Here is a 120420-nt window from a genome sequence, read left to right as displayed (position 1 = left end):
ACAAATTGGCGCTGAAAAAGTTTCGCATTCAGGCTGCTCTTGCGCTTATAAAAACCAACACCAAATCTCATTTGCAAAGAGGGAGCCTTGAACCTGCATCTGCTACCATCACCAAGCCTTTCATACCCCGTCCCGTCGATGAATCACGTCTTGATTGTTTCGATCATTTTCCCCTTTATACAGCTCAGGGACGATGCCGTTTGTGTAAAAACGGAAAGACGATGGTGACATGTTCAAAGTGTGAACAAAGACTGTGTTTTACTGTCAAAAAAAATCACTGTTTTCTGTTATTTCACAGAATAAGTAATTTGTTTTGTTTAATTTTTTTTTAAGTTTATTTTTATGACCAAAAAGGTACAAAAGTTAGTTTTGTTAAAAAGTTTTATTTGTTGAGAGTAGTATTTGTTATATTCCAAAAGTTCCTATGTTCTGATCTCATGATTAGTTATAAGCCTAAGGTTTTTCTATTTACTTTTATATCTCTTTGTATTTTTTCATACGAGGTCTGGCTATTAAATAACGAGACTGCGCGTGCCGAAGGCGTCCTAGAGGGGTAGGGTGGAAAACGAATGCAGCATTGGATAGCTGGAAGTGTCTACTATTCCAGTATGAAAACACATTTTTGTCGCTGTAGTAGTATTTTTTGTGTAGAGGTTAGAAATGAACGTGTTTTTTTCTCGTGCCGGTAACGATGTGTGCCGAAAAACACGAGCAACGGATCAATGTGAAATTTCTCGTTAAATTAAAAAAAAACTCCGACTGAGTGCTATAAGTTGTTGAAAGAGGCCTATGGTGAGAATTCTCAATCTCGTGCGCGTGTTTTCGAATGGTATAAAAGGTTTTCTGAAGGCCGAGAGAGCACCGAAGATGACCAACGTCCAGGTCGACCTGTCTCTGTTTCAACTCCGCAAACAGTGACCAAAATAAATGAAATTGTGCGCGGAGATTGTCGTATGAGCATTCGGATGATTGCTGAGACTGTAAACTCCAATAAAGAAACTGTCAGAAAAATTTTACATGATGACTTGAACATGAAGAAAGTCTGTGCGAAGTTGGTATTGCACCAGGACAACGCACCTGCCCATAACGCGCTGTCTGTGAAGCGTTATTTAGCCGCCAGAGGCACTCCAGTGCTCGAACACGCGCCGTACTCGCCTGATTTAGCACCCTGTGACTTTTTCCTATTTCCGAAGATCAAGTCTGCCTTAAAAGGAACCCGGTTCGAGTCGATGGAAGAGGTGAAGCGAAAATCGGCGGAGCTCCTAAATGCTCTTACAAAAGAAGACTTCCAGCTTTGCTTTGACCAATGGAAAAAACGAATGGAATGGTGTGTGGCGAGGGAAGAGGAGTATATTGAAGGGGAGCATTCGATTGTAGAATAATTTTTAAAATAAAACTCTTTTTCATAAGCAGTCTCGTTATTTAATAGCCAGACCTCGTATATACCCAAACTGGCAATGTCCGTTTCATGTGACATACATACTGTGCTCAGTTTTATAGACTAGTTGGCAATGTCACTTATAAATGACATATAAAAAACCTGTGAAGATAAAATAAATTTATTTCTTTTTCATACATTTTGTCTTTATTTATCCCTAAATAGATACATAATTAAGAAAAACTCAAAAATTCTAATGTAAAAGGTTCTGCCAATTTAAGGGTTAAAAACCTATTACTTTTAATCTTCTTTGTTGTGTGCTTTAGAAAATTGTAATATTCTCTATATGCCGTGTGGTTCCCGGCACCAATACATAAAAGAATAGGACCACTCCATCTCTTTCCCATGGATGTCGTAAAAGGCGACTAAGTGATAGGCTTACAAACTTGGGATTCTTTTCTAGGCGATGGGCTAGCAACCTGTCACTCTTTGAATCTTAATTCTATCATTAAGCCAAATAGCTGAACGTGGCCATTCAGTCTTTTCAGGGATTCCAATCTCGATATACCGAGATCTCGGTATTGCGGATCCCGCGTCCTTTTCCACTCCCGCGAGATGCGGGATTACGGGTGCGGGATCCGCGAGATTTGCGGGACTGAAAAAAAATGTGCATACGACCTCTCGCGAGCGCGATCGCTCGGTGACTGTCGGTCGGCGGGTAGGTAGGTAACACACTGGCAAAGGAACTTGGCGCTGGCGTCGCGCGGCTGGGGTCGTGGCGGGGAGAGATGTGAACGAGCTAGTGTCATTTGTCAATCAGTTTCAATGTAAACAAAAACAAATAGGTTCATCTGCGTGAAATATTCTTAATAGCTCAAGTTATTAACTGTTTCGTATTTTCGTGATGTTGATTGATATAATAATAGTATAATTAAACATAAAAATGTCTAGTGCAGTTCAATATAGTGACTTTTCTGGTAGTTCTTATGTTTGGGAGCATTTCCTCAAATCTAATGATGGATTAACGGCAAAATGTAAACTGTGCAATATTATACTTAAAACCACCGCTAGATCAACCAAAGGATTACAAGTACATTTAAAATCTAAGCATCATTTAGAGGATTTAAGCAAAAAAAGGCTCGAAAATGCAGCGTCGTCATCAAGTGTTAGTACCAGTTCATCCTCCCATGTGTTATCTCCAGAATCACAGTCTAATCCGATGTCAAAGCAAATGAAGATCACGGACCATTTTCCAATTCAAAACAGCGCAAATTCACTACTTCGCAATTCGCAACTTAAGCCTTTTAAATTCATCTGAGAGCAATGATTATGAAGAGGCTGATCAAGTAAGAAACGACAATGTAGAGATTCCGCCGTCGTGGTGTTCTGATCATGATCTTACATTGCAACAGGAGTTAGAGTTAACTATATCGTCAGCATGTAATGTACTTTGCCCGTCACTATCTCGAGCTAATACACTTGAGTCCATTATAAAAAAAGAAATGACACTCTATGAATCTGGGGGGTCAATGGGAAAATATCTTACATTTACATATAAAGCCTTAAAAGGAATACCGCCGACAAGAGTGGAAGCCGAAAGGGCATTTTCTGCTGCTGGCTATATTGCTTCTAAAATACGCAGCAGTTTGGCAAATGACAGTTTAGATATGTTGTGTTTCCTTCGCAAACATTTTCAATTAAAAGCTTTAGCTGACAAACTAAATAAATAAACCAACTTTTATTTTAATTCGAAATTTGTTTTTTTAGTTGATATTTTATTTTTTTGGTGTATTTTATGAAGAAGATAGATTTCATGTTTTTTCAGTATTTGTTGCTGTATTTGTGAAGAATAAACGGTGTAATTTGATTGATCTCATACTTATAACAATATTTAAATAAATGCGGAGTTAGTGGATGCGGGATCCCGCAAATACCGAGATCCCGCGGGATTTAAAATTTGTAGTCCCACAAATACCGAGATTGAATTCAGGCTGCGGGATTGAAAGCCTTAGTCTTTTCAAGACTGTTAGCTGAATTGCATTTTTATGTAGAGCGACTGGCGATCGAATCCTCTCCGTTCCCAGTCGTCTCGTGGTCTTAATCGGTAACGCGCATATATGTATTGTACAAATTCAATTATTCTTTTGGCAATAAATCTCAATCAGTGAAGTTATTCGTTTCTCTCTAAGCCCCACCAGACCCTCCCGACACTGGTGACCCGCGAAAAAGTGAACAAAAGTGTAGTAGTGATTTCAGACTCAAAATTTATTGTGAAAAATGAACCCGCAAGTGCCACCTCAAGTTGACCAGCCTGTTAAAATTCCGGTATCACTACAACACACACAAAAATTAGGATATGGATTGTCTGCAATTAGCCTAACCAATAAAATTCCGGATTTTTGGACAGATCAACCGAGGGTTTGGTTTATTCGAACGGAGGCGCACCACAGAAAATGGGAGATGATTCTAAATTTAATATCGTCGTATCGAAATTGACTAAGGATGCCATTCAACAAGTATCCGATTTACTTATCGATCCACCAAAAAATAACAAATTCGAAAGTCTGAAGGCCAGATTACTACAAATTTACGAGGAGTCAGAAAACAGGAAGATACAAAAATTGATCGGGGAAATGGAGCTTGAGGAACAAAAGCCTTCCCAGCTATTGCGCCGCATGCGCGATCTCGCTAGGGGTAAGATTCCTGACGAAACCCTTCGTATATTGTGGCAACGGTTACCTATCACAAACTAGAATTCTTTAGTTACGAATTTGAAAATACCAAAAACGTTTCGTAATTTTTTTTATTTTCAATATTTTCATTTGACCGAAATATCTTATTCCATCTGGTTGAAATTCATCACATGCATGTCGCGTCTGAGAACAATGTCCGAAAAGAATACGACTACTTATTTGTTAGTAAGAGCGCGTACCTGCTTCATGCAGCAACGGTCAAAAGTACTTTTAACTGATTTTGCTAGTCAATAGTACTTTTGACTGGTTAAGTGCTAGTCAATAGTACTTTTGACTGGTTAAGAGTTTTGACTGTGACATATATATTTATATTATATTTAATGAATCATTCAAAAAATTACGGCGCTGTTTTTCGCTAACACTTATTATTTTTATAACTCTACAGGTTCACTTTACTTCGGCCTTTAGGGTCCTAATAAAATAGAAGTTATTGAAAATCAAATCTAGTTTGTGATAGGTTACCCCCAAGGCCCAAGGGCCACCCCGCCGCAACCTAAACCTACCTATAGCGCTCTGTCACAAGATTCAAATGTGATATAGAGTAATCCAAAAACGTAATGTTTAAATACATAGTGTTAATCTTCTAAAGTAAAACATTTAGCCTGGTAAAATAAATGGAGCAAAAACATTTTTTGTTGTGTTGCTGTAAAATTAATATTATTAATTATTTTTACGGTAGTTAGATAATAAACATCATTGTCTGTCTAAACATCTCATACACATATTGTTGTTTATCATTATTATTAAAATGTCTGATAATTTAGCAAAAGTGTATAAATCCAATAGAGGTGGATTAAAATTACATTATGAAGGATTCAGTTATTATAAAAACAAAGTGAACAATACTAAATTTTACTGGTGCTGTGATTCACGAAAACACTACATTTATAAATGTTGTGCAACATTAGTTACAGAAGTAAATAGTGCAAATGATATGATACATAATGTTTTAAAATGCAGTAATAAGCACAATCATGAGCCAAATCCACTTGATAAAGAAATCTCGGATTTTAGGCAAAAATTGAAAGAGGATGCAAGAACCGGATTAAAGGTATGCCAAATTTTGCAAAATAATCAAAGTGATTGCACTCCAGAATTTCTAGATCATTTACCTAGTCAATCAGCTCTTAAGCAGGTGATGTATAGAGCTAGATCAAAGGTCCCAAAAAAGAAAGAGCCCACTGATATTTTATTTGAAATAGATGAAAGTGAAATGCAAATAAATGGTCAATGTTTTGTCATCAAAGATCGGATTTACAATAATAATAAGCGAATTTTGTTACTGTCAACGAAAAACATGATGCAATTATTGCAACAAGCAGATTTTTGGGTCCTTGATGGTACATTTAAGATTGTGCCACACATATTTCAACAATTATACACCATACATGGTAATTTATCAGTAACAGGAAATAAAACAAAAACGTTCCCTTTACTGTATTGTTTATGCACAAACAAAGATAAGAAAACATACGACATGATATTTGAATTATTACAAGAATACGGAGTGGAAAATGATTTAGAATTTCATCCAAAAATATGTATTTTGGACTTCGAAAAGGCGGCAATCCAAAGTTTAAAATCTAATTTTGAGAATGTGATACTACATGGCTGCCACTTTCATCTCGGGCAAATATTATATCGGCAAGTTCAACAAAGGGGTTTAACACAAAGATATGCAAGTGATATAAAGTTTAAAACAGATGTAAAATGTCTTTTGGCACTGAGTTTTTTGCCTCCGAACGAGATTCCTATATATTTTAATAAATTACTCGTCAGTTATAAAGGTAAATATATAACTACATTTTTTACGTCTCATTTTTATACTTTGCTATACATATAACATGGCAAGTTTTAATTTTTACTATTGTTTTTTTTTTTCAGACGACGATGATATTATTTCTTTAGCCCATTGGTTTGAAGAAAATTATGTTAGTGGCACTTGCAGTGCCCCCGCAAGATATATTCCGGAATTTTGGAGCTGCGAGTTGATAAATACATTAAAATTGCCACGAACTCAAAATTCAGCGGAAGCTTGGCATCATCACATTAACCAAATAATAGATAAAAAATCTCCCGGATTTTATCACCTTATAAAAGAACTTATAAAAGAACTTATAAAAGAGACAATAATAAAGGAATCAGAGATAGAAAAGATGTTATGCGGATCACCGCCTGAAAAAAAAAGAAGAAAGTATATCATTAAAGATGAAAAATTGAAAAAAATAATAGAAATTAAAGAAAATCTTAATGAAATAAAATACTTGAAAGAAATTTCAAAAATAATTTGAATATTGTTATATATTAATTCTGCATTTACACAATTACTGTTAATTAAATTGAAGTTATTTAAAATCTGTATAAATAATAATTTAGAAGAAGTTACCTCTATTGTTAACACTTCTAGAAAATAAAGTTATTGTTACTTATATTATTGTTACTTAAATAAGTGTCATTTATTATAATATATTAATCCTGCATGTACGAAATTACTGTTAATAAAATAGAAGTTATTGAAAATCTGTGTGAATAATAATTTGGAAGAAGTTATTTCTATCATTAATACTTCTAGAAAATAAAATTCTTGTTACCAAATAAATTTTCAAATAAAAATTACATACTTTGATTTTCGGTAGATAGTTTTTTTTTTGAAGACGAAAAATATATTTATTGGATTTATATAAACAGAAAATATGGTAAAGAACCCATTTGGCATTTAAAACTTCGTTGTACCGTTTTCGAACAAATAAAAATCGAAGAAAAACAAATCTAGTTTGTGATAGGTTACCTGTGGCAACGTTATCTGCCACCAGCGGCGAGAGCTGTTCTTGCAGTGACGGAGAATGTGGATTTAGAGAATATACCTAACATCATCTGTTCCTTAGTCTCTTAGCGACGATATTTCAGTAAATGCTGAGACAATTGAGAATTACCTGAATTTTTCTGAAAAGGCTACCTGTTCATCAGGCACTACATTAAGTCACCAACATGATTCTCCCGAAAAAATTATGACAACAACTGAAAAGAAAAGAAACAAAAAGAGTCGTCCTCGGGATTGGAGCGTTAATAAAAATAAAGATCAGAGGGAGAAAGGTCAACCATATTTGGGCAAGAAAAAAGTTGACGATAAATGGCGTTTCGTTCAGATCAAGAATGAGAGAAAGATTAAAGACACATGCAACTGTAAGCTAAGTTCAAGAGGTAATACAAAGTTACAGTGTAAAGAAATACCAGAAGAAGGGCGACAAAAATGCTTCAAAGATTTTTGGAATATGACGTGGAAAGAAAAGAAAGTTTTCATCAAAATGTTGTCTATTTGTAAATAAAAACAAAGAAAGAGATCTGCTGGAACATCATCAAGATGAGAAAATTCTGTGGAATTATATCTCTCGGATAGCAAAGGGAACAGATGTCGGGTGTGCAAAAGAATGTTTCTAAACAGTTTGAGTGTTGGCGAATTGGTTATCAAAAAATGGATTATATGCGATGATGGCACACCGAAAAATATACCAAAAAATAATGTCAAGGCGGAGCCGCAGAAACAGTTACGAGGATTTTTCGATTCCCTACCCAAACTGGAATCACACTATTGTCGCAAGGATTCTTCAAAACTACATATATTTAGAACCACTACGGACATCAAAATCCCAGTTATACAAGGCTTATACAAACGACTTCTGCCCTCAAAAAAATGCTGAACCTTTAAGCATCGCCACTTTTCGTAATATTTTTGATGAGCTAAACTTATCGCAGTTTCGACCAAAAAAAGACCTGTGCGAAACCAGTCAGTCGTTTAAAACGAAAAATATTACAGAATCCGACTACAAGATACATCAAGATATGAAAAAAGAAGCTCGCGATGAATTGACAAAAGACATTTCCTCGAATAACGAAGTGTATACCATGGATTTACAGTCTGTGAGCCCGCAATCAAATGTTTCTTCCCTGTACTACAAAAAAAAACTTATTGTACACAATTTTACTCTGTATGACGTTAAACGAAACAAAGGATATTTTTACATCTGGAATGAATGTGAAGGAAAACTTTCAAGTAATGCATTTTCTACTATAATTGTAACTGCACTGGGAAAGTTCATAAATCAACACCCCATGTCTCGTCGTGGGTCTTCCTGCATTTCCGCCGTTAGGCGGAAATGTGGGGTAGCTGTTCAGGGATTGTGGCCCTCTTCAGCGGATGTCTACGCTGCCTGCAACGGCAGGCAGGTCACGAGCGTGGCCGTGGCGGCCACTAATGAGGTCTTCCTCTTCCTGCGGGGTCAACGGGCGCCGCGGGTGCGGCGCCTGCAGTGGTGTTCGCTGTGAAGATGGCTTCTCTCGGCGATGGCCAGTGTCTTCGGTCCGGCGGGCGAGCGTGGAGTGGCGCGATACCCACAAGGTGCGGGTGCGCCGACCTGTCCGCCCTGCCGAACATATCGCCGGCCAGACGCGAGATGAACGCGTCCAGGCCCTCCCATTTGAGGTCCCGCTGGATCGTCGCGTTCCTCACGTACCGTGGGGCCCCGACGATGTCGCGGAGACATTGGTTCTCTTGAGCACGGAGACGTCGCCTGTTTGTCTCCGCAACATAGGCGTACCACGCCGGGGCTGCGTACGTGAGGCGGGATCTAACGTAGGTCTTGTAGATCCCGAGCTTCGTCTTCAGCGGGAGGCTGGAGGAGAGGACTGGACGCAGTCTTCCCCTGGCCATCTTCACAGTTTGCACCACTGAATCGACGTGGGTCTTCAGGCGAAGTCCACGGTCGATCTTGACCCCGAGGTAGGTGACGTGTGGCTGCCACGCCACGTCCTTCCCGAAGAGCTTCAGCGGCGGCGGTGGGGCGGCGTACCCGGAGATAATGGCCTGCGTTTTCGCCACGTTCACCGACAGTCTCCACTTCTGGAGCCAATCTGGCAGGGCGTCAAGTGCCTTTTGGAGTTTCTTGGCGGCGTGCTTCGCGTTTATGGATTTCGCGAAGTACGCCGCGTCGTCGGCGTATAGAGCCAGCTTGGCTCCATCGGCGACCGGGATGTCGTCGGTGTACGCAGCGTAGCAGGCCGGGCTCAGGCAGCTGCCCTGAGGAACGCCAGCCCACCCCATGTCTGATGGGCAGGAACTGATTTTATACAGTGATGGTTGTACATATCAAAACAGAAATGTTGTACTGGCCAATAACGAATTGGCTCAACTTTAGCATGCAGCACAAGATCACTGTCGTTCAAAAGTTTCTTGAAAAAGGACATACCCAGATGGAGTGCGACAGTATGCATTCCGTCATAGAAAGAGCAATGAGGCACAAAAAGATAAATGTTCCAGCAGATTATGCATATTTGGCCAAAACAGCCTGCAAGAAAAGTCCTTATGAAGTTGAGTATCTTTATCATCATTTTTTCAAAAACATTGGTAATACCCTGACTTTGTACAAGTCTATAAGTACGGGGAAAAAGTCTGGTGATTCCGTGGTCACAAATCTGAGAGCTCTGAAGTATTCCGAAGGAAAGATTGTTTACAAGTTAAGACACTTGAGTACTGTTTAGGAAGAGCTTCCTATCAGGATTAAAAAAATATGCATCGTGCCATGGAATGATATACCTCCGCTGTACTCCGCAAGATTGCAAATTACAAAAGACAAATACATGGATCTCCAGGAACTGAAAACTTCAATGGAAAAAGTTTACCACAAATTTTATGATGATTTACTTCATTTTTAAAACGGTTTTTGATATTTTCTTTTATTTGATTAATGTTATGTTTGCTAACTAGTTTCTTTGGTATACTAATAATTAAAATAATGATTGTTTGTTCCTTAAAAATCGCATTAAAGCGTTGAGACTGATTTTGCCATAAAAACCTTAATGTTAACAATACGTATGATAAGTGGTTAACTAATTATATAAGTACTTTTTTTTTTATCGAAAGTGAAATCCTTTTTACGGACAACCCCCCGGGTTTGCTGCGGGACCGCTGCTTACCCGGGAGAGTGTGGGACTCCTGGCACGTAGTATACTAGCCTGCCCACTAAAACCCCTCCGTTCGCCCTTCTTGCCATTTTGAGGGTATCATGGGATCGCAGGCATTTCACCACGATACCCTCTGGCTGCCCGGCGCTTCTGTACCGGGAATCTTGCTGTAATGGGCGACCAGTAAGTTGCTGGCCGCCCTTTTCATCCCAGGGTCGGGAAGTGACCCTAGTGAGGCAGTAGGCACGCACGATAAAGTGCACGCCTTCTGCCTCCCGACCACGACGGTGTAGAGGCGCGTTCGGATCGTGTTCACGCGCCCTCTCAGCGGCCTCCTTCTCCAAGATGACGTACTCGCAGAAGGAAACCACTGCTTCCCATTTCCTCTCGCAGCACAGCATCGCAGCTACTACACTTTGCAGCGAAAGGTCTATATAAGTACTTACGTGAACATAGTTCACAACTGTGTTTTGTTTTTGATAAATTTAATAGATAGTTAAGAAACGTATTTTGTTCCTAAGACTTTTAAAACCTAATTTTGAGACTGATTATGCCTTATAAGTTAAGCTACTCGATTTAAGATTAGAAACTGTGTTTTATATCTGTATAACAGACATTCTATTTGCATTAAATAAATAATACTTAAGTTTTATCTGGCTTTTTTCATTATACCTATCGAAGAACTATTTAGTTTGTGGTAATACCGCGTAATTCCAATATCATTTTAAAATATTCAAAGATAAAAAATGCTTACTTCATTTTACATCTCGTAACTCCAAATAAAATCACGTAGAAAAGTTCATAAGTCCATTTTCTTAGATATTCACTGTTACTAAATGAAAAATAACCAGAAAAAAAAAATCAATTCCTTGTTCGATTTTAGTTCAAAATTCACGTGCACGTTAAAAAATAACAATTAATTATTGAAATAATTGGTTTTTACCTGCTCCTGTAAATTTATTCCTAACGGAGTTACGAAATCTGATAATTAAATCGACGATATGATTGTTTTTACATGAATAAGCTCCAAAACTACGGGTCCAATTATAAAAATTCTTATAATGCTAGAAAGCTGCGTTATCCCCAAGTAACTTATGTTATGTGTCTACCGTGGTCAAAGCCTGGGTGGCTATTGGTTTTCAATAAAAACTTTTAAGTTATAAAAAAAATACTTATAGATTCACAATTTACCAAACACTTAAGCCCATGTTTCTGTATTACCTACCTATTATTACTTGTAATCATGTCAAATGTTATATGGACAATTTTTTTCCCTTTCAGGCAGACTATCCATGCCAATTTGCATTAATGGACATAATAAGAACCACTGATCAACCATCAAGCACTATTGATCAACCATCATGCTCGAGTAATCCACATCCACGAGATGATCTTGAATTGGTATGAGCAGTTTGTGATGAAATAATTTTGGTTTGTCATTTTTTTCAGAATTTAATTTATTTTAATTTGATTAGTATGTATTTCATGCTGTTATAAATGTTTATAATCATGAGTACTCTCATCAATAATTAAAATTTTCCTAATGTTCCAGTATTCAGCACTCCAAAAATTAAAAAGATTAGTAGAAAAAGTGGAGAAACAGAAAAAGAAAATTAAATGTTTAAATGAAGTGGTCCGTCAACAAAAGATGAAACTTGACACCTTTAAAAATATAATAATTGAGTTGAAGCAAAAGAATTTTATAAATGTGGAATCAAAGGATTTTTAAGAGAGGCAGATTTTAAAATGTAAAGGATTGCCATTGCCAAAACAGTACTCCGAAGAAATCAGAAAGTTGGCTCTAACCCTGCATTTGTATTCTCCAAAAGCTTATGACTTTATCCAAAGAACGTATGAGTCCTATCTACCACATCCACGGACTCTCAGCAATTATTAACTTCATTATTATCTGAATTCGAAGTGATCAGTTTTATTTTATTTTTTAACTTCACCCACTATTGCAGCCCTTTGGGGAATTGATTTATTTACAAAAAAAGTAACCTTAATTTAAACTCGGGTATTTAACTACATCCACACCAAATTTCATCACAAACGGTCCAGCGGTTTAGCTATAATTTGTTTCATAGGGTAATAATTATATTTGATTTCCAAACACTTTTTATCAGAATGACATAGGTGATAGATAAAATATTGTTGGATAGTTAGGATTCCCGATGTAGAACCAAATCACAGACGTATTAAACTTGATAGTTACAACTGTGATTGGAAATAAACAATCTTAAGTCACTCATCCATCGATAAAATATTATTGACTAAATGAACAAGTGAACATATCTAGCATCTTTGTATCCGGGTTTGTTTATTTAGGTACCTATGCAAGAAAAGTACGTGCATAGGATAGTTCATCAGAGCTGCAAACAAAAATTCACACTTGTGGGAAAAGGACCAAAAGTAGTATTCAGATTGGGTTAAAAAAGCAACAATGGGGATTAAGGCGGGTTTATACTTATCTGACGTGTCGTGACGTGACGCGTCAGAACGGTATCGGTTTCATACATTGACACCCCTTTCACACGGCAGTCCAGTTTTGCAGGATCGGCTTTTTACGGTATCCTGCTAAACTGGACGCTGTGTTCACATGGCAGTTCAGTTTTGCAGGATTCAGTAAAAAGCTGGTTCCGCAAAACTAGACTGCCGTATGAACACGGTTGCATCCTGTTTTTTTACCATTCCTACGCCGGTTATCAGGTGAAATGGACGTAAATACTTTCCTAATTTTCTATTGGTATTATCGGCGTCGGCAGCGAAATAGAAGATTCTGGGTTCATCCTATTCTGACACAACGCTCGAATTTGGGTATTTTTCGGAATCTTATGAGCGATTTGAGAAGAGATGAGTCAAAATTTTTCAATTATTTTAGAATGAGTATGACCACATTTGACGATCTTTTAAAAAGGGTGAATGAAGATTTAAAAAAACATGATACAAATATGAGAAAAAGCATCACACCTGAAGAAAAGTTAGCAATATGTTTAAGGTAAGAATGAAATACATATTTAAAGTTTAATATTTATTACCAAACACAATAAGTTATGTATGTATGATATTTTCACAAGATGATCGTTAATATTAATTAAATATTAGTGAAATCCGGAAAATCAGAGCTCTGCGATTCAACTGATTGTGCAGATGGCGATGACTGAACGCTGTAATGCGGTGTGAAATAACCTGCTGATTGATAAGAGTTGTTAAAAGTAGATGGTTGTTGAGAGGACCATTGGTTAAAATTGCGGCTTTTTATATTTTGCAACAAACTTATAACACCTGCTTGAAATTGTAATATTTGATCATCGTTGAGTGAAGCTAGTGTAGGAAGTAAACTTTTAAAAAATGACAAGTTACGATCTTCATTCTGCGTATTCGGCTGACTTTTCATCTGGTGATCAATGAAACTCGCCATTTTTTGATCCATTACAGAAAGTCTCTGCCTTGGTAGTACACTTCTCTTAAGTCGTTTAGCACCACCTGCAGGATTTTCTTGTCCTGGACTTCCGATAATAGGTTCATTTTCACTTTCTTCATTTTGGATAGGATTTTCCGTATCACCCTCTTCAATATCTGCAGCTTTGTTACCGCCACTGTCTTGTGTTTCAGCCGGATCCATATTTTTTTTTAAAAACAACAACTGGTCGTGATAACAGTATTTTTTGGTATTAACTGCAGCAGATCCAGATTTATTTATTTTCTTTTTCGCATTTTAACTCCTCTTCCAGCTGTCTCTTATCTGATTCCATTTTTTAACGACCATTTTAGCTGAAAAAGAAAACATAAATTATAAATAAGGGCGGAGAAAGAACCTTCAACAGCTCCAGTATTAGGTATTCTGCTATTTTTTCAAATTTCAATAATACATTTATATTTTATTGTGATATATTAAAATATCTCATAATTATTAACATTTTAATATATAATAATAAATTATAAATATATGCAAATAACTAACGATATTGGTTGAAAATTTGTATTTTGTATTTAAAAATAAATAAAGTTCTCTCGCTCGACCAATAGCATTATCTATTCGAAGCGAGTTCGATCCCAAAAAATAACAGAATACCTCTGCTGGAAATTTAGTTGTACGTAATGTTAAAAAATATTACAGGGTTATTACAAAAAAGTTTAACTGACGTTTTTAACACAATGTTTAAAAAACGTACATAGTGATTTTTTTAAATATGTGTTTAACTTTATTATAATAACACTATATATGTTTTTAATTTGCAGGTACTTGGCATCTGGGTGTTCGTACATGGATTTGCATTACGCATATCGAGTGGGAGTCTCAACAATCAACTCAATAATAGTAGAAGTAACAAACGTCATATGGAATAATTTGCATCAGGAGTTTATGAAATTGCCCGACACAAAATATGAGTGGGAACAAATTGCTGACGCATTTTATAATAAAGCTAACTTTCCTCACTGCATTGGTGCAGTTGATGGGAAGCACATAAGAATGAAGAAACCAAGTCACAGCGGTTCTATGTACATGAATTACAAGAATTTTTTTTCCATTGTATTGCTAGCGGTAGTGGATTCGAATTATAGATTCACCTATATCAGCGTAGGCTCTTATGGCAAAGAATGCGACTCCTCTATATTCAAAGAATCTACTTTCTGGAAAAGATTAAATGATGGCAGTTTAGATTTACCAGAAGCTCGTCCTCTCTTTACAGGTTTGGAATCACGTGTTCCATTTGTGATAGTGGGTGATGAAGCATTTGGTTTGCATTATAATCTGTTGAGACCCTATGGAGGAACTCATTTAGATAAAAATAAAAGGATATTTAACTATCGATTAACAAGAGCCAGACGTTATGTGGAGTGCGCGTTTGGAATATTGGCAAATAAATGGCGAATATTTCATCGTCCATTGGACGTAAGCACCAGTACAGCTATCTCGATAGTTAAAACTTGCGCCGTGCTTCATAACTATATCATGCATAATGAAAGTTCATATGCGAACATTGACAGCAACGATTCAACGATATCTTTGGAAAACGTACGTAATGAGCCAAATACACGAGGTGGACGCTGTGCTAACACAATACGAACAGAGTTCACAAATTATTTTGTTTCTGAAGTGGGAGCTGTACCTTGGCAAGACGAAGCAATACAAGGATAAACGAAATAAATATAAAAACTTACCATAGCTTTGTCTTTCTTTTTCCTCAAGTTCTTGAAAGTCTTCTCTCAAAACAATGCAAACTTCGCGCCATGCTGCAGTTCGCAAGTTGTTATCTTTATAATTTTCCAGCGTTTTATCCCATAATATAGGCCTAATTTCAATTAGTGTAATAAGAAGTTCGGGATCAATATTTGTTTGCGACATTTTTCGACGAAACACAGCAATCTCGGCGCCGCGCAAAAGAGCAATGCGCGAGCGCTACACATGTGCGGGTGACGCGGCGGGCGCGGGGCGGGGGCTGCCACCACTCCACTATCCCGCTAAAAACAGTGTCCAGCAAAAAACCGCATGCTGGAAGCCGTGTGAAGATTGCTATTGAAATATATGTGTGATTAAACGGGATCCCGCTTTTTACTGGACTACGGATCCAGTTTCTAGTGACAAAACCGAATGGCACAATTCGACCGGATCGGTTTTTTGCAGGATCCCGCATGCGGGATGCTCGTGTGAACGCTAGCATATAAACACATTCGCCATCAAACGGGATCCTGTAGAAAACGGGATCCTGTAAAAAACTGGACTGCCGTGTGAAAGGGGTGTGAAAGGGGTGTTAGTATGGTAACGTTCATACTAGTAATGCGTGTTGTGTTGTGATGGCTTGTGTCGTGTCGCATCAGATACGATCGCGGTTGAATCAGAGCGGAGGGGCGGGGGAACGGCGACGTCACGACACGTCAGACATATGTACAAGCGCCAGTTCTGTGTTGTGACGCGTCATCGCTCATAGTCCTGCATATTCGTTGGTTCACTTTCAAATATGGACGAGTTAATTGAATTAGTACGACAATATGATGTAATTTATGATATAAAGTGTAAACAATATAAAGATCAAACTATTAGGACAGCTGTTTGGGAGGAGATAGGAGAAAAATTAAAACAACCCCGTAAGTAATCTTCACTGCTTTATTTAATTATTTATAGATCTACCTTGTGTATTGTGTATACTTTGCATTTGCCATGGAACTTGTCCTTCTGGACTTACAAAATAATTTTTAAATGCCTCGCGAACATGAATAGCTTCCTGAGTAGGATTTCTATTTAATGGTCCAATGTTTGTTAAGCCGTTACCGTCGCAAATTTCGCCTTCACCTATAAACATTTCTTCTCTTTACGGTGTATTTTGGGTTAAAAGGTTATGGAGGCAGCAAGCAGCGAGTACGATCTTGTCCACCATATTTGGTTGTACTTGTAAAGGTCCTTGAAATACTCTGAATCTTGCTCGTAATATTCCAAATGCATTTTCTACAGTGCGGCGAGCACGAGACAAACGATAATTAAATATTTTATTTGGAGTATTGTTGACTAATTTAGCTTTACTGTACGGTTTCAACAAAACGTTTTTAAGGGGAATGCTGCATCTGCCACAATAACGTGGGGTAAAGGTTCTGTATTTTGATGCAATGGTTTATTTGGTGGCAAGTTTAACTGACTATTTTCAAACATTTTTCCCATTAACGACTCTTGGTATATGCCACCATCACTATTGCGACCATATGCTCCTACATCTATCGTAACAAATCTGTAATGAGCGTCAACCAGCGCAAGCAGTACAATAGAATGCTCATTTTTATAATTGTAAAAGTTTGAGCCTGCATTTATAGGACATATGTGTCGTCTAGAATCAATTGCCGTCACATCCACTTTTTAAAAAAATAAGTAGAGGAAAGTAACTAAATGTGGGCTAGTGCTTTAATATGGGCTAGTAACAATTCTCGAAAACCTACAGTCGAATGACACAACAAACGACGATCGTCCATCGCATTCATTCGCTTTTACATCGCACTCACTCACTCTCGTCAATCGCGCGCGAGCTGTCGCCATTGTCAGCTGTTTTTGTGTTGCTGCTGTCGAAAAGTTTTCTGAGGTACGTATCAATGTGTTGTTTAATCAAAGAAAATTAGGTCTAAATACTGTAACCATGTGTTTTATTGCAAAATATAAGTTTAATTTTATGATTTTCGATCGATTAATTGCTTGCTATATATGATTTGTAAAGAACAAGATCAAATTTATTTTAGTTAAGAATTCCGAATATGGGCTATTACTATGGTCCTAAATATGGGCTGCTGTGGCTTCGGTCATAACTTTGTCTCCATATAAAAATGACCTTATTGCAACAAATAGGAAGAAAATTGAAAAAGAAAATAAAACAAAAGATAAGAAACCCAAGCAAAAGAAAAGAAGTTTAGGAAATAAGAAAGCCAAGACCAAGGAAGAAAGTGTAAGTGAAGAATATGTCCAATTTGATTCAGATAGTGAACCAGATGCCCCTATAGGAAGAGAGGCTCCTGATACTGCCGATGCAGCAGTCAGGAAATTTTTTCCGAAAACGAGGCAGGAGAACTGTGGGTAAGATGTTTAATGTGTCAGCTCTGGGCACATAATGACTGTGCTGGGCCAGAGTTTGACACTTGGATATGTGATTTTTGTAAGTAAATTGTGTGATTTCTTCCATCTACCAAAGTAATTTGATCTCTTATAAGGTAAATATTTATAATTGTTATTTTCGTAGAAGACATATTAAGTTTCTATTAGTAGCCCATATTTAAGTACCTGTTCCATATTTAGAATCTATTTTGATATTTTGTTTAATGCTCAAGATAATAATATATAATAATATTAAGAACATATGATTGTTACTTAGCTCTTTAAAAATGTATGTGTGATTATTTTGACCACAATAAATGGTTAATTTTTTAATAGTTTTTTATTTTTGAGGCAAATACAAAATGGTAGCCCATATTTGGTTACTTTCCTCTATTTGATCTCTATGGAATCGGTTTTTAATTTCAAACAAATCCAATAAACTATTCTTGTCTCAACCCCGCTACATCCCGAGCAATTTGAGTCTTTAAATTGCGTTTCGTTCTAAACTCCGCTACATCCATCACCACTCATTATTAGTCGCCGCCACATCCGCATTGACCAATCAGAACACTGCATTTGGAGAAAAAACTGTCATGGCGTATTGCGGTTCACAATGGCTGACAAAGCATTTGTTCTGTAATTTTGTGCTTTGTTTATTTAATTATAAAACAAACAATGGCTGATTTAACAATAAGAATTGAACCTGTTGCTCCTGAGCATGCAAGGAAGCGAGGCGTTAACAAAGAAAACTGGAAAAAGGAGAAAAAACGAAGAGAACTGTGAGTAACACTTTTGTCTGATTTTAGTATACAGGAGGTTTGTTTACAGAGGTGTCTTTTACGTCCCTACTTAGGGACCAGTAAAAGTCGGTGTTCCGTTCCGATTCAGTAGGTATTACAAAATTAACCCATATAGTTTCGCAATGTCAGTCTGTCTGTCTCCATACAAAAAGGTTTAGTTCAGTAGTAAAAAATAACCCATATAGTTTCGCAATGTCAGTCTGTCTGTCTTCATACAAAAAGGTTTAACTGTTTGAAAAAAAATTTTTTTTATTAATTTCAGATATTCTTCAAAACGCTTTCCAAGTGCTCCAAAATGCCACCACAAAAATAATAAAACATTTACCTGTTCTACATTAAAAATGCAAGACATAGCTCGTATGCACCGTAAGTTTTTCAAATTAAAAAGTAAAATAGATCAAGACAATTTTATATTACAACACTGTCGTTTCAACAAATGTGTGAGAACAAGACTGGTAGATCAATCTAGAGGCCCAAAAAATTTGAGCGTTGAATACTACGTAACTATAAAAAACCCTCACAAAAATGTGAGAGTGTGCAAAAATGCATTTTTAGAAATACTTACATTAGGAAAAGATAGAGTAATGGGGGTTATTCAAAGATCTTTTAAAGATGGAGGCAGTATCGCCAAAGAAAATCGTGGTGGCAGTCACAAAATAGCACTTTACGGAGATAAACAAAGAAATGTGCAAGAATTTATTGAGTCCTTCCAAGCAGCTGAACCACACTATTGTAGAGCTAAATCATCGGTAAGACTGTATTTACCTCCAGAATTGAATATAAAAAAAATGTGGAAATTATATCAAGATACAAATCACTTGCAAGTAAAGTCTTATTTTAGAAACATTTTTAATAGAAAGTATAACATTGGTTTTGGTTCACCCTTGAAGGATACATGTTCTCGGTGCTCTGAGTTGACAAGAAAAATTGAATGCGCCTCTACAAGCCAAGATAAACAACGACTTCAAACAGAGAAACAAGTACATACTTTAAAAGCCAAGGCATTTTACAATCTGCTGAAAACTGAGCCTGGAGATACTATTTTGCTATCATTTGACTGTCACAAGAACAGCGCTCTGCCGAAATTGCCTGATCAAGCAGCTTATTTTAGCCGACAATTTAATATGTATAACTTTACCATAGTGGTTGGAACTTCAAAATCCCCGTTAACAACGAATAACGTGCATTCCTATCACTGGTGCGAAAATGAGCATTCAAAATTTTCTAACGAAATAGCGAGTGCAGTATTTCATAAATTGACTACTCTGGATATTCCTGAAATTAAAACAAAATTAAAACTATTTGCTGATGGTTGCGGTGGCCAAAACAAAAACACCACTCTTGTAGGTATGTGCACCAAATGGCTCTCTTCACATGCGCCACCGCAAGTAAAGCAGATTGAAATAGTTTTTCCAATGGTTGGCCATAGCTTTTTACCACCAGACAGAATATTTGCGAAGATCGAAAAAGAAACCAAAAAACAGTCCATAATATGTAATCCACAAGATTATGTAAATGTTTTCAAAAAACATGCGACTGTTTACCATTTAGGAGAAGAAGTTGAAGTTTACAATTGGAAGGATGAAGTCTCAAAAACCATAAAACCCCCGGGAAGTTGGCATTTCAAATTTAACCCATCTAAACGATTTATAATTAGTAAGGGACGACAGAATGTGAGCATTCAAGGAGAAGAAAATTATCGGAATGAATTTAATAAACCAAAATATGTGACTAAAAGAGGAAAGAGATGCTCCGAAATTGAGCCTGCCATAATACGAAAAGGTAATAAAGTGAAGCTAAGCAAAATAAAAGATGTCACTAACCTTCTAAACAAACATTATGGTGAAGACTGGAGGACTTTAGACTTTTTAAAATACTACAAGGATATTGAAGAGACCAATGAAAATTTTGAAGAATGTGAGGATCTGCAATGTGTTCCTTTAGAAGAAAATGAAAATTTTATATAATTGTTTTTGGTTCAATGATCAAAATTTATAATAATACAACTATTTCCTACTGTTTTTAATAAAGTTACTCGCGTTACATATTAAATTTACAATGTTTTATTAGTGCCGTGTGGTTCCCGGCACCAATACAAAAAAGAATAGGACCACTCCATCTCTTTCCCATGGATGTCGTAAAAGGCGACTAAGGGATAGGCTTACAAACTTGGGATTCTTTTTTAGGCGATGGGCTAGCAACCTGTCACTAGTTGAATCTCAATTCTATCGTTAAGCCAAATAGCTGAACGTGGCCATTCAGTCTTTTCAAGACTGTTGGCTCTGTCTACCCCGCAAGGGATATAGACGTGACGGTATGTATGTATGTATGTATGTATGTTTTATTACTTTTAAGAACAACCTGTATAGTCATTGAAACTAATGGGTCTTGAGTACCAATATCCGCCACATCCATCACAGTATGTATCAAAAACCGCCAGATCCGTAACTCAATATCAATATCCGCCACATCCTTTATTTAAAAACACAAATTAATTTAAATTTCTATAATATAAACAAAAACTAAAATAGTTAGTTATGACAATCAGTTTTACTTATTTTATTCCAAATTAACACCAGAAAATTACCAAAGTAACAAGTACTGAGCAAAAAAGTAGATTTTTGAAAAAAATAGCTTCTTGGATTTAGCGGTCTTTGATTCTAGACGACACATATTATAGTTACGTGTTTTCCATCCATTGCTCCAATACAGTTCGGAAAATGCCATATATTTTCGAATCCTTTTGCAATTTCTCTCCACATTTGTTCTGTAGGTTGAGGCATTACAATAGGGGCTAATTCTTTCCAAATTGCGTTACATACTTCTTCGACTATTATCTTTACTGTGGCGAATCCCATGCGATAATTGAACCCCAAGGACCGAAAAGAGTTGCCAGTTGCCAAAAATCTGTAAATATAAAAACGCATAATTTATTGTTTCAGCGAATAAATGCAAAGATGACTGGGATAAATTACGAAATGCCTACATTAACGCATTAAAGCGTCGTAAAAATAAAAAAAGTGGGCAAGCCGCCGTTCTTGTTACGCCGTGGAAATATGAAGAACAAATGAGTTTTTTACAGCCATTTAAAAAATCAAGACCATCAAAAACAAATCTTATGGCGCCTCCAGACTCACCAGAATGTTTCGAATCATTAAATCTGATTGAAGACTCACCAGAACCTGAAAGTCCTCAAACAGATTACCGTCCAGAAACACCACAGTCTGGTACGTCATCAAATGGCACAAGGTCTAGTCGCAACAAAACAAACTTACAGGACCTATATGATTTAATGAAGTCTTCACATGATTTAAGAGTCCACAAGCACCATTCCAAGCAGCAGGACATGGATGAAACAGACTGGTTTTTTTTGAGCATGAGTAAAGCTCTTAAAAAACTTCCTAAACTAGATCAGACAAAAATCAAGTTAGATTTGCACACTGCTATATCACAAGCCGAAATACGTAACCTTCAAAGATTAGAAGAAATGAATGTGCCTCAACAGATTATTTCTCACACATCACAAATGGCACAACCGATCTTACTTCATAACACTGACGAAGTAAATATCTCATCATATTAGAGCACTGTAAACTTTACTGATATGTGATTTTATTTTTGCCTCATAAATATTGTACTTAAGAGATACCTACAAAATAATAAATAAATGCTTACCTTAAACATACTGCAAGTCTTTCTCTTGTTCCTATAGGCTTACGAAATCTTGTATGTATTTTCTTTACATCATCTTCAATTAAAGAATGTACTTGTTCAAACTGTGCTTTCGACAATCTGAAATACTGATGAAATTTTTCGTCATCGTTTTCAAGCACTTTAAAGAGACAATGAAACTCGCCATTAATTTCTCTTGTTCTATTGAGGGGATGAATCCAATGTCTTCTACTCTTTCTTTCTTTTGTTAATAAAGCCATTATCATAAATTGAATGTCTTCTTCATAATCTGAATCAGAATCTGAAGAATCGGACAACTCGTGGGAAAACATTTTAAAACGCGTCGCCTTTCCTAGAGCTACGGCTGTATTGATTCAAAATACCGTCAGAGGGCGTCAGAACACGACAGATAAATGTGAAAACTAGCCATCACGTCAGAACACGACACGTCACGACACATCAGACAAATATAAATCCGCCTTTACTATTTTTATTGTAATTCAGGTAAGTGTGATTTGAAATGTGGTGGAGGTAAAAGAGTTTTCGAGAACCATGCAGAATCTTTTAAACATAAGAATAATGTGAAAGGTTGGAGTGATTTACTGGTGTTTTTTAATGTTTTAACCCATTACAGCATAACGTCCGATATATTGGACGTCATTAAATCCGTGATAACTAATAATAATCTAAAAAAAATTGTAGAATTTTTATTTGTGAACGTAAGTATAATATTAATTTTACACTGGCAACACAGTTCGTAGTCACTAAGTGACATATGTCAACCACCATATGTCTTTTTAGAAAATGGCGGCGCGTGGCTGGTCTGTTTCGAGGAAAGGGTACATATTATGTACATACATACATACATACATATGGTCACGTCTATATCCCTTGCAGGGTAGACAGAGCCAACAGTCTTGAAAAGACTGAATGGCCACGTTCAGCTATTTGGCTTAATGATAGAATTGAGATTCAACTAGTGACAGGTTGCTAGCCCATCGCCTAAAAAAGAATCCCAACTTTGTCAGCCTATCCCTTAGTCGCCTTTTACGACATCCATGGGAAAGAGATGGAGTGATCCTATTCTTTTTTGTATTGGTGCCGGGAACCACACGGCACATATTATGTATTTTGTTTTATTTGCAAAAGAAACGCTAATAAAGTAAAAAAAGTAATTGTGTATGTTGATATAATGTGTGTCTATCTATTGATTCATTTTATTCCGTGTAAAACATGTTACTTTACTTTCTATGGTTTGCGCTTTGTCGCGGTCCGATATATCGGACGCTATGCATGGGAAACTACAGTATGGTGTTTGGTTGCTTTTTTCAGCTTGAAGGTGCATGAGATAATATCAGCTTTGGAATGTGAAGATGACGATGATTTCTCTCAGAACGTTATTTTTGTTGAGCCTCCTATTGAGAAGAGTGGTCAGGTCACTGATGAGGACAGCGACAAGTCTGATGATGAGCATGATGCCAACCTAAACCACTTGGGTCACACATTGCTCGATAGTAAGTGTGAGTTGCGACGCTATCAAGTAAGAAACCGCGATGTTATGCCGTCATCATCTTCAGGTATGGTGTTTTCAAATGCGGAGAACCCTCAAGTGTGTTCGTCTAGTGAAGAAAGCGACGATGAAGACAATCAACCTCTGGCATCACTCCGAACGCGGATTTCTCCTCCAAAGAAAAGTAAATTGAAGAGAACGTCATTATGGAAAAAAGATATGCCCAGTTTTTCATGCCCAGAATTTATTACACGACCTACATCTGATGAAAGTAAGAATTGCAAAGACCCCTTAGATTATTTCAAACTTTTTTTTCATAGTGATTTGGTGAAACTCATCGTAGATCAAACAAATCTATATGCAGGTCAGAAAAATAAACCGTTGTTAGTTACGGAAGATGAAATTTATGTAATTTTTGGCGCTATGTTACTTTCGGGCTATGCTAAATTGCCATGTAAAAGACTGTATTTCTCTAAAGAAAATGACGTGCCAAAAATTCTATCTGATAGCATAAGATGCAATCGATTTGAAGCAATATTGCAACATTTACATTTCAACGATAACACGTTTCTATCCGACTCTTCTGACAGACTTTATAAATTACGTCCATTACTAGATAGCCTTAGTGAGTCTTTCCGAAAACACTATGGGCTAGACGAGCATTACAGCGTAGATGAAAGCATGATTCCATACTATGGAAAGCACTATGCTAAACAATTTATTAGGGGAAAGCCGATTAGATTTGGCTTCAAGAACTGGGCATTATGTGCCAGTACTGGCTACATGGTCGCTTTTAGCGTCTACACGGGAAAAGCCACAGAAAAAAAAGATTTCGGATTGGGTGGGGATGTAGTCCTTAGTTTAGTTGAGCAAGGAAAGCTGCCATCAAAGAGTGGTGTAAAAATATATTTCGACAACTTTTTCACTTCTTTGTCGTTGTTGAGACATTTACGAGTATTAGGTTTTTACGCAACTGGCACAGTACGAGCTAACCGTATCGAAAATTGCCCTCTAAAGGATGTCCAACAGGTCAAACGTGAAGATCGCGGCTATTACGATTATAGAATGTCCGACGACGTGTTTATTTGTCGTTGGAATGATAACAACGTTGTGACGGTGGCAACCAACTTTGAGAACTGGGCCTTGACATCTGCTACTCGCTGGTCCAATGAAAAAAAATCAAAGATCTCGATTCCCCAACCTGCAGTGATTGCCAGCTACAATAAAAACATGGGAGGGGTGGACAAATGCGATCAAGCTGTTGCAAATTTGCGCACGAGAATGCGCATTAGAAAATGGTGGTGGCCAATCTTTGCTTATTTCATTGATGTATCAGTAGTCAATGGTTGGTTTCTGGCTAGAAAAAATGATTGCAAAAAGGAGACTGATTCTTTGCTACATTTCCGAAGATATATAGCTCGAAGTCTACTTATAAAACATGGAACTCCTCCTCACCAGGGACAGAAACCATCTAAACCCATGTCGTCCACGAGGTATGACGGGAAAGATCACTGGATCGTACCCATTGGGACGGAAAGACGATGTGCCAATCAGTGCGGTGGCAAAGCCAAATTCCAATGCCTGAAGTGCGACGTAGGTCTCCATCCCAAATGCTTCATGGAGTACCATGTAACAATCTAAACTTATTTTTCTTATTTTTTACTTTTTAATAATAAATATGTCAAAATATTCATGTCTTTTATTCAAATTATTTCATTTTATAGGAAAAGAGCATACGCGGTCATTGTGCACAGCGTCCGATATATCGGACGGGTCTCAAAATCATAAATATAGCTATACTTTATGTTTTGTCACTATAAGGGCTCTCTTATAATCCTAAATACTCAAAATATTACAAAATATTAGTTTTTTTTACTGTAATATACTTTATGCTGTAATGGGTTAATATTTTTTTATTATTTTCCAATAAAGTGTAAGAAAGAACCAAGTTCTATGTTCAGGATAATGTATACATTCCTTTATTATTGTCATTATTTAATTATCAGATGTGAAGGATTATATATCAGTTTCGGTATTCAGGATATTTTTTACTACAGCCAGAGCCAGCCTGCATGATAAATAAACGCGCAGTCCTGTTGATGTATTTATTTTTACTTCAGGTGCAATACTTCAACCTACTATTATTTCAATGTTGCCAAAGTCTGCATCAAAGTCATTCACAGATAAAATTAAGTCTGGAGAAATATAGATGGCATATTTCGTAGCCGTGGACTACAAACAATGCCCAGCAGTGCGATAAAAGCCTATGTTACTCCTGAAGATTAAGTCTATCTCTGTGCCAAATTTCATTCAAATCGGTCCAGTAGTTTTTGAGTTTATTCGTTACAAATGGTTGGGATTTATCTAGAACCGAAATATTAGATATAACCGCACAGTTCGTGAAGTCGAACAAACTTAAAACACTATTTAAAAATGATAGGCCAGGCGCTGATTGGTTTATTGCGTTTCGTAAACGACACAACTTATCCATAAAAAAACCACGAAATGTCGAATAAATTCGAAAGCGAATGACAGATCCTTTCGTCATCGACGAGTACTTCACGTTACAAAAAGAGACTGACTGCGTTGGCCATAAATGAACCTGAAAGGATTTGGAATTTAGACGAAACTTCTGTCTGCTTAGACCCTACAAAAACTAAAATTGTTGGTGGTAAAGGCATTCCAGCTACGAGAACTACAAAAGGCACTGGCAAAGGAAATGTCACGGTTTTAACAACAATGTATGATATACACATAGACAATATATGATATACCAGGTATCATCAAAATCGCTATGCCTCTGGCTCTTACACAGGCGAACATACAGCCTGGTTTTATGTAAACGCGAATGTATGTAAATCTCCGAACAGATTACGGTTGTATGGATAGATCCTGGGATCTATCCATACAACCGGTTCGGAGATATTGACTTTGCACCCTCTTTCGTAACCATCAGACCAAACCCTGATACTGAAGACAATATTCCTGCAGTACCGTCACCTGGAAGGACTAGACCAAATCCGAACACTGAAAATAAGGCTTCTGCAAAACCATCTCATACAACCAGCAGAACAGGCACTGAAGATATTTCTCCTGTAATAAGCAGACCAATCCCTGACAATCAAGAGGATGCTCCCATAGTACCTTTTTTTAGTAAATATTGCCTACCTTGACTGTATTCAAGAAGAAAATTTTGCTACTGAGAATTTTGGACCTAATAATAAAAGTCCACCACTTTCACCTTCTATATTAGACAATACACCAAGCCAAAATTTTAGCAATGTTCAACCATCTACTTCTGCCATACCATCAGTTTTTTCTCCTGAAATTATTCGGCCTTTTCCAAAAGCTTCCCAAAGAAAAACGCGAGTACCTAGAACCAAGAAGTCTACGATTCACACGGACACGCCTGAAAAAGAGGCAGTCAGGCAAGAATATGAAGCAAAAAAAAAACGACTGAAGGCAAAGGGCATCAAAAAAAATCTCAATGAGCCGAAAGGAAAAAGAAAAGGTAAAGCAACGAAAAGGAAATAATCACCATCAATATCAGATGAAGAAGAATATTTTTGGTTGGTGTGCCTTGGTCCATATTCTGAAAGTATGTAGGCCTGGCGAAAAATGGATTAAATGCCAAGGAAAGTATAACCTTTGGGCCCATGTAGACTGTACAAATGGTAGTCGGTATTATATTTGTCACAACTGTGATGAGTCGGATTAGATTAGTTGTCAAACTTACTTTTATAAATTTTCCCATGCTACATTTCTAAAAAAATATTTGAATTCCTGTTTAAAAGATTTTGAGCACGTTGTTATGTTTTGATATATCAAGGAAATCTTCGAAGAAGTGTCAGATTCGTTGTTCGTAAATTTCAAAAATAAAAACGAAATTAAAAAAGCGGTTCATGGTTTACAGCTGTCTCGAAATACTGTGATGCGCCGTATAGAAACAATAAGTAAAAATTTAAATGAACAACTACAAAAAGATAATGTGCGTCAGAATGGCTGGTTGTCTGTGGCTTTGGTCTAAGAGAGTTGATCCAAAAATTGCTACATAATTGCTTATATTTGCTACATTTAATAAATAATTGCTACATACGATATATATCTAGAAATAAAATATTTTTTTTGACCAGCCATCCTGACGTTTGGTTGGCTGGTCACATCCTAGTTTAACGCCAAGCATGCACAGTTTCCTGAAATGTATTGCGTCAATAATTGCTACATATTTACTTCATTTATATTATTTAGCTGTAACTTCAAACATGTGTTAAATGAAGGATGTAGCAATCATTTCAATTATCACAAGGAAAAAGTGCCTGATAAAATAATAAAGGCAAATACTCAGTTATGTAGATTTCGTTGGCTTAATTTTTTAGGCTCTGGTAACCGTGTAAGTAATACGATTTATGCAATAAAAAATATGCACCTACCCTCAATAAATCAAAGTATCAATATTGGAATTACAGAGTTGACTTGTTTAATGTTATTCTACACTATAAATAATAAGGAATAAGTAGATACTTACTGCTTCTTGAACCTATATTTAATTCGTTTTTTGGTGTTTGTGACGATGAAGAGAGGAAGAAAGTTTGTCGTGCCACTCGAAGAACAAAAAAGGGTTTTCTTGCAATACAAAAAGTATTTTCCAAGTAAGTCAGATTTACCAGCATCTACAGATCCACTGTTTGGTGAAATTAGTAATGCATTAGCCAATAAGATTACGACACAGGCACTGTACCTTTCAGTTAAGAAAAATTTTGATTACTTTTTTAGACCAAATGATGATATTTGCTGTGAAGAGCCAAGCACAATTACTTTAAATGATAAATGTGATAATAGAATAGAAAATAAATGCCAAGACGGCAGCAACAAATCGCTTGGAAACACATTAACGTATAATTTTTTAATTGATACGTATCAGTGGGAGCGTTTGCAACCAATAACTAAACGCATAAAATTAAATAAAGGATCTGAGTCTGTCTTTAGATTGAAAAATCTTTTGCCTAAACATCAGTGGGCTCATCAATTGCGAGAAAAAATTTGGGATGTTCATCCAACCGCACACAGTTGGACATTTAAACAGTATTCAATTTCTATGAACACCAATATAACGTGCACTGGATCTTGTAAACAATGTGCAGCTGATGTGAAAGTTATTATTAGCTGGCCTTCGGATAAAATTGCTCAATGCAAATGCATTATAACAAATTACGACGAAACATTTGTTCATACTCCAATAAGAAAAATAAAACTTTCTCCTGTTAAAAGAGCTGAAATAGCCGAAGAACTTAAATATGTTTCCGCTATTTCATATCGTAACTCAATGGCAAATAATTATAATTTAGATGTTAATTCAGATGAGCCTGAACCTACTCATTTACCAACAACGGGGTGCTTACGTCAAATAAAACACGAACATAAAAAAAGTTCACTTTTTCATCAAAACCAAATACTTTCTTTATGGCTAATGACCCAAATATCGCCTTACAAAGAAGCTATCAAACATATCTCTGTGTATCCATTTTATATTTATTATTGGGATCCGTGCCAAGATCAATATTACAAAGAATTTAAAAAAACGGGCAAGTTAATTGTTAGTATAGATGCCACCGGAAGCATTTTCAAAACATTTGGGCCTATAGATAATGTTACAATTACCAAACACATATTGTTTTATGTATGTGTAATGAAAACATATGAAGGTCACAGTAGTATCCCAGTAACCCAAATGGTACCAGAAAGCCATTCTATGGACACAATATACAAATGGCTGGAATCATGGCACGTGAGCAATCCAAAACCAGACGAAATCATTGTCGATGAGTCATCTGCGCTGATTGGTGCTTGCGTAAAGGCCTTTACGAAACATAACTCTACTAAAGATTATGCTATTGAATCCTACAGAAAATTAGAAGAAGACGAAAAAAGCGACGATTGCTACATTAGAATAGACACTAGTCATTTTGTGAAAATAATTTTTAATTTAACGTGTTTTAAGCACGTCGACAATAGGGTCAAATTATTTTATATTAAATGCCTGTTAGCTTTGAAGGAGTGCGTAAATTTTGAAAAATCCAAAGAAATATTGACTGATATCATTACAGTTTGTTTGAATGAACACGACGGCAGTAATAAATCCAATTCTCCTTCTAGATGTGAGTTGGCTAAGAATCGATTAAAGACATTGAATCAGTTTCAGACTCTAGATACAGAGATAGAGATTCAAGAGAGTGACAGAATAAATGATGTGCCTAAAGCTGAAAAGTCAGTATTCGAAAATAAAACTGATACCAAATTAAGTGAAGAGAACAGATTTTTTAAATGGTTGACCAACAAAGTTGAAACAGAAAAAATATTAATTACACTGGATACTGAAGATATAGGCAATCACGACAATTTGTACCACTATCCTGCTTTTATAGGAACTCTATCACGTTTACTGAATCTTTTTCCTTTGTGGTCAAACGTAATGAAGAATATTTATGATTCCGATATCGAGGCACCTACTTCTTCAAATGTCGAATCATACTTTAAAACAATAAAAAGACTGCTATTACACCTAAGCACAAAATCACACAGACTAAGAACAGATGAATTCATTATGAAACATTTAGAATTTTTAAAAGGAGAGATCAAGGTTGCACCGAGAAAATCGATACTGCCGAACATTACTCTAAAAAAAAATACTGGAGCTGATTTTCATACTAAGGAAAAGGAAATAAAAAGAGATTCAAAAACGTCTACGCAGAAGTCTAGCAAGGAGCCGAAGGAAGAGTTTACAGAAGATTCTATTTTTTCCGAGGATCCTACCTTCATCGAAAACTGGAAAGGGAAAGGAAATGTTACTAAAAGAAGAAAAACTTTGAAACCGGTTATTTTTTTGTCTAACGGAAGCAAGCTAAAAATTGATAACAAAAATATTATATTGAGGAATACATGCGCGATTGACTCGGTATGTCAGGCGTTAGCTATAGCATATATCGATGGCTATCGGATAAGTCAAATAATACATAAAAGTGAAAATTTATTCTGTAAACTAGTCAGACTCATGAGTGGAAGGAATACAGATGAAGTGTACAAAATAAGATCTGAAATGGCTCTAATCTATTTTTCAAAAGTTGAAAAAGAATCCTCTGTGGAAGTCAGATGTGAGTGCAATGTAAATAATATATTTGAGCGCATTTTGATAGACTGTATATACAGTGCAGATGAACGTGAACATTGTACAGAATCAGATTGTGTAATAAATAAAGTTCAGCGTAAGATACCTGTTCTACACGTTGATATAGCGTCATCCATTAATGATTTACAAGTATCCGCAAATACTTTAATTAATGCTCAAGAACTTACAGAATGCCGGCGTAGTCAATGTAAAGGTGTCAAATCATTTAGTGTATCTTTACGAGATCTTATAGCATTCGAATTCAATTCCGATCAATTTATTTCAATAGATGATCCACCAACATCTCTATTGTTAGAAGGATCTGAGTTCCATTTACTAGCAATAATAGAGTTCGTGCCTCCAATATGTGGAGCGCTAATTGGTCACTATAAAGCTCATTGTAGACGAAATTTAAAATGGATATGTTATGATGACGAATCGAAAAAAATTACGAAGAGTAAAAAGAAGCTAATACCACATTGTATAATATATGCGAAAAAATAATGTAAATATCAGATCAATCAATACCAAATTTAATATTTTTTAATTGTAATATAATTAAACTGAAACATAAGTACAACCCACATTTTGTTTTTATTTACGATAATGTTCTTACTATCCACTAACTTAACATGCCATTTAATAATTCAAACCGCCTGCTGTTCAGTAAAAAATACTGCATCTATTTGCCTATTTTATTTTATCAGGCACTTTTCCTTGGGATAATTTCAATAATTGCTACATCGTTTATTTAACACATATTTGAAATTACAGCTAAATAATATAAATGAAGTAAATATGTAGCAATTATTGACGCAATACATTTCAGGAAACTGTGCATGCTTGGCGTTAAACTAGGATGTGACCAGCCAACCAAACGTCAGGATGGCTGGTCAAAAAAAATATTTTATTTCTAGATATATATCGTATGTAGCAATTATTTATTAAATGTAGCAAATATAAGCAATTATGTAGCAATTTTTGGATCAACTCTCTTAGACCAAAGCCACAGACAACCAGCCATTCTGACGCACATAAAAAGATATCATCCGCTGCGTTGCTTTTTCGCTTCAATTTGACGAGTCAACAGATACTGCACAATTACTTGTTTTTATTCGGATGGTTTTCGAAGATTTCTCGACCAAAGAAGAACTGCTAAGTATGATTTCCTTAAAAGGAAAAACTCGTGGCCTTGATATATTCACGGAATTCAAAGCATATATTTGCCAGATTAAGCTACCCTTGTATAAACTAGTATCAATGACAACTGATGGAGCTCCTGCAATGATAGGTATTCATAATGGTTTTATTAGTCTTTGTCACAAAGACGAAGATTTTCCAGACTTCATTAGTTACCACTGCATAATTCATCAACAAGTACTGGCTAGTAAGAGATTAAACACGAAACATGTGATGGATATTTCTTTCAAAATTGTAAATTCCATAAAAGGAAAAGCCCTCCAAAGGCGGCTCTTTAAACAGCAATTAGATGAGAAGGAACCAGAATTAACATTGCACACGGATGTAAGGTGGTTGAGTCGAAGCAAGTTTTTGCAAAGATTTCGAGATCTATTGGACGAAATAATAAAATTTCTTGAAGAAAGGGGTGATGATTATCGGCAATTGCGTGATTTAGGGTCTCAGCACACATATGCGATCGGAAAGGGATCGTCACCGTATCGCCTCGAGCCGTTCAGAATGGTTTGTATTAAACTCCCTACTGCAACGCACACTAATCGGAATAATAACGTAATCGCCTCCCTTTGTTCTCACTAGTTCGATTCAGTAGTTCGATCGTCGAACTAGTGAGAATTTTTTTTCTCATTTGTTCGACCGTCGAACTAGTGAGAATGTTTGTTCTCACTAGTTCGATCCGTTAACTTATTATTATTATTAATCGAGAAGCAAGAACATTAAGTACCGATATAATAGATATTGGTCACAAATACATACATTGTATAGGTAATTATAAAATGAAAATCTTTTAGGTATATTTTGTAGGTATAATTATTATTTAAGTATTATTATAATATAGTAAACGTCAAAATTCGACTGCAAGTAAATTAATAGTAAACAATACAAACAGTTTAAATACATAATACAAATCATTGTCATATCACCCGGAAGTCGTCCACTGGTATATTTCCTTAAATGCATCTATGCCTATAGCACTTAGGTATGTGCATAATAAGTTTAGTATTATAAATATTTAACTAAATGCCCCACCCCAGAAAGAGTGTGGTCATAGTTCTGTTGTCTTATTTTGAGGGTACATGATTTTTGTTATATTTTGAGGGTAGATGTTTCGCAAAATGGTAGTATTACGCTGTTCAGCTCTGCAGTAGCAATGTTTATTTCGTGGTGCCTGTTTATTTTACTGTTTATATTTTCGGAATAATGTCTAAAGAAGTGAAATTATTAAAAAGCGGTCGTGGAAGGATTCTGCAATTAGAAGGACATCAATATTATTCTATGCGTAAATACAAAAATGGCCACAGCATTTGGCGGTGTAAAAATTATAAAAGTTTAAAATGTACCGGTTCCGTCACAATGAATATGGTAAGTCTTGGTTATTTTATATGTACATAATGATAATTGTTGTACGTATATTTACATATTATAGGTGTTGTATGTGTATTTTTATTTGTAATAGTTTTAATGTACAAGCAAAATAATTCATGAATTCCTATATTTTTTAAACATTGCTTTTGTTTAAGGACTTCACTAATAATTTACAATCAAAACCCCACTGCGGTCAATGTAATCCAGATGAAACACGAAATACAGTCAATGTTATTTTAAATAATGCTTGCGAAGAAGCAGCTACGGGAAGAGAACCAGCTCCTAGGGTCTACAACAGAGCTTTAATTACATTAAAAAATCAAGGCCTGCATTTAGCTTCTAAGAGTGTACCTGAATTTTGTGAAATGAAGTCACGCATTTACAGAAGGAGAAATAAGTTAGCACACGTAAAAAAAATAAATGCAAAGACTGTTGAGGAAGTCGAAGTTCCTAGTACTTTTTCAGATTTCTTACTCGCTGATTACAGTCATAAAAAAATGAGAATATTAGTGTTTTGTTCAAATGATGCCCGAGAAATTATAAAAAAAATTAAACACATCTTTATGGATGGGACCTTTAAATCATGTCCGACACCTTTTCAGCAACTTTTTACAATTCACGGAGACATCGGCAGTGATACAAATAACACGAATGTCATCCCTTTGGTGTACGCTTTCATGAGTCACAGGACCAAAAAAGCTTACTCACTTTTATTTGATTTAATTGGGTCCCAAATTCCAGAGTGGAAGCCTGCTAAAGTCACGATAGATTTCGAAGAAGGCACAATGAAAGCGTTGAAAACATTGAATGTTACAGTCAAAGGTTGCTACTACCATTACGTGAACAGCTTGTGGCGCAAAGCAAAAACCCTGGGTTTAACTAAAGACAAACGCAACAGAAGAATAATTTCATTATGCGCCAACTTGGCATTGCTTCCAGAAAATGAAATTGTTTCAGGATGGGCGTATATTCAAAACGAAATGAAGAAGAATTGCGAATCTATAATTAAGTTTAAAGATTATTTCGATAAATACTGGATGAAGGGTGATTATCATAGAATTTGGTCGGTTTATGGCGAACGCCACCGAACAAATAATGCAATAGAAGGATGGCACCATAAAATAAATAACCTTGTAACGAAAGGGCATGTAAACCTATTGCAAATATTACATATTTTACGGGACGATTCCTTATTGTCTTCATATCAAAATGACATTCTTCAGAGACCTTCAACATCAAACAAACGTTGTAAAAGGAGAAAAACTGATTTATTCAATGACGATTACATTATTGATGCTCAAATGCAATTAATATGCGGAGAAATTGGTGTAGGGCACTTTTTAGAAAAGTTCTAAAACACTTCACTTATTCTTGCTATTTATTGGATAGTCTTGCCAACAGCATCACATAATGTGATAGGAATTTTAATTTAAATATGTCTTAGATATATAAGGGTCTGCCATAATGATTACTGGGTTTATGTAGTAAAAGGGATCAATCACAGTTACAGATTTATATGTAGCTTATTTCTACTGTTGGTCTATTTGTATACTTGACTACTATGCAATACTACTTTTAAAAGTTTAGAATAGCCAAACATAATCAAATTAATTCCAGTAAATTTCTGTGCTTTTCCCAAAACATATACATTTTATCCAGAACTCAAGGTCTGTTTAATTTTATATACATTATATAAGAGAGGCACATTTTGGTTTTTGGTCATTCAAAGTATGATGATCATTCATTTATCATCATAACACAAACTTCATAGCCACTGTTAATTCTATCACAGTTAGTTCGAAGGACCTTATATTTTTCTTATGAAAATTAAATACCAAAAAGCTCTAAATTACCTATTAAAATGCAGTTAGTTTTTAACCGACTTTAAAAAAGGAGGAGGTTCTCAATTTGACAGTATTACCCTATACCCTATTTTTCATCACACATTTGTTTGAGACCTTGTACGTTGGTCAGTTTCAGTCATCAATCTTTTCCAATCATTATACTTTGTTATGAGGACTGTAATTTCAATCTAACGGTTGTTATTTGCAGCTCATTGAAAGTGTATTGAAACTTATACAAAATTAAAACAATGAACTAGAATAGTTTTATGGCACAATATTTCTACAATTTCACTATGCAAGTCCAATATCAATCATGTATATTTTATCAAAGTTATGTTTATGAATGTTATGTCTATACCTATACCTAATTTTGTACATTTGTAATTTTGAAGCATTTTTGGCATTTTTTTAGTTTCTTTTTAGTTTCTGATTAAGCTTGTTGAGACAAGCAAGACAGAAAAATATTTTTCATCTACGTATTTGGCCAAAGACAATACCTATAGTTGTTCCTAAATATTATGTTTACAATAAATAATCTAATTATGCAACATTGTGATTTTGACGTTTACTATATTATAATAATACTTAAATAATAATTATACCTACAAAATATACCTAAAAGATTTTCATTTTATAATTACCTATACAATGTATGTATTTGTGACCAATATCTATTATATCGGTACTTAATGTTCTTGCTTCTCGATTAATAATAATAATAAGTTAACGGATCGAACTAGTGAGAACAAACATTCTCACTAGTTCGACGGTCGAACAAATGAGAAAAAAAATTCTCACTAGTTCGACGATCGAACTACTGAATCGAACTAGTGAGAACAATCCATCGCCTCGCCTCGGAACAGGCTCCGAACTTGAATTCCCGCGCTTACGGCTCATCGTCCCCGCGCTTACGTTTCTCCGTCCCCGCGCTTACGTCTCTCCGTACCCGAGCTCACATCTCTTCGTCCACCCTTTCCCCTTTCCCCTCCCGCGACTTGCCTGCTAAAGACGCCGCCATTCGCAAGGAGTATTTCATTCGTGTTGCGCGTATGTTTTATTTAAAATTTTAAGTTCGATTCAAACACAAAATAACGATGCAAAGGGAGAAACTTATTGAAGAAGTGAGAAAATATCCATATTTATATGACTTAAGTGATGCTAAATACAGCAATACTATAAAAAAGGACGAGGCTTGGAAACAAATAAGTATTACTTTAAAGCAATCTGGTAAGTACCTACTCCTATTTAATTATTTATTTAATGTTTTTCGCGTATGTAGGTATGTATGGGAAATAAAACAGTTGTGATTAATATAATTATAATGAAAAATTTAACTGGAATATCCATTAAGAATTAACATTAATATTTAAAGCTAAAAGCTACTGCCATGGAACTCGTCCGGTAGAAGTTTGAAAATATGTTTTGAACTTTTCACGTACATTAAAAGCGGTAGCCATATGGGCACCACTAATACTTGGTAATTCACTTAACAATCGGTCTTCGCCGAATTCAACTGTAATTTCCTGTTCTGTTCTGTTCGGTTCCTGTAAATTCATCTCAATGTTATATGTCCTCATCATATTGTGTAAAATGCAAGTTGTTAATACCACTTTATCTACAAACTTTGGATGCAATTTAATATTTTTGTTGTAAATCGCAAATTTTTGATATAAAATTCCAAAAGCGTTTTCAACAACCCTTCTAGCTCGTGATAAGCGGTAATTATATTGCCGTTCAGGATCTGATAGTCTCCGTGTATTTGAGCGAGGATATGGTCTTAATAAATATGTCTTCAATGGATTTCCATTGAAGACATATTTATTAAGATGCCACATGTATTTGTGGGAGACGAGGCATTTGCCTCGTCTCCCACAAATACATGTGGCATTGCATGATTAGTTCCTGGTAATGGTTTGTCACATGGAATATTGAATGTGTTTCTTTCAAGTGCCTTTCCAAATGTAGATGATGAATAGATTCCGCCATCGCTGTTTTTTCCATAGGCTCCTACATCAACCGCTATGAATCTGTATTCAGGATCAACTATAGCTAACAAAACAATAGAAAATGTTTTTTTATAGTTAAAAAACAACGATCCACTATTGGGAGGTGCAATTATATTTACATGTTTGCCGTCAATGGCGCCTATGCAATTCGGAAAGTTCCATTTATTTTTAAATCCTTCTTCGATTCCTTGCCATGTGGCTGTAGTTGGTTGAGGTATATGAATTGGCATTAATTTATTTATTATTGCATTGCACACATCTATTACTATCAAACGAATAGTTGATTCTCCTAAACGGAAGCTCGATGATAAATTAGTAAATGTAGATCCAGTTATGAAGTACCTGCAACAATAAATGTATATTTAATAAACGTATTATAATACGTCTATATGTTTATGTGAATGTGTGTGTACGTACTCCCTTTCACACATACATGTGTAACTACATGCGCTTGATATAGTTAACCATGATTTATTTTATTTCAGAATCTGAGTGCAAGAAAACTTGGTTAAATCTTAGAGAGTCTCACCGACGAGCTATGAAGAAGCGTAAAACTAAAAGTGGTCAGGCAGCCCCGACGACGAAAAAGTGGACCTTTGAAGATGAAATGAGTTTTTTAGTACCTCATTACAAAGAAAGAAATACGATCTCTTCGGTTGATGATGATGACGGTTCAGATCTTAGCAGTTTCTTGGGTAATGATGATTCACAGAACTCAATAAACATAATTCAGTCTCCAGAAAACTTACAAGCGGAAACTACTCCACTTTCGCCGCGTCCTGAGTCTTCTGCATCTTCATTTGCATCCAAAATTTCAAAAAAAAAAAAAAATCTTAATATTGAAAAAAATTCAGCGTCACAAACTTTAATGAAATATTTATGAAATCACAACGAAACCAAAAAAGAAGATGAGATAGTGTAGTGTAGCTATATCCGTGGCTATAGTATGTAAGTGTATGTCAAATGTATGTTATATATTACTCATCTTATTGTCTAATAAACCAGTATTCATTCAGCATTCGCCTCGTTTCATTGCTAGTACTCCCAACCTCATATGGCGACCCTAGCCAGCCTCCCGCGCGTTAGTGTTTATAAATTCCTTAACCATATATAGACTCGGTCACGATATACGAACTTGATCTTTCTTTCGTTGAAATGGCAGTACATTATTACATTCAGTGGCGTAATCAGTGCAAATTATCAACTAATAATAAAATATGGGATCCACAAACACCAAGGAGGAGATAGTTTTGGCCCAGAACGCTGCAGGAGGAACCAACAATGCTAATATAGAGCAGCTGAAGTTTCACGTGAGCACCACGAATATAATTCTGATTGCTTTATCGACTATGATAGCAGTGGCCCTGACGTATGGAATGTATAGAATTTATAAAAGATGTCACAAAAAATGGATTACTAATGAAATAACCAGACAGGCCATGCGTAGATCGTTTCTTATGCGTCGACGAAGAGAAGACAAAGAGGGAGACGTTTGAAATTGTTTACTAAAATATATTATATTAAAGAGAATTACATAAATGATCAAAGAATATATGAGCCTATGGAATTAAGTAATACGAGCGCCGACGTATCTATATTTCTACAGTGTTAATAGAAAGTGTTCTAAAATAAATAATAGTGAGTGAGCGTAAAGTTAAGTGATGTGTTATACCCCCCCCCTGTGGCCTTAGACTATGTAGATCTCTCTTTACTGCGGTTATCCCTTAAGAAGTGAGCAAGAAAAGCTTTTGAACTCAAATAGTGAACTTTAGCAAGATAGTTAAGTGGTCTAGCGGTAATATAAAAACATCGATGGCTGGTATGTACTTACTAAGAATTTTATTTTTAATTCTGAATATTTTCCATGTCTAATTATGTTATGGCGCAAGAGTTGATTTCATTATACAACAGTTTAGTAGAAATAAAAACATATTTAGTAAAAATAGGCCCAAGTAAAAGAGTAGGAAATACTGTTGTTAAGAAATTAAGCGAGGCAGATGAATTAGTACAAAAATTTAACGAAGTTGTGGGAATTATATGCGAGCTTAAAGAAATAACATTAGAAGAAAGTGTATTAATTGAAAAAACTAAAGAAAATTTTATTAAATTATATGAAAAAATACTAGATTTGTGTCAAGGGTGTTCGAATAAAGAGACAAACATGGCGAAATTTGAATTGAAAGTAGCATTAAGTTTATTGCCAGTTTCTTCAGATGACGAAACAAATATTAAACAATTAATTGACGGTATCGAATACTATCAGGCAGAATTAGATTTAGAGTCAAAAAATAAATTAATGAGATTTGTCCTAAAGAGTAGGCTTTCACAGGCCGCGAAACTTAAATTATCACCCAATTACAATAATATTGAAGAACTGATAAGTGATATGAAATTACATCTCTTGCCTAGAAAATCTTGCGCAGCAATCCAACGTAAATTGCAAAATTTTCGCCAAAATAATTTAACAATTAATGACTACGGGAAAGAAATAACAGATATGTTTGTCGATCTTACGATAACTCAATCTGGAGGAAAAAACGAAGATTACAAGATTTTGAAACCGATTAACGAAAAATATGCCATTAAATGCTTCGCCGACGGATCGAGAAATCGTAGGCTCAGCACAGTGATAACAGCGAGAAACTACGAGTCACTTAAAGATGCAGTTCAGGCCGCAGTGGATGAGGATACTACGGCTCCATCAACTTCAGGTGAGATATTCAACATAAATCACCACAATCAAAGGGGATATTATAACTACAAACCCAGAGGTTATAGAGGCCAGTCTTACCGAGGTAGGTCTATGTATACAGGTTATAGAGGAACATACGGTGCAGTAGGTCGCGGACGGGCTGTTTACCGTGGCCAGCATCAGACTGCAAGACGAGGTTGGAGAGGACAGGCCCAGCAGTCTTTCATGCGTGGTACGGCCAGTACGAACAATAGAGGCAGAGGTAAGCCTAACTTCAATAATCATAGAAGTCAGAGGGAATGCGCACATGTCAATGCATTCACAGAAACGCAGGATAATGAAAATGAAAATTTAGATCAGTTTTTTCGTGAATAACGCAATTTTATCATGTAATGGTCTATGTAACATAACATTAAAATCTATAAGCAACTATACCTACACATGGTTAATCGATACGGGTGCATCAATTTCAGCCATAAAATATAAACATGTTCATGAACATAATATTCCACTCCATATTGAGAACATAGAAGTCAACGGTTTGGGTGGCAAAGTCCATGCTATCGGATATGTTTATCTAAATTTGTACTCTGGAAACCAGATTCTGAAACATAAGTTTTTTGTTTTTCATTCCTTACCTTGTAAGACTAGTGGAATAATTGGTCAAGACTTTCTGAATAAATATAAGTCAATTTTAAACTTGCAGAATAAAACTTTATTATTATGGAATAATAACGTCAAGATTTCCTTACCATTAACTATTGAAAGTAAAAATATTACAATTCCAGCTAGGTCTGAATCTCTACATTTAGTTAATACAACAATAACGGAACAGTCGGTTATTTGCGCATCGGAGCTGACGGAAGGAGTTTTCATAGCTAGCGCATTGGTTAAACCATTAAACGGGAAAATTCCAGTTCGCATTCTCAATACTACCGAATCCGAGTTAACATTAGAGACACTTAATCTAAAATTGGAAAGCGTAGAAAATTATCAAATTTTAAATTTTGAGAAATCAATGGTAAATTCTGATAGAGTCAAAAAACTATTTTCGGCATTACAATTAAAACGACACAATAAAGAAGAGGAAACAACTATAAAAAACATATGTGCGAAATATTGCGATATATTTTATTTACCTGGCGATAAATTAACAACAACGCCAATTTACAAGCACTCAATACAACTAAAACCTAACGTTCAACCAGTGTACACTAAGCCTTACAGGCTCCCGTATTCTCAGAAACAAGAGGTAAATAAACAAATACAAGACATGCTCGATCAAGGAATTATTGAACCGTGTAACAGCGAATGGTCGAGCCCAGTTTTACTCGTACCCAAAAAATCTAATACAGACGAGAAAAAATGGCGATTAGTAATTGACTATAGGAAGCTTAACAATGTAATTCAGGATGATAAGTTTCCTTTACCAAATATATCGGAAATATTGGATTCTCTTTCGGGCTGTGTTTACTTTAGTCATTTGGATTTAAATCAGGGATTTTATAATGCAGAATTAGAGAAAGATAGTAGAAAGTATACTGGGTTCCTATCAGGACAATATCAAATGACCCGAATGCCAATGGGCCTTAAAACAAGCCCAGGCTCATTTTCGCGACTTATGACTATGGCAATGTCAGGCCTAACGTATGAAAAGTGTTTAGTATACCAAGATGATCTTGTAGTTATGGGACGTAATTTATCAGATCATAATAAAAACCTTATAGATATATTTGAAAGATTGCGAAAAGTTAACTTGAAATTAAACCCATCCAAGTGTAATTTCTTAAAAAGGGAATTACTATATTTAGGACACGTAGTATCAAGTGAAGGAGTGTTACCCGATCCAGAAAAAATTAAAATAATAAAAAACTACCCTATTCCCAAAAGCACAGATGAGGTAAAACGCTTTGTCGCATTTGCCAATTATTACCGAAAATTCATTCCAAAATTTGCCGAAAAAGCTCATAATTTAAACTTGTTGTGTAGGAAAAATGTAAAATTCAATTGGGACGAAAAATGTCAAATCGCATTTGACACATTGAGAAAATGTATCATGTCTCCACCCGTTCTTCAATATCCTAATTTCTCTGATAAAAATCAATTTAAATTACAAACTGATGCATCAGGCTATGCGATAGGTGCAATATTATCTAATGCAGACGGACGCCCCGTCGCCTACGCTAGTAGAAGCCTAAACAAAGCCGAAAAGAACTATCCTACAATAGAGAAGGAGCTCCTTGCAATTGTATGGGCGGTAAAGCATTTTAGGCCATATTTGTACGGGCGCAATTTCAAAATTGAAACGGATCATAAGCCGTTAATATACTTATTTAGTATGAAAGATCCCTCGAGTAGGTTGCTAAAATTTAGACTTGTACTAGAAGAGTATGATTACGAGATTGATTACATCAAAGGTAAAGATAACGCGGCTGCAGACGCCTTATCTCGGCTTTCGTTGTCATCAAAAGAATTGAAAGAGATGAATGAATGTGTAAGTGTGATGACGCGTGCTCAAGCAAGAAAGGAAGAAAGAAAGAATGAATTACAGGAAATCAGCAATAGTGAGAACCCCGACGTCCGGTCTGATCAGCCGAAGGTCGTGGAAACTCACATCATACCAAAAGAAGTAGTTGAGTTGAGATTTATAAAGAAGGCAGAATATGAAAAGTTAAAATTAAATAAAGTTGACTTTGAAAATAATATATTTACGTACGTAAAAGATAAAAATACATTGTATATTAACCCAGCTACTCAATCACAATTGTCTCGAGAAGCATTTGCGAGAGAGCTGAGGGAATGTTGTAATAAAATAAATATAGAGGAAATATACTTATTAAAAAATAAAAATACAAAGGTATTTATAGAAAAACTAGTAAGCGCGATAAAAAATGATAAAACTTGGAGAAACTTAAGATTATGTGTTTTAAAAGGTGTAGATCGTATTGATAATAAACTTGATAGAAAAGTGATACTCAATGACTTTCATCTTTTACCCACGAGTGGCCACGCGGGTATCAGAAGAATGTTCAATAATATCAAAAAATATTACTTCTGGCCAGGGCTAGAAAATGATGTTAAAAATTTTGTAAAGCGTTGTTCTAAATGCCAGATACAAAAATATACAGTACAGGTAAAAGAGCCTATGTCGATCACCTCTACTGCGCATACAGCCTTTGAGAAGGTATTTTTAGATCTAGTAGGACCTTTAGATAGGGATAACTGTAATTATACTTATATACTCACCTTACAATGTGAACTGTCAAAATACGTGTGCGCATATCCCCTTGTAAATAAAACTTCAACAGAGGTGGCACGTACATTCGTTAACAACTTCATACTTCAGCATGGGATACCAAGAGAGATATCATCAGATAGAGGGACAGAGTTCTTGGCAGAAACTATGAAACAGGTATGCAATATACTTAAGATTAACAAAATAAATTCGACAGCTTACCATCACCAAAGCATCGGTGCTCTGGAAAATACTCATAAGAGTTTAGCAGCATACTTACGTATCCAATGTGACGAAAAACCAGAAACGTGGAGTACCTGGTTGCCCTTCTGGTGCTTTGCATACAATACATCGGTTCATTCGTCTACTAAATTTACACCCTATGAATTAGTATATGGGAAAAAATGCAGTCTACCAAATAATCTTACAACCCTCGTAGACCCTCTGTATAATTACGACAACTACCCTCTTGAACTTAAGTATCGGTTGCAAGTCTCACAGACTCAGGCGCGTAAAAATCTAATAAACGATAAATATGTAAGAAAAAACAGATACGATAGGTACGTAAATCCAATTCGATACAAAGCGGGTGATCAACTTTTGATCAAAAATGAAACAGGCAATAAGCTTTCAAATCTTTATTTAGGCCCTTTTAGAGTTTTAAGAGATTTATCGCCAAATGTTGAAATAGAAATTAATGGGAAAATAGATTTAGTACATAAGAATAGAACAAAGCCATTTTATAGTTAAAATAAATATTGTAATGTAAACAAATGTTTAGCTATTCAAAGATCATTTATGTAATGTAAGTATGTTATCTCGTATTGCAATTATAAAAATGTATATCATCTATGTACGTATATCGTATTCCTTATAATAAACTTAATCTTGTAAGTGTAACTTGTAGTTGTATTGCGATTAGTACAGATATAAGCAATAAATATAACAAGTAGTAATAAGAAAAAAAAAAATGTTATAAGTAATAATTTTTTTTTTACTTCGCCATGGGAGGTGTAGTGTAGCTATATCCGTGGCTATAGTATGTAAGTGTATGTCAAATGTATGTTATATATTACTCATCTTATTGTCTAATAAACCAGTATTCATTCAGCATTCGCCTCGTTTCATTGCTAGTACTCCCAACCTCATAATAGATACATTTTTTAAGAGCATTGCGGCAACGGTTAAAAAATTTTCAGAATATAACCAAGCTATTATGAAAAGTAAAATATATAACGCAGTTTCGGAAATGGAGTTAAAAGAAATCGCAGAGAAACAAAGCTATTATAGTTATCGCAACCCTTACATTCCCCAAAGAGAAGATGACATGCCTCGAGGTTATACCACTCTAAATAACATTAGCCACGAGATACAATCAACATCTGGCGCTTCAAACATTCATGATTTTAATATTTCAAACTTAGAAGAAAATGGCGCGTCAAATGCTGACGATCTTGATACTTCAAACAATCTTTAATTTATACAATGATTGTATTTTTGTTGTGGCGCTATTTTTGTTTAATTACCATAATTTTTGGATTTAATAATATAGTTTTGTATAATAAAAAAATATGTGATTTATGGGTATTTTTTTTTACCTAAACTACAAAAAAGTTGCATTTACTAAAATACCTTACGAAATCACACAAAATATATACACACATACACCAGACATAAAACGTACATCCCCTGTGCACACCTGATCGCAAATGAGGGTTGCGTTCCAAAAGAAATATTTTTTATCGACAGAGGATAAAAATTAATCTATCTTGTAGTTTCGGAACCGAGTATTTTTTTTGTACACTTAAAAAAAAAGAACAATAGAGATAATACAAACATTAAAATTATAGTACAAATATTTATGTAGACCAGATTAAAAATTCCAAAAACAAATGCAATTTCTCACCTTAACGTTACAGCTAGTTTTTCTTCGGGCGATATTGTTTCTCTGAATGTTGTATTCTTCTTCCTTATACATTCATCTATAGACTGCAATATGTTATAAAAGAGATATTTCGGCATATGAAAATAAATATAAAATTTCTCTTCATCATCCATCAAATGTTTTTTTATAGTCCGAAATTCCCCTTCAGTACTCCTTGCTTTATTCATACTGTGTACCCAATATCTTTTTCTTTTTTTCTTGCTATTTTCTTTTTCCTCTTCATCAAGTGCTATGGCTATGATAGCCAACTCACGTATTGTAAACCAAGACATAACCGTGCGCTACACTTAACGTTTGGATTCAAACTGATCTGGTGCCAACCAGGTCAGCCAGGGGGCGGCGAGGCGTAAGCGCGGTGTCGCCTAGCCGTAGCCGAGTTGACGTACAGGCGCTGCTGATATGCTTTCGTTACGTGCATACGGTAGGTTGACGCCTGGTTGACAGCGAGGCGAAAGGCGTTACGGTTACGATCCCTTTCCGATCCCATATGTGTGCTGAGACCCTTAAGGTCATAGCTCATTAGAGCCACCCGGCACCCGACCCTCACCGCCTCAACTAGTGCGGTTGATATTGTTTGTATGGATTTCTATGGATATACGCTCATTACATCAACTCCGGATCGCCTCGCTCGCAAGTTGCCCACGCGCGGGCGGCGAGTGGACCACTCGGTGACAACTCGCAACTCGCATGCTTGCCGCACGTTGATCGCGCATTGCCGACGAGTGGACCGCGCGCTGCCTGCCAGTGATTCACTCGAGGGCGATGCGTTGGCAATGCGCCGCTCCCCACCCTCCCTTAATTCCCAGCCTTTCTTTCGAACGAAGCGGACGTATCGTTTTTACTTTTAAAATGAATAAAGAAAAACTTATCGAAGAAGTTCGTAAATATACTTTATTATATGATCTAAGTGACTCGAAGTACAGTGACAATGTAAAAAAGGAAGAAGCATGGACAGAAATAAGCAACATCTTAGCGGTAACAGGTAACGGATATTATTTATGTATTAAAAATATTAAATAAAAGATAGTACAACTCGTGCGAATTAACTGTGCACTCCGCTGGAATGCGACCCCTCTCCCGCTACCCCGCGCGGCTCCCCGCGTTCGCCGCAAGCCCGCAGTAGCGATAGCATCCTTGTTACCGTTGCGCGTCTCTCTTTGTAATCGTCTAAATACTGTTTAAATCTCCTGTTGTTATACTGTTTTTGTTGAGTTATTGCTGTGTTAAGTTTTGAATTGTTTTTTTTTTTGTTAAGTTTAGACTTTTTCAACGTGTTAGTGAAGCCAATTGGTTGTACCAACAACATTATGGGCAAGACAATTCATAGTGAGGCAAGGACTCTTATATTGAAGGTGTTGACTTTTTTTGAAAATGAGAAGGCAAATAAACGTTTTATGATTCCTGTAGACCAAGCTATAAAAAGAGCTTGTGCAGCTACTGGTGTATCAAAAAGAACACTGATGAAAATTAAAAACGAATCAAAAGTTGTACAACAAAACGACCCGTCATTGCCAAGTACATCTTCAAGTTCAGGTCCAGCAGCTATACCAAAATTGTCTACACCAGGCAAAAAAAGAAGGACAAGCGCCAAAAAGATCGAACTGGACAATTTTGATTTATGCGCGTTGCGAAACATCGTCAACAGTTTCTATACAGTTAGGGCTCCCGCACACGGGCCACCGGCCACAACCACAAAACGCCGCCACTGGCATATTTCCTGTAATTTTCATACATTTCATATGGACTCGCCGCACACGGTTGGCGTCGGTGGCGGCCACACGCTACAAATCGTCGCAGCCTGCATCTTGTGGCTCGCACCGGCCACTAAACGCCGACACAAAAAGCCGCCACACGCCACTCGCGCGATACCGCGCCCCTCTCTCCCTTGCCTCAGTTAACCTGTGTACGTCGACGGTAACGCACGCACATAGTCTGTAGTTCAGTAGATAAATATGGATATAGAATTATTTATATCAGAGATACAATCCCGTCCTGCGATTTGGAATTCAAAAAGTGATAGTTATAGTAATAGAGGAGAAAAAGTGAAGGCCTGGGAAGAAATCTGCGAATTGTTTGTAGGAGATTTTTCAAATAAAACTGCTAAAGAAAAGAACATTGAAGGTAAGTTTAATAAAATAATATAAAACCAAATATTTATATTCCATTTTCTTGCCACGGTATTGCTCCTTCATTCATAAAATAATCTTTTAATGTATCTCTTGCCGTAGACGCTCGTGTTACTGGCCAGCCTGTATTTTGTATATTTTCGAGTCCCACTATTTTCAAAGTGTGCCGAAAATTGAAGCCATCCCTTTTGCGAATAAAGTTGTGCAAAATGCAACAAGCTTTCACAATGTCTTCTGAGAAATGAACAGAAGTGTTTAATGGGCGATGTAATATTCTCCATTTGTTTGCTAGTACGCCGAAGGTACACTCAATGCAACGTCTGGCACGGCTTAACCTATAATTGAAAACTTTTTTGTCTAAGTCCAAATATTTTCCAGCATATGGCCTCATCATATTTTCACTGAGGCCAAATGCTTCATCACCAACAAATGTATAGTTCAGTGGTTGTCGATTACCGACCTGTCGTGGTGAGGGGATATTTAATGTCTTTCTGTGTATTTTATTACACAGTTCACTTTCTCTAAATATTGTAGAATCGGATGCTTTACCGTATGCCCCAACATCCACGAACGTAAAAAGTAAATTCGAGTCGCAAGTTGCAAGAAGTACTATTGAAAAAAATTTTTTATAGTTAAAGTACAGGGAGCCGGTTTCGAATGGATGAATAATTCTTATATGTTTCCCATCTATGGCGCCTAAACAATTAGGAAAATTAGTATTTTGAAGAAATCCGCTGGCAATTTCTTTCCACATGTCTTGGGTCGGTTCTGGAATACAAACGGCTTTTAAATAGTTCCAAATTAGTTGAAATGTTTCTTGTACTATTTTCCTTGCTGTAGAGGCTCCACGGTGGTAAGAGAGTTCAAAATCCTCAAACGAGCATCCAGTTCCTAGATACCTGAAACAATTTTTTTTTAAATAAATTAAATAAATTAATATTATATTGTTTTTTTGTTACAGTAACTAAATTACAGAGGAAATGGAAGAGTCTTCGTGACAGTTTTAATAGAGAAAATGCAAAAAACAAGAACGTTGCGAGTGGTTCGGCAGCAACAAGCAGTAAACAGTACATTTATTTCAATCATCTATCGTTCTTGAATTCCTTAAAAGAAGTGAGACCGCCTACCGATGTTACTAATGCAACTAATGATGCGGAAACATCTCGCCCGAAAATAAACAGAAACATTAATATAAAAAGGGCCGAAAAAACAGAAAATGAAATTCTCAGAACACTTTCGGAAAATTTAAAACGTAAACATGATCAAAGCGACCAAAATGACCCCGATAAGCAATTTCTGATGTCGCTGCTTCCACATGTAAAAAAAATTGACGAAAATTGTAAACTTGATTTTCAATCAGAAATATTACAGTTAATTAGAAAGTACACGCATAATCAAAATTATGAAACCTATTCGGCACAATATTATGGTTATTCTTCAGGAAATGCCAACATACACTCGACACAAAAAGCTTCTACATCTACCCAGCCTTCTCCACTTCATTCACATTATTCCGACAAGTCTATGCTTGACATGTCATACTCTACACAAAACGCTTCAACATCTATCCCGTCTTCACCTATAATTCAGCCAGAGTCATACTCTACACAAAACGCTTCTACATCTATCGCGTCTTCACCTATAATTCAGCCTTCTCCAACTCATTCATATTATTCTGATCAGTCTATGGACAACAGTTCTGTTATCGAAGACATGTTCCGTGATGATGACGAGTGATACCAAATTATAATAAAGACACAATTACTAAATACAAATACCCACGTGTTTTATTTGTTAACTAGCTATTCTCTAGTAGAAAAAACAATGCATAGTGAATATAAATAAAGTATAGATTATTTTATCATAGTGTTCTGTGGAGTTTTATGCTAGATAGTGATTATTTCCACTTACCTTAATGTGATAGCTAGTCTTTCCGCAGGTGCGATGCTTTTCCGCATGTTGGTATCGTGGTGCTTTAATCCAGCATATAATAGAGCATGTAGTTCCCAAAACGTACCTATGCTTAAACGAAAATGTTTGAAAAACTTTTTAGGATGGTTTAGAAGATTATCGAAATGTTCGTTGCATTTGTGTACATTCGTTAAAATTGGATGTATCCAATAACTACGGTTTCGTCTTCTACGACGACGTCTTTTTATCAAAAGTAGCGCAATTAAACCTTCTTCGTCAGAGTCCATTATGATACTGCACGCAAGAGTTAAAAAAAGTAGCAGCCACTGACCGCAAGTGTCGACCACCGGCCACAAGTGGCTGTCGCGCGCTTCAGCTACCTTTGTAGCCGCTTCTAGCTTCTCGTGGCGGCGTTTGTGGCTGTGGCGCGTGGCTTGTGTGCGGCGACCCTTAGAAAAGAAGTACCGACCTTGAAAAAAATATTGGCCGTTGCAAAAAGGGACTTAAATTTTCCGGGTAAGCATTATATTTGTGTTTTCACGAGCTGTCTAGTTTCCAATCTACATATTAAACACTCACTACTACATATCACTCACTACATATACGTGTATGTTCATTTGTCCTCAACTTATTTTAATTAGGTACTTGCTTGCTTAGGCGCTTGCATAATATAATAATAAATATATATAAACATCCAAGACCCAGGCCAATCAGAAAAAGTTATTTTCTCATCATGCCCCGACCGGGATTCGAACCCGGGACCTCCGGTGTCACAGACAGGCGTACTACCGTTGCGTTTTTAAAATGATCGCGTTAGGCAAAACGGATCTGTAGTTTTTTCGTTGTGTCCTTCACATGTACAACTCGTGCGAATTAACTGTGCACTCCGCTGGAATGCGACCCCTCTCCCGCTACCCCGCGCGGCTCCCCGCGTTCGCCGCAAGCCCGCAGTAGCGATAGCATCCTTGTTACCGTTGCGCGTCTCTCGTTGTAATCGTCTAAATACTGTTTAAGGGCGTGGACCCATGTCTACGGTGCGGCGCCGTTTGCCGTGCAACGGTACGGCACCGCCGCCGGCAGATGGCGCGGCGCCGTGCCGCGCCACGGCGTCGTGTACCGACGTGCTCATTATTGTGTTGTCAGTTGCATAGTGCGCACGTGGTAATTTTTTTTGCATAAAATGGCGGACGATTTAGATTTAGACTTTTTGATTTCACTAGTGGAAGCACGTCCCGTTCTCTGGGACAAGTCAAAGGAGGATTATAAGAATAAAAATTTAAAAACAGAAGGGTGGAAAGATGTCTGCCTAAATATTTTTCCATCATTCGACAGCATGGACAATAAAGAAAAAACGAAACTCGGTGAGTATATACCTACCTATTTATTTATCTTTTTAACTTAATAAAGTGAATACAATAAACATCAAAGTGAAATCAATGCATTAATGCTTAGTATTATTATGAACTTGCCATTTACACACACTCAATACATTTGGTGGGTTCGATCCGTGACCCAACTTTAGTTATATTTTGCTTAGTTGCCAACTAAGCGCACCGACATCACTATTAAAGTATTTACAAAATTCGTCTCTTATATTGACAGGATTTGTTAAGGAAACGTCATCTGCTGTTTGTGGAAGGTTCAAAAAACAGTCGTCAATACATAACTCCTCTGATTTTCTAACTCCATCTCGACTTACAACAAAATTGTGTAAAACACAACATGCTTTGATAATGTCGGTCGCAAAATTATATTGAACATTTAAGGGCCGATGAAATACTCGCCATTTATTTGCGAAAATACCAAAAGCACACTCGACATATCTTCTTGCTCGACTCAAACGATAGTTGAAAACCCTTTGTTCTTCTCTGAGATGCTTCCCTGGGTATGGACGAATTAGATTGTTAAGTAACGGTAGGCCTTCATCAGCGATAAAAACATAGGGAACTGAATTTTGGAGCCCCGGTAAAGGCTTTGGCGCTGGTATGGGAAGTCGATTTTGCAATAATAATTCGTATAGTTTTGAATTGTGGAAAATGGTGGAATCACATTCCTTTCCATACGATCCTATATCAACATATACAAATCTATACTTAGAATCCACCAGTGCCAGCAAGACTATAGAGTTAAAACTTTTATAGTTAAAAAAAAAGGGACCCACTGTGGGCAGGACTACATATTCGGATGTGTTTCCCGTCCAATGCCCCCATGCAATTCGGGAAATTTGTTTTTACGTCAAAATCCTTAGCTATTTTTTCAATTCGCTCTTCGGATATTTTCGGTATACTTTCACTTAAAAGAATGTCCCATATAGCACGACAAACATCTCGTACAATTTTTCCAATTGTAGATTTTCCACGATAATCTGTGAATTCCATATCTCTGAATGAATTCCCTGTTGCCAAAAATCTGCAAAAGAAACATTTCTTAAAATTTTACAGACCATTATAAAAGCAATTTTATTATCAGTTCTATTTTTATAACGATTGTTACAGGTAATGACGTCATAAAAAAATGGACTAACATTAAGGATAATTTTTTCAAATATACAAAGAAGGTAGAACTTTCAAAGAAATCTGGAGCTGGTGCTAAACGTATAAAAGAATATCATTTGTATAGACAACTCATGTTTTTACAAAAAAATGCACCAAATTTAACTGAAGATAGTATAGAAGAAGAATCTCAAACTCCGAACACAAGGTCAAGATATCAACCCTACAGAAAAACTACGCTAAAACGAAAACCAAGTTGCGATGAATTTGAGAAGCAAATCGTCGAAACTTTAGCTGCTTCTGAAAATCGACACCTGTCATTTTTTAAAGCCATTTTACCGTCTCTCAACAAGTTAAATGACCACCAGACCTTGCTATTTCAAAGCGGGGTTTTAAAGATTTTAACAGATTTCCATCAATCACCATTCCAGTCATATAGCGGGTACCAGACAGCAACATCTTACGACGCTAACTATAACCAAACTGCCCAACAACCACAAGCTACAATGTCTTATGAAACTAACTATCAAACAGCTTGTAATTCATCAAACCCAATTAGTATAAATCGTCGCGAAACATCACCAGTCTCAACTTTGGAAGACATCATGTCTAATACCACAGATACACTGGAATCCGAATACGATTTTTCTTAAATCATAATAAATACGAAAAAGATTACATTATTACTGATTTATATTATAATTTTGTAAGAAAACGGTTTTTTTATTGATTTTCTTCATTGTTGATTTTTTTTTGTTTGATTGTTATTGATACAAAGATTACAATATTATGGTTGCGAAAAGAAGTAAAAAATATACATTTGTTTAAATGCGTGAACTTGATTGTTTTATTTAAATTCTGCAAAAAGGACCACTTGACGAGTTAGCAATTTTAAAAGGCTTGGCGGATTGACACAAAACACAGACCTAGCTAATACATACGTATGAATACATCAAAGAAAATATTTCTATGATTAGAATATGTAAATAAGTTGAAATAAATTTCTTTTTTTTACCTTATAGTTAAGCCTAGCATTTCCATGGGCCCAACAGGTTTCCTGAACACGTATTTCTTCTGTATACGAGGCGCTATTTTGGTTAGCAGTTCTTCAAAACTTGATATAGACATTCTAAAATATTCGTAAAATTTGTCATCACCACATATTTTCAACGCTTCATATTTCCTCTTAAAATGATCTCCATCATGGTTCATTATAGAAAGGTATGGATTTACCCAATATTTTCTTTGATTTCGTTTTTTCTTCATTCGTCGACGTCTTAACAGCAACAGGAGCAGGATACGTCTTTTGCGGTCCATAACAAGCCAAAACTAATTTTGGTATAAGTGCTGAGCGTGTACGTGCCGGTACACGACGCCGTGGCGCGGCACGGCGCCGCGCCATCTGCCGGCGGCGGTGCCGTACCGTTGCACGGCAAACGGCGCCGCACCGTAGACATGGGTCCACGCCCTAAATCTCCTGTTGTTATACTGTTTTTGTTGAGTTATTGCTGTGTTAAGTTTTGAATTGTTTTTTTTTTTGTTAAGTTTAGACTTTTTCAACGTGTTAGTGAAGCCAATTGGTTGTACCAACAACATTATGGGCAAGACAATTCATAGTGAGGCAAGGACTCTTATATTGAAGGTGCTGACTTTTTTTGAAAATGAGAAGGCAAATAAACGTTTTATGATTCCTGTAGACCAAGCTATAAAAAGAGCTTGTGCAGCTACTGGTGTATCAAAAAGAACACTGATGAAAATTAAAAACGAATCGAAAGTTGTACAACAAAACGACCCGTCATTGCCAAGTACATCTTCAAGTTCAGGTCCAGCAGCTATACCAAAATTGTCTACACCAGGCAAAAAAAGAAGGACAAGCGCCAAAAAGATCGAACTGGACAATTTTGATTTATGCGCGTTGCGAAACATCGTCAACAGTTTCTATACAGTTAGAAAAGAAGTACCGACCTTGAAAAAAATATTGGCCGTTGCAAAAAGGGACTTAAATTTTCCGGGTAAGCATTATATTTGTGTTTTCACGAGCTGTCTAGTTTCCAATCTACATATTAAACAGTTTCAAAGTTATACAAGTAGGTATGGTATATGAGAAAGTATACATAAAATTACCAACCCGCATTGGGCCACCGTGGTCAGCTATGGCCTGATCACCCTTAATTTAGAGTAGCTATGTTGTTTGTAAATGTGTTGCGTGCGTGACATTTTTTTAACCTAACGAACTTTATTTTATGTTTTTCAGGTGGAATAACCAGCTTGCGGCTAATACTGGTAAACTATTTGGGTTATAAATTTAAAAAATGTAAAAATATGCGACATTTTTTAACACAAAAGCCCGACATCGTCGCTTGGAGGGATCGTTACCTGCGAAAGAAGAAAGAAAACAATGACCTCGGGGTGAATAAAAAACCGGTTACATACTTAGATGAAACTTGGATTCATTCCCATTATACCGTACGTAAATGTTGGCAAAACAGTAGCGACGCAAGCATTAAAAAGAATGATAATCCTGGGCAACGATGGATTGTTGTACACGCGGGCGGTGAAAATGGTTTCATTCCCGGAGCCGAACTTTTGTACAAATGTAAGAGCAATATTGGAGACTACCATCACGAAATGGACACAAAAAAATTTACGAAATGGCTGAAAGAAAAGCTTTTACCAAACTTACCGCCTAATGGTATCGTCGTCATTGATAACACGCCTTATCACTCGACGCAATCTGAAAAGCCTCCCATAAGCTCATCTCTCAAAGCCGATATGCAAAACAGGCTGCAAAGCAACAATATCAACTTTGACGAAAAAATGACAAAACGCGAACTGTATCATTTGATTGTCACTAATAAGCCTCCAAAAAAATACATTGTAGACGAATTAATGAAGGAGCACGGCCATGAAGTTTTGCGGCTGCCACCCTACCATTGTGATTTAAATCCAATAGAATACATGTGGAATTTAGTGAAGCAAAGGGTGGCAGACAAAAACGTTACTCAATCTGAGAGAGAAATCGAAAATCTGACGAAGGAGGCTATAAAGTCTATTACAGTTGCTGACTGGAAGAAGGAAATAAACCACATTGAAAGATTGGAAAAAGAGTATTGGGACAAGGACCGTCTCCAAGAAATAGAAGAAAGAGAATTTATAATTTCTCTTGGAGGCGAAGAATCCAGCTCTGAGAGCGAAATTGATGACGAATCTGACACCATGTCGGGAATTGAAGAAATTAATTATAGTAGCGAAAACGATTGAGTGAAATAAATGTTTTTATACTTACCTTATTTGTTTATTTATTTTCAAATATGTCAGCCTAAAAGCACTTATCCCTATAGAGACGTAATACAAATCCGGCTTTGTCAAACATCCGTGGAACGTGAGAGATCCGTCACGCGTCCACTCCCCGTCCCTTTTGCTCTTACTGCAAAAATAGCAATCGGCACATTTTCGGAAAGCTGGCGTGCTTCGGTACGATCACGACTATACCTCAGCTCGTTGACAGAATCGTTTTCTTTCAAATTCGCTTATATTACGCCTCTATGGGGATAAGTGATCTAAGCCTTCAGCTACTTTCCACATAAACCAATCCAATTCCACAAAAAAACAATGTCATGTCATGCGCACGCTATCTCTTTTGACGATTGCATGCATCTTAATTACGTCATGAAAAAAAAAATGATAATTTATATTTTTTATCATTTTGCTAATTTTTTTGCAAACGGTACTGTCCAAATGACGTCACGGCGCGAGGTGCACAGTTAATTCGCACGGGTTATACAACAGATTGGTGCTTAATTCGGTTGTCCCTTGTTTTGCATAATGTTCATTTAGTCTAATTTTAATTTGGTAACATTGCAAGCTAGTAATGGACAAAAATGATATGTAACCTACAATGTAAATCAAACAAGAGACCATATTGTTTCAAACGTTGTTATGTGAAACAAGGTACTTTCACATAATTCGTTATTAACTAGACATCCACATATATGACATTTGATGATTAGTGATTCATAAAAAAATTGATAATACGAGTAAGCAAATTAAGTATTCCATGGAAGCTGTCCAACCGATGATTTGAAATAAGCAGCAAACGAATCACGTATGTTAAAAGCAGTAGTGTTTCCACCAATGTGACGTAACTCATTGAACGCCTCCTGATGCAGGTTATGATGCGCTGGCCTGGGTCTGGAACAGTACTGTACTCTTCGTTACTTTCGATATTATAAGTTCGCATTACATTATGCAATATACATGTTGTCAAAACAACATTATCAACCATGTCTGGATTTAAACGAATATTTTTATTGTATATTTCAAACTTTTGGTATAATATTCCGAATGCATCTTCGACTACTTTGCGTGCGCGTGACAGGCGATTGTTAAATTCTTTTTGGTCCTGAGATAGTTGTTGAGAACGAGAATATGGCCTCATTATGTTCTTTTGTAACGGAAATGCCTCATCGCCCACGAAAACATGTGGAAGTGCTACGTTTGTCCCGGGCAATGCTTTGTCACTTGGAATATTGAACCTATTATTTTGAATTCGTTTTCGAATTTTTGAAGATGCAAAAATACCACCGTCGCTGTTTTTGCCATAAGCACCGATGTCAACAACTGTAAATCTGTATCTATCATCGACTATGGCCAAGAGAACTATCGAAAAATGTTTTTTATAGTTGTAGTAGAGCGATCCGCTGTTGGGTGAAGCTATTATATTTATATGCTTGCCATCTATGGCACCAATGCAGTTTGGGAAATTCCACCTGTCATTAAACCCTTCCGTAATTTTTTCCCAATCTTCAGCTGTAGGCGTTGGCATATAAACACTCATCATTTTGTCAATAACAGCTTTGCACACTTCCTTAATTATTGACCTAATAGTTGTTTCGCCTAATCTAAAGCTTGTAGATAAATTTCTGACTGAAGTGCCACTCGTCAAATATCTGAAACAAAGAAGTTTTTAATTTTGTATTACACAAAATAGGCTGTAAAAAAGTGAATTGTATTTAATTGACTATTTATTTTTTTCAGTACCAATGTGCAAGAAAACGTGGTCCAATTTAAGGGAAGCTCATCGTAGGGCTATTAAGAAAAAAAATACCAAAAGCGGTCAAGCAGCAGTCTCAGTTAAAAAATGGCAATTCGAGGATGTAATGAATTTTTTGACACCCTTTTATAAAGAAAGAGCAACTGTATCTTCACTACTCAGAGATAGTGATGATACAGAAAGTACCGTCAATGAAGATTCGCAGTTGTCTGCTCCCGATTGCCAATCGGATATTTCAATAATAGAAGATCGTCCAACATTATCTGAGTCCTCTACAAAGAAATCCAAGTTTTCAAACATAAAAAAGCCCAGAGTACTTGACGAAGACAGATCTTCTGCATCGTCATTGTTAATGAAATATATATTAAAAGAAAAAGATGAAAAAATGAAGATGATATTGACAAATTTTTTTATGGTATAGCTGCAACGGTGAAGAAATTTAATGAATACAACAAAGCAATTATGAAATCTCAAATTTTTAATATTGTTTCGCAAATGGAACTCCGAGAAATCAATGAAAAAGGAAATAATTACTACGTCAGTAATAATTATTCAACTGCAGGACCTTCTGGAAATTATTCAACGCCAGGACCTTCTGGATACAGTACTACAACGAATTATGATACAGAAAGGAATGCCACAGAGGTGAACACACCGGTCTTGACTGATACTGAAAAAGATTTACCTGATTTTTAAATACCGAAAAAGATTTACCTAATTTTTAAAAATGTGATTAGTAAGTACTTAATTAGTGACAAAATGATGTCAATATTACGAAAATAAAGGTTGATTTAAGATACTCTTACATTGTTTTACTTATACACACATACATACTTAACAGACTACACGAAAATTCCTGGTTTAACCGGTCTCCAGTCGTAGACCACGCGGCGTCCACCAGCGGCCAGCGCGGGGTCCACTGGGTGACGATGCGAGGTCCACTGGTTGACCGCGCGACGTTTATTGGTGATAACACGGTGTCCACCCGTGGACCACCTGTCGACAACGAGTTGACGCCGTGCGACGAGGCGGTGCGGAGTGGGTGCCGGGTGGCTCTAATGAGCTATGACCTTTAGACTGGCAATGTGATTTAGCTTTCTTGGCCGATTTTACTGGAAAACTGAGTACATTAAATCTGAATCTACAAGGCAAGAATAAAACATTAACAGAAATGATGAGTTCTATTGCAGCATTTCAAAGTCAAACAGCGTCTATGATAGTTGACATAGAGAAGAAAAAATTTGAACAATTTATAAACATCAAGGATCATATGGAAAAACATCCTACCTACAATTTCATTTCTGAGAAGTACACGACAGAAATTAGGGCAGTGATAGCAGACTTCGAAATTCGCTTTAGTGATTTCAAAAAAATTTTAAAATTGGTTCAATTCATCAGTTATCCGTTTAATGATTCCATTGATCATAGTGATATCTATGAATTGGCTACAAAATTCGCAGATATATTTCAAATGGAGCACATGATGTTACAAAACGAAATTATTAATCTGCGCTGCGACATATTTCTAAAAGCAAGGTCATCATCAGGTCAAGACTTCTGGGCATTGGTTTCCAACGAAAAATATACAAACTTGAAGAAATGTGTTGAACAACTTCATTCGTGTTTTGGTTCAACATATTTATGTGAGTCAGCATTTTCCTACTTAAAACAAACAAAAAATAAACACCGTTCTCGCTTGACAGACGCTCATACATTGGATTCTTTAAGGTTGACAATTTCCAACTACAAACCTGATTATGCTAAACTAGTGGAAGATACTGCGACGCAATGCTCACACTAATATATAGATAGGACCTATGAATGTTGATTAAACATCATCTGAGTTGATGATGTTTAATCAACATTCATAGACTTTCATTCCAAAGTATTAAGTAAGAGTAAGGAAACAATCTCACATGTGAAACAAAAATTGTAAGACTGTTTAATAAAAAATGTTTTATGATTGTGTACTAAACACTATGCTGTTTCATTAACGATTTCAAGAAGTATGTAAGTGGTAGATCGCACAGGGTTTCGGTAGTAAACAGTAGATTTTACGCCTAATCAAGTTGGCCACCCCTGTTGTAAGAGATTAAAATGTTCAAAGATTTTATTTCTTTTGTTAGGAAAGTATAATTTAGTTCATTGTCATATAAAAATAAATAAATATTCTTGCAATTTAAGTATTTTATTGGCATTTTAGAGTATTTTTATCTTATTTTGTGATCATATTACAGTATTTTCATCGTGTCACTATTGACCCCCAGTACTGTCACAACGGCCCTTGGGGTGGGTTCGGTTGTGACAACTTCCCTTCTTTTTTAAATTTCATTTTATGAACTAACCATTTGATTTAGATATATAACTTTCATGTTTATACGTTAAGCAATGAATAAACTTCATTAGAATACATTTTTTGTTCAGATTAATAGCATAATTAAAAGGTTATAGGCAATCATTTGAAAATTGTCACAACCGTACCCAGTCTACTGTTATATCGAAAATAACATGCTTTAAAATATAAAATAAAACTGCTGAGTTTCCTATTCCATTGGCGTCAATGCAATAGGAAACCGAAGCGCAGATATTTTAATGATATTACTTTCAGTTTGGATTGGACTTCCGCCGGGCAATCACTAATTTTCTTCATCTTTCAATATACTTTCTTTTCTAGTTTAATTAAATAGTTTTTTTTTTAAAACCAAATTCCGACCCTCTCCGTAACAGTGGTGTCAGAAGTGGGATGCCAGTGTTGATTTCGCCTTAAAAATTCCACTGGTATTCCGTAACGGGTCGCGTAAAAACTCAAAAACTAAAAAAAGAGACTGAAAAGTGAGTTTTTCTAAGTCCGCGTCATATTATTTGACTGTCCGTAATCCATCTGCGCGGTGTTCTCGTCCTAACTCTGTGAAACTACACCTCGTCAAAGTCGTCATCATCCCTCGAAGACGAGTCGCGACAGTAAGCCTTACTCTCTGTGAGCCTGCCGATCGTCTACCTCATCCTGAGGGTTCTTCATAAACTGCTGCCAAAAGGAGTCTAAGAGACTCTGGTCATCGCCTCACTCCTGATCACAACGCGTTGCGCGACGTGCAAACGCGTGGTCGCCGCACCGTGCTGGTGCGCCGCAACTCCCGCTGTTCCTGACCTGCTTCTCCCGAAGTCCCTATTGCCGACAACGTGCTAACGCGTCTACGTGCTCGTACTCCAAACCTGATCCTGTAACGTATTAATCAAGTGCCAAGAAATGCAAGTCAATATCCTGTTGTTCCAGCTCCTGTAAGTAAAGCATATTATTACCTGTTATTGCTACGTTTTTTGTACGGATCTAATAATTATCATATCTAATTTACATAGGGTAGACCGGGTGCAATTGTACCAGGGGACGACTGAACCATCGCAAATATCTTCTAAACTAAGCGTCGTAACTGTTGTGTGACTAAATCAAGCGCGCCAGTCTCGCGTGAACGTGGCACGAAGCGGGCGAGTGTCGCGGCGGGGAGAAATTTCTGCGCATCAAAAGTAAGTTTTTTGATGTAATATTTTTTAGTTATATTAGAAAATCTAAGCTGTATTTTTTTCTTGGTGATAGTTTAAACGCTTAGTATAATTGACGACAATGCGTTTTAATAGTTCTTGTGTCATATAGTGCTCGTATTCACAAGTAATTTACCTTTGTTGTCAAAATGGCCTTGAGGGACAATTGTTACAATTTCTTGGGTATGGTTGTACCGGTACAACTGTCCCCGTGGAACAACATTTTCAAAGCCACACGCGGTGCTCAAAAGAGAACAAAGTTCTACTGCTTTTAGATAACCACACATCGCACATCACCATATCTGCCCTGGAATATTGCAAAGAAAATGGAATTGTAATGTTGTCATTCCCACCTCACTGCTCGCACAAGTTGCAGCCCGTAGACCGCTCTGTTATCGGTCCGTTAAAAAAAGCAGTTAACTCTGCGTGCGATGCATGGATGCGCAATCATCCTGGCAAAACAATGTCTATATATGACTTACCATCGATTGTGGCCAAATCATATCCTTTGGCGTTGACTTCTACTAATATACAGGGCGGGTTTCGTTGTACGGGAGTATACCCCTTTAATAGAGATATATTCACGGAACTGGATTTCAGCCCTTCATATGTGACGGACAGACCCTTACCTGATCAGTACATTCAATTTCCTAATGTAGATGAAAATTTCGCCAGTGCACCAGCTGAATATTTGGATGCCACGACCTGTGAAAGAACCATGCCCGATCGAGACACTCAATTCGCCGATCCACCAGCTGAAGATTCAGGCCACACGACATCTGAAAGACCCATATCCAATCCAGTTAATTAATTCGCCGGTGCTACTGAAGATTCGAACCGCACGATATCTGTAATACCTGTTCAGACTAAACATTTATTTAATATTTTTTTTGCGGCGACACCTCCAACTCTCCATCATATTTGTTATAATCTTTTAACACATCTGATTCATAATCAATCGTCCTTAGTAAAAACAGCTCAACTTACTACCCATACCAGTTTTGAGAAAGATTTTCTTTGTGATTATGGTTCAAACAATGAATGGGCAGTCGATCCTCTCGCAGAGATAGAAAATCCAAATGATTCAGTCCCAAGTACACCACCACCTGTCACAGACTTTTCAGTTTTTGAAATAGCAGGCCCGTCAACCAGCAAAGCTCCGATGAAAGTATTCTCTCCGGAAGCAATTAGGCCATTTCCAAAGGCTCCGCCACGAAAAATGACAAACAAGGGTCGAAAGAAAAGAAAGTCCGCAATATTGACAGATACACCCGAAAAAGAATCTATAAGAATAGAACAGGAAGAAGTTGAACGAAAAAGAAATGCTAAAAAAGTAAAAAAAGACATAAATCGTTCCGAAAAATCTAAACTAAAAACAAAGCAATCTGAATCTAAGCAAAAGGCTGTTCATCCCAAACCAAAGGCTAACAATCCTAAACCTAAAACAAAGCCTAAACCTAAGAATAAACCTAAGCCTAAACCAAATACAAAGAAACTAAAGATTAAAGAAAAGACTGAAGCAAGTGATTTAAGTAGTGAGGAAGAAGAGTGGTTTTGCCTGGTATGTTTGGAATTGTTCGCTTCCAGCAGGCCAAATGAACAATGGGTACAATGCGTCCAATGCCATGACTGGGCCCATGAAGAATGCACATAGCAAGATAATTGTTACATTTGCCACAATTGCGAATCAGACTAATTTTAAGACATATCAGGTCTACAAATGCCATAATGTGATCTCTTTATAATTTAGGTTTAATTATTTTTATATGACTAGTCCAGTCCAAGTACAAGACTGAATTCGAATTAAACTTAAAGACTGATTAATATTTAAGGGACAATAGGGTAGTTGCTCCAAGCTGACATAGCTAATTAACATAGGTATCGTTGAGTATTAACACTATTTAATAAATATTAAAAAACAACTAGCAATTCAGCGCCAAAGGCAAAATGGTACAATTGTCCCCGGTCTACCTTGTGGATTCTATAATTTAATATTCTAAAAATAAATAATATATTAAATCATAATGTCTACGGAACCTAAGAAAAATGTGGAAGTAGCGTTGAGCGAACAGTTTCCTGTTAATGTGTTATGTAACTTTATCAGCTCTTACAAGGGTGAACGTGAAACTCTTAATGCTTTTCTTACGAATTGCCAAAACGCTCTAGATCTGGTATCGCCCAGTCAAAAGATCCTAATAAATAAATACATTCTGTCACGCTTAGAAGGTCAAGCCCAAATCGCATGTTCTAATAAAGTATTATACGATTTTAATCAACTGAAATGTTTTCTTAAACAAAACTTCGGTGAAAGAAAACATAGTCGTGCAGGCAATTATCAAATGAAACGGTTGCGCAATTCGCACTCCGTGTCGAAACTAGCCTCGCTGATTTACAATCAGAAATTTATAATTCAGAATCCTTAAAAAGGGATTTATCCGGTCGCATAGCTATGACCGAAGATCTGGCTTTATTTACCTTTTCTCTCGGATTACATCCCCAGCTCAGTAATAATGTTAGATACAGGAGCCCGAAATCTCTTAACGATGCTATTAATATCGCTCTTGAAGAAGAGAAAATTCATAATTTAATGTATAAAACCAACAGACCTAAATGTAAAATCTGTGGTAAACAGGGTCATTCCGAATCCGAATGTCGTGAAAAATATAAACGCACGGGTCCACCACGTAACTCTTCAGACCCTCAACCATCAACATCCAATAACTCAGGGTCATTTAATAACCAGCTTTTCTGCAAATATTGTAAAAATAAGGGTCATGATATTTCTCAATGCCGCAAAAGGAAATATAACAATGAGCGGCGTAATTTACAAAGTAATTCTAATAATCGTGACAAGCCAGCGGACATGCATCATATTACATACGATTCGCCGGTGCCGACACCCGAACCTTACCAAGAATCATGTGAACACGACCATGCTGATGACACTGATAACTCTTTAAACTAACTACGCGGATTTCGAAAACGTGCCGTCGTCATCCGGATAATCTAGGCACACGCACTTTCTCGCGTAAGTCCCAAAATTTAAATATTGCATCTCAACACGCTCCAAAGAGGGTTTCTATTTCGTTGAGTCATAACTCCAATTCATCTCAGCATGCTCTAAAAGGAGTCTCTGTTTCGCTGAGGCATAACTCAAATTCATCTCAGCATGCTCCAAAAGGAGTCTTTGTTTCGCTGAGTCATAACTCAAATTCATCTCAGCATGCTCCAAAAGGAGTCTTTGTTTCGCTGAGTCATAACTCAAATTCATCTCAGCATGCTCCAAAAGGAGTCTCTGTTTCGCTGAGTCATAACTCAAATTCATCTCAGCATGCTTTAAAAGGAGTCTCTGTTTCGCTGAGTCATAACTCAAATTCATCTCAGCATGCTCCAAAAGGAGTCTCTGTTTCGCTGAGTCAGCATTCTGCTACATCTCAACCTGCTCCTCTGAGGGCCCCCGTTTCGTTGAGTCAACAATCACCCTCGCCTGAGAGGTCTTCTATATCACAACTCCGTCCGTCATCCGGTTAAAAATATTAAAAATGTGTAGTGCTTACGAAATATTGAGCTGATTATATTTTATAAATAAGCAAATCATAACACAGCAATAACTTTACAATTTGATTAATTTCAGTGTTGAATAGATCAAAACTCAGTCTTCTAAAGAAAGCATTTTAGTAGAAACGGAAAATTCAAGACCAACGATAGCTAATGTCGAATTTGCCAATGAGAATGCGAACAAAGAAAATTTGGTAAAGTAGAAAAAATATGATTTACATTGATGAATGACATTGACTTATAATATTACCTATCATAGTATAACTAAATATGTTTTTAGGTAATCAAGAAGCCGTAAAAGAAGAGCCAACAATAACCTACCGTTTAGAAGGATATTCAAAAGAAAGGTACTACGTACTACGAAATATGGGCACAGGAAATGAAAATCATAGCACTAAGGGGCATTATTACTCTGCCACAACTTCATAATAGCTTCTACTTCGTTATTTTTTATTATTTAACTTCATAATAAACCTATTTTGTTTCAGTGCCAGCAACCTGCTGACTGCTTTGAATTTGAAACCGAACGCGAAGATGCAGTTTGTGACAAAAATGACTCCTTTGTCTTAGATGGACGAATTAATTGTTTCTCTTAGTCATTTCTTGGCATCTTTGCAAGCGATTGCAGATCACAGTGCTGAATCATTCGGATGCAGATTTTCAAATTTGAAATGCGTTGGCGAGACCCGAAAAGGTTTTATTTCAACTCTTCAACTGAAGTGTGATATTTGCAACGTAATATTTGATATAAGCACTGATGATTCCGCTTCTAATTATGATATCAATCATGGTGTTGTCTCCGGCACCATCAGTATTGGCTGCGGGCTCGAAAATTTAAACGAATTGATGGCCAACGCTAACATACCCGCTATGTCAAAAAGTTTGTATTCTAAAACTAGCCAAGTCGTCTATGACTGGTATCACAAAACGGCAGAAAAAGAAATGCTCAAGGTAGGAGAAGAGGAACCACAACATGCGAAAGACATTGGTAGCGTTTATAGCGAAGGAAATCCTATGATAGTTGTAATTGCTGATGGATGCTAGTCCAAATGATCATTTCGAAACAATTATGCAGCTGCATCCGGCGCGGCAGCAATAATAGGGCCTATACTGGAAAACTTTTATACCTAGGTATAAAAAATAAATACTGCATGATTTGTGCTCGAGCAGCCAATAAGCAAACCGAGCCCAAAGAACATACATACTATAAATTTTCACAGGAATTTCATGCAGCATGGAATCAGCTGCACTGGTTGAAGGCTTCAAACAATCTCTTGACACGCACGGTTTGATATATGAAAAATTGATATCAGACGGTGATTCCAGCACAATAAAAAAAATTTTGAGTAGCAACCCCTACAAAAATGTTAAAGTTGAGAAGATCGAATGTTGTAATCACCTGTTGAGAAACCTATGTAATAAGTTAAGACTTCTCATAAAAGACACTCAAATTCTGATCCAACAAAAAAACTGTTTACAGAGGCAAAAATAATGAAAATGAGGAGATACGTCGTACGTGCAATAAAGTTAAGAAAACATGCGCAGGTTTCACAAACCGAAAAGGTATTATACGCCATGCTTTAGGAGATCACATAAAATGTGAAGATCAGATATGCCCTGCAACTGATAAACTCGAAATAGATGTGACAAAAAACAATATTTTTTAAAAGATTTAGAGGTCAACACAGATGAGCGAGATGCTATTAAAAAAATACAATCAACAAAGTAGTAGCCAATACTGGATAGAACAAAGGAAAAAAAGACTAACCGCTTCTCTTTTCGGTAAAATCTGTAAAAGGAAAAACAGTATAAGTTGTGCTCCACTAGTAAAATCTGTAGGGACTTTAAGCTGACGCTGCAAACCTACCGACGACGTGCGGGCAGTAGCGCCAGTCGTTCCCCGCGCGTCTTGAGATATGGGCAGGCACATTGCATAGATTTTATGTTAGTAGCTATACGTAATATTGTGAGTTGTACCGTACATCCGTATAATCTGTGTAAATTGAATAAACCCGAACTTTCGTGAACCGCACTCCTAGTTTCTCTTGAACATTGCAACCCTTAATTACTGAACATAAGCATTCGTACAAATCCATAGTCAAACCGAAAGATTTATCTAAAGTTCCGTCGGTTGCGTATGGTAGAGGAAGAAAGTTCAAGGGTAAATCGGTGCCGTCCGAATCTTCGGGCCCACCCAATCCCGTGTTAAAACCAACGGAATATTTTGAGAGATGGGTATTTCTCATCAAATTTCGAAATTTTATTCCCGTGTCATTAGTTGTGAGTCATATGCATTAACTATGTAAGTCTATTATAACTATTTTTATTTCAATACACGCGGTCTATACTAATGTTGTTGAAAAATAAAACGTATTACCTCTAAAGAAAAAAAAGATATGGCTACTTTGTTACCCTTAAAGTCATTCCCTCACCTTGTCCCTCACTTCAAAAACATTGCTAAAATGCCTATTCACCGCAAATATATCGATATTCTTTATAATGAAATTATGCTAATACGTTAGAAAGATGTTTGTAATTGTCTATAAAAACTTACATCCAACAAACGAAAAATTTATAAAAACAATTATTTGATTTTAAATATGTCCCGCCAAATAAAATCATTCCCTCACCCTATTATGAATTATCGATTTCTGAACGTGTCGAACGATATTCAGGAATGCATCCTTAAGTTTTTAATACCTGGTAACACTCTCAAATGATTCAAAATGGCGATTTCTTCTCAACGGTAGGTAAGTTTGTGAAAAAACATATCATGTAAAAAATTATTAAGAGTTACATTTATGGCGATCATTACCTCACGTTACATGTATGTATTAAGTATTTAAGTATATGTGTATATTATTTGTCTTTTTTATACGTTTTTGGGAGTAAAATGTATATTCGAAATGGAACAAGTAAATTGAGGTAATGTGCCGGTGTTTTTGTAGCTTTAGTTAAAAATCGTCATTCCCTCACGGTCATTCCCTCACTGCATTTAGTAGTGAGGGAATGACAACTGTATGAGGGAATGATTTATATAATATTCTATGTTGTTTTTTTGCTTATTTCTTGCGACTATTTCATGATATTCAATTTAATACAGGTAAATGTATGTGAAAGAAAAATGGGACGAACAAAGAAGTTGAGTGATGCAGAAAAAAAATTAAGAAAAAAATAATATGATCGAAAAAGGCGAGAAAAAATGAAAAATAATACTGAATCTTTGGAAAAACTGCAGGAAAAAGAAAGAATAAAATATTTAAAGAAAAAAGAGAAGGGTCAGGTAAAATCTGTTATTCATATGAACGCTAGAGAACTTAGACAAAAGCGAAAACAATGGAAAGATTTTGTAATTTGCTATTTTATGACGGCCTCTGTGGCGCAGCGGTAGTACGCACTGTCTGTGACACCGGAGGTCCCGGGTTCAAATCTCGGCCAGGACATGAGGAGAAAAGAACTTTTTCTGATTGGCCTGGGTCTTGGATGTTTATCTATATTAGTATTTATAAAATTATTATAAAATATAGTATCGTTGAGTTAGTATCTCGTAACAAAAGTCTCGAACTTACTTCGAGGCTAACTCAATCTGTGTAATTTGTCCCGTATATATTTATACATACATACATACATACATATCATCACGTCTATATCCCTTACGGGGTAGACAGAGCCAACAGTCTTGAAAAGACTGAAAGGCCACGTTCAGCTATTTGGCTTAATGATAGAATTGAGATTCAAATAGTGACAGGTTGCTAGCCTGTCGCCTAAAAAAGAATCCCTTGTTTGTAAGCCTATCCCTTAGTCGCCTTTTACGACATCCATGGGAAAGAGATGGAGTGGTCCTATTCTTTTTTTTTTATTGGTGCCGGGAACCACACGGCACATATATTTATTTATATTTATTTATTTATTTTGTATGCAAAAATTGCAAATTTAGAAAAAAGACTGAAGAATGCAGTGAAGTTAAGTGAAAAGTACAAAAAGAGGTGTATGAGACTGAAAGAAAAAAGATACGACCCAGAATCACCTGCAAGTAAAGTAAATGTGCTCCTAAAGAATGTAAACGTTCCTGAGAGTGTGAAGAAGAAACTACTTGACACAATGGCCGTTTGGGCTCACTTAAAACCCATATTTGAGTGGATAAAAACACAAAATTTACCCATTTCCCGATTGCATATGTTGAGTGACGGACCTGTTAACCAATATAAAAATAAATTTATGTTTGAAATTGTGTGTTGCCCATCTGTCGCTCATCTATCCAGAAATCGCATACTTTTCGTGGCATTATTCTGAGCCCGGACATGGTAAAGGAGCACCTGACGGTGTCGGTGGAACACTGAAGCGGACAGCAGATAAATTCGTTGCTGAAGGCCTTGATATTGTAGACCTGAATTCATTGAAACCTATCCTTCAATCCAGGTGTCCTATTTTACTGTTTGAAGTTACCACAGCAGATATTTCACTGATGGATGATCTCATAAAACAGTCCAGTACTATTCCAACTTTTCGGGGAACACAAAAAATACGCCAGTTTGTATTTTTTAACAACACTCTACAGTGCAGAAGACTTTCATGCATAGATTGCGAAGAAGATTGTACGCACTATCATTTGGGATATTTTCAACGACACAAAAAGAATCGATTCACTAAGAGGCGCAACAAATCACCTGAAAAGTCAATGGAATTGGATATAATGAAGAATAATCACCAATTGTCTTTACCGTCGTCTTTGCGCATTTAAGATCATACCGGAATGTTCAAAGAAAATGATACAATTGATTTAGGAGATGAAGAATCTAATCTAATAAGTAAAGTTTTGAGTTAATTTTTCTTAGAATATAATATTTAAATGTTTAATTATAAAAAACAATACTTAATTTTGTTTATTTGTACATGTCTTTTATTATTATACAACAATAAATCATTCCCTCACTCTGTTATTCATTCCCTCATTTATTTATTTTTTTAATCATTATTTTTAGAGATTATATGCAAAAATATGGATGACCAATGGTGCTAAATAAATCTCTTAAGGCAACTTTATTGATTTCTGCAAAAGAAATATCTGTAGCTTATAGAAAAAAAAATTACAATAATATCTCAAATTTTGAAATTTGATAAGAAATACCCAGATACTTTACACCTGCATTGTTAGAGCAAATCTCTCTCGAATGACGAAATCAGGTAGCCAGTTGAAGCCTGTTTGCACTGAAACAGAAATAAGGAAGTTTTTTGGTGTGCATGGCCTAATAGGTTGTTTTAAGTTCACTAGAATTAAGTTATTTTGGAATCAACGCTTTAAGTTCGACCCTATTGCAAGTGCTATGTCCCGTGACAGGTTTTTTTTTGCTTCGAGTAAATCTTCACGTCGTTAATGTACATGCAGTAAACCAAGCTGAAGAACAGGAGAAAAATAAATTATTGAGAGTTCAACCTGTCATTGATGCAGTAGGTAATCGTTGTCTCCAATTGCCTCAAAATGCTGGGAATTATTCGGTTGACGAGCAAATGATTCCTTTTGGTGGACGATGCGCCGGACTTAAGGTAGTTGTGAAAAACAAAGCACGACCTGAAGGTCTGAAAAAGTTTGTTGTGACTACCTCTTCAGGGCTCGTTTTGGATTTTGAAATCTATCAAGGAGGTACTACTTACTTGCCCGATTTGCAGAGATTTGGACTATTTGGAGTAGGCCCATCTGTTATTTTACGTTTAGCGAGTAGTTTACCCGAGGGCAGTTTTCTATACTTTGACAGATATTTTACTTCTTTTTCTTCTACTTATCTTAAAATGGAAAGACAATAAAGCAGTCTTGATAGCTTCAACAGCTTTTGGTGCTGAACCTATTTCTGTAGTACCTAGATGGGAAAAGAAAAATAGACGGTACATTGATGTTAGTTGTCCTGTTGCTGTGGTAAATTACATCGCCCACATGGGAGGCGTAGATACCTGCGACGAACAGATGAAACTTTATCGGACTTGGGTCAAATCAAGAAAATGGACGTTGAAGGTTATCCTACTACTATTATAAAGGCGAAAGTTTGTATGGATGTTTGTTACTCTTTCACGCAAAAACTACTGAACCGATTACCATGAAATTTGGTATGTAGGTAGCTGAAGACCCAGAATAACACATAGGCTACTTTTTATCCCAGAGTTCCCGCGGGATTGATAGGGTTTCCATGCGGACGAAGTCGCGGGCGGCCTCTAGTCCTCCATATGTTCGATTTTGCAATTGTAAACTCCTGGATGGAGTATCGAGATGACTGTAAGGCCAACAAAATGAAGTCTAAAGATATTTTGGACCTTCTTGGCTGTCGACTATGTGTAAGTGACTATTTGCTGGCTGGTACACCACGATCTGCAAGACATGAGACATCTGAGCTTGCAGAAATGCCAATGACTTCTCAATACCGGCCAAAACCATTGCCATCTCTGGACAAACAGCTTGACTGCTATAACCACTGGCCGACTTTTGATACACTAAAACAACCGCGAGTTTGTCGCAACAGAAATTGTAACAGCAGGTCCCGCTGCCGCTGCACCAAATGTGATATTTATTTATGTCTAACGAAAGATAGGAACTGTTTCTATGACTTTCATAACCAAGATTAAATAAGTTTCAGCATATATCTTATTTAATTTTGATTGTGAAAAGTTTTAAGGCACCCTGATTTATCTTCTAGACGCCCTGAGGCAACTTCAGCTGCCAGAGCTTTGGTGTTTAATAAAGTGGCTGTGAATGGATTTTTTGACTTGCTTGAAGCAGTTATCGATAAACATGGTCTTAATTAACGTCGAACGTCGAAACGTCGGATCGAATATTTAACGTCGAAGAAACTGGCGTCAGTACCGTTCCAAAAAGCCAGTCTAGAATACTTGCACTAAAAGGACAAAAGCAGGTTGGTTGCTTGACGTCTGCTGAAAGAGGTCAATTGGTGACAGCAGAAATATGTTTCAGAGCAACAGGAACCTATGTCCCACCAATGCTTATTTTTGCTCTTAAACGCATGAAGAACGAGCTTCTTGATGGAGCGCCTGCTGGGTTTTGGGGAACATTCAGCAATAATGGATGGATCACTACTAACATATTTTTTGACTGGTTCAAATCTTTTGTTGAATTTACAAAGCCTACAAAAGAAAAACCGATTCTTCTAGATGGCCATGCATCTCATACTAAAAATCTCGAACTAATCGAGTACGCGAGGAAGCTTAATGTTGCTTTGCACGCACACTGCACCCACAAATTGCAGCCGCTAGATGTTTCATTTATGAAACCATTAAGCATCTACTACAGTGCCGAAGTCAAAAAATGTTTACGAGAGCATCCAGGACGCGTAGTGACTCCTTACCAAGTGGGACTGCTTCTTCAAAGAGCTTATCTACAAGTAGCAACTATGGTCACTGCCATAAATGGGTTTCAAAAGTGTGGCATATGGCCCGTAGACAGAAATGTGTTTACAGATGCGGATTTCTTGGCTGCAGACACAACGAACACTGAGGAAATTACCACCGACGATTCCAGTGTGGTTGAGAGACTACAGCAATTCAGCATACAGCATTTACTAATACAGCATTTACATCAGAACCTGACCTTTCGTCACTCTATGTCCGAACAGTTCAACATGCTAACAGCGAATCTTCAACAGAGACCAGAACACATGTCACTAGTGAGAGCACTTCCGCTGTTATTCAAGGGAATGGCGACTGTAGCGACCCTAACGTTTCGCTTATGCAGCGTACTACTAGGCAGACGCGCAACGTTAGTTAGCCATTCCCGTCTTATTGATTTTACTGTACGGTCGGTATCTCGGTATCTTAAACTGTGTATGTTTATTTGTGCCTATAAAAGAATAAACTCTTAAGTGAACAATATCTTTTAATTAAATCTTATATACATTAACATACAATCCTACATTGGTGACCCCGACGTGATGTCTGTGCCAGTGCCACCCCATCCACTAGACGCACTTGCACACAGTGCGTCTAGTGGAAATGAACAGATGGCGAGTACGTCTAGTGAATTAGCGGTCATAAGTGTTTCTTCTCAGATTCCAGAGTTCTGGGTGTAGAGTTGAGTAGATTTAATTATGACGCCCCCCCCCTGCAGAAAACAAATATGAAACGCTCAAAAATAGATTGTTGGTCGCTTATGAAGAAAAGTGCACAATGCCAATTTAATAAATTAGTAAAAGAGATAGATTTGGGGACTCAGAAACCGTCGCAATTACTGCGATGCATGGCGCAGTTAGCAAAGAATTCACAGGTGGAAGATGAGGCGCTAAAACGTTTATGGATTTCACGATTAGGCGATTAACACACTGCCCCGCACCACGCAGCGTAGCGCGTGAATGCGTGTTCGAACGTTGCTTGTAAGTATCTCCGTTTGTATGGAAAACACGCACAGTCTAACACACAGAAAATGCATCCACGCACGTTCATGCGGATCACGCGCATACACGCGGAGAAACATGCACCCCCGCGCGTAGGTGCGGGGCGAGACGCAAGGTATGGCACACCGAATCCCGCAGTCGCAGTGCCGCGCGTGATTTTGAATGGGCGTGACGTGTGTGTTTGAAAATGGATCTCGATATCGATCGATTTATATTTGAAATCGAAAACCACCCAGCTATCTGGAATATGAAATGTGATGAATACAGTGACAGAGCGCAGAAGGTGAAACAATGGGAGGAAGTAATAAATATATTTACTGATAATAATGCATCGGTTGAAGAAAAAAAAAAGAACGGTAAGTTGTTTTAATTTTTTTATTCATTACAAGATAATGATAGGTAAATTACAATTATGAACGCTGCAGCTAGTTTAAGCATATTTGTTTTGCCACGGCAAAGGGTCAATATTAACAAAAAATCAGCTAAATTATTCCTTGCATTACTGCCGCGTGTACCTGATAGAAGTCTAGCCCTCGGAATTTCGCACATACCCTCTGTATCACCATTGAATACTATTTCGTTGAAATTAACACCATGCCTTTCTCTTACGAAATTGTGAAGCAAACAGCACGCTTTGATAATTTTTATTGCCAAATTTACGTTAACATCTAATGGTCGTTGAAATATTCGCCATTTGTGAGTTAACATTCCAAATGCACATTCTATATACCTGCGCGCTCGGCTCAGACGATAGTTAAATATTCTTTTAGTAAAATTCAAGTTGGTCCCCGGATATGGCCTTAATATGTGTTCAGAAATGCTAAAAGCTTCATCGCCTATGAAAAAATATGGCAGATCATTGGGAACTCCCGGAATATTCGATTCTTTTGGTATATTAAGATTAAATTCCCTAAGTTTTTTGTAAAATATTGAATTCTGAAAAACAGTACTATCGCTACATTTACCATACGCACCAACATCGATGAAAATGAATTTATAATTAGAATCACAAATGGCTACTAACAATATTGAAAAAAAATGTTTGTAATTGTAATACAATGATCCTGTTAAGGATGGTTTGTAAACTCTGACATGTTTTCCATCAATAGCTCCAATCACATGAGGAAAATTTGCCCGTTGTTGGAAACCTTCAGCTATGCTTAACCACGCTTCAGTCGTGAGCTCAGGAAAACATTCTGCTCTCATGATGTCCCAAATGGCTGTGCAAACGTCTTCCACGATTTTTCTGATGGTTGATAATCCTATTCTGTGGCTGAAGTGAAGCTCAGTAAACGAGCAACCACTTGCTAAGTATCTGAAATATAACAGTTTTTTTTTTATTTTGTTTTAGGAACATTACTTCAAAAAAGGTGGAGAACGCTTCGTGATGGTTTTGTTAAACAACGGCGGGAACTAGCTACTACCAAAAGCGGATCAGCTGCTACGCATAAAAAATACAAATATTATAATCAACTCTTGTTTCTCTTACCAGTAGTATCAATGAATAAAACGCACAACAGTATGGCAAATCAAGAAAACAATGACCCAGTTGAAGAGCAACAGGGTAGTAACATAATTCCACCGAAACCAAAGAAAACCAAAAACAGTGACCCAACAGATAAAATTGGTAGTGAACTTTTGAACGTTTTAAAATCTACGTTGCAACAAAAGACTGATGAAGAAGATTCTGATCGACAATTTATGTTGTCATTGGTTGACGATTTTAAAAGGGTGCCTCAAAGATTAAAGCCAAGGATAAAGATAAATATAATAAAATGTATCTTGGAAGCACAAAGTGAGGAAGGCAATTTCCAACAAGTACAAGGCGCCGATTATTATGAATACGGCACTTATTCAAATCAATATGGTGGTTACTACACTAAACCTCACAGAGAATGTACGGAAAATAGGCGTCCAAGTAATCAGCCCTCCTCATCCAGTTTTAATCTACCAGCTGAAGAATATATTGAAAGAAACTTTCCCAATAATCAGCAATCACTTGTGGAAAACACCACATTGGCAATGGAAGATCAAATCTCTCCAATGTCCGTAAATACTCAAAATTCCGAGGAATCTGAACTTTTACCATTGTTCGAAAATTAACACTTCTTAATACGCTACAAAAAAAAACTTAAGATATAAGGTACAAAAGTTAACAAAATAAATATTACTGGGATCTCATAATTGTGATTAGCAAGAAGGTAGTTATTTGTGATTTTAGAAATTAAAGCTGTGATTAGTAGAGTCATTAAAAATAAGTAGAATATCTGTTTAGTGGTACTATCTAATTGTGATAAGCAAGTAAGTATCTAAACACTCCCAAGAATGAAAGCTGTGATTATAATAGTAGACTGATGTGTATTAGATAAGTACTAATTAATATTTTATAACAGTGACTGCAGTACAAATTTTGATAAATAAACGCACAATAAATCAAAATCACTAGTTTTATTCGTATATAATAGCCTGGGTTTAACTATAATAATATCGATATAGTTAACTTAATATGTATTTAGAAAATTGAAATTATTTACTTACCTCAATGTTACCCAAAGCTTCTCTTCTGGCGTAATACAAAGACGAAAATTTGTATCTCTTCCACTAATACCTACCTGTTCGAATTTTGCTGAGCAAATAATCAAAAGATGTTGTTGACATACGCGTATAGTTGAAGAACTTCTCTTCATATTTTCTAAGGTCCCAATAATTTTGAACAAATGACCCATTTAACCTTTAACTACCGTAGTGACGTCTCACAGACGTTGCCATACCTTTTCGCATTCATATTTTGGCCGGTGGATACACCCTCGTCCCTCACAGTACCTTCCCCCCTCCCTGTACGCTGTCCCGCAGTGTGGCGCCAGAGCGCGTAAGGTGCACACGTTTCCCGCCACGCTGCACTCGACGTCTCACGGACGCAAGGTCGGTATTAATGTTATCTTTTCTTAACGTCTGAATGATGTCTGCGCGGTGTTTATGAATTTTTGCCTTAACGTCTTGCAGTCGTAACAACGGTAAATATGCTATAATATTAATGATATTTTTTCAGATGTCTGAATCTGAGGGATCATCATCCAGAAAAAGAAAATGTCAAACTGAAAAGAACCGACATGTCATTCCTATAAAAAGTTTAGAAACTTCTGTACTCAGCGTGATGGAACAGGAAGATACAGATTCAGATTTTAGCCAGTTCGATGACAGCGATGCAGATCCTAATTTTGTACTCGAAGAAGGTGAGGATACGAATTCTGAGCAGTCGGAGTTAGAGGCTGAGGATATTTCTGACATGAACACTCAAGAAAATCAAAATATGGCTGGTGATGTTAACTTACTGTTACCCGAGGCTTCCATAGAATCAGGTATGGATGTTGAAGTTAATATTTCTCCTCAAAATATTGGCGACAGTTATTTATGCCTCAGTCAAGTACCTCAATCCGATGCTCAATGCCACACTCAAGTACCTCAACCCGTAACTCAGCCTTCCGAGATTCCACCACGCAACTACTATGGCCGAAATCGTTATAAGTGGTCTTCTGTAGAGCCAATTGCCCGTAATACGCGAACACAACTACACAATGTAGTTCACATGTCAAGAAGACTGGCACCATCAACATTTAATAATCTAACGGAGCTTTGGGAACTTTTTATAACAAATGACATGCTTACTTTAATTGTTACATTTACAAACAAAAAAATTGAAGGCTACAGAGCGAAATACAAAGATCAAGGTAAATCCGAACTTCGTGCAACTACTGAAATTGAAATGAGGGCCTTTTTTGGTTTTTTATATTATACTGCTGTTTTTAAATCCAATAGGGAAAATTCAGACTTCATTTTTGCCACTGATGGCTCCGGTAGAGAAATTTTTCGATGTGTTATGAGCAAGCATCGCTTCTTGGTTCTATTACACTGTCTTCGATTTGATGATGCTGATACACGTGCATCTAGATTACTTACAGATAAAATAGCAGCTATATCAGAAATATTACAGAAGTTTATACAGAATTGCCAAAGTAACTACACGCTTGGAACACACGTCTATATTGACGAAATGTTAATAGCGTTTAGAGGAAGATGCAAATTCATAATTTACTTACCGAGTAAACCAGCTAAATATGGAATAAAAATGCTTCTTTTAGTTGACGCTCGAACTTTTTACATTTACAACGCTTATATCTATTATGGAAAAGGGTCGGATGGAGAAGGACTCACTGAATCAGAAAAGAAACTGGGGGTGCCAACTCAAAGTTTGTTACATTTGTGCAAAGTTATCGAAGGTACCCACCGAAATGTCACCGCTGATAATTATTTTTCTTCAATTGAAGCTGTGGAATGCTTGACTGAGAGAGGACTTACATATTTAGGTACACTGAAGAAAAATAAAAGAGAAATCCCACCAGAATTTCAGGCCGCAAAGAATAGGAAAGTTGGAGAAGTATTATACGGATTTACAAAGGACATTACAATTATATCTTACGTTCCAAAACCGAATAGAGTTGTTTTGGTTATTTCATCAATGCACCATAATAAGGAGACTGATTTGGATACGCAGAAACCTGCGATAATCATTGATTATAATCACACAAAAGGAGGTGTTGACGAGGTAGACAAGAAATGTGCCAACTACTCTTGCTCTCGTAGAACTAGACGTTGGCCAATGGTTATATTTTATCGGCTGCTTGACATGAGTGGTGTCAATGCATATATATTATATAAAGATTGCGAAAATTGCGAAAATACAAAACCTATGAATCGAGGAGATTTTTTGCGCAGTTTAGCTCGCGAATTAGTTTTGCCTCAACTCAAGTTGAGAGTTTACAATGATAGAATTCCAAGAGAACTGAGGTTCACTATTCAAAGAATAATTGGAAAAGCAAATATGCCCCCCGCTCCTTCGACAGCTTCGACTTCAGGAGCCCTTGAAGTACGAAAAACTTGTGCCATATGCCCAAGTAAAATGAGAAGACGAACAAAATATTTTTGTTGTATCTGTTCAACACCTATGTGCCTGAGTTGCTGTAATCAGATTTGCAATGACTGCAAATAAGGTGCTAATTTGTATTTTTTATTGTTATTTCCTTTAATTTCCTACATTTACTGTTAAGTATTTGATAAAAGACTAATATATAAGACTTCATTATAGAAAATTAATGCAAGACTGATCGAGTACAAAGAATTACTTAGTATTAAAATATTGTTAAGTGATCATACAAAATAATGAGACTTTAAACCTTGTGATTTTTTTTGTAGTATATTTTAGGCTAGTTTTTCTCAGTATATCCTAATGTTTGAAGTTTAAATATTAGGAAAATATATGTTTAACATAGTTACTACTTTCTATTTTTGAAATAATGTGATTCAATGTCAGTGCCATTAAAAAAGAAAATTTTTGATCTCAAATAGTGTGGTTTGTGTTAAAACTTTTAGAATAAAAGTTATTCTTATTATATTTATATTATTTTATTTACCAATAGCCTTCTAATTCATAGGTATGGTCAGTCAAATCAGGAAAGGTAAGTTTTTTTAGAAAAACCGTTTTGAATATTACGTCTACCAGACACCACCACGGTACTTGTTTACCAATTTGGTCACTACGGTAGTTAAAGGTTAAAGATCTTGTTTGTAAATAAGGTTGTACCCAGTATCTTCTATGGGCACGATTTCTTTTAATTCGACCATACAAATACCAAACAGTTAGTATAATGGCAGCGTCATGAATAAGTTCCACACTATTAATCATTTTTATCAAGACTATCGTGATGCTCAGTACTGCACGACCACCACAGAGAACGGCGAATAAATGAGAGCCGCCGTGCGTGAATCTACAAAACACACCTACGCGCGTGAGTGCGCAAAAAACCCGCACGATGATGCAGATCTGCACTCCCGCAGGAACGCGCGTAGGTGCGTCGACACGCAATATGCAGCATGATGCGGGGCAGTGTGTTAATCGCCTTACCACATTAACAAGGACCAAAGTTCTTGTTAGTGTGATAACTTTAAGCCCCGGATACACTAGGGAACATTTTGTCCCGCAACATGACGCGCAACACAAAATATACGTGACGCTGCAACGTTGCATAGTGTCCCGCAACATGACCCACAACATTGTACGTGACGCGGGGCATGTTGCTTGCTCCCGCCTCGTGAGCGAGCGCATGTGTCCCGCGTCAGTGTTGCGGCATTTGTCACCGAGTATAGTCGCGTACGCAACGTGCCTTTAAAATGTCTGTTGTGTGGGGAAATGATACCGTGCTTTTGCTTATTGAGCTTTACGAAAGTCGTGACTTGTTATGGGATACTTCACACCGTGACTATCGAAATAAAATAAAGAAAAATGATGCATGGGAGGATATTGCCAAGGCGCTTAAATTGCCTAGAAAAGAAATAGAAGCCAAAGTACATACCCTGCGTTCGCAATTTGTCCGAGAAAGGAAGAAAGTGAAATCGTCAAAAACTACTGGCAGTGGACGAGAGGACGTGAAGTCCAGTGCATGGTTTGCGTATGATGCAATGAAATTTTTGCTAAAGGGAGCCACAACGTCTGGAAGCTTGGACACTTTGGACACAAACGTAAGTTATGCTTTTTTATTTCTAATTTATTTATATTTACTAGCGGCCCGCCCCGGCTTCGCACGGGTAGCTAAATTTATACATACTTAATTTATTAATTTAAACTTTCTTCTATTTCTATTTCCTTTTTTCTAGCCATATGATGCTGTATTTTTTTATCTTATCACTTATTTTATTATTATTTCACCTTATCACTACTAATATAATATGTATTATTTACATTAACTAAGATTTGTACACACCTCACCCACAAGACTTCACTTCTAAAAGGATTGACGTTGTTCAATAACATTAAAAGAAAAAATATAGTACAATACTAGTTTATTCATTTAAAAATTATTCTGCCAGGGAACACGTCCTTCTTCACTCATGAAATATTCAGCAAATTTGTTTCTTATTTCCATAGCAGATTCAGGGTAGCGTCGTCCCATAGCATTTAAATTCGACATATTAACAGAGCCAGCTTCTCTGCGCCAAGATCCTTCTAAAATATCGTGATCCACATTTTCAGAATCAAAAGTTCCATGTGGGTTGTACAGTGATCTCGATTGACTATTTCGCCTTAAAAAATTATGGAGGTATATGCACGCCATTACAACAAGTTCAGCATTACAGGGTAGGATGGTTATGGGAGTTCGGAATATACGAAATACAACACCTAAGATACCGAACACATTTTCGACAATTCTTCTAGCTCTTGACAGTCGATAGTTGAAAATGCGTCTTGTTGTACCCACGTCATGATTACCGGGATATGGCTTCATCATGTTTTCTGTCAGTGCAAAGGCGCTGTCTCCTACAAGTACGTAAGGCATATTCGGCCCATCTTGTCGTATTGGGTCTGGAGTCGGCCAGTTGAGTTGGTTATCAGCCAAAGCTTTATAAAAAGCAGTCTCTTGGAATACTCCACTGTCAGAAGATTTTTCTTTAGCACCACAATTTGCATAGATAAAATTGTAATTTGCATCGACAATACCCAATAGGACAATACTAAATTGTTCTTTATAGTTAAAATAGTCACTTCCAGAATTCGAAGGAGCTTGGATCAAAACGTGTTTACCGTCTATAGATCCAACGCAATGCGGAAAATTCCATATATTTTCAAAGCTTCTAGCCTTGGCTTTCCATTCATTTGCAGTAGCTGGGACCTGTAAAGAAATTATTAAACATTAAATACTATTTTTACGTACTAATAATTAAGGATTCATGTCTAACAGATGTTTGAAATAATACAATACGTGTTTTATAGTCTATCCTTATTATAATAATTGATTTAATATTTATATCATTAATTTTTCAGAGTCCACAAAGCCAAAACACGATTTCGTCTCCGGATGAAGATGTCGTTCTACAGTCTCAATCTACCGTTCCAGAATTTCAATCTCCTCATCAACTAGAATCGCAATCTACCATTGATCAAGCAGAGCAACCTACAACCCCTGCACCAACACCTTCATCGTCGCGACCAACTCGCAAGAGGAGCCACCCCAATGAAGATAGATTAGAGGAGGCTTATGAAGTTCTGCATGCTGCTAAAAACAGAATGATGTCCCGAGATGAATTCGATGTTTATGGACAGTACGTAGGAACTGAGTTACGTGCATTAAATGACGAACACAGTGTAATTATGGCTAAATATTATATTAATAATATTTTATTAGATGCACGCTTAGGAAAATACCGTACAATTTATAATAATCAAAGCCAGCCAGTTGTTCAACAGGGCTATAGCACTGCATCCAGTGATATTAGCCCCGAGCCTTCTGAAGAGCATATTATACAAGATATACTTGAAACTATGGATTCCTCGAACACTAATAGCATTGATGGCACTAATACTAATTAATTTACGTTGGTCGCTATATCCATCTCGTACTCTTTAAAATTTATTTTACTGAAGATTAAAATACAATTATAAATAAAATATATGCGTTTTCTTTAACTTACCTTTACACATATCTTCAATTTATTTATCAGTTCTTTACAAACTTCTGGTACTATTTTACGTATCAGTTGTTTTGACACTCGAAAAGTGTACGACAAAGAAGCATAAGAATCTCCAGTCGACAAGTACCTCAATGTAATGGCAAGTCTGATATGAGGACTAATAGCGTTTCGTAATATTGTATCCTGTTTGGCTATGGAAGATGCGATCATTTGCAACAAAGTTTCAAAATCAGATGATGACATGCGAGTAAAATTCACAAACGATCCGTCAGACATTCGGAGATCACTTAGAATATTTACTCTTCTTTCTCGTTGTAATAAGAAATTCCGCATCCACCACCTTCTCTTTCTCTTACGTTTCAACACACTCGATATAATTACTATGTACGCAGCACTAATAGCCACAACCTCCTCGGGCGACATTTCTATAAACACTGAGAAGTGTGGTCGACAAAATGTTCCGCGACATGTATCTCGGCACATTCCACGTAGTTGTTGAGCAACATGTTCCGCAACATGTTGCTCCATTTGTCCCCTAGTGTATCCGTGGCTTTAGGTTTAAAGAATTTATTCTCAAAAAAGATTACAAAAATCCACTTACATGAGAACAAAAGAGATAAAAGTTCTTAAAACTAAACAGCAGTCCCGTATTAAATTAAGGGTAATATCCAGGGTAAATTATACATTTTTTTTTTGGTTGAACGATAACAAGCACAAAGAATAAAGCAAAGAACAAACAAATACTAAAAACTAATTCTCATAGAGTGAGCAGTTTTTAATAATATAGTCACGTAACTCGGATTTGCAAGATTGTGGGGAGTTCTATATTTTTTATACGTGGAGGTAATTTGTTATGAGTGCTCCTTCAAAGGTAATATTTTTTTGTTTATGTTTGGTGCGTGCTCTCTGCAAAACAAGCAAACTAGGACGACGTAAACTACGCTTAGAGACTTGTGATCTTTTAATAAAAGATATATTGGTGTGAATGGTTTTACTGATGATCGTTTTTATTAAAATGCAAGTACTGTATAAATAAAGTTGTCGAATGCTCATTATGTTTGTCTCCTTGAATATTTTAAGAGTTGATGTTAGGTATGGGTAACAGAATAGTGCTTTAATTACTTTATTTTGAACCCTTTGTAGTTCCCTTATTCTTGTCTTGGCGGCACTCACTCACATAACTTTTGAAGCAGTTGTTTTTTAGCACACATAGGTACATGTTACATTTTACGCACATGGTGCGGCAGCGTGAGGTACGATCGCGTTCATATCTGCAGTCATAGTTTTAAAATTCTTACGGGTTAAAATAGCGTGCACTGAGGTTCCACTAGATACACACACACATGCATATTTAAAAAGAATAAATATTCCTTCAAATGAATACGGTCTTTAATACCAATGATTACTAAGGAAAACAGTCTATTATTCTTTGACATATAACATAACAAAACAGAAAGAGACGGTAATCAACGATGGCCGAACTGGGCCCGATAATTGTCGATCGAGATATCGTCGTCTCTCATTATTTGCATAGGATTTGCCTATAGAGGGAAGCCTGCGACTGCCAGACTTATGTCATTTCAATAAGGTTGAAAGTTTGTCTGCACACGACCCTAACATAGGTAGTGGTTCCTTTGAAAGTTATTGGGTAGCAATTTTATTATTTCGTGTGAGCAAGTGAGATCTAAGATATTTAGATAATCTCGCTTGCTCACACTCGCTTGTTCTAGTTACTAGCGTTACTTGGATTCCGAAGATATTCAAGGATTTTTTTTTTAATTTTTTTACTGACAATTTTTAATGTTTCAAGGTGCCATTTGAACTAGGTAACTGACTGACTAACTAACTGATATCTAAGAATTACAATACCTACCCGTGTCTTCAAACACGGAAATAAGCAAGAAATATTAAATTTATTTATATAATTTATTTAATAAAGAGGGAGCAAAATAAAACATTCAATAATTAAAATTAGTAAATTTTATTAAAACAGTTTACCTATAGTTTTATTTACATATTGATGATTATATAAAGCTATACATATATAGTATATTACACTAATTGTATTATCCACTTATCTCCTGTTATTAAGGTTACAGCTTAATTATTCGTTTTCATAAAGAAAAGATATTGAAGCTGTCCTTAAAATACTATCCAAATAATTAGTACTTTTAATATAAATTGGCAGAACCTTTCACGCACTATATGGACTCGATGCACAGGGCAGTTGTCTTGCACAAATGATATTATTGGCTTATCATCAATCGTATAAATACACCGCACAGTTGGTAACATGGTTTCTTGCAGCACTTGCACATAATGAGCAGCTGTAGCGCGTCCTGCTATCCACACCTGCTCCCCAGGTCCAGCAGCACTCATCCAGCCCCACATATTTATAGATATGTGTCCAGACTCCATATTTGGCACTATATTTTTTTCTTCATACAGAGTTGCATTTCTTCGCCATAAATGAAGCCTACCGTGTTGTGATGACATAAACGAACTTTTCGTCCGTAAATATCGCTTCTTTCCAGTAAAAATCCAAATACTGCCGAGCAAATTCTAAACGTCTTTGCTTATTTATTTCGGATAAATACGGCTTTCTTGCTGGCTGCCTGTTGTGTAGTCCCTCACGATGAAAACTCGACGAACAGTAACCACTAATGTGTCGAACTGTTCCGCAAATATTCTGGTCGGTATGAAGCTATTATTTTCGTACTGTTCCACCATGGATCTCCGCTGTGTGGCGTGTCGCTGTGTTGATTATTAGCGGACGACGGTCGCTGCGCGGTCGACTTTTTAGACTACCCTCTTCTTGATGGCGCGTTACCCAACGTTTCACCGCTTGTTGTTTATTGTGTTATTTGTGTGAATGTGTGAGTGATAGCATTGGTGCAAGCTATAAAGTTTTGCGAACTATGACTGCAATTATGAACGCGACCGTACATGTCGGGTGCCTACATTTTGACGCAAATTTCGCTTCAACATAACAAGGCAGATGCCCTACATTGTCTAGCCTCACCTCTGGTATCGGTTGTGAGAAGATGATATTCCGGAAAAGGGAATCATCTGCTGATCTATCGACATATGTTTTGAGTGTGATAATTTGTGACATTTCCAAAGGATGGACTCTATGAGCGGTCGTATTTTTCACAGTTTGTCGGCTAGTTATATTGGCTAGTTCTGCATTCGTGAAGTGAATAAAATTGCGAAGCTCATAGAAGCGTTGCCGGGTGATCGTCTCGCGAATAATCGGCACGCACAAATCTCTATTCCAGTAGAGCTTACCCTGAGGATACTTAGTGTCCCGATCATCAATAGTACACCCGAGAAGCATATCAATTCAAAAGAATTTGTATAACTGATCTAAGATCACGTTTTTGTATCGAGTACAAATTTGTCTGCTCGGCTACTAAATCCCTAAAATCATGCCTCAGATATTCAAAAAGCACATTTATTCAGAGGTGCCCTGGGAAACCAGTTCATCATCCGCTATATCTGGACTGGACCTCGGCATGACATCTTAGTAAGCCAAAACAATCGTGATGAACTTTGCACCAATTCTTCCGTATGTTCTTCAGATGGCTCCTCCAGCTGCTAAAGGTTTTGAACTTCTGGAGGCAAACTCTCGTCGTCATCATCTCCAGAGAAATCGAAATCACTTTCATTCAATAATCTTTCTATTTCTTCGTCATTGAGCTCCTGAAACATCCATACATACATTAAAAAAAGGTAATATAAGATACCGAGGTACACATATGTGTAACAGAAAAGTATCAAAGTAATACTAGTACAAAAAACAAAAAATCTTGAAACTTATCTTAGGCTGATATCATACTAGCTACTACTACTACAAACAGAAGACTGGGAAAACATTAGCAAAGGCTCTCTAGAAAATGCTGATCCTTTCCTAATTGTATAGGTGCAGTGGACGGCAAACATAATAGGATGATAAAGCCGTGTCATAGCGGCTCTCTATATTTTAACTACAAAAAGTACGAGTATTTCTCTATGAATTTGCTAGCCGCCTGTGACTCCAACTACAAGTACATATTTGTTGATGTCGGTTCACATGGAAAATGTTCAGATTCAACTATATTTGACACTAGCTGACCCGGCAAACGCTGTTTTGCCAATTATTTTTATATATTATTACGGAACCCTATTTTTTCCAAAATAAAATATAGTCTATGTTACTCGTGGGTAATGTAGCTTTCGAATGGTGAAAGAATTTTTAAAATCGGTCCAGTAGTTTTTGAGCCTATTCATTACAACCAAACAAACAAAGTTTTCCTCTTTATAATATTAGTGTAGAAGTGTAGATAAGCCAATTGAGAATGTAAATAAAAATATACAGTCAAAACCTATTATAGCGACATTGAAGGGACCGTATAGTTTCCGACGTTATACCCGATAGTTGTTATAAGCAATACATAGGTATACACAAGTATGTATGTAGTTATACTATCGAATAATATTAGTTTATGTTCACTTGTCCTCGATCGTTTAATTTTTAAAGAATTGTTTTCGAAAAGAGCTTTTTTCTCTATTCTTCCTAATCAATTATCGCAAAAAGTGTCAAGCGACATTTTTTGCGATATTGAGTTATATACATATTTGGAATCTGCCAATTTTTCTCCGTCGTTTGAGCTCACTCTCAAATTTTTCTGAGCATTTTTTTGGCGCTTGACACCCGCTAAAAAGGGTCTTATTTTGGCGATCATTGATCTAAACGACAAAGATTTGGGTAAATTTTTGGACCTGCCACTTAAACCTTTTTGACTTTTATCATAATTTTTGTGTCAAGGCCATACGCCTTGATTAGATTGCATCATACTTTTTTGAAAATCAGAGGCGATTGCGCCAATTTGCCTTTTAGCTTTTTATAGGATATGGTCGCTTGACCCATTTTGATTTCTAAGGTAATATTGAACTACGTCGCTTTGCCGTTTTTGTTTTCCATCGCCCCACACACGCATGTCGTTTGACACATTTTGCACGATGTAGGTAGTTATCGTGTTGTGTGCGCTACCGAGGCATGTTTCGCTCGCTCTCGCGCGCGTCTGCGGCGTCAGTCAAACGCCGGCGGTTAACGAAGTAAGTTGTATGCGTAGTTTTTAAATATAACTGAGTTGTGTGCGAAACGGCCGACCCGTAATTACTACGGTGAGTATCATCATAATCTTTATTTACGTTTTATTTACTGAATTAGTGCTAAATCAATTAGGTAATTTTAAGTAGGTTTTGATGTACCTTTTGTTGTATAAAAGGTTTAATGGGACATTTTAAAATTATACATATTAAAACAGCTTCGCTCACTTCTGGAGGCAAACTCTCGTCGTCATCATCTCCAGAGAAATCGAAATCACTTTCATTCAATAATCTTTCTATTTCTTCGTCATTGAGCTCCTGAAACATCCATACATACATTAAAAAAAGGTAATATAAGATACCGAGGTACACATATGTGTAACAGAAAAGTATCAAAGTAATACTAGTACAAAAAACAAAAAATCTTGAAACTTATCTTAGGCTGATATCATACTAGCTACTACTACTACAAACAGAAGACTGGGAAAACATTAGCAAAGGCTCTCTAGAAAATGCTGATCCTTTCCTAATTGTATAGGTGCAGTGGACGGCAAACATAATAGGATGATAAAGCCGTGTCATAGCGGCTCTCTATATTTTAACTACAAAAAGTACTCGTATTTCTCTATGAATTTGCTAGCCGCCTGTGACTCCAACTACAAGTACATATTTGTTGATGTCGGTTCACATGGAAAATGTTCAGATTCAACTATATTTGACACTAGCTGACCCGGCAAACGCTGTTTTGCCAATTATTTTTATATATTATTACGGAACCCTATTTTTTCCAAAATAAAATATAGTCTATGTTACTCGTGGGTAATGTAGCTTTCGAATGGTGAAAGAATTTTTAAAATCGGTCCAGTAGTTTTTGAGCCTATTCATTACAACCAAACAAACAAAGTTTTCCTCTTTATAATATTAGTGTAGAAGTGTAGATAAGCCAATTGAGAATGTAAATAAAAATATACAGTCAAAACCTATTATAGCGACATTGAAGGGACCGTATAGTTTCCGACGTTATACCCGATAGTTGTTATAAGCAATACATAGGTATACACAAGTATGTATGTAGTTATACTATCGAATAATATTAGTTTATGTTCACTTGTCCTCGATCGTTTAATTTTTAAAGAATTGTTTTCGAAAAGAGCTTTTTTCTCTATTCTTCCTAATCAATTATCGCAAAAAGTGTCAAGCGACATTTTTTGCGATATTGAGTTATATACATATTTGGAATCTGCCAATTTTTCTCCGTCGTTTGAGCTCACTCTCAAATTTTTCTGAGCATTTTTTTGGCGCTTGACACCCGCTAAAAAGGGTCTTATTTTGGCGATCATTGATCTAAACGACAAAGATTTGGGTAAATTTTTGGACCTGCCACTTAAACCTTTTTGACTTTTATCATAATTTTTGTGTCAAGGCCATACGCCTTGATTAGATTGCATCATACTTTTTTGAAAATCAGAGGCGATTGCGCCAATTTGCCTTTTAGCTTTTTATAGGATATGGTCGCTTGACCCATTTTGATTTCTAAGGTAATATTGAACTACGTCGCTTTGCCGTTTTTGTTTTCCATCGCCCCACACACGCATGTCGTTTGACACATTTTGCACGATGTAGGTAGTTATCGTGTTGTGTGCGCTACCGAGGCATGTTTCGCTCGCTCTCGCGCGCGTCTGCGGCGTCAGTCAAACGCCGGCGGTTAACGAAGTAAGTTGTATGCGTAGTTTTTAAATATAACTGAGTTGTGTGCGAAACGGCCGACCCGTAATTACTACGGTGAGTATCATCATAATCTTTATTTACGTTTTATTTACTGAATTAGTGCTAAATCAATTAGGTAATTTTAAGTAGGTTTTGATGTACCTTTTGTTGTATAAAAGGTTTAATGGGACATTTTAAAATTATACATATTAAAACAGCTTCGCTCACATCATGTTTTACTGGGGAAAGTGCCCAGGAAAACATAAGTGAGTAAAACCGTTTTATTATTATAAATCTATGTAACCTTTAAATAATCTTCGATGAATTTCAGCTAACTATGGATTCACAACGGCGGATATACTTTAAGAAAGAGATTATGAAAAACATTATGTCGGAACAGAAACGTAAAGATGCCATGGGTTCACAATCTAATCAGTCCACAAATGAGAATATTTATACAGAAAATTTTGTAGAAGACCATCACGTGACTATATTAGGTAGTCAATCCTACCACGAAATTCATTCAACCAGTGATATTTCTGATTTATATGACCACAGGTAAATTACTGTACTTACTTAATAGTCAGTCTCATATTTTACGAAAAGGTCACCAAAAATCTGGGGCACTTTCAGCAGTGGGTTCAGGGGTCTTACCTAGTATTGAACTTTTTATCCACACTAATATTAAAGAGGAAAAATTTGTGTATTTGTAATGTGTGGAATAAACTCAAAACCTACTGGAATCATCGAAGATTTTTTAAAGATCGGTAAAAAATCTTCGATGAATTTCAGCTAACTATGTCACAACGGCGGATATATTTTAAGAAAGAGATTATGAAAAACATTATGTCTGAACAGAAACGTAAAGATGCCATGGGTTCACAATCTAATCAGTCCACAAATGAGAATATTTATATTTATACTGAAAATTTTGTAGAAGACCATCACGTGACTATATTAAGTAGTCAATCCTACCACGAACAAACACAACAAATTCATTCAATCAGTGATATTTCTGATTTAGATAGACCAAATGCAACCTTTAGATTTAACTTTCCATGACCCACTAAAAACAGCATATAACAGAATGTGAATACTTCATGGTCAACTACCCAGGCACAAAATTACGGTATATGATGTTGTAGGCCTATATACAAAGGCTTTTAATAGAACCACAAGTACCTACTGAAAAAGCTATGAATGGCTTTAAGTCCGCTGGAATCTGCCCAAAACACTTTTGAAAGCTTTGGTAAACTTTTGCATCAGTCTCTTCTCTTGAACAACGGATACCGTCTGTGATACTGCCAACGAAAATATTTCTAATCCAATAGAATCTCAGGAAATATTAGAACTTGCCAATAATGATGCTCACTTTGACGATTTAAACAAAACAACACCTGCGTCTGCATTAGTGGGCGCTGTTAGTGAAGCTAGTGTAAATCAAAGTATAACAAGTCAAACTTGTCCATCTCCCTTGGTACCTCTTAGTGACGTAGCGCAAGAACCAAGTCTAAAACCTACTCATACAAAACGATTAGCAAAAAAAAAAACATTCCATTATTTTCACCAGCACACCGGAAAATGTAAACCTAGAACTAGATGGGGCACATTTGAACGCGTACGAATGTACCCCAACTGGTAGGTAGGTAGGATTTAGTGTGTTAGTGTGGTAGAGATTGTCTAATTTAAAAATGCACGCCCCTCCAGTGTATTTACGCTTCCATGCAAAGTCAGTGAACTTACGCACTTCATACAAATTAATCGACGTCATTTGTTGTTCAGTAACCGGCTAGAAACGAACGTGGAAGCACGTGTCGATTACACGCAAAGCACGGTCAGCATCCAAAATTATATATCAACATGTCGACGAAAAGACATATTCGTAGCCAGGTAATTATTTTCAATATGAATCACTTCACTTTTTTTAAAAGTCATATTATTTGAAAGAAGAATTCCTTGTTGCTTTTTTGTAAAATCTCTTTAATCATTGTAAACCTTTTACAATACATATTTTTATCTTAATACGTAATTTAAAACCATAATTTAATTATGCCAACTTCAACACTTACTGAAACTTCTCATTTGATAACTAAGCACCGGGAAATGCATGGTTTTATCTACAAAGAACTTGTTGAAACAATGTATTAGCGCTGATATTTTGCATGCAGATGCCACATATAAGTTGATTTGGCAGGGGTTTCCGGTACTGATAGTCGGAAGTACTGATAAAAACAGAAAATTTTACCCCATTTGCCTGACAATATCTATAAATGAACGTAAGGCTGATTTTAAAACGACGTTTCAAGGATTAAAGAGCAATCTTCTGTAAAGAGCAATTTTCGACGCTGCGGAAAGCATACAAAATGCATTTCGTGAAGTATTTGGAAAAGAAACGATTGTGAAAATGTGCTGGGCTCATTCTAAGAAGAAAATTTGCACTAAATTGGACCAAACGACAAAAAAGAATATTTGGAAACATATATTGGAAGATATTGATGCACTGCAATCGGCAACATCGCCTGAAGTGTTTTCTGCTGCTTCGAAGTTGCTGTGATTGGCCTGATTTTTATACATCGCAAATACATCTGCAAGCATCTGAAACATCTATATACAGAAAGAGTGAAGTTTTGTGGGATGTTACGGACATCCCACAAAACTTCACACTTCATTCAAATTATAAAAACAATAGAGCGAAACGTGATGTTTTACGAGGTCTTTCACAAAAATATCAGTTGGATGAAGATACTGTCAAAAAGAAAATAAAGAACCTTCGATTCGATTCCACAGGGAACACAATTGTCTCACTAATAAAAAAAGCGGTTCTGGATCTACCAAAGAAAGCAAAAAATGGTTTGCTTATGAATCATTGCAGTTTATACTCGATGTGACTGAACCTCGCTCAGGAACAGCCAGTTCAATTGTAAGTATTTCACTTTTTGGAAATAATTAGTAATAAAAGATTATGTAGTAAGAATGAAGATTAACTTAATTTGATTTTTAATAATGATTATTTAATTATAATTTCATAATAAGCATTGTCAAGAGGAAACATAAATGTCAATAAATAACTTTACTGATACATGTCCTGCCATTCCACTTTTCCTTGAGGTGTCATAAAATATTCTTTTAATTCTTCTCGAACAGGCTTAGCATCAATCGGGAGGTGGCCCAGGAACCCTTTGTAAATCTGCTAATCCTGTATCATTGCAAGTAATTTGTCTCCAAGTTCCATTAATAATAATCCCATTTTCTAAGTCCTCTGTATCAGAACTTCCCTGAGGAGTATAAAGTGATTGTGAAGTTCTACTTTTTCTTTAATAGTTGTGTAGATAAATGTGCATGCTTTGGTAATCGTTTCCACATTTTCCACTTTTAGTTGTATTGGTTTTCCAAAAACCCTAAAACAGAAGCCATTATTCCGAATGCATTTTCTACAATTCTCCTTGCTTTTGAAAGTCGATAGTTAAATATCCTTTCTGGTGATTGAGATAGTTGGCCAGCATATGGCTTCATGCAGTTAATAGTTAGTGCAAATGCATCATCAGCTAATAAAACATATGGAGTAGATTTTTCCCTCCCAAGTATTGGTTCTGGTTGAGGTATTTTTAATCTGTTTTCTTTTAGTTCTTTGTAAAATGAAGTACTCTTGTAAACGCCGCCGTCTGATATACGTCCCTGACACCCAACATGAACATATTGAAAACAATAGTTGGCATCCACAATTGCCATAAGAACAATACTGTGTTTTTTTGTAGTTAAAATATTCAGTTCCAGTATTGGCAGGACATATGATCTGTACATGTTTACCATCAATGGCCCCCTATACAGTGAGGAAAGTTGCACTTTATTTCAAAACTAGCTTTTGCCCGCGGCTTCGCCTACGTTAATTTCGCTTCCATAAAAAGATTGCTTAGATTAAGAGCCTTGCATTGACATAAACTAATATTATGCAAAAAAATAGATGTGCCTACGTGAGTGCGTGTTTGAGGATGCTATTCAATCATGCAAATTCAACTGGATAGATTTTGATGAAACTTACGTACACGGGAAGAATAATGCCTGGAATAGAACATAATTTATTTTTCCTACAAAAGCAAAGTCCCGGGGGCGCAGCTGTTAAAAAACGAATAAATTCTAAAGACAAAAAAAGGTAAGTATAATAATGGAAGTAAGTACTGGCGAAACTAAAATTACTTAATTAAAACTTAATTAATTAAAAATTTTGCCGGCGGCTACAATCGTGTTATTTCTTAAATTCTCATGAGGCGCCATCTCGTATCGGGTGGTCAAAAAATAAATACCTAAACCACGGGAACTAAATCAATAAAATGCTATTTTTTTAATCATTATCATCATTTTTCAATATAATAAACATAAGAATTAATTATTTATGGTGCCGTGTGGTTCCCGGCACCAACACAAAAAAGAATAGGACCACTCCAGCTCTTTTCCATGGATGTCGTAAAAGGCGACTAAGGGATAGGCTTACAAACTTGGGATTCTTTTTTAGGCGTTGGGTTAGCAACCTGTCACTATTTGAATCTCAATTCTATCATTAAGCCAAATAGCTGAACGTGGCCATTCAGCCTTTTTAAGACTGTTGGCTCTGTCTCATGGCTCATATGTATGTATGTATGTATAATTATTTATAGCTTTTTATATCGATTCAAATCAAAAATGACGAAGTTCCATACAAACTTGCACCCCCTATTTCATCCCCTTGGGATAGAATTTCAGGATAAAAAGTAGCCTATATTCTAATCCAGGTTACTAACTATATCTGTGCCGAATTTCGTTCAGATCCGTTCGGTAGATTTTGCGTGATGCGCGTACAAACATACAGACAGACGGACAGACAGACAGACAGACAGACAGACAAAAATTCTAAAAAAAAATTGTTTTGGCTTCTATTGACCCTAAAAAGACCCCTTATAATTTTTTTTTTAAATATCTTCAATGTACAGACAAAGTTGAGTTACAGTTTTATTATATGTATGGATTTCGGGCTACAGTTTTCCATTCTCCTTCATCCTTTGGTACGAGAAAAAAGAAAAATTATCAATTCTTTTTCACAATGACACCAATATTGAGGAAAATATTGAAATCGAAACAGATGATCATTCTCCTATGAGTATACGAGGAAATGAATCCCAAAATATTGAAGCAGATATGCGGCCACTTAGCATTCCCTCCACATCAACATCTCAACATTGTGCATATGAAGATCAAAAGAGGAAGAAGAATAAAAGGTCTTTACGTCAAACGGAAAATGAAAGAAGGGCTGAAGAAGCAGTATCATGAAAAATTCTATTAATAGGGATGATTGCAGTACTTATGGAGAATATGTCGGTTGTTGTTAACTGAGAAAGCTTTCATCTATATCTCAGACATATGTCAAACATGTAATAAATAATAAATAAATAATGTTAAAAAGTGTCAGGCTATAGTAGTTGGCAGTTTCTATCAGATTAATAATATTGACATTAACACCTTGCCACCGCTGATCTTTGACGGAACTATTATTGAATTTAGTACGATGGTTAAAAACCTTGGCCTACATATTGATACCAACTTACATTGGGATTCACACGTTGTTGCAACCAGTCGGAAAGTTTACAGTGTTCTGCATTATCTGCAACGCTTAAAACATTTTCTTCCAACAAAGACGAAGATTATGCTTACCCAAGCACTTCTTCTGCCTATAATTGATTATGCTGATGTGTGTTATCTGGATTTAACTGAAGAGCATCTCAACAAATTAGAACGTCTTCTAAACAATTGTATTAGGTTTATATTCTGCCTTCGGAAGTACGATCATATTTCTGAATACCGTTCTCAGCTAAATTGGCTCCCCATCCGTAACCGTAGAAATCTTCACATTTTATGTCAGCTCTATACCATTCTCAACAATCAGCTTGCCCCAGACTATCTTAAAAAAGACTTCCAACTATTAAGTTCTACTCACGAAAAAATCCTTCGTTCTTCAAATAAGTTAACTCTTGCTATCCCTTTTCACCGTACAGGTATTGCCTCCAATTCTTTCGCCGTTATGGCTGTTAGGCTCTGGAATTCACTTCCCGAGTCCATCAGGACATCCCCAAGTCGTTCTAGTTTCAAATCGCGGGTAAACGGGTTTTTCCTGAGTCGCGAGGGTATTTAATATCGCCTTTTCACTCATTTCGGTAATCGCTGCACCTATTTATTTATGTATATTGTTTATCTATTGTAGTTTTTATGTATGTATATTGTTTATCTATTGTATTTTTTATGTATGTATATTATAATTATTTTATTTTATATTTTGTGTAGGTATAAATATATTTATTTAGTTTAACCCCACATGAAGTTCTCTGTAAGACCCAATGGTTGACTGGTAGATAATGCTTCTAGCATTAAGTCCGCCAATTGTGCTATACATTTGTATCTTGTGCAATGAAGTTTAAATAAATAAATAAATAAATAAATAAATAAATAATGTGTTGCAGATAGCGAAAGCGACAAGCGAAGAACGTGGTGTTACAACAACAATAGTTTGTGCTAATAGCGCTAGTGGCATATATGTCCCTCCCATGTTTATCTTCAAAAGAAAAAGAATGAGCGATCTGCTAATTAAAGGTTGTAACAGCGACATGATAGCTACTGTTTCTGATTCGGGCTGGATTAATGAGTCTATATTTATTGACTTCTTGCGACATTTCATTTCTTGTGGGAAGACGACCAAAGATGATCAGTTTTAGTAGTACTCGATAATCACAAAATTCACATCAGCCTGGGAGCATACGCGCTGTTCCGAGAACACAATCTTCAAGTTCTTTCCCTGCCACCTCATGTGTCTCATAAAATGCAGCCACTAGATCTTACAGTTTTCGGTCCTCTGAAAATAGCGTACAATAAAGAGTGTGAGCTCTACATGGTAAATAATCCTGGTAAACGAATTACTCAATACGAGGTTGGAGAACTATTTACAAGAGCGTACAATAAAGTAGCTAATATAAGCAAGGCTGTTAGTGGATTAAGAACAGCTGGAATTTATCCTATCAATCCTGACACATTTAAAGACATCTTTGAAAATATGGCACATGATCTACCTGTAGCTGAACAAAGTTTGAATGAGTCCATGAACACTGTCACCAGAACTGTAACTGAAGCTGAGTAGAATTTGAATGTGTCATTAGCACTGTCAACCAGAGCCAAACATCAACGCAAGATTCCACTTCTATTATTGAAAATGACAAGGATTTGAGCGTTACTATCCATTCTACACCTCCATCCACTTCTGTACCTCTTGCAGATATTGTCAATGTACCTGTCATTCCAAAACCAGCAGCTTCTAAGCGACAGAATAAGAAGCATTCTCAAATTTTATCCAGCACACCCATAAAAATGCAACTGGAAAAAAACAGATAAGACAAAACAAGAGAAAAATAAAAAAAGAAAAAGTTCCAGCTAAAAAACGGCACATTGCAAAAGGAGTCAAAAATCTAGAGAAGACTTTACAAAACAATGGAAATCAAAACGAGTTTTATTGTATAATGTGCAATGAAAAATATGAATTCCCACCGAGAGAAGATTGGATCATGTGCTATATTTGTAAGCTCTGGGCACATGAAGAATGTACTGCTGGGGAGACTAGTGTAGGTTACGTATGTGACACTTGATTTCGTCGATCTCAATTACCCCACATCGTTCCCGTTTCCTCCGAGGGATGATCTCAATTACTCCATAGGATATCGGGTAAAAAGAAACGACAATGTTTTTTTTTTCTTTTATAATTTTTATAGATAGACAATCAAAGTTTATGTTTCAATTAAAGTTCATTATGTCAATGACGTTTTACTATTATTTTTGACCTTAGAAGTTAAGTGTTCCCAATTCCCCCACTTTCCCCTACTAAAAGGGCACATGTCACATTTTCTAACCAAAATATTTTTATATTCGATATCGCTGGGCAACACCTAATTACATCGTTTTGTGTCAGAATGGCTCATGTCCGATCTTTACCCATAGTTACAACTCTACAAAATTTCTGTTTAGTTCTAAACGGGCACTTGTCCATGGACATGAGCCTTTATAACAAATAATTTTTGAACGCACCCTACAAAATTGAGAGTGTATACAGTGGATGATGATGATGATGACACGTCACAACAAAATATTGTCTACAACTTTCAGGACTGGTTCCCACAGTTGGTTTTTATTATAAAACAAAGTTATCAAAAACTGCACAGCGTGGAGAATTAAAGGAAAAATTTATAATTTCCAAGTACCATCAATTTCAATTCAGTGCAGAAGCTCCACACCGTGTTGTAGCCAAAGAATTTACTGATGGCTTTAGGTCAGCAACATTTGACCTGCGAAAACCCAACATAAAGCCGATCACTCTACCCATTAAAAAAAAGTATACCGGTCCAGTTCCAATAGCTAAAAAAAATGACAGATTTAAAAACGTTGAAGGAATACATTCCCTGCTGAGCATATTCACTACTGGGAAACCATTTACAGTTGGCCTGTGGAGTAAATTTAATTATTTTATGTGCTAAATAAAAGTAATACATGCAATTTATTTTCTTTTATTTGTTAAGTCTTGATCACATTAGGTACTAAAGGGGCATACATATGTCCACTTGAAATATGATTAAGTACTAAAAGGGAACATGTCCATGGTTTTTTTATGTCATTTCTCTTAATTTATTGCAAAATATAAAAAGTTTTAGTGTTGAAATACCTTGTTACCTAACTAATAAACATAAAATAATTAAATCAACATTTATTTACATTCCAATTTATAAATATTTAGTTTTTTCTGTCTCCTGTAAAAATTTTTTTTTAAATATAGAGGACTTGTGCCCTTTTAGTAATTAGACATTCAGTTAGACCTTATCCAAAAAAGGCGATTACTGACAGTGTCTTAAAAAGAAAAGGAAGAGAAAAGGGACGATCAAGAATATACACTGAAACGCCAGAAAAAAAAATAGATTAAAAATCTTACGTAATGAAAAGAACAGGAAAAGAGAATTGCAAAAAGCAAAACAGCATGCAAAAGAATTGAAAACAGCGAAAAATCTGTTGGGATTAACTGAGCCAAAAAATAAAAAGAGAGTGACTTCTTTGCCTGCAGAAATAGATTCCGATTCTAGTCAAGATGAAGTCGCGATGACGAGTGATAGTAAAGTCATTGAAATGCCATCGGAATCGGAAGAATAGGTAATTCATGCAGAACCAGTTAATCCTGAACACATAAATATTGGAGATTTCCTGCTAATTAAGTTTGAGAAGAAGAAAACTATGATTCACTACGTTGCCAAAGTTGTATTTAAGTTTAATGTAACAGAATATGAAGTATTATATCTCAGAAATCATTCAAATTCAGAAAATAAGCAAGGACTTCTAAGTTTATATTTCCAATTGTGGAAGACAAAGCAAGTGTGGATGTTAGAGATGTAGTTTTGCAATTACCAAAACCAACTTTCTCCAAAGGCACATCTCGAACATCGTCGCTTATTCATTTTCAGTAGGTTTAACTCGATATAATATCCAGTAGATTGTTTTGTAATTTATATGAGAGTTTTTATGATTATTTTTGTTAAATTTTTGATGTTTGTTTAATTTTTTTAGAAGAAGATTGTTCATTTTGATAGGAAATTCTAATATTATATTTTCATTAACAATATTCAATGTTAAAATCTGATTACTTAGTAAGTATATAACTGATTATATAATTAAGTATATAATTTAATTAAGAAAATAACAGGTAATTTGTCTTGTTCTATGATGACAATATTGTTTTTTTGTGATTATGTTCCTTAAGTTACTTAAGAGACTGATCATGGCTAATCAGCACTCTTAAGAAAAAGTATTTTGCGATCTCAATCAATAAAATTGTTTTATTTCTTAATTTTAAGTAATATATAATATCAAGTGGCAAAGCTTTTTGGACAAGCTTATTTACAAGCAGCCACAATGCTCACGGCTAAAAATGGTTTTCGCAAATGTGGAATATGGCCAATTGATAAAAATGTATTCACTGATGCGGATTTCATAGCTGCAGAGACGACTTACACCGAAAATCTGGAAAAAGAAGACCAGCAATTCCTAAAGAAAATCTACTGAGGCCATCTACTTCAGATCACCTTGGACAAATATCGTGTGCAACTCAGCAAAATAATGTACCTTCTTCAGCCATTTCTTCTCAGACTGATAATGTTCAAGGTTTATCACAAAATACCGAAGAGAATGATCCAGAGCCTTTGATGTATTCAGAAAATGCTCTCAATTCCGTTTTGTCCACTGAAAAGATATTGCTAAACAGGCTACGTTCTCTTCCAATAAAAATGATGCCCCTGATGATCCTGAGCACATATTGGCCGAGCATTGGCCGAGCAAGCTTCCACGTCAAAATTTAAAGGTAAAGCAAACACTCCCGAGAGACAAATTAAGAGACCAACTTCTTCTTTTCTGGTAAGTCTTGAAAATGTTATGGCTATACCTAAGAAAGTAAGGACCCAGGAGAGAAAGACTAGGAAACGAAGGAAGACTGCATTACTAATTGAATCGCCTTACAAAAACGATGTCATGAAAGATTTAAGTATTAAAGAAGGTAAAAACAAGAAAATAGACTGATAATCAAAAGACTGAAAAAGAAATTAAGAAACCTGGAAAAAAACTGTAAACTAAAAAGACGACTCAAAATGAAAACTGTGAGAAAAAGCGTCAAACCAAAAGGTGCAAAAAAGAAGTTGAATTGGAAGATAGTTCAATCCAAGAGGATGATGGCTGTGCCTGCATCTATTGTGGGTACTTATACTCGGAGTCAACCGAAGGTTGGGTCAACTGCAGCGTGTGCCACGGTTGGGCGTGTAATTCGTTTTGCCCCACAGCGTTTCCCATCTTACCCCAGTTATAGGGCAAAACGGGAAAAGTTCTGTGATTTTGCATGTCTTAACGTTTAATTATAAGAGACAAATGTATAATTGTTACCTGTTTTGTCAAAGAATGTCATTAAAGAGTTTACTTTTCTTTGTATATCGAGTTTTGACTTAGCTGTCTCATCTTGTCCCGGTCTCCCCTACATAGGTCTGTAAAGCTTGGCGCTCATAACGTAAGTAATTATTTCACTTATGAAAGTTTGTGATACTTTTATTTATTATAAAACTATTTAATGTCACTAGTACACAATTGATAAAGCAAAAAAATGTTAGTAATGCTGTATCATACTATTACAGAAATGGCAAACAGACCCACCCAAAACCAAATGGCAAACCAAAAAAGAATTCTTATTTTTGCAAAAAAAGAAATAGTTTAATATTTGAAAGAATCGACAAGATTTTATGTCGACGGTACGTTCAAAATTTGCCCGAAGTGTTTCTGTCAAGTATATACAATTAATGCAAATATCGGCAGCAATGAAGAATATGTCAATGTAGTTCCTGTGCTTTGTGCATTACTCTCTGACAAAACAAGGTCTACATATGAAATTTTATTCCATATGATCAAGAGTCAGGTCAAAGATTGGAATCCTACGCACATTTCTATGGACTTTGAAGTGACTGCGATAATGGCCATTAAAGATTTATTTCCAGATGTTAAAATTGTTGGGTGTTAATTTCACTTCTGTCGCAGTTTATGGCGAAAAGCAAAGTAAATGGGAGTAACGTAACGGCACCAATCTTGGACAAGCATCTATTAATGGACAAAAAAACATTTAATTAAAAAAATAAGACCAGAAATTACGTTATGCGATCTGGCAACACTTTAAATAAAAGATTTATTCATTAGCTGTCAAAATATGACACTTCAATCTATTCGGCCATTTTGTGTAAAGATGGCTTAATATTGTATTTTGTCACTCCGACTGGTTGAAAATTCAAATCGTCGTCTACCGACAAACTGCAACCTTATAATGGATCCTTAAACTCTGCACAAAAAGACCTCAATGCCGAATCACCCAGTTGCGAACATCAAATAGACAAAACTCAATCTGCATTACCTCAACTGCAAAACGAGCCTGGAACCAGTTATGGTGAAAGTACACTTTCAAACCAAGGTAGTAAGGACCATATGACACACAAAACTCCTAAAAAAGATAGTCTTGATACAAATATGTTAAATCAACCTCAGAGAGACAATATTTTTATCATACGAAATAAGCACTATGGTATTTTCCACTGGGAAAACGTAAAAAATAAGTGGCCAGGGAAACCAGATAAGATCTGATACAATAGAAATGCCATTATTGAAGTTATAGATGCCCCAGTACTAACAAATAAGAGAGGGTTTTTATACCGTTAAAGAGATGAGCAAGTATCATATTTGTACTGTTTGATATACAGATAAAATAGAACCTGCTCCAGTATTTTTATGATTGTTAAAATTCAAAATGTGTCAGCTTGATTCATTGAGACCAGGGAAAATATCTGGAGATCCTCATGTCACCGATATCAGAGGATTGTTGTACAAACATGGACAAATTTATTACAAACTGCGTCATCCCCACGAATGGCAATGGCAAAAGAAAACCTCTACGACGAATCTAGAAAAATAGAAAAGTCGAAATATACCAGCTTGCAGTCGCTAAAAACATTCATGCATAAGGATGCATTATTTTTACGATGGGCTTCGTCATACATAACTGACTGACTGTATTTTTGTTTAGTTTAAAGAAGTTATTTTTTATTATTTTCAAGTGTTTTCAACTAATTAAAACTAAAGGTAGAAAAGTTCCTAATGATAGGTTGAATGAATGATCTCAATTAAAAGTAAGACTGATCTTGTGCCTTTCATACTTTATTACTTGTTTAACTATTTGATAATAAGCCACGGAATTGGCTATATTATTTTGTCTTTTATTCATTACTTTTGAAATTGAAATGCCAACGTATTAAAGAAAATGTTTTTATGTTGATTTTTCATTTTCATCTTTTTAAAATAAAGAAAATTTTAAATACAACACTGTTTTGTTTTTATTTGACACCAGTTTTAGCCTGCGATTTTGCACGCATTTTACCAGGAATGGTATGGATGAATCGATTTTAATAAAAATTACTAATATAAAGACTATACTATATAATGGTAAATTCATTAAAATCAATTCAGCCGTTTACACATTTAAGCACATAACTACATAATATGACATAATTCAACCTCAAATAATACCTTACATATGCTTCTTATACACATATCGTTAAAGGAGTCAACAAGCAAAACCTGGTTTGAGCATTATAAACAACAAAAAAATAATTTCAGCTTTCATCATAGAAGTCATAACTGTTTCTGTTATGCGAGACTAAAATAAATACTTTTTGCCATTTTTTGATAATTATCTTTTTATTGTTGTAGATAACATTACCGAAAAAAACAGTTTTTTTGTCGTCCTGAAAAGTTCATCAAATGCACATATCATGTTTGGCAAGCAAGCGCACCGACGATATTCAGTGTTTTATGCTAGTTACTGGATATTCCGTGTTTCTTGTTAGTCTTTGGTCGACGAGTTGTTACCTGTCACAGTCAACAGCTTGTCATTACTCGAATTGAAGTTAGAAGCGAATACTGTCACGCAATTGTTTTTATTTACTTTTTTTTTTAAACTTGTGTTTAATGTATGCCAGTTAAAAATGTTCAGCAGAGGCCGCTTATTAGTGAAGTGTGTACAAGATAACGACAAAAAAGTACCCAATAATATTGAGAACGAGTATGAAAATAGGTAAGTGAGTTATAATTAAAAATGTCGCAGTGAATAATAAAATTACATACAAAGATAAGATTTTAACTTCAGAATTTATCATCTGTAGTATTTTATACCATGTTCCGGTATTGATATAATACATAGGTAGGTACTCGTAATAAGTAACTTACCTGGTTTGATGTTTTGATGCCACCGATCTAAGTGTGGGCCACGCTCGGCTTTGCTGAACATGCGAAAGCGCTCCTACCCTTTGACATATATATGTATATACAGAAATCGCAAGAGCTGCAAAAAAAGCTCCTTTGAATTTTCTCGTTAAAGAAAATAGTGGCAGCAAGAAGGCTAAAATTCTTAACTACAAATTAATAGAAAATCACATTGAGTCGTTTCATCCAGTTATAGCTATAGACGTCATAATGCTCCGAATATTCGATATTTACCACCTGGATTAACTATTCAAAAACTCTATGACGATTTTAAGGCAAAGAATCCTAAAGTCGGCTCAAAAGAAACTTAAGTAAGTACTAAAGGATATGGAAGTCTCTTCAAAAACTCCACAATGTGATGTTTGCAGCGATTGTGCCTTGTATGAAAAAAATAAAGAATATTACCAAAAAAAAGGTGAAGTTGTACCTAACAAAGAAAAATAAAAGTATGAGCAACACAAAGCCAAGGCATCTGAAACGACAAATAAATACAAAAGTGACGCCAAGAGTGAGGAAAATCAAAATTAAAAAATTTTTTCCATGGATCTGCAAAAAGTTTTTCTGAATCCCCATATACCTAAAATCAAAGAAGCTTTTTTTATAATTAGATTACTTGCATTTAATGAAACATTGTGCTTCACTGAAAAATAATTGAAGTGAGATAGTGAAGAAGAAGTTTCAGTCTGCTTGTGAAGCAGCTGGCGTGCCATCAAATCTAAATGCCATTCTTGACTGTCCAACAAGATGGAATTCCACACATGATATGATTGGATTTGGTTTAAAAGTGAGAGCGGGCATTCACATATTGTGCAGTTCTGTCACCGAATTAAATGATTTTCAAATCACAGCTAATGAATGGCAGGTACTCGAAAAATTACATAAATTTCTAATAAACTTTAAACTTTTAAGTACAAAACTTGGTGGAGACAAATATGTTACATTACCGCTAGTCATTGTATCATTCAATCTCTTGCTAGATAAAATTGAATCCATGGTACAACAGTTAGATGAGAAACCTAATCGATCTGAAGTGGATGAAAGGCTCATTCTAGCTTTCCAAGCAGCTCGAGACAAAATGCTTAAACATTACAAGAAGAGCAACTGGATTTATTGTACTTCTTTAATTTTAGACCCAAGGCATAAGGCTCAGACTATTGACTTGACAATGTGGGGGAAGCAACTTAAAACAGAAATTCTGCGCAAGTTCAATGAACTTTATGAAGAATATAAAAGTCTACACTCACTGAACAAATCTCTATTTTCTTTTTCTGGTAATTCCAAAGTATGTGATGAAGATGAAGACGTACTAGACTTTGATAAACTCTATGAATGTCCCTCGACGTCATCTGGATCTTGTCTTCAAGGCTTAGTGATAGACGAGTTGGAGGAGTACCTGAGAAAACCAAGAACTGCCAGCTCGGAAGACATTTTAGATTGGTGGAGGACGCATGAGACAGAGTATCCGATTTTATCGAAAATGGCCCGTGATTTTCTTTCAATACCTGCAACTTCAGTACCTGCTGAGAGGTTATTTTGTAAAGCATCATTAGTAATTAGAAAACATAGAAATAGGTTAAGGGATGAGTCAGCCAGATGGTTACTTTGTATTAATTCTTGGTCAAAAAAATTGATATAAAGTATCATAACCTAATGATAAAGCTGTTGATTTGTGTTTTATTTTATTTTTTATTCAAATAAATGATAAATCGTAAAACTCTTTTATTAAATTTCTTATAAGTTGAGGGTTCAATCTCTTTCTAGACAGATAAGTATTGTTCTTTAAAATACAGTCAAGTTATTGTAATTAATTTGTTTTTTACATGTTTTAGCAAATGTAAGCTAAAATCATAAATGTTTATTAAGAAACAGTTACTTCCATGGAAAACGACATATATCGTAGGGCAGTTGATTTTTCGAATTTCTTATCAAATCTTCAGTTATTTATTAATCTGCTTGATCTTTACTACGGCTATGTTAATTCAAGCTCACAATGTTCCAATTCTAATACGTTTTTCTAAGATTTAAAGTAAACTTTAATAAATAGTAATAGACTAATAGGTAATTGCAAGACTTGCAAGACTCTTGCTGCAAGACCAAGACCAAGGCCAAGACTGGGAGCGCAAGACCAAGACCAAGACCAGGTGTATTGGCGCAAGACCAAGACCAAGACTGGCTAAGTCTCGTCTTGTTCTTGCATTTGGGCAACACTAATTGCGGGTCGAATCGACCTATTCAGAAACAGTGCTTGGACGATTCGCGGGTCGAATCGATTGTGGGGTGGAACGCCCAAAGACCCCGTTAGTGGAAGGAATTGCTTGTGGCCTTCTGCGAACAAAGCAGGCCAAACAAGAAACCAGAAAAAAGTGGCAGGAGTTCGCTGAGGCCACTAACGCCTTGGGTTATTAAAGATGGGCAGGCTTGGGCTAAGGTAACTTTAACTTTAAGCTAAGGTAAGCTAGGCTTCAGGCTAACTTTAAGGTTCTAAAACAAATCTCGGTATGCTGATGTTGTCAGGGTTCTCATCTTGCATTATTAAATGAGCTCGGTTTCACATATTGTGGAGCACGCAGCAAGCATTTATGATTTTTGCTGCAACATCAACAAATATCTCCAATGATTTTTGAGCATTCCAATAGTTCGCTCAACTGTGTTTCGTGCTGTCACATGCATTTTAGTATAATGCTCCTCTAGAGAACCTGCAGCAGCATCCATGATCAGCGTCATCATATATCCCCTTTGTGCATACCCAGAATCCCCTAAAATAGTAGTGTTATTTAAAAAATGTTAAATAATTAAATATGATTAATTTACCTATGTCAATATGAAAAAAAATATTTACCAAGTAAAGCCACAGATTCACCAGCCTTTAAGTATGGACGTGGAGTCTGACAGGCTACTTGATGTTTTCGATTTCTTAGTTTTACCTAGTTCTCCCCACCACCCGGGATTGAGCGGCTCAGTAGCTTTTGTTTTAGTCGTAAAACTGCCAACGAGGGAGGAGGTTGCGTCATCCGGTAAATATTTTGTAAGTAATGACCATCTAAATAGTGACTGGAGCCTGTGAGGCTACACGTCCATTGTTCCCCTATAACATATATTATAACGGGAATTATGTCTGTTTCAGATTTTTTAATTCAAAATGTCAGAAAACAATAAAGCCAGAACGACCATCGACGAGCTCTGTTCAAGGCCCAGTAACAAAAACTTTTCGGGTAGGAGATCCTTCTTTTGAAAAAGAAGTGAGTGAGTTATTGTTGGCTTCGGATCAATCTGACAATGAAGAAACTATTGAAGATCTTTTTATATTGGAGTCTGAATTCATTCAAAATCACGAAAGTGACAATGAGGAGGTTCAAGGACACGAACAGGACCAGAACCAGGACTAAGAGAAGAATCAGGTGATGATAGTTCGGACAGTATTCCTTTATCGAAGTTAGTAAAATCTAACTATTACTACGGTAAAAATAGGTATAAATGGGCCAAAACGCCACCATCGGCTAGAAAGCGTATCCCAGAGCTCAATATTATAACGTCTCGTGCAGGTACTTCAAAACTGAGACCTGAGGATAGTAAGCATCACTACAACATTTGGAATAAGCTTTTCGACGAAATAATGCTCCAATGCATTCTAACTTGGACCAATGTTAGTATTTCTAGCTACAGAACTAAGTTTGTCCGTTGTAATAGACCCGAATTGAGTGATTTGGATATGGTTGAACTCAAAGCTTTTATTGGTCTGTTATACTTCTCTGCTGTTTTGAAATCAAATGATGAAAACACGAGTTACTTGTTCTCTTTAAATGGCACAGGTGTTGAGATATTTAGGTGCGTAATGTCAGAGACAAGATTTCTGGTTTTGTTATTGTGTTTACGATTTGACAACCCAGATGATCGTGGAGAGAGGATGAAGACCGATAAGTTGGCCGCTATTTCAAATATTTTCAATAAGTTTGTGAGTAATTCTCAACAGTTATATGAATTGAGCGAATGCATCACAGTAGATGAAATGCTCGTCAAATTTCGAGGAAGAAGTCACATGATATCATACATGCCAAAAAAGCCTGGTAAATATGGACTGATAATTCGAGCACTATGTGATGCCGAAAACTATTATTTTTATAATGGGTATATTTACTCTGGAAAAGACTCGGATGGGATCGGATTGACAGAAAAGGAGAAAAAATTCTAGTTCCAACTCAGTGTGTCTTACGCCTGACAAAACCCATTCAAGGAACCAACCGTAACGTGACAGCTGATAATTGGTTTTCATCCATAGAGCTTGAAGACGAACTATCATCACGGAAGCTGACGTATGTAGGAACGCTAAAAAAGAACAAAAGGGAAAACCCGATTGAATTTCAGCCAGCTAAGAATCGAGCAGCAAATTTTGCTTTGGTCGTACGTGCTGCTCCTACGTGCCAAAGAAGAATAGAGCTGTGGTACTTATATCATCCATGCATCACAGTAACCAGATAGATGAAAATACTAAAAAACCTGAAATTATCATGTATTATAATTCAACTAAAGGGGGCGTTGATGAGGCTGACAAAAAATGTTCGAATTACTCCTCTAGCTGGCGAACAAGGAGATGGCCTATGGTGTTGCTATATCGTGTTCTAGACTTGAGTGCCATGAATGCCTACATTCTATATAACATTTATCAACCAAAAGCTGCCGAGAGAGGAGATTTCGTTAAAAAATTAGCACGTATGCTTGTGGTGCCTCATATGCAAAGACGTGTTATAAATACACGATTGCCAAGAGAGCTGAGGTTGACAATGACTCGAGTTTTAAGTGAATACATGGTTACAGAAGATGCTCAGGAGCAAGCAACCAATCAAGGAACCAGAAGAGCATGTGAAATCTGTCCTGCGAAAAAACATAGGCTGACTACTCATGTTTGTGTTAGGGTGCAACAAACCTGTGTGTCTTCAATGTTCGAGACCTTTATGCACTGACTGCCAATAAATTACTGATATTAGGGTGTTGTCATTTTTTTAAATATTTGCTATCTGAAGTAGGCTTCTTATGTTTTAAATTATATATACATTATAGTTTGAGAAAATAAAGACTAATTTTGTTATAAGAATAAGTTTGGCTGAGTTTTATACCTAAGATGTAATCTAAGTACATTTAAGAGTAAAAAGTGCCATTATTTTTGATTTTTGAATTTTTTTGAATTTTTGTAATAAAAGTTGATTATATACGCACATTCTTTTTATTGCTATATTCCTTATCTTTAATATATAGTACATTTTTAAAGGATTTTATATCAATTAACCCAAAAAAAAAGTGTTTGAATATAGGAGCCTGTGAGACTCCACGTCCACAGTTGTGTTTAGAAAATATTACCTCCATACTTAAAGGTTAATCAATTGTATGAGATGATCTTTTACTGGATGCTGGTTCCAGATAAAACTATCATGTGATGCACCTTCAAATGCTGCATCTACACTTAATATATTTAAGTCCGCGTCACAGATCATTAACAAAAATAAATAAATATGTAGTGGTAATATAAATAAGCTTATTATGAATTTAAGTAAATATATAAGAGGGATACATACCGTAAACTGCTGCAACTTTGCCAATACCCTTCAACTTTGCCAAAATCACTAACTTCAACATTATTTGAGAATAGCAACACATATTCTACTTTTTTAAATAGTAGAAATACGATTCATATGTTGGCAACCCATTTCAATATTTTCCGAAGTGGTAACACTGATACTTTTTTGTCACTCAGATTTCAAAGGTTACAAATTAAGACTGTGCAAATCTTTTGTTTTTTCGCCGGAATAACCGAGAAATTTAACTGTGCCAGTATTTACAAGGTAAGAAAATATGCTCTTTTTGCTGTTTATAATGGTTTTTGTTGTTATTGTGATCAATTCCAGCTATAAATGAAGACGGCAATGTTGCAAATGGTTTTTCGAATAACAGTACTACAAGATTGCCTATGGTTTGGGTTGTCACTCGGTAGTTATTCAACTTTCACTATGTGAAGCTTCAAACTAAACTTCTGCAACAAATAAATTATTATTTTTCATAGCAAGATTGTTTAAGTTTTGTTTTTTAACCTGTTATCAAAAAATAGGGGTGTTATAAGTTTGACCGTTCTGTGTGTGTGTCTGTATGTATCTCGAGAACCGGTGACCCAATTCGATTTTTTTTCATCTGATCCAGGTAGCTTAGGCATGCTTAATCAAAATCAGTTCACCCATTCAAAAGTTATTTATTTATTTATTTAAACTTCATTGCACAAGATACAAGTGTATAGCACAATTGGCGGACTTAATGCTAGAAGCATTATCTACCAGTCAACCATTGGGTCTTACAGAGAACTTCATGTGGGGTTAAACTAAATAAATATATTTATACCTACACAAAGTATAAAATAAAATAATTATAATATACATACATAAAAACTACAATAGATAAACAATATACATACATAAAAACTACAATAGATAAACAATATACATAAATAAATATGTGCAGCGATTACCGAAATGAGTGGAAAGGCGATATTAAATACCCTCGCGACTCAAGAAAAACCCGTATACCCGCGATTTGAAACTAGAACGACTTGGGGATGTCCTGATGGACTCGGGAAGTGAATTCCAGAGCCTAACAGCCATAACGGCGAAAGAATTGGAGGCAATACCTGTACGGTGAAAAGGGATAGCAAGAGTTAACTTATTTGAAGAACGTAGGATTTTTTCGTGAGTAGAACTTAATAGTTGGAAGCCTTTTTTAAGATAGTCTGGGGCAAGCTGATTATTGAGAATGGTATAGAGCTGACATAAAATGTGAAGATTTCTACGGTTACGGATGGGGAGCCATTTTAGCTGAGAACGGTATTCAGAAATATGATCGTACTTCCGAAGGCAGAATATAAACCTGATACAATTGTTTAGAAGACGTTCTAATTTGTTGAGATGCTCTTCAGTTAAATCCAGATAACACACATCAGCATAATCAATTATAGGCAGAAGAAGTGCTTGGGCAACCATAATCTTCGTCTTTTTTGGAAGAAAATGTTTTAAGCGTTGCAGATAATGCAGAACACTGTAAACTTTCCGACTGGTTGCAACAACGTGTGAATCCCAATGTAAGTTGGTATCAATATGTAGGCCAAGGTTTTTAACCGTCGTACTAAATTCAATTATAGTTCCGTCAAAGATCAGCGGTGGCAAGATGTTAATGCCAATATTATTAATCTGATAGAAACTGCCAACTTCTATAGCCTGACACTTTTTAACATTAACAGAAATGCCAAATCGATTAGACCAGTCTAGAACTCCATTTAAGTTATGATTTAGCTAATCAATGGCCTGTTCCATGTTATCAATATTCGTCTGTACATAAAGCTGCAAGTCGTCGGCATAGAAGTGATAGAAACAGTTAATATATAATGAAAGCAAGTTTATGAAAACTGAGAACAAAATAGGAGACAAAATACTGCCTTGTGGAACGCCAGCTTTCAATTCGCACCAATCTGATTCATCCGTACCGTTACGAACCTGTTGCCGGCGTCCATGAAGATAACTGGAGAACCAAGAAATCACTGAAGAAGAGACGTTGCAACGGGAAAGGGTGGCTAAAAGGATATCAATGTCAACAGTATTAAATGCGTTACTAAAGTCTATTAATACTAAAATTGTGACTTGTTTATGTTCCATGCCCGTTCTTATGTCTTCTGTAACTCGAAGAAGTGCAGTGGTGGTACTATGCGCCGGCCTAAAACCAGATTGATATTTGTTTAAAAGGTGGTTATCAAGTAGATGTTTTGATAACTGGTTAAAGGCAGATGCTTCTAGGACCTTCGATAAGAATGAAAGTATGGAGATAGGACGTACGTCATTCAAATGAGTAGGATCTGGGATTTTTGGGAGAGGACGTACATATGCCATGAGCCATGATAGAGGAAAGCGATTTTCTGAGAAACTGTTATTAATAATATGGGTGATGATAGGGAGGATATAAGAGAGGATTGGAATTAACATCACACGACTTATTTGATCTGGACCAACGGCATTAGAGGAGATGGAATGAATGATTTTGTATACGTCGTCTTCAGTTACAGCTGAGAATTCAAATGGCCTACCGTCGGGAGAAGGCAAAGCAAGAATGGAAGAGATCGAAGCTAATTTTATATTTTCATCTAAAAGAGGAACTGAGGAAAAATGATTGTTAAGCTCATTCAAAGTGAAAGGGAATTTTGAACATGATTTCTGTACTTTACCTATACCCTGAGAATTAAGAAATTTCCACATATTAGCTGGAGAAACATTTTCTATGTTGTCGGAGAAATATTGGCGTTTTGCATTTCTACAAAATCTATTGCAGAGATTCCTTGCAGCCTTATATAAGCACCAATTTTCGTTAGTACGATCCCGTTTAAACTTTCTAAAAACACGATTTCGCTTTCTCATGGCGATACGTACCGCCTCCGTGATCCATGGTGCAGGAGGGCGCTTTATTTTGATGGCACGTACGGGTGCATGTTTATCGTACAGTGTTAACACTTCATTATTAAAACTATATGTTATTGGCACATAGAAGTTAAAAGTCGGGGGGTTTTAATTAGAATTACAAATAATCTTATTTTCTAAACTAGGTCATATTATAAGGGGCCTTTCAAGTATTGCGTAAGCATAATTTTAGTCATTTTAATTTTATTAAGTAGGTATATGTAGGTAAGTATAAAAATCCATGATATGATACTTATTAATAGGTATTTACCTATTTTTAGCTGCCTACCAAAGAAAAAAAGGATGGAAAAGAGAAGTAGACGGAAGATTGGAGCGCGGCGATACGCTGATTATTCAGTTGAAACTTTAATGCTTGTTGTAGATTTGGTAAAAAGTAAGGCACTGTCGTCGTATGAGGCTGAAAAACAATTCGGCATTCCGAGGCGCACAATTTTAAATAAATGCCGAAATGAACACAACAAGGCGATAGGTCGACCACAGGAACTTACAGAAACTGATGAGAGACATATTGCGAACGCTGTCGAAGTATCTGCCGATTTTGGGAGTACACTTACATTAACAGATTTGAGGATAGTTGTATACAATTACCTCACAAAATGTGGAAAGACGGGTTTATTTAAAGGTTTTATGCCCGGTGAGCGATGGGCTCGCAAGTTTTTGGCGCGCCATAATTTAACACAGAGGACAACCCAAAATATCAAACGCAGTCGTGCATCAAAATCTGTCGAAGAAATGACAGCTTTTTATGAAAACCTCAAATCATCACTTAAAGATTTATGGTGCCGATGGTGTCAGTTTGGACCCCCAAATGCACGATATAACCACACAAAGTCCGGTTGGTTTGACATGGTTTGTTTTGACGACTGGTTTAAAACCATGATCTTACCATGGGCCGAATCACTTGAAGGGGTAAAAGTTGTAATTGGGGACAATTTAAGAAGTCGAAGTCATTCAATTGTGCCTAGAAAATAATATAAAGTTAGTGTTTTTACCGCCAAACGCAACGCATCTTACCCAGCCGCTCGACGTTGCTTTCTTCGGGCCGATGAAACGATGCTGGCGAAAAATTTTGCTTAAATATAAACTTACACATCAAAACTCAACCACAATAAATAAATGTGATTTTCCAAAATTACTGCATGAACTAATGGAAGAAATCCATATGAACCAAAGTAATAATTTACGCAGTGGTTTTGCAGCCGCTGGCATATTTCCATTTGATCCTTCTAGAGTCATTAAAAAGATTCCAGACGTTTCGTCAAATTCATCGAAAAGTTTTGATGGCTGTCTATTAGAATATTTGAAAAGCATGAGATCTTCAACTACTAAATCCAGACACAGTGCTAACAAGAAGTTACCAGTGATAGCCGGTAAATCTATATCAACGGAAGAGGCCGAAATAATTAAAAAAGGCAAAAAAAACGAAAAAACATAATACAAATACAGACTTGAACATAGCAAGCATCTCAGCACTACAGCAGCCTAAATCGTTAAAAGAAATAAGTACTACAATCATAAACAAATTCTTGCAAATTGAATACGAAACTGCAAACCCCACTATTATTAAAACGTCAACAAAAAAGAGGACTACAAGGAAAAAAACACAGGCTATCAATGTTCGTTCCTTGAGTCAATGTAAAAAAACAGATGACGAAAATTTACCTTTCATAAATTTAGATAATGATAATATCCCTCGTTGTCTGCAAACTTCAAAAACAATTTATTGTAGTAAAGTGCTGTGAAGCCTACAAGAGATCTAGGCATAAAAATTATATCAAATGAAATTTTAAGGCCAGGGCAGAAATTTTACTTACCACACTCTACACAAAATTCTCAAGCTCTGTATAGTGAGTTAGCAATAGCGGGGCCATCAAATAGAAGCACATATAATAGAGGTCCGAAAGATCAGCATGCTTTATCAGAAAACATTATTCTAAATAGTAAACAGGTAACTTTAAATAAATGATCAGTATTACAAACAACACCAAATCCGACAAATCAAGAAAACGTTAATTAACCAGAAAAAGGAAAAAAATACAAAGCAAAGAAAGTATCAGTATCTTCTGGTTCATTTACAAGTGTTTCTGATGAAATGAGTGAACATAGCGACTCCAGTATATTTCATGTTCTGGACAGCGATGGCGCTGATTCTGAAAATGTTCTTTTATGTTATTTAAAAAAGTCAAAACTGCTGCTAAGTTCAACAAATAGTAATAGTAACGCAAATATACCTAATTTGAATTATCTAGATGAGCTGATATCAGATGATACCAATAAACTGTCTGAGACAGACCGTGCACCGTATTCAATGGGTCTTACCTGTACTAATATAAATAAAGCTGCATGTCCCCTTACTTGCGAAACCAATCAACCTGAAACCTCTGATACCCAAGCGTCATATTCACCTATGATCCAAGATTTTATTTTCAACAGTGATACTGTATTGTCTGATAATTGTAGTGAGTCTGTATTCTTTGATAATGAACAGACGTCTTTAAATTTTACGGTGAATGATAAGGTTTTGGTATGTTATTATATGAAAAATAAATGGAAAAATTATATTGGAGTTATTTTGGCTTGTAATAATGACGAAACTTATGACATTTCATTTTATTGTACGATATGGGCTAAAGGCGAGCTTAAATTTAAAAAAAATAAGAAAATTGACAGAGACACTGCTGTACCAATAACCTCTATAGAAAAGATAATTCAAATTTATAAAATATCTGATAGTAAGTTACTTGTGTCACTCCGCGCTCCCTCACATCATGCTGCCAGCCAGGTTCAGCCAGGGTATAAGTTACTTGTATAAGGATTATGTAAAAGAAGTGCCGATATCTCTGGAACTATGACCCGCAGCGAAAAACTTCATATGACCTTAAGGGATGCTTTTGGTCGCCTCTAAGCCTTGGCATCATAAAAAATAGGGCTTAATAGGGCATAAAAAAATCGGCGAAATTTTTCTAAGTCCTGAGAACCATTGACGAAAAAATGAGTATAACTCCGAAAATATCGCATGCAGCGCAAAAGTTTATATGACCTTAAGGGATGCTTTTGGTCATACCTAAGCCCTGGCATCATAAAAAATTGGGCTTAATAGGGCAAAAAAAAAATCGGCGAAATTTTTCTAAGTCCCAAAAAGTGCGCACCCTTTCGTATACCCTAACCAGGGGGGTGACACTCCATAGTAACTTGACGTTTCGGAAAGATAGAGGTGCCCTCTGGACGTTGTCCCCAAACTAGTATCGAAAGGGATGCCCACAGTAAATCGTTGAGTTTCGAAACTCGATTCCTTCATCATCGATTTACAAACAAAATAATTTTTGGTTGCTTTTCTGCTGTATTAAATATAAATAAAATAATTTAAACATAATATATATATCACAATAATATAAATTTGATGTTTTATTTCTAAGAATATGACTAAACAAAAAATAAACAAATCGATTTTTTATAACTGTAATCGAGTTGATCTCGAGCATAACATGGGGGATGTCCCTAAAGTGTTCACAAAATGGCTACTGTTCTGTGCGTATGCGCTTTTCAATAGTATTTTTGTGTATTCTTCATTTATTTCGTTTTTTTTAACTCCGGTAAGAGCGTCAAGTCGAGCCCTCAGTGTTCCTTCGCCTTACCGTCGAGAATTTCCGAGAGGTTTTGTGTTAGTGCTAAAACTAAATAACGATAGGACGTTTGCGATAAAGACGCTTTTCATTTATTTTTAGTGTTTTTCTAGTGTATTTCAATATGCCTAGACTCTGTGCATTTGGGTGTTCGTCCAAGGGTAAGTTCAAACACACATTAGACAAGATTTGTGCATTACCTGTCCCAAACCAAAAACAAGTTCTATGTACATGTTATCTTTTTACGCTATACCTGCTATGAAATTTAGAAGATTGATAACCATTATTATAACCATAATAAAACCCAGAGCACAAAGGGTACTTACTTCTTAGTTTTTGTCACACAATATTAGTTGATGAGTTAGGTTACTTATAAAAATTTATGAAAAAAAAGTTTCTGTGTTCTCGTTTCAGTCAAATGTACAAATGTTATTCAATGATGATATTATAATAACCAATCACTGTTTAATATTTTCAGGTACAATAATGCATCGTTTTCCAGATGCAAAAAAATATCCTGATCGTTTCAAGGCATGGGTCACTCTGGTTGGTGGAAAACTTGTAACGGAAACTGATTTTGAGCATTTTAAGAAGAAGATGGTTTGCGATAAACACTTCACGCAAAACGACAAAAACAGGAACCATCGCTTAAACAATTCAGCAATACCTTCACTTTATTTATCGGGTCAGTTTCAACTCAATTATAATGTACTTTGATATTTCTAGTTCTAAAATGATAAAGAGAATCCGATCATCTATTTGAGACCATTTAATCCATTCCGAATTCAGATTACAAGATCGGAGCAAGTGCTTAATTTGTTTCTTTTACTTTTTAGGGACACCAATGAATGAGAGTGAAAGTGCAAGTGATCAAGTTACTGTAGAAGAGACAACACCCACACTTTGCAGTACTACTACTCATAGCGAAATATTGTTACCTGATAACATAGGTAATAAATTAATATAAGTTGTATATATATTTATTAAATAGTTTATTTTTTTAATATTACAACCATTTAATTATGTTTTCAGGCTCCCGCCATCAATTTTCTATAGCGGAGTATGTTCAAACAGAACACAATTATAGTGTTATCAGCAAAAGTAGAGATGACTCCAGAAAAGGTATGTAATATGATTTATATATTTTTACATCTTTTATAATAGTTCCATGTTTATCATCAAGTCACGCAAGTTATATTTGATTTAATTCAAATATTTATTCTGAAAAAAGGCAATGACAGGCTCTTTTCAATGTTCAATTGAAAAAAAAAAAATTGAATAAAATATACACAGTCAAATCACACAAATTCAGTAAGCCCCAATGTAAGTTCGAGACTTGTGTTATGGGATTCTAACTCAACAATACTATATTTCATAACATATACATATAAAAATACCCATCCAAGACCTAGATCAATCAGATCAAGTTCATTTTCCATCATTGCCCGACCATGATTCCGTTACGCCATGGAGGTCGTCGAATTTTTTTATCTAATGTATATGATTTGTCAAAGCTTTAAACTACTAGAATTTTGAACGAGACTAAGACTTTAATTTTAACACATTGGTTCTTTTCAGTACCATTGAAGGAATCTGTTCGACGAACTTCAAAAGTTTTTCAAAAAGACATCCGTATGCTGCGCTTGGAAATATCACGCTTGCGTAAGAAAACAACAACTTTCAAGGCGAGATTGGCTAATGCAGAAAAACTTGCTGAGAACACTGCATTTCAACAAGTGGCAGAAAAAATGTCGTCAACATCGCAACTATTTATGCATATGCAATTGCAAAATGTTAAAAAATCAAAAGGAAGGCGTTTCACTATTGAAGAAAAAGTTCTATGTTTGTCATTGTTTAAAAAGAGTCCGAAATGCTATAAACTTTTACATAAATATTTTACTTTGCCATCCATAAAGGCTATGCAACGATTAATTAGCCAAATAAAAGTATGTCCGGGGATCAACCCCATAATTTTTAAAAAACTCAAAGCTACTGTACTGGATATACCAGTAAATGACCGTCTTTGCAGTTTAATTTTCGATGAGATGTCATTAACACCACAAGTGTCGTATGATGCACACAAAGATAGTTTGGAAGGGTTTTCCACTAATAAGACGACTGAATTCGCTGACCATGCTCTGGTATTCATGATTAAGGGCATCAAAAGTAATTTTAAACAACCAGTTGCGTATTATTTTACGACAAAATTAAATAAATTAGAATTAAAAACTGTTATTAAAGAGGTAATTATCAATTGCCAAAATGCAGGCTTAATTGTAATAAATACCGTATGTGACCAAAGCACAGTTAATGTAAGTGCAATATCAGACATGGTTAGTGATACAAAAGCTTTATTTTTAAAAAATGGTAAAGAGTGGCGCCATGACGTTATACGCGTTAATAAACGGAACATTATACCACTATATGATGTCCCTCACCTAATTAAAGGTATTCGAAACAATTTATTAAATAAAGACATGTCATATGAAGTGGATAATGAAATATATGTAGTAAAGTGGGAGTATTTTCAAAAATTATATGCAGCAGACACTTCTTATGGGGAATTGAGGTTATTAGATAAAATTACGGAAGAGCACATTAACCCAGAAAAAATAAATAAAATGCGGGTAAAATGCGCAACACAAATATTTAGCCACAGCGTTGCTGTGGCTGCAGAACATTTAACCGGTAGGGGCAATTTGCCGATTGAATGTAAGCAATTAATTAAAATTACCTTATTATTGGACAATTTGTTTGACAGCCTTAATGTAAACTCTTTTAATCCTATTAATGGTAAAAAATATAAAGGTGCTGTCAGGCGAAATTCTTGTCATCACCAATTGTGGAGAAATGCAAAACAAATTTTGAAGACTATTAGATTTAGAGAAAAGAAATTTGTTGGAAACAAAATTAGATTGACTGAAAAAGTGGTACCATCTGTCACAAATTTTATAAAAACGATTGAGGGCATGGAAGCAATTTGGGATGTTTTGTCTAAAAAGTATGGTTTTGATACATTGTTTACTCGTAATTTTAATCAGGACCCAGCAGAAAACTTTTTTGGGAATGTCAGAAGTTTCGGAGGAAGAAATAATGCTCCTAATTCAGTTGCCTTTCAAGGAGCATTTAAGGCGCTTTTATTAAATAATTATAACTCTCCTCATTCTAATCGATCTAACTGTGAAGAAGACAATAACAAATGTCTGCAGTCATTACATTTTTTTTTAGATAAAGAAATCATTGAAACTTCTGATGTTCCTACTCATGAAGGAAATGTATTTTGTAATGAAGATATTTTTGATGTAGTCGATTTTAATAATGAAATAGACGCAGGTCAAAGAAATTATGTATGTGGATGGGTCTTGACTAAATGCTTAAAAAATGTTGCAAAAGGCTGTAAACAATGTAAAGAAGACTTACTTGATAACAAAAATGATAACGAAAGTAATGCATTCATAAAAGCAAAAGAATATGCCAACAAGAAATGGCTTTGTTACCCCAACAAATATACAGAACATTGCTTCCATGAAATACAAAATATAATAATATCATTTTTGAAAAAAGACGCACCAAAAACAAATGTAAAAAAAAATATATGTGCTTTTATTAACTTATTAGTTAATTTCCCATTTAAATGTCAGAGGCACAACGAAGTTTTAAAAGAATATTTCACTAATATTACCCTCAACGTAGTGTTACACAGTTGGTGTCGCTCAGTCAACCGAATTTTGAGTGGTAAAATAAAATATGAAGGGGAGGACGAAATTAAAACAGCTGCACAATTGTACTACGATAAACACAAACATTATAAAAATAAAAAATGATTAATGGTGTTAACTTGTTTTATTTTTTCTTGTTCAACAGAACCTATTAACATTGTTTTTTACTTTTGTCTGTGTTATTGTCCTATTTAAGTATTTCATATTAAACTTTTTTGAAATACCTAAACAGGATAATAACACAGAAAGTTCAGCAGTGGAAGTTCGAACAGTGTTTGCGTTCCTATCGACAATTTTCGTTAACTTTCAAAAATATAAATATTGTACAAATTTGTGAAAGTTAACGAAAATTGTCGATAAGAACGCAAATACTGTTCGAACTTTCACTGCAGAAAAGTTTTCACAAATTCAAAACATACCTATAAGTATAGGTACCTGTATAAATAAATATACCAATACTATAGGTAGGCATGTATAGGTATATCAACGGAGCTTTAGTTCAGGGGACAACGTTCAGAGGGCGCCTCTCTTCAATCGTGAAGCAAAAAATCAACGCGAGAGGGCTCTCTTTTCCTACAGTATTACTTTACTCTTTGACCCTAACCAAGCATTCATGGTGTGTAATAGGTACCTACCTACTTTATTGGTCTGATTAAAATTTATCGTTAATTTATTAGTCCATAACCATAAAAAAGTATAATTATAGAAAAAATACAAAGTGAAGCACACAGTAGGTACACAAAACATGCACTGCAATCGTAGATACACTTACCAAGCTTTCAGTAAATGTCCAGTAGGAAATTATGTCTTATTGTAATTATTAATTATCAATAAAATCACAAAATACAAACTTTAGGTTATCTTTCGATGACAACAAATTTAAGTGGCGGCGCGGGGCGGCCGGCAAACAAACAACAACGAATGAATGAATCTGACCGAAGATCCGATCTGATCCGTCTGGTCAAGCGAAAGCGAGTGAGCGAGATAGAAGTGGTGTAAGTGTAAAAGAGGAAAAGTACAACGTGTTGTTCCAATGCTAACGAAGCTTACCAACATGAAAAATTCTAAAACGAGCGTTTCGTTTCACGTTGCTTTTATTAAAAAAAATTCGAAGTGAATTCTACAAATCCGGAAAAATCACCTAAAAGTAACCTTTTCATTAGTGTAACCTAAAAGTAACCAATGCAGTTCAAAAATCACCTTAAAGGTTACAAAAGTAACCTTCTGGCAAGACTGGTTGATAAAATCAGTCAGTGCTACCAACACTACAACGTAAAAAAATTGACAGCTAGTTATGTGCAGTTACTTCAAAGTAATGATGTGCAAAGTCGACAAAACTTGTCGATGCTTTTGTTGGCGTATTGTATTTAGTCTAAATAATATTATTATAGTAAGAAGGCAGGCTATAGAAGAAAATGATATAAACATTTTTTTATTTTAGTTACAACACTAGTGCCAAAACAGCAGCAAAATAATTTTTGAGGGCAAAAAGTTCTGAGAAGGCGAAATCTGAATTGAGGCATGGGGAAAGCAACTGTTTATATTATAGTGAAAACACTGACTATTTATTGTGATAATCACAATAAGGAAATACATAGCACAAACTAAATAGAGATACTATGTACATATTAGGAATGGCGATTCTAACCGAAAAACATTGATTTTTAAATCGATTCGAATTGTGACCTGATGGATCGATCCTCAAAAAATCGGATTCTAAAATATCGATTTTCAAAAAATCAATCTTTTTTCAAATTGGTTTTTACACTGTAAGAATAAATCAAATTCATAAAAAACAAGACAAATGTTATAATAAACGATCTTTCAATCAAATTCTTTTAACAATTATTTTTATTACTATTATCATCAAAATATCAGATCAGGTACAAAACAAAACATTTATTTTCAAATCTTTTTAATCAAAAACAATTAGATAATTTGGCTTAAAGTTCCCAATGAATAATATCTTAACTTTTATAAACAACAATCTGTCAAGTCTACCGGGATCCAAGCGGTTCCGCTCATCACTTGCGATGTTTCCAGCAACTGAAAACAGGCGCTCACAAGGAACGGATGATCCCACAAAAGACCTACATACGTCATGGCTATTGACTGAACGTGATGATACATAGAGTTTTTTTTCTCTTGCCAGTAATGTATAGTATCATATTTCAGGTCCACGACTGCCTGCGATAAATAATGTTTAAATTTTTTGTGTAGATTACGGTGGTGGCGCATATATGCACCACAGTAGCTGAGAGGTTAAAGAATATGATAATAAACGTAACTTTTTTATTGATGAGAAGTGAGGCGAAGGAGACTACACATACAGCCATCTCGCGACGTTTTGAGTTATAAACCGGCAGCAATCTTGGAATACGGGCCTTCAACTAATTGTATGGTTTATACCAAAACAGAAAAAATCGTATCTCGATTTTAGGATGTCTGAGATCGATACACGAGATCGATTCAATGCATAGGATCCATTAAAAAGATCGAATTTTTCACTACAAGAAATCGATTTTTCGATTAATCGATCTCAGTTTGCCATCCCTAATAAATAGTAACTTTGTGAAAATAAATTGCGTACTTATACATTTTACTTGTAAAAAAGTGCAATGGCTCGTTTGGTGTTGCAAAGTGTAATTTTCAGTAGGGATGTGACATTGCTGATAAAAAATCGATTTTTATATAATCGATTTATTTTTTAAGTATGAAAAATCGATTAACAAATAATCGATTTTTCTTAAGAAAATAATCGATTTTATTATATTGATAGATTTTTTCCAAATTTTTCAATTTATGTCAAAATAAACGCCATATACATTATATCAATAGATTTATTCATTAAAAATAAACAACAAAATCAGTAAGTTCTTATACAGGGTGACACTTCTTCTGCCTATAATTGATTATGCTGATGTGTGTTATCTGGATTTAACTGAAGAGCATCTCAACAAATAAGAACGTCTTCTAAACAATTGTATTAGGTTTATATTCTGCCTTCGGAAGTACGATCATATTTCTGAATACCGTTCTCAGCTAAATTGGCTCCCCATCCGTAACCGTAGAAATCTTCACATTTTATGTCAGCTCTATACCATTCTCAACAATCAGCTTGCCCCAGACTATCTTAAAAAAGACTTCCAACTATTAAGTTCTACTCACGAAAAAATCCTTCGTTCTTCAAATAAGTTAACTCTTGCTATCCCTTTTCA

General features: G+C 36.0%; 16 protein-coding genes and 1 long non-coding RNA gene across 20 annotated transcripts; 11 read left to right on the top strand and 6 right to left on the bottom strand.

Moving 5' to 3' along the window:
- The first annotated feature begins 4264 nt into the window (after positions 1-4264).
- LOC106140011 (uncharacterized) lies at positions 4265-7457 on the top strand. The gene is made up of 3 exons (XM_060945609.1): positions 4265-5918; positions 6016-6294; positions 7099-7457. The coding sequence occupies exons 1-3, from the start codon at positions 4880-4882 to the stop codon at positions 7455-7457; spliced, it is 1677 nt and encodes a 558-aa protein (XP_060801592.1). The 5' UTR covers positions 4265-4879.
- A 5346-nt stretch (positions 7458-12803) lies between these two features.
- LOC106139389 (uncharacterized) lies at positions 12804-15441 on the top strand. Its single transcript, XM_013340825.2, has 2 exons — positions 12804-13087; positions 14332-15441. Exons 1-2 carry the CDS (start codon positions 12804-12806, stop codon positions 15230-15232), a joined length of 1185 nt encoding a protein of 394 aa, XP_013196279.1. The 3' UTR covers positions 15233-15441.
- A 2637-nt stretch (positions 15442-18078) lies between these two features.
- On the top strand, positions 18079-22045 carry LOC106139404 (uncharacterized). Of its 2 annotated transcripts, XM_060945348.1 has the most exons (3): positions 18079-18441; positions 18725-18828; positions 21405-22045. In XM_060945348.1, the coding sequence occupies exons 1-3, from the start codon at positions 18338-18340 to the stop codon at positions 22043-22045; spliced, it is 849 nt and encodes a 282-aa protein (XP_060801331.1). In that variant the 5' UTR covers positions 18079-18337. The 2 variants fall into 2 exon arrangements, with proteins under 2 accessions (XP_060801331.1, XP_060801330.1); XM_060945347.1 differs by lacking the exon at positions 21405-22045 and having other exon boundaries at positions 18725-20781.
- On the bottom strand, positions 21123-22466 carry LOC106139405 (uncharacterized). Its single transcript, XM_013340841.2, has 2 exons — positions 22138-22466; positions 21123-21369 (listed from the first exon to the last, which is right to left on the bottom strand). The coding sequence occupies exons 1-2, from the start codon at positions 22464-22466 to the stop codon at positions 21123-21125; spliced, it is 576 nt and encodes a 191-aa protein (XP_013196295.1).
- A 472-nt stretch (positions 22467-22938) lies between these two features.
- On the top strand, positions 22939-26817 carry LOC132902027 (piggyBac transposable element-derived protein 3-like). The gene is made up of 3 exons (XM_060945608.1): positions 22939-22973; positions 23467-25273; positions 26515-26817. Exons 1-3 carry the CDS (start codon positions 22939-22941, stop codon positions 26815-26817), a joined length of 2145 nt encoding a protein of 714 aa, XP_060801591.1.
- A 10187-nt stretch (positions 26818-37004) lies between these two features.
- LOC132902026 (uncharacterized) lies at positions 37005-45626 on the bottom strand. The gene is made up of 2 exons (XM_060945607.1): positions 45052-45626; positions 37005-37560 (listed from the first exon to the last, which is right to left on the bottom strand). The coding sequence occupies exons 1-2, from the start codon at positions 45360-45362 to the stop codon at positions 37005-37007; spliced, it is 867 nt and encodes a 288-aa protein (XP_060801590.1). The 5' UTR covers positions 45363-45626.
- Positions 45627-45642: 16 nt separating this feature from the next.
- Positions 45643-57462, top strand: LOC106132804 (transcription factor Adf-1). Its single transcript, XM_060945367.1, has 2 exons — positions 45643-46072; positions 56657-57462. Exons 1-2 carry the CDS (start codon positions 45853-45855, stop codon positions 57091-57093), a joined length of 657 nt encoding a protein of 218 aa, XP_060801350.1. The 5' UTR covers positions 45643-45852; the 3' UTR covers positions 57094-57462.
- Positions 46290-49414, bottom strand: LOC132901973 (uncharacterized). Its single transcript, XM_060945357.1, has 2 exons — positions 49128-49414; positions 46290-48115 (listed from the first exon to the last, which is right to left on the bottom strand). The coding sequence occupies exons 1-2, from the start codon at positions 49412-49414 to the stop codon at positions 47245-47247; spliced, it is 1158 nt and encodes a 385-aa protein (XP_060801340.1). The 3' UTR covers positions 46290-47244.
- Positions 47043-49133, top strand: LOC132901977 (uncharacterized). The gene is made up of 2 exons (XM_060945364.1): positions 47043-47211; positions 48178-49133. Exons 1-2 carry the CDS (start codon positions 47043-47045, stop codon positions 48951-48953), a joined length of 945 nt encoding a protein of 314 aa, XP_060801347.1. The 3' UTR covers positions 48954-49133.
- Positions 50308-52641, top strand: LOC132902012 (uncharacterized). The gene is made up of 2 exons (XM_060945550.1): positions 50308-50488; positions 51623-52641. Exons 1-2 carry the CDS (start codon positions 50308-50310, stop codon positions 52270-52272), a joined length of 831 nt encoding a protein of 276 aa, XP_060801533.1. The 3' UTR covers positions 52273-52641.
- Positions 53217-54880, top strand: LOC132902015 (uncharacterized). The gene is made up of 2 exons (XM_060945584.1): positions 53217-53631; positions 53874-54880. Exons 1-2 carry the CDS (start codon positions 53217-53219, stop codon positions 54878-54880), a joined length of 1422 nt encoding a protein of 473 aa, XP_060801567.1.
- Positions 56197-118423, bottom strand: LOC132901984 (uncharacterized). Its single transcript, XR_009656966.1, has 2 exons — positions 117975-118423; positions 56197-56568 (listed from the first exon to the last, which is right to left on the bottom strand). It is a non-coding gene; the product is annotated as an uncharacterized LOC132901984 (long non-coding RNA).
- LOC132901974 (uncharacterized) lies at positions 72329-74883 on the bottom strand. Its single transcript, XM_060945359.1, has 2 exons — positions 74696-74883; positions 72329-73472 (listed from the first exon to the last, which is right to left on the bottom strand). Exons 1-2 carry the CDS (start codon positions 74881-74883, stop codon positions 72533-72535), a joined length of 1128 nt encoding a protein of 375 aa, XP_060801342.1. The 3' UTR covers positions 72329-72532.
- On the top strand, positions 75022-77523 carry LOC132901967 (piggyBac transposable element-derived protein 4-like). The gene is made up of 2 exons (XM_060945345.1): positions 75022-75079; positions 75207-77523. Exon 2 carries the CDS (start codon positions 75207-75209, stop codon positions 77202-77204), a length of 1998 nt encoding a protein of 665 aa, XP_060801328.1. The 5' UTR covers positions 75022-75079; the 3' UTR covers positions 77205-77523.
- Positions 78383-80897, top strand: LOC132901978 (transcription factor Adf-1-like). The gene is made up of 2 exons (XM_060945365.1): positions 78383-78730; positions 80031-80897. Exons 1-2 carry the CDS (start codon positions 78383-78385, stop codon positions 80574-80576), a joined length of 894 nt encoding a protein of 297 aa, XP_060801348.1. The 3' UTR covers positions 80577-80897.
- LOC106132806 (uncharacterized) lies at positions 79035-81205 on the bottom strand. The gene is made up of 2 exons (XM_013332340.2): positions 80678-81205; positions 79035-79878 (listed from the first exon to the last, which is right to left on the bottom strand). The coding sequence occupies exons 1-2, from the start codon at positions 81203-81205 to the stop codon at positions 79060-79062; spliced, it is 1347 nt and encodes a 448-aa protein (XP_013187794.2). The 3' UTR covers positions 79035-79059.
- Positions 113034-117311, top strand: LOC106132807 (transposable element P transposase). 3 transcript variants are annotated; one of them, XM_060945342.1, is made up of 5 exons: positions 113034-113644; positions 113962-114168; positions 114320-114433; positions 114516-114605; positions 115062-117311. In XM_060945342.1, exons 1-5 carry the CDS (start codon positions 113608-113610, stop codon positions 117305-117307), a joined length of 2694 nt encoding a protein of 897 aa, XP_060801325.1. In that variant the 5' UTR covers positions 113034-113607; the 3' UTR covers positions 117308-117311. The 3 variants fall into 3 exon arrangements, with proteins under 3 accessions (XP_060801325.1, XP_060801326.1, XP_060801324.1); XM_060945343.1 differs by having other exon boundaries at positions 113034-114168; positions 115062-115154; positions 117171-117310; XM_060945341.1 differs by having other exon boundaries at positions 113034-114168.
- Positions 118424-120420: the final 1997 nt, after the last annotated feature.

Source organism: Amyelois transitella, chromosome 8 (assembly GCF_032362555.1).
Source record: "Amyelois transitella isolate CPQ chromosome 8, ilAmyTran1.1, whole genome shotgun sequence".
NCBI classification, from domain to species: domain Eukaryota; kingdom Metazoa; phylum Arthropoda; class Insecta; order Lepidoptera; family Pyralidae; genus Amyelois; species Amyelois transitella.
This window is presented reverse-complemented; position numbering and strand designations above follow the sequence as displayed.

Excerpts from the sequence above, each read along its gene's own strand:
- LOC106140011 (XM_060945609.1), top strand. The coding sequence starts at position 4,880 with ATGTCTGATAATTTAGCAAAAGTGTATAAATCCAATAGAGGTGGATTA. Across the intron at positions 5,919-6,015 it reads ATTACTCGTCAGTTATAAAG|ACGACGATGATATTATTTCT; the intron begins GTAAATATATAA and ends TTTTTTTTTCAG. Across the intron at positions 6,295-7,098 it reads AGAGATAGAAAAGATGTTAT|GCACTACATTAAGTCACCAA; the intron begins GCGGATCACCGC and ends CCTGTTCATCAG.
- LOC106139389 (XM_013340825.2), top strand. The coding sequence starts at position 12,804 with ATGGACGTAAATACTTTCCTAATTTTCTATTGGTATTATCGGCGTCGG. Across the intron at positions 13,088-14,331 it reads AAGTTAGCAATATGTTTAAG|GTACTTGGCATCTGGGTGTT; the intron begins GTAAGAATGAAA and ends TTTAATTTGCAG.
- LOC106139404 (XM_060945347.1), top strand. The coding sequence starts at position 18,338 with ATGGCTGATTTAACAATAAGAATTGAACCTGTTGCTCCTGAGCATGCA. Across the intron at positions 18,442-18,724 it reads GAGAAAAAACGAAGAGAACT|ATATTCTTCAAAACGCTTTC; the intron begins GTGAGTAACACT and ends TATTAATTTCAG.
- LOC106139405 (XM_013340841.2), bottom strand. The coding sequence starts at position 22,466 with ATGTTTTCCCACGAGTTGTCCGATTCTTCAGATTCTGATTCAGATTAT. Across the intron at positions 21,370-22,137 it reads AGACTTGCAGTATGTTTAAG|ATTTTTGGCAACTGGCAACT; the intron begins GTAAGCATTTAT and ends TTATATTTACAG.
- LOC132902027 (XM_060945608.1), top strand. The coding sequence starts at position 22,939 with ATGGCGGCGCGTGGCTGGTCTGTTTCGAGGAAAGG. Across the intron at positions 22,974-23,466 it reads TGGTCTGTTTCGAGGAAAGG|CTTGAAGGTGCATGAGATAA; the intron begins GTACATATTATG and ends TGCTTTTTTCAG. Across the intron at positions 25,274-26,514 it reads AATGCTTCATGGAGTACCAT|ATTACGGTTGTATGGATAGA; the intron begins GTAACAATCTAA and ends ATCTCCGAACAG.
- LOC132902026 (XM_060945607.1), bottom strand. The coding sequence starts at position 45,362 with ATGTCTTGGTTTACAATACGTGAGTTGGCTATCATAGCCATAGCACTT. Across the intron at positions 37,561-45,051 it reads AAACTAGCTGTAACGTTAAG|GTACTTCATAACTGGATCTA; the intron begins GTGAGAAATTGC and ends TTATTGTTGCAG.
- LOC106132804 (XM_060945367.1), top strand. The coding sequence starts at position 45,853 with ATGCGTTGGCAATGCGCCGCTCCCCACCCTCCCTTAATTCCCAGCCTT. Across the intron at positions 46,073-56,656 it reads CAACATCTTAGCGGTAACAG|TACCAATGTGCAAGAAAACG; the intron begins GTAACGGATATT and ends TATTTTTTTCAG.
- LOC132901977 (XM_060945364.1), top strand. The coding sequence starts at position 47,043 with ATGGATATAGAATTATTTATATCAGAGATACAATCCCGTCCTGCGATT. Across the intron at positions 47,212-48,177 it reads TAAAGAAAAGAACATTGAAG|TAACTAAATTACAGAGGAAA; the intron begins GTAAGTTTAATA and ends TTTTTGTTACAG.
- LOC132901973 (XM_060945357.1), bottom strand. The coding sequence starts at position 49,414 with ATGGACTCTGACGAAGAAGGTTTAATTGCGCTACTTTTGATAAAAAGA. Across the intron at positions 48,116-49,127 it reads AGACTAGCTATCACATTAAG|GTATCTAGGAACTGGATGCT; the intron begins GTAAGTGGAAAT and ends AAATTGTTTCAG.
- LOC132902012 (XM_060945550.1), top strand. The coding sequence starts at position 50,308 with ATGGCGGACGATTTAGATTTAGACTTTTTGATTTCACTAGTGGAAGCA. Across the intron at positions 50,489-51,622 it reads TAAAGAAAAAACGAAACTCG|GTAATGACGTCATAAAAAAA; the intron begins GTGAGTATATAC and ends CGATTGTTACAG.
- LOC132902015 (XM_060945584.1), top strand. The coding sequence starts at position 53,217 with ATGGGCAAGACAATTCATAGTGAGGCAAGGACTCTTATATTGAAGGTG. Across the intron at positions 53,632-53,873 it reads AAGGGACTTAAATTTTCCGG|GTGGAATAACCAGCTTGCGG; the intron begins GTAAGCATTATA and ends TATGTTTTTCAG.
- LOC132901974 (XM_060945359.1), bottom strand. The coding sequence starts at position 74,883 with ATGGGTCATTTGTTCAAAATTATTGGGACCTTAGAAAATATGAAGAGA. Across the intron at positions 73,473-74,695 it reads AAGCTTTGGGTAACATTGAG|ATACTTAGCAAGTGGTTGCT; the intron begins GTAAGTAAATAA and ends GTTATATTTCAG.
- LOC132901967 (XM_060945345.1), top strand. The coding sequence starts at position 75,207 with ATGTCTGAATCTGAGGGATCATCATCCAGAAAAAGAAAATGTCAAACT.
- LOC132901978 (XM_060945365.1), top strand. The coding sequence starts at position 78,383 with ATGTCTGTTGTGTGGGGAAATGATACCGTGCTTTTGCTTATTGAGCTT. Across the intron at positions 78,731-80,030 it reads TGGACACTTTGGACACAAAC|AGTCCACAAAGCCAAAACAC; the intron begins GTAAGTTATGCT and ends TTAATTTTTCAG.
- LOC106132806 (XM_013332340.2), bottom strand. The coding sequence starts at position 81,205 with ATGGAGCAACATGTTGCGGAACATGTTGCTCAACAACTACGTGGAATG. Across the intron at positions 79,879-80,677 it reads AATTGAAGATATGTGTAAAG|GTCCCAGCTACTGCAAATGA; the intron begins GTAAGTTAAAGA and ends ATTTCTTTACAG.
- LOC106132807 (XM_060945341.1), top strand. The coding sequence starts at position 113,910 with ATGTTATTCAATGATGATATTATAATAACCAATCACTGTTTAATATTT. Across the intron at positions 114,434-114,515 it reads ATTGTTACCTGATAACATAG|GCTCCCGCCATCAATTTTCT; the intron begins GTAATAAATTAA and ends TTATGTTTTCAG. Across the intron at positions 114,606-115,061 it reads TAGAGATGACTCCAGAAAAG|TACCATTGAAGGAATCTGTT; the intron begins GTATGTAATATG and ends GGTTCTTTTCAG.